Source organism: Vicia villosa, linkage group LG5, assembly GCF_029867415.1.
Source record: "Vicia villosa cultivar HV-30 ecotype Madison, WI linkage group LG5, Vvil1.0, whole genome shotgun sequence".
In the NCBI taxonomy this organism is placed as follows: Eukaryota; Viridiplantae; Streptophyta; class Magnoliopsida; order Fabales; family Fabaceae; genus Vicia; species Vicia villosa.
Window position 1 is genome coordinate 154857230 of NC_081184.1, and position 144179 is coordinate 155001408.

The 144179-nt window shown below is 34.0% G+C and overlaps 10 protein-coding genes and 4 non-coding genes across 15 annotated transcripts; 7 read left to right on the forward strand and 7 right to left on the reverse strand.

Annotated features, from left to right (window-relative positions):
• Positions 1-5595: 5595 nt before the first annotated feature.
• On the forward strand, positions 5596-6880 carry LOC131605789 (uncharacterized). The gene is made up of 2 exons (XM_058878099.1): positions 5596-6498; positions 6728-6880. Exons 1-2 carry the CDS (start codon positions 5596-5598, stop codon positions 6878-6880), a joined length of 1056 nt encoding a protein of 351 aa, XP_058734082.1.
• A 7054-nt stretch (positions 6881-13934) lies between these two features.
• On the forward strand, positions 13935-17176 carry LOC131603337 (pentatricopeptide repeat-containing protein At5g46460, mitochondrial). Its single transcript, XM_058875630.1, has one exon. The coding sequence runs from the start codon at positions 14098-14100 to the stop codon at positions 16225-16227; it is 2130 nt and encodes a 709-aa protein (XP_058731613.1). The 5' UTR covers positions 13935-14097; the 3' UTR covers positions 16228-17176.
• Positions 17177-35321: 18145 nt separating this feature from the next.
• Positions 35322-35517, reverse strand: LOC131608293 (U2 spliceosomal RNA). The gene has a single exon (XR_009285568.1). It is a non-coding gene; the product is annotated as a U2 spliceosomal RNA (small nuclear RNA).
• A 2527-nt stretch (positions 35518-38044) lies between these two features.
• Positions 38045-38240, reverse strand: LOC131608274 (U2 spliceosomal RNA). The gene has a single exon (XR_009285550.1). It is a non-coding gene; the product is annotated as a U2 spliceosomal RNA (small nuclear RNA).
• A 1026-nt stretch (positions 38241-39266) lies between these two features.
• On the reverse strand, positions 39267-39427 carry LOC131608525 (U1 spliceosomal RNA). The gene has a single exon (XR_009285778.1). It is a non-coding gene; the product is annotated as a U1 spliceosomal RNA (small nuclear RNA).
• Positions 39428-42772: 3345 nt separating this feature from the next.
• On the forward strand, positions 42773-65431 carry LOC131603338 (uncharacterized). Of its 2 annotated transcripts, none has more exons than XM_058875631.1 (16): positions 42773-42926; positions 43665-43889; positions 44602-44754; positions 45594-45752; positions 45952-46101; positions 46300-46449; positions 46643-46720; positions 46835-46981; positions 61602-61745; positions 62195-62272; positions 62374-62627; positions 63876-64082; positions 64161-64253; positions 64356-64460; positions 64553-64951; positions 65079-65431. In XM_058875631.1, the coding sequence occupies exons 2-16, from the start codon at positions 43670-43672 to the stop codon at positions 65202-65204; spliced, it is 2463 nt and encodes an 820-aa protein (XP_058731614.1). In that variant the 5' UTR covers positions 42773-42926; positions 43665-43669; the 3' UTR covers positions 65205-65431. The 2 variants fall into 2 exon arrangements, with proteins under 2 accessions (XP_058731614.1, XP_058731615.1); XM_058875632.1 differs by having other exon boundaries at positions 44602-44628; positions 45627-45752.
• Positions 47346-47419, reverse strand: TRNAN-GUU (transfer RNA asparagine (anticodon GUU)). The gene has a single exon. It is a non-coding gene; the product is annotated as a tRNA-Asn (tRNA).
• Positions 65432-89218: 23787 nt separating the features above from the next.
• LOC131603340 (T-complex protein 1 subunit alpha) lies at positions 89219-98112 on the forward strand. The gene is made up of 17 exons (XM_058875633.1): positions 89219-89380; positions 89472-89536; positions 89615-89704; positions 89795-89881; positions 89967-90026; positions 90170-90220; positions 90683-90778; positions 92055-92120; positions 92217-92434; positions 92801-92897; positions 93515-93601; positions 94525-94659; positions 95389-95493; positions 96242-96370; positions 96683-96786; positions 97471-97561; positions 97655-98112. Exons 1-17 carry the CDS (start codon positions 89308-89310, stop codon positions 97733-97735), a joined length of 1635 nt encoding a protein of 544 aa, XP_058731616.1. The 5' UTR covers positions 89219-89307; the 3' UTR covers positions 97736-98112.
• Positions 98113-99460: 1348 nt separating this feature from the next.
• LOC131607860 (probable inactive poly [ADP-ribose] polymerase SRO2) lies at positions 99461-100726 on the forward strand. Its single transcript, XM_058879815.1, has 3 exons — positions 99461-100265; positions 100351-100481; positions 100571-100726. The coding sequence occupies exons 1-3, from the start codon at positions 99629-99631 to the stop codon at positions 100682-100684; spliced, it is 882 nt and encodes a 293-aa protein (XP_058735798.1). The 5' UTR covers positions 99461-99628; the 3' UTR covers positions 100685-100726.
• Positions 100727-108619: 7893 nt separating this feature from the next.
• LOC131607861 (F-box/kelch-repeat protein At3g23880-like) lies at positions 108620-109808 on the forward strand. The gene has a single exon (XM_058879816.1). The coding sequence runs from the start codon at positions 108625-108627 to the stop codon at positions 109696-109698; it is 1074 nt and encodes a 357-aa protein (XP_058735799.1). The 5' UTR covers positions 108620-108624; the 3' UTR covers positions 109699-109808.
• Positions 109809-109977: 169 nt separating this feature from the next.
• Positions 109978-111037, reverse strand: LOC131607862 (uncharacterized). Its single transcript, XM_058879817.1, has 2 exons — positions 110337-111037; positions 109978-110247 (listed from the first exon to the last, which is right to left on the reverse strand). The coding sequence occupies exons 1-2, from the start codon at positions 110870-110872 to the stop codon at positions 110073-110075; spliced, it is 711 nt and encodes a 236-aa protein (XP_058735800.1). The 5' UTR covers positions 110873-111037; the 3' UTR covers positions 109978-110072.
• Positions 111038-120058: 9021 nt separating this feature from the next.
• Positions 120059-121587, forward strand: LOC131603342 (actin-depolymerizing factor 3). The gene is made up of 3 exons (XM_058875636.1): positions 120059-120217; positions 120794-121059; positions 121144-121587. The coding sequence occupies exons 1-3, from the start codon at positions 120215-120217 to the stop codon at positions 121292-121294; spliced, it is 420 nt and encodes a 139-aa protein (XP_058731619.1). The 5' UTR covers positions 120059-120214; the 3' UTR covers positions 121295-121587.
• Positions 121588-123023: 1436 nt separating this feature from the next.
• Positions 123024-124079, reverse strand: LOC131603341 (probable potassium transporter 16). Its single transcript, XM_058875634.1, has one exon. It carries the CDS (start codon positions 124077-124079, stop codon positions 123024-123026), a length of 1056 nt encoding a protein of 351 aa, XP_058731617.1.
• Positions 124080-130547: 6468 nt separating this feature from the next.
• LOC131603343 (uncharacterized) lies at positions 130548-137085 on the reverse strand. The gene is given in 11 exon segments (XM_058875637.1): positions 130548-130918; positions 130920-131150; positions 131451-131921; positions 132976-133134; positions 133597-133876; positions 133961-134267; positions 134771-135318; positions 135883-136021; positions 136311-136461; positions 136567-136610; positions 136717-137085. Coding segments are annotated over 11 exon segments (2634 nt in total). The 5' UTR covers positions 136898-137085; the 3' UTR covers positions 130548-130795.
• Between the last annotated feature and the right edge of the window lie 7094 nt (positions 137086-144179).

The following is a 144179-nucleotide window of genomic DNA, read 5'->3' on the forward strand; positions in this document are numbered from 1 at the left end:
AAGCATAAGGTGTACAATTCAATTTACAGTATAATCAAAAGACAAAAAAATAATTTAACTTCCAATTAAATAATAATAATTAAATGTCATGAATTGTGATCTGTGTCACAATAATGAGAAGTGTTTTGATTTACGAAACTAAAACAATAGTTAATATTTTTTTAATAGTAATTTAATCTATATAAATTTAGAACTTAAAGTTAGTTTCAAATTATTTTATAATAATAATAATAATAATAATAATAATAATAATAATAATGTGAATGTTACAGTTTTCAAATTCTTGTCTATTTAGTGAATAATTATTATCGATTAAAATTTATAGTTGAAAATCGTATGTCATTTTTAAATGATAATTATTTTAATTTAACAAATAATATTTGATTATACTATAAAATCAAAACAATAAAATTATATTAAAAAAAGGTATTCACCCAAAAATAAAAAGGAAAATGATATAATTTTTTACATCAACATTACATCATGTATAAAAATAGGATTGATTCAGTTGAATATATAACTAATTTAATTTATAATTAAAATTATTAATAATTTTATTATTGAAAAAATCATAATTTTTATAATGATATATACTAATTAATTTATAATTATATAAAAGGTAGTGTAATGATTATAAGATTTCAGGTTTTAATAACATAAATAAAAAGTAATGCATTTTAGAATCATTGGTATTGACAGAAAATATAAAAACCTGATATCAATATCTTGGAGAATGCCAAGAATCTTAGGGATAGTAATTAGGATTGTGTTGGTTGGGCAATTTTTGATATAATTTACCACTTAAATGAAAACAAAAAAAAAATGAAAGAAAAAAATAAAAAAAAGCATATCAAATACTCCCTCCGTCCCAAATTATAAGAGAAAAAAACAAAATCACGCTTATTAAGAAAAGTAAAAACACACTCATTTGACTTATGGTTTTCTTGAAATAAAGTGCTTTGGAAAATTTTAAAAAAATTCTAATTGGTTGTTGGTTATGGAAATGATGAGAGAGAATATAAATTAAATGCAATTTGCATTTAATTTTATCTTGAAAGAAATGAAAAATGATTTTTTTCTCTTATATTTTGGGACAAGAAAAATGCATTTTTTTTCTCTTATATTTTGGGACGGAGGGAGTATTTAAACTATTTTGCATTATATAAATAAATATGGGTTTAATATACTTCACCCCCTGCCAATATAGCGAGTTTCGGTTTGGCCCCCTTGAATGTTTTTTTTAGCAAACGCCCCTTATAAAACCCAAAACCTGGATTTACCAAACCCTTTTACCACATTTGCTGACTGGACTTTGACTTTGGATTATGTGGCAACAAGAAAAACATTTCCTTCTTCTTTTTCTGGTCAAAACAGGAAAAATAGTTCTTCTTCTTTCTTCATTGTTCATTCTTTTTCCATTCTTTCTTCTTGCCCTTTACAAAAACGGTGGTGCTCCGGCGGTGTTTCAAACTACAACTTGTTGCCAGTCCTCAATGCTCCAGGGTCGAAGAAAATCACAAGAGGATCGCACTCTCTGTGTTCTCGATGTTCGCATTCCATTCCCGGTAAAGTATTCACTATTCCAAATTCGTTTCTGTTTCGTGTTCTAGAGGCTTCATCGGAGGATTTATTTCTGATTCTATTTGTTTGTTGCTGGAGCAGGTCCGATGGCATGAACAGCATTCTGAGCACATACTAAAGCAACTAATACAACCCTTTTAAAAAAACACATCCTTATGCTACATGACATAATAATATGGCACTTTCAAATTTCTTTGGCTGATTTCTTACATTCATATTGTACTGACTATAACTGATTTCTTACATTTTCATCTTCTCAAGTGAAATATTACTTAGTCTGATAGAATCTTTTGGTAAGGAAAATGCTTTAACATTACTACATTGACAATCATACTTAACAAATTAATATTGTCTTGTTCTACATCATGTCAATAACTAACTAATCTATCTTTTTCACTCTATAAAAACCAACTTGTTCATATTTTATTAATTTTTGACAGTCACAGAGAAATTATTCTAACCACTCAATGCTTTCCTCACCTCCATTTATTACCTTTGTCTTTTTCATCCATTCCCTTCTCCATTCCATACAGAAATAAAGATATTTTTGTATATTTAGATGGAGTTGAAACTTCAAAGTGTAGTCTCAAGTCACAATCTTGTGTATGGAGTTGTAAGAACTTTTGTTGATGTGAAAAAGTCCGTGTGAATAGCTATACCTGATGATATCATAGAGCTAAACAACAATTTTGTAATTAGTGCTAGTGATTCTGTAGGGCTGTTTGATGAACTCAACTAACAGGTTTATCTGAACTTGTGTCTCTTTCTATCTGCTGCAAACCACACTTTGTTTTGAAATGTAGTTTTCATCATGTACTTAGAAGAAAAATGGCTTTGTGTTGAGGCTTATTTTTCATGAATGATAGACTGCAGATACATTGACAATAACTTGCATGCATGCCAATAAATATATATATTTGTTTCTTTACCGTATTTTATTAAAAATATTTCCAAATGAAAAAAAAATAGAGGCATTAAGCTAGAGATGTTTCTCCTAGAAGAGAAATAACAGTGAAGGATTTCATTTTGAAAAGAACAGAAGAGAAGCTAGGAAGCCGTCAATTTTTGAATATACTTGTATATCACATCATGAAATAATCCTTATTTTCTTCGATGATTTGGTTAGTCATTGAAACATGCTTTGGCAGTCATTAAACTCTTGTATATTTTCACCTACTAACCTATCATGTACTTGATGTAGGATCTTAACATGCTTTGGTTAGGCCTTTTTGTTCCACTGTATTTAATTCTATCAATTTTTCTTACTTACAAGTAATCAACCTTGTCAAATTATTTTCTGTTCTTGGATCACATTACATGCTCATATATTGGACTGACTCTAATATTTTGTTAGAGATATTTTGTAAGGAGTTAAACCTTTCGAAAATCTTATGTTTTTACTTAATAACTTCAGCTTTTTGAGTAGCTGTTCCATCACATTTTCTCGTTTGTTCTGTTAAAATGGAAATCTACAAGCATAATTCTCCCCTTCTAATGTAAGTCTGTTCATGTGAATATGTTGCTATTGTATGGGCATCTGTAGATACTGGTGTTAATGAAGTTCAATAGAGCAACCAATAACATTTTTTTGCTGGATACATCTTTCACAAAATCCAATGTAGGATTCGGGTTATGCTTCATGCAAATTCTTTCACAAATTCTTACTGTTTTTTGAGAGAGTTTGCTTGGTTTTGTTGTTTCAATGGCCATTTTCAGAAAGTGAATGAAGTAGAGAAGTAGTAGTGGTGGTGGTGGTGGTGATGGTGATGGTGGAAGTGAGAAGTAGGAGTGATGTTGTTCTAATGGCCATGTCATCAAGTAGCTTTTGCCACATCACCAATTAAATCAAAGCCCAGTCAGCAAATATGGTAAAAGGGTTTGGTAAATCCAGGTTTTAGATTTTATAAGGGGCATTTAATAAAAAAAAAACTTCAGGGGGCGTAAACTAAAACTCGCTATATTGGCAGGGGGGTGAAGTATATTAAACCCAATAAATATATCCCATATTTACAAAGCATTTTTATAAACAAATTAATTGGTGATTTGATTCCAATCAAATCAAACAAAAACTAAAAGAATAAATACACACTCATTAGATATTAGATTTCTCATTCTGCATAATCTCTCTCATTATATATTAGATTTATCATTCTGCATAATCTCTCAGTTTCAACTAGTAACAAACTCGTGCATACGCACGAGTTCTGTTTGGTTACGTGAATTTGGATACATCATTTATTTTGAATAAAAATGTTAAAAAAGAAAAAAAAAATAGATAAATAATTAATTATTTCGTATATAAAAATATTTAAATCAATAATAGATTTTTTTTCCGTGTATCATTTTTGGATTAAAAATATTTAATCATAAATACCATTTCTCGTATATAAAAATATTTAGATCAATAATAGATTTTTTTCCGTATACAGACATCATTTTTGTTTAGGTATCATTTACAAAAATATTTGTATCAATAGTAAATTTTGAATATAAAAATATTTAGATCAATAATAAATTTTATCCCGTATACCATTTTTGAATAAAAAATATTTGGGTCATAAATACCATTTTTCGAAAATAATAGATTTTTTTTCGTATACAAGTATTATTTTTGTTTAGGTATCATTTACAAAATTATTTGGATCAATATTAAATTTTCGTATATTAAAATATTTAGATCAATAATATGTTGTTACCCGTATACCATTTTTGGATAAAAAATATTTGATCATAAATACCATTTCTCATATATTAAAATATTTAGGTCAATAATATATTTTTTTCCCGTATACCATTTTTGTATCAAAAATATTTAGGTATTATTTACAAAAATATTTGGATCAATAGTAAATTTCATATATAAAAATAATTACATCAATAGTAGATTTTTTCCCGTATACCATTTTTGAAAAAAAATATTTGGATCATAAATAACATTTTTCATAAATAATAATACAAATATTATTTTTATTTAGGTATCATTTACAAAAATATTTGGAAAAATATTAAATTTTCGTATAAAAAAATATTTAGATCAATAATTGAGTTTTTTCCGTTTACCATTTTTGGATAAAAATATTTGATAATAAATACCATTTCTCGTATATAAAAATATTTAGAATAATAATAGATTTTTTTCCCGCATACATACCTCATTTTTGTTTAGCATTTACAAAAATAATTGGATCAATAGTAAATTTCGTATATAAAAATATTTAGATCAATAGTAGATTATTTTCCCGTATACCATTTTGGAATAAAAATATATGGATCATAAATATCATTTTTGGTAAATAATAGATTTTTTTCATATACAAATATTATTTTTGTTTTGGTGTCATTTACAAAAATATTTGGATCAATATCAAATTTTCGTATATAAAAATATTTAGATCAATAATAAATTTTTTGGCCTATTCCATTTTTGAATAAAAAATAATTAGATCATAAATAACATTTTTCGTATATAAAATTATTTAAATCAATAATAGATTTTTTTCCGTATAGAAACTTCAATTTTGTTTAGGTATCATTTACAAAAATATTTGGATCAATAGTAAATTTCGGATATAAAAATATTTAGATCAATAGTAGATTTTTTCCCTTATATCATTTTTGAATAAAAAATATTTGGATCATAAATAGCATTTTTCGTAAATAATAGATTTTTTCCATATACAAATATTATTTTTATTTAGCTATCATTTACAAAAATATTTGGATCAATATTAAATTTTTCGTATATAAAAATGTTTAGATCAATAATAGATTTTTTGAATAAATTTTTCTGGTATATTATTTTTTACTAAAAAATATTTCGATCATAAATATCATTTTTCGTATATAAAAAAATATATATCAATAATAGATTTTTTTTGTGGAAGAAAGAATTGAGAAAGTGATGAAAGAAAAAAAATAGAGAATGAAGATAGATTTGAAAAGTTTGATAAAATATATGAGTTGTATTATATTAATAATAAAATTAAGAACTTATTCGCTGTTACCTCTTATTGGATGCAAATCTTCCCAATTCCGCAAAAGGTTCTGAATCATATAGAGGCGTTGTGTCGAGGTTTTCTCTTGAGTGGTAAAAGTGGTAGCACGAGGAAAGCTCCCGTTGCATGGGATACGGTTTGTCGACCGACGGGAGCTGGAGGCCTCAATCTTATATCTCTGAAAGCTTGGAATCTTGCTACTATTGGAAAATTATTATGGAATTTACAAGCTAAAGCGGACAAGCTATGGGTGCGGTGGCTGAATGCTTACTACATCAAGAATAACGAAGTCATGGCATGGCAGGTGAAAGCAAGCTGTTCATGGACTGTGAAAAAAATGATGAAATGTCGAGATGATATTAAGGATATGCAGTATTGGCAGGATGTTTTACAAGGTAAACAGTTCAAAACTAAATTACTTTATATTGCCATACGGGGTACGATGAACAAGGTTGAGTGGCGACACATGATAATGCATAATTTGGCCCGACCACGAGCTATTTTCCTTTTGTGGTTGGTACTGCATGGTAAACTGTCTACTAAGGACAGACTGTTAAAATTTGGGATTAGCGTGAATCCGACGTGTGAATTTTGCAATAATTTGGAGAGCATTCACCACCTCTTCTTTGAATGTAGCCATGTCCATATGGTTTGGAAAGGTATTTTGGAGTGGATGGGAGTGCACAGAAGCCCGCATGGTTGGAATGAGGAGAGGGTTTGGATAATGTCCGAAACACATAAAAAAGGATGGCTGTGTCAGCTTCTGAAAATTGCTTGTGCTGAAACAATTTATGAAGTGTGGAAGAGTCGAAATGAGAAGATTTTCTCCCAAAAGGATATTGACCGAAATTTATTAGGAAAGATTATTGATATTATTGTAGCTAGAGGTATTAAGAATAGTAAGATTAGATCTCACATTGATGTGAGTACTAATAGAATTATTAGATAGCCGGGATCCTTGCGATCGGCGTGTACTTCATTGTTTTTGGTTTTAATAAAGATATGCTTTTTGACCAAAAAAAAAATTAAGAACTTTATGGTGCAAAGACCAAAAAACCACAATTTTAATGTGGTGGCAAAAAATCAAATAAGGGTATTTTTATTTTTCCACAACTATTAATTTTCTTATATTATAGATTACTTTTTTTCAGCCGTTTATTTCACTGGTTGCCCACCACCGTCCTATATGCATTGAAACCAAATCACTATCCATTTCAATTGAGAGAAGAGTAGAAGATTATAACTCAATTGATATAACAAGCTATGTTTGTTACCCAGGTGCACAAATATCTGAGATGTTATAATATTCTAACAAATAGAAGAAACTGCATTCAAGAAGTAGTGAGAATATATTACAAACAATTCATCGGAAGTAATGATCAAGTAGAATTAATTTCATAAAATTATGATCAATCTCACCTTAATTTAAGCATTAAGTAAGGGAAATTAACAATCCATATATTTATAATATATCTCTCATCTGCACATAATTTGATTCATCATTCTTTAAATCATTCTTTAAATAACTGGAAAACATAAAAGGGCCAATAGAGTAATCATTTCAAATTATGAGAATATTTTATTGAGTGGATAACAAATTTGTATCAACTTTCTTTCTTTCCTTAAATATTATCAATTATCCTACTAAATGTTGTCTCATCTTTTTCAATTACTGAACAATTGCACGCCTAAAAATAAACCAAAACCGTAGTGATGAACACAAAAGAAGGTTAACAAATTTCACTAACAATTTCATTCAAGAAAAAACTAATCAAGAATCAGACTACAAGATAGAAAATAACTACAACTTGTTGAAATGTTAAAATTAACGGAGTGAGTTTACTGAAAGATGATTGAGGCGCTATTGAGAAATGTGAATATCCCAAAGCAGAGACTTGTGGTATGAGAAACTTCAACTTTGCTACAAACAAAAATAATTTAAAAAAAAAAATCAAAACTTTCTTAAACCACATCACAATTTCAATAGTACTAATCTCTCTACAGTGAAGCAAAAAACCCTAAATTTCAAAATGCAAGAGTTAGATCAGTGGAAGGAACAAATCAACCATACAGGTTTGATATGAAAATTTAAAAAATTATAAAAGCACCATGAAAAAGAAAAAAAATAAAAAATATGGTTTGATTCAAAAGTATCAAACACGATTTACCTTTGATTCAAAATTTATTTGCAAGAATTTCAAATCAAACGAAACTGGACGATAATGGAACAAAATCTATTGATGAAAAATAAAAGAGGAATAGAAAAAGAAGAATAAAATGTTTATATAATCTATGAAATTTGAATCAACTATGCAATTTAAATCGATTTAAATAATAACAAAAATTGAAGAAGATGATAACCCATTTACCACAACATAGTTTTCAAAGAATTGGAAACACAAGTAATTAAACATGAGAAGTGAAGAAGATAAATTAGATAGATGAACTGCGAACCTGTTTTTGCAAAAAAAAAAACGTGAAGAATTCTGGAAGTGGGATGGAAGAGGAAACAATTGATTATTTAGATGCATGAAAGAAAAGATTTAGGGAATAAATAATAAATGAAAGAGCAAAAGAAGGAATCATAAGGGAAGTGTAAAAGGTTTATGAGTGTTTCCAATGCAATCTATACATTGGAATTAGGTTTTGGACTATCAGTATTAGGCTCTATTTGGTAAGACATGTTTTCGAGCTTATAACTTATGTCTTATGTCTTATAAGCTCATATGATAATTTAGACTCGTTTGGTAACGGTCTTTTCATCGCGAGCTTATAGCTTATTTCACTATCTTATAGCTTATTTTTCAGACGCTATTTCAAATAGCGTTATAAATTATGTCTTATAGCTTATTATTTTTTCTTCCTTTTTTGTCCTTATTATTTTAATTAAAATCCATTTTTAACCCTTATAATTTATTTTAATTTAAAATAAAATAATTATATGTTAAATATCTTTTAGGTCATTTTATATTTATAAGTTAATTGAACCGCTAATTTTACCAAACAATTCAATTAGCTTATAAGCTATCAGTTTCAATCATCCGCTATAAGTTATAAGCCATCAGTCATCAGTCATAAACTATAAGCTATCAGCTAGCTTATCAGTCAACCACTATTTTTACCAAACAGACCCCATAATGGTTGCTAAGTTATGATTCCAATGGTATTATTTATTATTTGAAGGATTATTTATTTAAATATTGTGTAGTAATGATTAATTAATGCAAATGACGATTAAGGGTATAAATTAATGGAATTTAAATGGGGTAATTAGGATAATTAAGTAATTATGGTAGTATAAAACTTTCTTATATTGTTATTAGATTAAATTTTAGAGATTTTTTTATGGATCATGAATTAACAAATGGGTCATGAAGAAACAAACAAATAAGCATAAAAAACATGAAAATATTGTTACCTACCAATGGGGTCATGAGTATCTTCTTCCAAACACACATGAGATATGAGCATATTTGGAATGTTGTTAAGATCAATACTATCTAAATATTGAGATTTAAATCAAGTAGATTAGACACTATATTTACATTTTTGTTGTTGAACATATTCTTCATCTTCATTGAAATAACATTGGGATCAAAGTGATTTAAAGCCATTTTAATATCATAATATGTGGTGGAGTTAGTCTAAATTTATAGGAAGAAGATTAACAAAAAAAAATTAGAGGAAAATATGTGGTGAAGTACATTGAAATATTTAGAGGGAAATTTGAAAAAAACATGGAATGAAGAGTCCTAGAAAATTGGTTTAGATAGTTAATGAAATATTGGAGGAAAAAAATTAACCATATCCTAATTTTGTTGAAAGAAGGGAAAAAAATGGTGGATTTTAGTTTGAGAGGAGAAAAACAAGGGATGATGAGTAAAAAAATAGTATAATGACTTTATTCACGGGAAAGAAAATAATAATGTGAATTTTTTTTTTTTTATATTTTAAAATAAAAAGTTTTTTTTATTAATGGTGATAAATTAGAAAACACAATATATATTTATTTGGTCTATATTTCAAATTATGATATGGTCTAGTAATTCAGGATAATAAAGTGAATTTTATTTTTTCATTTTAAAATAAAATTTTTTTTATCAATGTGATAAGTGGAGAGACACAAATATTTTTCAGGGATGAAATAAGTGTAGTTTAAATATTTCATCATCAAATCATAATGATTTATTTCTAAAAAAATGAGATTTTTAATTTAAGTTTAAAAAGGACAATATTGGAATATTTTTATAATATATTAACAAAATTAGGAAAAATTAAAGATTTTCTTGATATATGTAAAAAGACTTAAGACACTTATAATAAAATACCGAGGAAGTAATTCATTAATTCAATCTATAGACAAAATGTGGCTCTGCATCATTGTATATGCACGATGGTGGTGACCGGAAGTCCTGGGAACTCAATTTTAACTCTACATCTGGAACATCAACAATGTTGTTAGAAGGTACTTATATGTTTATAGCTAATATCTTTATAGCTAATACTGAATTGACATTTTTTATGTCTAATATATCAGAAAAAAGTTAGAGATTTATATAACTTGTTTGGTTTGATTTTACTTGCGGGTTAAGGACGGCTTATGGCAATGCATCTAGAGTCGTTGTGTTGTTATTTTTTCTTTGAATATGATGAGAAAATACTTTTGAACACGATAAAATACTTCTTTGTTTTGAACACCGTAATAGAGAGGCTTACGGTAGGTGGGATTCTATGGCGTGTAGTCCTCCTAGCACCAGCATATGATTGTGTTTTGATGGGCTCTTATCTCTCGAATGAATTTTTTTATTACAGTCTATGAATTACAGGCTCATTTACAAAACTGTACCTTTTTAATGGTTTATTTGCTTTATCACTTTGTTATTCTCTATCTATCATGTTTATTGTTCTAATCACTATTACGCATGCTTCTACTTTAATCAGCAAGAGTAGTCACTTAAGATTTAGGGAAAAAAAATTCAAATTCAATTTGGAATTTTGGTTTTAATTCAAACATTTCATTTCACTCAAAGCCACATTTTAATCTTAATGGATTTTCCAACCAATATTCAAATTCAAGTTAATTTGATAAAATCTTTTTTAAGTCAAATTCAAGTGCACGTTAAAAATTGGTAAGCCATATTTTCAAGTTGAATTTCAAGAGACTTTTCTCAAAGCCAAATTCAAGCTCAAAGTTAAAGTAGTAAGGTTGTTTTCTAAGCCACGTTCAAGTTATATTGTCAATACCTTTTCAAGCCATTTCAAGTTGATTTCTTAAAGCTATTTTTGAACCAACCCAATTGCAAGACAAAATTATGCAGCATGTCTCATGTTATTGGGCATTTTGTTGGGACCACAACCATAATTCACGTTGCATTGCAGTAAAACAGAAAAGTTAACTTCAAATTCACAAGTTTCAATTGCATTTCATTTCAACTTACATTACAACAAGCACACATTTACCATTTGAATTTGATCAAGTTACAATCCAAGGGCTCAAATCCAAAGTTCACAAGGATTACACACTCAGTCATACGGATCACCCCAAGTTTCTCCTCTAATTCTAACAACTATTTTCCTCCTATTTCTGACAAATTTCCTTCTAAACCTTTCATCCATGGCCACATGGCTCTTCTACCACCATTAGATGCTTTGACTTTATTCTAACCAACACTCTGCCAATACCTTCAAATTTGATCCTATGGCCTGTGATGCGTTTTAGCAATGATCAAATCAAAATCAACTCATTTTAATTAGATATCTCCATGCACCCTCACACGGCCTTACTTTCAGTCAACCCTTGACTCCATGCATTCCTTTGTCTTGGGCGCAACTCTTTTCTATTGCCAGCCTCCTTCTTTGAAACAACACCTTTTATTTTATTTTACTTTATTTAAATATTTTTATTTTAGTTAATTAAAATAATGGATTAATTTTCTGTTAATTAGTTAGTTTTGTTAATAAAATTTAATTAACCCCGATTATTTGATGGAATTAATTTTTAATCAATTAGTATTGATAATTAACTCTAATTAGCATAATTAGTTGATTTAATCAATTTTAATTGATTAATTTTGCTAACTAAAATGTCATTCCACTTGATTAGTTTAATTAAATTAATTAAGTACTTGACCACTCAAATTAATCACTTTCAAAAATAAAACGTTTGATCAACATGGAGCAAACAAATGCAAATCAAAGTTCTTTTCCCGTCTAATAAAAAACATTTCAATTTTTTTCTTAAATAATTTGGTTGAGAAAAGGGTTGTTTGACGTATATTTCTTTTATCCTCGAATATTTTTTTCATAAAGAATGTTCGTCAATCTTTCAAATATATTTCTTAATAATTTGGTTGAGAGAAGGGTTGTTTAACGTATGTCTCTCTTGTCCTCGAATATTTGGATTTCTAACGTATGTCTTATTTTTCGAATGCTCGTCAACCTTTCAACAATCTTTCTTAATAACTTGGTTGAGAGAATGGTTGTTTTATGTATGTCTCACTTTTCCATGAATATTAGGATTACTAACGTATGTCTTATTTTTCGAATATTCGTCAATCTTTAAAAAAAAAATTTAATAACTTGGTCTAGAAGAAAGCACAACATAGTTAGAGATTATATCTTTAAAGAAAGTGTAATAGTGGATCATGTATGCACTGATGAAAATTTAGCAGATCCTTTGACGAAAGGATTAGTTAGAGAGAAAGTCCATAATACATCTAAGAAGATGAGACTAATGCCTATAGAGAAATGATTTGCTCATGATGGCAACCCAACCAAATAGACCAGAGATTCCAAGAAATAGGTTCAATGGATAATAACAAATTGTGAGTAATATGAAGTGATCATGCTAGTGTGAATAAGAGAAACATGAATCCTAAAGGGATAAGAAGATGAGACAATAAAAAATCTTAATGAGATTTATACTCAGTATGAAGGGAGATCTATACTCTGTATGAGAAAGTACCTAACTACATGAGTACTCTTGATAGACTCACCTATGTGATTGTGAAACTTAGGTCGGTTCCCATGGAACTTTGAGGCAGAATTTTTAGAACCTTCACTAAACTGGGATACATGTGTAGGACCATTAAAGCACAAACTATTAGAATACACCTTAAGAAAAGGTTGTGTGTGGGTTTAATGTCTGAGATAAAGTTCAAGACAATTGTGTCCCTTTTGTTGAATCAGAATCCTACTTGCTACGCAAAGGTTCAAGTCGTAGACACCGTTGCTTATGCACAATCTTAAAAATATTTAGCATTCTTAGTGAAAATCACTTTTTTAAATTCAAGTGAGGGATTGTTGGAAATCAATGAATGAAGAATTAGAAGGAGTTGGTGACATTAAGTTGGCAATAAATGAGCACAAGTATGACCTAGTGTGTATGAAGGTGAATTCGAAAACGTTCATTAAAGTCCCACGTGGGAGGGATAACATACTTTAGTAGTGTTTATATATTTCAAGTTGGCAAATTGGATTGGACCCTAAGGGATACTCAATTTTGTGGTTGTGTGAGAAAACACTACCATAAAACATTACACACGCGTTGCGCCGCCGCCGTCGTCCGGTCAACCGACTTAGTTCGGTCCAGTCTTGGGTCTGGACTTTAATCTAATAATTTTTAGTACTCGAAATGATGAAAATTTATTTAATATTATTATTTAATATTAATTAATTTAATAAACGTGTGTGACGTAAATTAATTATTATTCATTAATTAATGGTCTGATGTTATTCAAATTAATTATTAAGTAACTATGGTAACTCTAAAGTTAACCTAAATTTTGACCATGTTTTACCTTGCAGCATGTCTTTACTCTTCCTTGCTAACCAAATTCCTTATCGGCTAGTTTTAGACCGATCCACTCCACTTCCCCCCGCATTCTCTCGTCAAATTTTTGGCTATAACTAAAGACTTTCTCTTCTCGTGTTTTTCACTCCAGATTTTCGAATATGAAATCTCTATTCTCTCTCTCGTCTTCATTTTTTCTTAAATTTTCTTTTATGTTTTCGAGTGGCTTGTCTACACCATTAACAATTGATTCTTGCCATAAACTATGAGTGGTTTTAACACATTATCGTCTGGCCTTTGTGTAATATGAGTGTGTAATTATAGACCGATTATCTATCGTGTAACTAGTAGTAATTATACAATAGAACTTGAGTGTTTTACCTTAGAGACCACACAGTAGTTCAACTACTTTATATAATTTTATACGTGCCGTAAATTGTCTTATAGAAAACGACTCAGTCCATGACTTGATAATTTCTTTATTCGCTGAATTTTTTTCAAAACCGTAAAACAATATGGTATCTTTATAAGTACAATCCACCATTTGAAGAAAGAGCATCAGAGAAGAAGAAGAAGAGAATATCAAATCATTACATCAACCAACCAAAGTGAATAAGGGTAAATGTTGCATCATGTGCTAATGTATCATACATGATAAGTTCGCACAAAAAAGAAAATAACACTAGAGTAAATGAATGACTGGTCTTATTGAGTCAAATAATTTCCTTCATGCCAAAGAAACCACAATTTTCAATTCCACCCATCTTCACAACAACTCAACCAACCAACTCAAAATGTCGTACACCACCCTTTACCACTCTTATTCAAAACCCCAAAACCTCTTCAACTTCCTTAAACTCCACATTCTTAAACCACCTTAAAAACCAAAGACTAGATTCTGCCCGTACAGTCTTCAACAAAATCCCTTCCCCTCATGTCTCTCTCTACACCAGAATGCTCCTCGCTTATGCTCACAATCACAATCTCCCACAAGCAATCAATCTCTTCAACCAAATCCCGTCAAACACCAAAGACACAATCTCATGGAACTCCATTATCAAAGCGTCAGTCCTCTGTGGTGATTTCATCACTGCCGTTAAACTGTTCGATGAAATGCCGCACAGAAACTCAATCTCATGGACAACAATAATCCACGGCTTTTTATCCGTTGGAAGAGTTGTTGATGCTGAAACATTCTTCCGTGCAATGCCAAGTGCTGACAAAGACGTTGCCACGTGGAATGCTATGATTAATGGTTATTGTAATAACGGTAGAGTTAACGATGCTCTCCGGTTGTTCAGTCAAATGCCTTCCCGTGATGTTATTTCCTGGACTTCAATGATTGCTGGGTTGGATCGTAATGGAAAGAGTTATCAAGCGCTGGTTTTATTACAGAACATGGTGGGCTGTTCTGGTGTTGAAATCTCTTCGACTACTTTGGTGTGTGGGTTGACGGCTGCTGCTAAAATTTTGGATTTTAACACGGGTATTCAGATTCATTGTCGTATGTTCAAGTTTGGTTATTGTCATGGTTTTGATGAGTTTGTATCGGCTTCGCTTGTTACTTTTTACGCATGTTGTAAGAGAGTGGGTGATGCTTGTAAGGTATTTCGTGAGATTGTTTGTAAGAATGTGGTGGTTTGGACTGCTCTTTTGACTGGGTATTGTTTGAATGAGAAGCATGTTGAGGCATTGGAGGTTTTTGGTGACATGATGAGATTTTGTGTGGTGCCTAATGAGTCTTCGTTTACTAGTGCTTTGAATTCGTGTGTTGGGTTGGAGGATCTTGAGAAGGGGAGAGTGATTCATGCTGTGGCAGTTAAGATGGGTTTGGAACATGGGGTCTATGTGGGGAATTCTCTTGTTGTTATGTATAGTAAATGTGGTTATATCGGTGATGCATTGTGTGTGTTCAATGGGATTGGTGAGAAAAATGTTGTGTCTTGGAATTCTGTGATTGTTGGTTGTGCTCAGCATGGATGTGGAATATGGTCTTTGGCACTTTTTAAACAAATGTTGATGAAAGGTGTTGAGTCTGATGAGATCACATTGACTGGTTTGCTTTCTGCTTGTAGCAGGTCCGGGATGTTACAGAAGGCGAGGTGTATTTTTGGGTACTTCGGTCGGAAAAGATCGATGAAGCTGACGATTGAGCACTATGCTTGTATGATAGATGTGCTTGGTCGGTATGGAGAGGTAGAGGAAGCAGAAGCGCTGGCGATGAGCATGCCGTTGGAAGCAAACTCTATGGTATGGCTTGTTTTGCTGAGTGCCTGCAGGATGCATTCTAATTTGGGTGTTGCAGAAAGAGCTGCAAAACGGATATTTGAAATGGAGCCTGATTGTAGTGCTGCCTATGTGTTGCTATCAAACTTGTATGCATCTTCGAGAAGATGGTCGGAAGTGGCAAGAATTAGGAGGAAAATGAAGCATAATGGAGTTGTAAAACAACCCGGTTCAAGTTGGATAACCTTAAAAGGACTAAGGCATGAATTTCTGTCTGCAGATAGGTCCCATCCACTTACTGAGAAAATCTATGAGAAGCTAGAGTGGTTAGGAGTAAAATTAAAAGAACTGGGTTATGTTCCTGATCAACAATTTGCCTTGCATGATGTTGAAATTGAGCAAACCGAAGAAATGCTGTCTTACCATAGTGAAAGGCTTGCAATTGTATTTGGGTTGCTTAGCACTGTGAAAGGAAGTACAATAACCATAATGAAAAATCTACGTGTATGTGGGGATTGTCATAATGCAATAAAGCTTATGGCAAAGGTTGTTGACAGGGAGATCGTGGTCAGGGATTCTAGCCGCTTTCATCACTTTAAGAATGGCACATGTTCTTGTGGGGATTATTGGTAGAACATTTTGCTTATTCATTAATTTGTTCGTTAGACAGTCTGCGAGAGCTTACACTGAAATTACTGAGGAAGGAAAATGATTTGAATATGAGTGAAAATTTTATACACTGCAGATCCTTGATAAAGAAGAAAAAGTGAAAAGTTTGGTATGACAATGACACATTTCATTGTCATTATAATCTGTTAAACTAAGATAAAACTCTTAATAATGGAAGGAGCAAACGGAACATTCTGCGAGGAGTAGATGGTTCAAGACGAGAAGCGTGTACAAGAGTCGTCATCACCAATAAGAATAGAATCTGTTAGTTTTCCGTGATATGAAGCACAAGAAATCATGTTTCATATATAGCAAGATCTATGAGAGAATGTGCAGCTATCTGGCTACTCAAAACAATTGGAGGATTTAGAATGTTGAACATGAACTGCATTAAATGGCATTCTTATACATTTTTCAAACTGGTAATTTGAAACGGAGCTGGATCCTCTAACTTTTTTGCGGGAACTGCACCTGACTTTCCCTCTCTCTCTCTCTAACATTACAATCTATCTCATTTGGTTTTCCCTCCCTTTATTCATCTTTTTTCACCTCTCTCTTAAGAAAAATGCCTAAAGTTAGAGAAAGTTAGTGAACACAAAGTTAGAGGATCCATTTCCATTTGAAACGGGTTCTGTTTCTTTCGGTATCAAGTGTAGCACAGAGATTTTATTATGCAATCAGAAGCATTAATTACATTAAAAACATGATAGAATAAATATACAACTTACACAATATTCTTATACTAGTGTTATTTAAATATCAAGACATCTCTTTTATTTTATTTTTTTAGCATTAAAGAGACCTAAACTCAGCAAAAAAAAACTACCAATACACCATCTTAGGGGTAGTTACACCTTTGACATCATCCTTTAATATTCTCGAAATAACATTCGGTGTCGCGTAAAAAATAATCACTCTGAATCAAGAGTGCAGTCAATATTTGCTAAGGTGTCAACACATTTATTAGATTCTCAAAAAACATGTTCCACCTCCACAATCTCATATTCTTCGGATCATCTATGAATCTATTTAACCAAGGTCAACCCTTCACTCTTTTTTGAGCTTCCTTTCTCCAAAGCATGACCTTTATCAATTGATCTCAATCCTAAGCAACCCTAACCTTTTTATGATTTTAAGGCCTTCAAAAACGCCCGGCAATTCTGCCATGAAAAGACTGCAATGACCCAATAATTTTGCAAAACCTCAACCACTTTCCTCTCTCGTATCGGGTTACTCCCCCAGAACCAGCTACATTCTTATCCTTGCATACACAGATGCATTCATTTTCACCTTATTTCGGAAGGGAGGCTTCCAACTAACCATTCTAATCGATTTAAATCTATCCATGATAGCATTATTCAAACTCTTTGCTTCACCAGACTCTTTGCTTCATCATACTCATTTCTCCTCTGTGAGATATACCTTTCTCATCTGTGAGATATACGGTCCCGGACCATACAGCCTCAAGAACGACTCATTGTGTTCCTCTTTGTTTCGCCATGTCGACAACGCATGACATCCCAAAGCCCAATAGTCATTTCCCTTGATATTGTCCTTACTCTCTCCGGAACATTGAGTCTCCATATCATCCTCCATCCATTATCTATAAGCTCTTCATCAACATTTTCCAAATACCGATACATTTCATTAACAAATAAAACACCATCCTTTGCTCCTTCCACGTTGAATTCATCATTACCTAAATACTCATGTTCACCGAAAAACTTATTTGTTACTACTAGTATCTTATTATTTATTTTTCTATTGAACATGCGACATTTTAGAAAATGGTTTATTACTTCTACCAATTATCAAAACTGTAGAATATGATGTTCTTGTGTTAGATTACTACAATAAATTTTAAGAATAACGACACATCGCATGCGAAAGTTACAATCTAAGCGCCTTAACTACATCTTTGCGACATTTTTAAGTTGATTTTTTGTCAACCACGGTCGTCTCAAATCCTTATTGTTTCCCTATTAATTTCGATTTGAATTAGGTTTGTTCCAATTCTTCAATTTTGAATTTTTTTTCCTTCTTGTTTATAGTTTTTAGATTCTTTTTGACAAAAAAAAACTCATTTGAGTTTGAATTTTCTCTCATTTCTTGATTCCGCTTTTCATTAACTTTGGTTCATTTTCATTAAATTTTTTGCATATTCGCCTTGAATATGTTATTCTTACCATTGCTAGACTGAAAAGTGTGATTTAAACTCATTTGATTCAAATCTTTTAGACACCATTCTCACCAAGGTAAGTATTTTTTTTTTTTTTTTTTGTTAATTTGTAATAGGTTGTATGAGTTTAGGTTGAAATTAGAATAATTGATTGATTATTCTATTTATCGACATATATAAGGCATGCAGATCATGTGCCTTTGGGCATGTCTCTAGTATGTCATGATTTTAGGTTGAAATTAGAATAAGTTCCATGGTTTTGTTAAATATTATAATGTTTTAATTATGAATATGTGCTAATTCCATGGTTTTAGACAGTGGCTATAATTACATAACCCTACAGTACTGGTTCTAATGTGTTTTGATTTTGGATATTGATTAATTGATTCTACTATACATTAATATTAATTTGAAGGTCTGAATTGGGACCTATTTGCATATGTTATTGGTTGTAATATGTTATTGTTTCTCAATAATGAACCATAAATCATTAAACTTAATAAGAATATGTATATAGTCTATTGTTGCATTATTTATTACATGTCATTGCCATATGTCCAATTAAATGATGAACATTCTACCAATCTGCATGTGGTGCAGGACCAGATAAGTAGCTTGTTGTAGAATGTTTCTAGGAATTAAGATTTTTGTATCTTCAATATAAAAAATGTCGGTGATTTTAGTATCATCAATGTATTTTGGTAGTAATGTGATTTACTATAGACCAATGCAATTATGCGTTAAGTTTGAAACGAGTTAGGGTAGTGTGAGTGCACGCTCGTCGAGCCAAATGTGTAATTGAATATGAATAATAGAAACGGGGTTCCAAGGGGCGTAGCCCCTGGCGGGATGCGGGGCAGCGCCCCGTCGGGGTCCAAGGGGCAGAGCCCCTGGCGGAGTGCGGGGCAGCGCCCTGCCGGGGTCCAAGGGGCAGCGCCCCGTTCGAAAAATTCGTTTGAATGGTTGCACCCTTTCCCAACCGACATAACAATTCGTTTGAATAGTTGCACCCTTTCCAACTGACATAACTGTTTTCCGAAAAGGTGTGTCTGTTCGTTTTCTGTTATTGGTCTCTTATATAAGGAGTCTTTTGGTCTCGATTTTGGGACACGAAATTACATACTTCTTCTCTACATTCTGATTTGTTCTCTATTGTCAAAAACAGATTGTTCTTCAAGAATTATCCCCGCGAAGATTTCGTAAACCCAGACAAAAATAGGATCGAAATACTTTGTTCGGAAAGTGAACGAACACGATTCTATATTTCTAAAAAAAAAAAAAATGTGAATAATGGGTACATATATTGCCTATGGAAGTTCCATTCTTCCACAAGATATGGTTTCTATTGTATTAGGTTTGAAGTCAACATTGGATTTGGTGTTTTGTACATGACTTGAAGTGGTTGGAGAAGGTAGTTCATCAAAAGCATGTAATGATTCATATGTGTTAGGAGAAAATGATGGTTGCATTTAATCAAATAACAAAACAAGGTGAGTAACTATTTAAGTACATATAAAAATATCATGTTGTATGTCTTACCTTATTATTTGAGTACATATAAAAAATGTCATGTTGTATGTCTCACCTTATTGTTAGTTGAGGTGGAAGGATAACATGTTATTCAAAACATGTATGACTCACTTAACAATTTTTTTTTAAAGGCACTAAGTGCATTGTCACACTATACAAACTCTTACTCCTCTCCTTTATTACTAGTTTTGAAAATGTTCAATTATATTGAAACCTCTAAACCACATAGGAAGATGATTCCTTTATTAGTAATGTTCATAATATTCAATCTTTAAAAAAAACATGATTCCAAATTTTTTATTAACACTCTCTTATACATATGATAGATGTAAGCGCTATTAATTTTTTAGTAAACTTATTTTATTAATGTACGAGTGTTTTTTTTTACCAATTATTTATTTAAGAAAGTTAAATACATAAAATATCTCAATATTGTCATTTTGTAATTAACAAATCTTTAAAATCTAACATAGTAAAATTCTCTCATTATTTGCATGTCATAATTAATATATCTTAAATTCTTAATTGTCACATCATCATTACTTTTGTCTTCAAAGTCAACTTTTTTTCCTATCTTCACAAATTTTATATATATATATATATATATATATATATATATATATATATATATATATATATATATATATATATATATATATATATATATATATATATATATATAAATAAAAGGAGGGTTATATTAATTACTTATTATTTTTAACTATTAGATTGGAGTTAATATAACCCTCCTCTCTATATATATGGGGACGTATCAAATAAGAACTTTGATTATTATAAGAATGAGAACTTTTAATAACAATCGTACGATTTAAAATCAATGCTCAGATATGCATTTATGTGATATGTATTTAAATCAGAATCTATCTATTAATTATTGTCTTTTAAAATTTGAGTGAAATCTGAGGCATTGATTTTAAATCGTACTGTTATTATTAAAAGTTCTCAGTTCTCATAATAACCAAAGTTCTCATTTGATATGTCTCATATATATATATATATATGGACAATCATTATCTTATAAATCGGTTTAAGATACCAAGAAGCAACAATTATGGTTTCGCGGAAACCATTTTCCCACAATTGCACTTGCCTACCAAAATATCACGTAAGAACTTCAAATATATAGTAATATTTTTTCCTTTAAGTAATATCCTACTATTTTTGTTATGTTTACAAAAACAATTGAGTGTGATTTTCTGCTCTTAGTTACAATCTTATGTCTTAATATATATACCTTTTCAGTTAATGCTTTATTGAGTGCCTTTTGTCCAACCTCATCCGGAACATTGACATCGGCCCAACCTATCCACCTTGCCTCAAACTCCTTCACCCCTTTGTTTATATACAATATCGAAAAAAGAAGACATACATATTAAAACCATAAGTAAAGAACATAAAAAGAAACTATGAATCGCGACACAGACACGCATACACGACACCAGTGATAATCACATATCACTGTTGTTGTGTCTGTGTCTCTAAGCACGGACACGACATAACACAGATGTAGACATATCTTTTTTCAGAGGTATCGGTGCTACATAAAAAACGAATGAATAGGGAGATTGATGATACATACCTAGGATAGCACTAACAAGGCCACCTGCACTAATCTCTAAAGACCAACTATCTTCACCTTTTCTAATAGCCGACACGGGCAATCTATTAGCCACAACCAAAAGCCTCTGTCTCTTATTATTACTATCATACTTTCCAACAACATCTTCTCCTTCTTGTTGTCTTCTCTCACTTATTGACGACGAAGATGATACTTTCTCAACATCATCTTTCTCACGATGATCCTGCTCCAAGCTCTCATTGTTTTCACTTCCTCTTTTTCTCAACTCTCTATCTCTCAATAGTCTTTCTACACGTCCCGGTATATGATTTGAATCACCGTTGTATTTATCACTCCCTGGCATATAATATACCTACAAGTATGAATAGAGAAGTTAATATTAGTAACACCTGTTGAATAGGGTGTGTTGAGAGAGAAAAGTTTACATGCAAAAACTGAGTGACTTTGGAAATCAGCGAAGAGTTAAGGGAAGACAGGTGTGTCCTCAAAAAAAGGAACTCAACTGACTGGTTTAGGTTTAGTGAGTCAATTTTCTGAAAAGTGTTACGGCACAAACTTAATAGGTGGATTCTTGTGAGAGAGAGACTTTCATATGAGTTGCAACCTTTTAAACTGTCATTCATCCCATTGCAAATTAAATCCTTATATTGTACGCATACTTGATTCGCCTTTTATTATATGGTTTTATTGCATTCAAAAATTTAATGTCACTTTAATTTTTGGCAAATTAAGATAAACTTAGAATTAAAAAAAAAAAAGAGGTTAAATTACAGTTTTAGTTCCCGTATTTTGGCCAACTCATGAAATCAGCCCCCTATTTATTTTTTAAACAGTTTTGGTCCCCATGTCCATTTTTCATTCAAAAAACGTTGTTGTGTACTATTTTTTAGATACGTAGCATACTTTTATTGACTTGGAGTGAGAAATATTAATTATTGACGACATGTTCTTCATTTAATCGTCTTCTCTAAACGTCTTATTTTTCTCTCAGCTTGATCGTTCATCTCTTCATTCTCTAAAAAACGCTCTATACGTTCTCTCTCGTTCAAAAAGTATGCCACAAATACATAAAACTGAAAAATCAGCATTTTTTGACGAAAAATAGATATGAGGGACCAAAAATGTTTAAAAAATAAATAGGGGATTGATTTCGTGAATTGGCCAAAATAAGGGGACCAAAACTGTAATTTAGCCTTACTTTAATTAGGTTAATTAGCTGCTTAATTCAAGGGTTGATTGATATTTTAATTAATTGTAAATTTTATATTAATCAATATTTAAACAGTTATTTAGATCTAGTATTAGGATATGATATAACTTGTATCTCTCTATTAGGATATATGATATAATTTGTACTCTCTGATCACAATTATAAATAAAATAGTTATTTTTATACGGATTAAAAAAGTTAATTAAATTTTTTATTTATTTCATGTACAATCATATTAAAAATTCTAATAATACTTTTAAGTTTTTATGCATTTCCAAATTCTAATTAATTTTCTTGATTTCATGTACATCATATATTTGAATCCTGGTTTTTGATTATTTAAACCATATTATTTTATCAATAGTTTATTGGAGCATTGTGTCATGGCAATTTGAATCATACCTTTAGTTAATTCCAATTACACAACAAGATCATTCTTGAAAAAGTTTCTAGTACATGTAATTTGAATCACATTTTAAAATCACTTGAAAAAGTATATGGTGTATGTGATTTAATTCATGCGTGATTTTTCAAGTAAGTATTTAGGGTAAAGATTTGAATCTCTTAATACGAATATTGATTCACATTTAAATTATTTACTCATATTTGAGGACAATCATTATCTTATATTCAATGATTCAAGCTAATGCACAAACAACCACCTTAAACATGTATGCTGAGATTAGGAGCTTAAAAATCTTACTTGACGACGAACCGCAAGATTTCTAAGCTCCCAATCTCAGCATACTTAGTTGATGATGTTGGGGCATTGTTACATCTATGAGCTCCACCACCGGAGGCTGGGTTAGTACCACATGTTTGAGGTGGTTGTTTGTGCATTAGCTTGAATCATTGTTCAATTCGATGTGTTTGATCCGGTCATATGGTGAATCTTTTGAGAGAACTAAGACCTAGAATGAGAAGAGGAGTTGAAATAAGTGAGGGTAGGTGTTCGATTTTGGGATTTGGTCGAGCTCCGTCGCCTCCGACGCGGTGGAGCGATTTCCGGCGAAGCTTGAGAGAGTCATGAGAGAGAATGACTGATTGATAGGAGATACGATGAATGGTCATCAACTAAACCATAATTCCCCTTTGTTTGTTTCTTTTTAATCTTTCTTTTAATCGAATTTAAATTAAGGATAGTTGAAATCTGATTAAAGAAACATCATGTTGGGCCTTCTTACCATACGTACCCCCTGAGGCCCATACAACATCCTTTTTGCAAAAAAACAAAAAACGCCCCTTTGGGCTCACTTCTGGGCCTCAACGCCATTTGCATAGGACCAAACCCCCAATTTCAGGCCTGAACCCCCTATTTCACTCTCTATTTTCCCATTCATTTTTAGATTCTAAAAACAATAAAATCATAATTTTTCTAGGTAGGTTTTAGGTGATTTTTTAAGAGTTTATTTTCTAGTTTCTTTTAGGAATTTCAACATAAAAAACTCATGAAAATATTAATCATTTTTTAGGTCGATTTTCCACCTAATTTTGAATTGTTTCTTATATGCTTTTATACCAATTTCAATGTGATTGTGATGCTTATTTTTTGAGTGATTTGTGACTTGTAATTGAATGTTTCCTTAGGTTATTTTAGGTCAATTAAATTGAGTGCTTTGCTAGATTAATTGGACTAAAATATAGTTTTTTAGATCTTTAACCAAAACCTTTTGTATGATAATTTTAGGTAGCATTCCCCATATTCTAAAACCCTAACATTTAGGTAGAATTAACAATATTAGGATAGAATTTTCCATCTCACTTTCTCTTCTTTTCTTTTCTCTTTCAAATTGCAAAACATATAATAAATAACGATGTGAATCATACTACTACGAGCCTTAAGTAATGAAAAGGAGTGAGCGGGAGTAGTCCCTAACTTACTCCTCTTTCATTCATAGACTTTTGTATGGTTCATATCGCAACTTCTTCCCTTAAAAAATACACAATGAAACACATAAAATACCTGATAAATATTGATGAGAACCATGCATTCACTTGCTTTACACAATGGAGAGAAACGAGCGGGTGCAGACTCTAACTTGTTTCTCTTCCATTCACACACTTTCACATGGTTCAAATCTCAAACTTAAATAAAGAAGAAAGGTGGTGAGCGTCCTGGTAGTGGGATTCGTTCATCATTTATCCACATCAAAAAATACAAACCAATTCATTTTCTTTTGCTTTTAAGAACATGTTAATTCCTTTCCACGGTTAGGTGTGTAAGTCTCATAAGGTCGAGTAGCAGTGGAATGCGAAATTAGCATCGTTCATCTAAAAACACAAAACAAACAGAAATTGTTGAGCCGAACTATGTCGCTTTGATTCCTCAAAAAGGATATGTAGACATCAAGTCGCGGGGCTTGAACGAGCACAATTTTTTAAATATTCTTTCTTTTCCCCGTGTTTTCTTTTCTCTCTTTCTGCATGCATTCCCTTAGCATTAGACTCCTAGATTACACCCTTTGATTAGAAACAAACAAAAGTGGATCTCGTCGAGTACGACGGACGTGAGAGGTGATAATCTCTTCCTCTCGCATAACCGACTTCCGTACCCTTTTCTCTGGTCGTAAGACCTTGTTCTTGTTAGGCTTTATGATATTCCTTTCTCTTTGTGAGATAAATATATTAGTAGTGACTCTGGTTATTTTTTCGATTCATAAAAAGGTATTTTTTGAAATTTTATAATGATATTACAAAAAAGTATCTTGTGAGGATCAAACCTTGGACTAGGAAAAACATCACTTGACCGCACCTTTAAACCATTGTCAAGTTATTGAAACAAAATATAAATATACACATATTTCATTATAATTTGTATACCTAAATCCTAAAATTTAGAAAATTTTAAAATATTTGGGGTGGCCTTGTCATGTTGTAACTCCACCACTGCATCAAACTTCTAATTAGATATTGTTTCATCAATCTCAAAGACAAACCGAGATTCTTTGACAAATCTATATTCAAATTGTAAGTTCTAGTTTCTAATGGGGTATGTTAGAAATATTGTCAGTTAAGATATGACAACTGGCGATTACATAATAATGAAATCATGATAATACATTATGAATTTCTAATGGTTCTAACTTACGATCCAATTCATGATGGTGTACATTGCACATAATATTAGATTTTCAAATACTTTTCGCCATATAATACCCACACAACCTAAAATGAAATCAACATCTCTTTGATTTGGTGCCATCACTTTTCAACTTTCTATTAGCTTCTTTATATTCAACTACACCAAAACCTAACTTAAAAACTTTGAAACATATTCGTTTACACGTATGATGATCATGTAACGTAAATGTATGTTTAGCGATAAAACATTTCCTAATATCAACATTAGAAAGATTGGGTTAAGTAACACCCAGTTCACAAACTTCACTACTAGAAAAACTATTTATTATCACAACGATTTCACCTCACATAGGAAAAAATTGAAGTATAATCCCTAGATGTGTCATTTTTTTTCTTGAAAAAATATACAATATATTTTGTTGGTTTTTTTGAAAATCGAGGGGTAAACTAATTCAGTGTACATGTTTCAAATCCCAACAACTTTAGATTATGTTTTTAATTCATTAAAAGTGACGCCTTCCGGAATATTTTATTTTTAATCTAAAAATACGCCATAATTCGCCTCGGTTTTGTTTTCCAATCGATGTGAATTTGTTTCTCTGATATATCGCTTCAGCTTGTATTTACTTCCTCCAATGAATGAGTGAAATAGTTTGATTTTGCACCAATTATGATTTTATCTTCTATCTCTATTCTCACGCTTATACATGCTTGAAAATAATTGACAAAGTCTCAAGATTCTCTCTAAAAATTTTTTATGCATAATCATACATCCGCGTTCATCTGCATGCATACATTTTTAAACAAACAACTCATTTCACCTTTTCTTGTCCTCGGAAATACTGAACTGGCGAACCTTCAAATTGATTCCCTGACATACATACGAGACTATAGCTAACAGAAGAAAGAAGATGGAAAATATCAAGCATGACAAGAGAAAATGAGGGGGGACAATGACGAGCTCAAAGGGACTATGAGCAAGATGATGGAAATGCTGCTTACATTGACCACTAATAAAGCTCAACCCCAGCGAATAGTGATTTCAGAGATTACCGGTCTCACCATAGATCCATAACCTTCTCAAAGAGTGAATGTCTCTTGGTTAAAGTTAGGTCTACCACCCAACTGCAACGGCGAAAAATTGAGATCGAGGCCATTGGATTAACCCAACTCGTTATTTTAGTGAAAGTTCCCACCGTGCTTTGTTGTTTCCAAAGGAAATGGAAAAAAGAGTAAAATGAAATCGAATTAATTTTTTAAAATCAAAACTAATAAAATAAACAGAGATCTTAGGTTCGGGGGTTGGTTATGCAAGGAGAAGGTATTGACACCCCTCACATCTATGGTACTCCGTACAACCTCTCTGAAAATATATATTTGTTATTGTTATTGTTTTTTTTGTTTATGTGTTTTGTATAAATGGAGTGAGATGGTGAGAAAAGAAGATTCATCTTTGTCAATTACATTGTTCACATTATGCATCAATTTTCTATACAAAAAATGTAATGTTGCTTCCGTAGGTACATCTACATAACGCGTTGAAGATGAACACATTACGGAGGTGCATCTACGAAACATGTTTGTGCTGTTTTTTCAGCAGTCTTGTGATTTTGTGTTATTGTTTACCAATAGGTATAGTGCACCCCGATAATATCTCAAGAGAATTAGTTCCTTTATTCGATGTTTCTCCTAATATTGAAGGGGTAGTCGTAAATGCGGCTGATGTCGGTGGTGACTTTAATAACAAGCAAGAATTTGATGATCGTGATAGCATGCTCACATGGATTTGTAGGAATGCAACTAACCTTGGTTTTGGCGTGGTAATCGGATAATCGGATAATTGTTCAGCAAGAAGAAATGCTTTCGTAACAATGTTGTACGAAAGAAGCGGGAAATACCATCATCCTCAAAGGAAATTTAAAAGAGACGACACGGGTAGTAGAAAATGTGAGTGTCCATTTAAAATTTGTGGTTACATGTTGGCTAGCAAGACGTGGAAATTTAGTGTTATTTGTGGTTTGCATAACCATGAATTGTGCTCAAAATTACAAGGTCATCCTAGTGTATGTCGGCTCAAATCGGAAGAGAAGACATGTATTAGTGACATGTCCTTGAATCTTGTCCAACCGAAAAATATACTTGCCACATTGAAACGGAAGAAACTCGACAATGTATCAAATATAAGGCAAGTGTATAACATACGGTACCGCAATAATAAGGCGATTAAGGGAGATAAAAGTGAGATGCAACAACTGTTGAAATTGTTTGATGATAACAGTTACGTGTCACAGACTCATGGTACAGAACTTGCGACGATGGAGTTACAGTCCGAGATATTTTTTGGACTCATCCAGATTCGATAAAGTTGTTCAACACGTTCTCGACGGTGCTCATTCTCGATTCTACCTACAAGACCAACAAGTATAGACTTCCATTATTTGAGATGGTTGGTTTTATATCTACCGAGAAGACATACGTCGTTTGTTTTGTTTTTTTGGAGTGTGAAAAAGAGAATAATTCTAGGTGGACATTAAAGGTGTGTCATTCACTTTTGAAGGAACAAGTCGAGATGTCTAAGGCGACTCAAGGACTCCTAAATCTAAAAAATCTAAAAAAAGTTCAAACAAATGAGTTTGCATAAGAAAACCGCCTTCGACACCTATTCCACAAAAAATTCCATTCATCGAAGAGATGCATATTCCACCGAAAATTCCATTCATCGAAGAGATACATATTCCATCAAAAAATTTCATTCATCGAAGAGATGCCGATTTTTATGCACAAATACATCGAGCAGATCGTCAATGTTGTGGAGAACGGTAATTGCGGTTACCGGGCCGTGTCGGTGTTGCTTGGTAATGGAGAGGATAGTCATACGTTGTCTGTCATCAACTTATCCAAGAGGTGAAGACGCATAAAGACTCGTACACACGGTTATATGGAGAGGAAGTTAAATTTGAAGAGGTGCACGAAGTTGTTCCTTGGTTGGACTCTTACGCACCGATGTCAAAATGGATGTGTTTCTCGAAAATGAGACATCTTTATTGCATGAGGCATATGATAGGATGTGCATTGACTTGACGCGATACGGATATTCAAAAACCTCTTTTCAGCTCTGCACCGCACCTACTATAAATCCAAATGATCGCATCATTTTTATCGGATGACTTGCAAAATCGAATCATTTTGTGCAAGTTTACTTGAAACCGGGATGCCCATACCATCTATGTCATCAGAATGGGTGCTTAATCATACCGAAGATGTCGAGAAGTGGCTGGATCGTTTTGTTGATAGGATGTACGAATTCGAAAGATTGAACAACATCGAAAAGGAATCGAATAAGAAAAAGTCAAAATTGGAACCAACTATAGATTTAGTCGGGGTTAGTTCTTTTGATGTGTTTTATAGTTTGAAAGTGTAATATATGCACTCTTTAATATTGCAATATAATCATTTTTTGTCAATTATAAATTTTAATGGAAGGTTAAGTATGTGTTTATGTGTTTCTAATTTCTGCACTGCTATTTTGTGTTGTTTTGCTAAAAAAAACATACAAGAAAAGTTTCGTAGATGTATCTACAGAAGACTCTAAATTTGAAAACTATGGGTTTTTTCCGTAAGAACACCTACGAAAACAAAATACGTAGGTTCTTTCCGTGGATATACCTACGGAAAGTTCTGTGACCGAAAATGGATGGTCCATATTCACCTAGGTTTTTTATAAATTTGGGGTTTCTTGTGTTGTCTTTCATACAAACACAAAAATATCTCAATACGAGGTTAACATCCGTTGGTATGTCGCAAGTGTCTCTTACTCCAACGGTAGAACACTCGGGCGGACGTTCAAACTCAATGATTACACCTCGCTCGACGTTATCATTGACGAAATCCGCTAACGCCTACCTTACAGAGACAAACGAAATGTTGTGAAGCTCGAGTATCGTTCACCTTTAGTTAGCAACGGAACATTTTTTACAACAACTTTGAGCTCAAGAACCGAGAGGATGTTTTGGCGATATGACGAACGTATTACGATTTTAAAGAGAAAATCCCGCTCGAGTTCATAGCGACGTTGCAAAGAGCGGTCGAACAAATCTTAGAAATGTGCAAGCGTCCACTGGGCTATTGAAATGTAATATTTAATTTGCAGTTGAAATCATCAATGTAATGTCAATTTTAATCTATGAATATTGTTTTTATTGATCAATGTTGATTTTCTGGTTTTATGTATCTAGTTTATTCTGTAGATGTACATACAGACATATTTCGTAAATGCATTTTCACGCTAAGAATACATAGTGCCTAAGAACTCCAAGGAGTGTAATAAGAATTTCTCTATAAAAAATTGATATGATTTATATATTAGTTATAAAATTGTAAAAATATAAAAATTTCTCTATAAAAAAATGATATGATTTAGTTATAAAATTATAAAAATATAAAAATTTGGCGGGTAAAGGGAGTAGTAGCAAATTCATATAATAGAGCTCTCTCACTCGCTCTTATTTTGTTCCCACCGCCAAATAGTTTTTTTCAAGAAACCCTTTTCTTATACTTTCTCAAAAACCCATTTTGTCAAACTCAAAACCATTCCTTTTTCTTTAGTCAAAGCTTCATCTGATATTAGGTCCTGGTGGATCAACTCACAAGGCTTGAGTGTTCAATGTTTGGTGATAAAGTACATACGCTGCTGTTTGCTATATCATCTTCAACATACTTTTTTGAATTGAACGCTTAGGGTTTGTTTGTTTCTTTGAATTTATATATTGAAGCTTATCTACTTGAATTAAGACTTGTGAGACTGTTTGGAAGTGTTTATGGAAACTATATTTCACATTTTCACGACTTGTTTCAAGCTGATTTGGACACGCTCTCCATCATAGCTTCAAAAATAGCTAATACTTTAGATAATAGCAGTTTGCTTTTAGGAACTCTGGTGTCGTCAGTAGCAAATTCAAGTAAGTTTCATCATATCTACAATATTGTAATTCTTAAATTTTCAAACCCTTTTTTTATATAACATATTTTATTTTCTATTGAAATATGTTACGATTGTTTTCATTTCTCAATCGTGTAAAAATTCCAGATGCAAAACTACCTAAGGAAAAAAGAATTGAAAGAGCGCCGCGAAAATGATTTGAGACAAGGCCTACCACTATACAAGTAAGACTCCCCCCACTCAGAAAATCCTTTTCTTTCTGTCCTTATTACCTTTTTTAAGTACGATTTCTTGTCTAGAACTGTTATTTCACATATGCAAACATACGAAAACCATAATGTTGTGCTGGATTAAATAAATACTTTCCTTTATTATTCAATTGCTTATTAGAATAAGTAATAAATGATTGCTGACTTTGTTCTTCTAACGACAAGATAGACATGCTAGTTTGATTTGAGGCAAACAAAGCTTTAATTTCGAAGCATCCAATTTGCTAGGAGTATATCTAGATTAGAATAAAAAGAATTAATGATATCTTCCTTATAATCCTAATGTCCATTACTTGTTTAAATGCTGAATGAATGCTAAGTACGGGCAAGCATTAGATAAATTTAAGTCAGTTTTAAGGACAAAGCCCGAGCCTGATGAAGTAGCACTGGAAAGTTAAAATGTTGCTTGTTGTTACTCTAAGCTAAACCAAGTAGATATGTTTGTTCACTTTACAAGTTGTATGTGTGCATTCTACTACTCTCCGGGTATATATGTTTGTTGGCTTTACAAATTGTATGTGCTGCATTCTACTAATTTGTATATGTAGTTTAAATCTCTCAACCACATCTTTTCTATGATTAGTGTTATAACATGTCATAAGTAGTTGGGGGAGTGGGAGTACAAAGTAATCCATTTAAAAAACCTTTTCAACCGCATCTTGTCAACTATTAGTTTTATAACATGTTCCATCTTAATAGTATATACTGGACAAATTTATATCCATTAAGTCCCACATTGGCTATAACATCACACAAACAAGTATTTATAAATTTCTTACATACTAGTTTGTTTTGCCGAGCTGAGTAGCGCCAGCTTGTGACCCATGTGGGGGCATCAAGGTGATGGAACATGGCTATGGCTCAACAGGTTGGTCTGGTGGTTGCACCATGCTGGCCTGCCCGCTCCAAGTTGTGAGTTGATCCACAGGACTTGTGTGAAGGCATGGGTCTTGTGGGTCTTAGACAGGAGGGTATAGCGTGAGGCTGGTTTCACAGAGCAGCGAACACTTCCTACTCTTGACAGTGGAGGGATCACGGGCCGCTGTACCTCCAGTCCACAACACCTGGTGAGCCTAGCCCCTTGAACCATCTCTTGTAGGTGGTGGGTTCATCATATTTACCTCATTTAGTCTTTTTGCTTCACATTAATTTCACATAATTATTAAAAGTTTCTTGATAGCGTGAGGCTAGTACTGCATCATTAGTTGGAAGCCAGATTCATTCTAGTCAGTAAATTGTTTACATTTATTTGTTCCAATTTAAGCTCCCACAACGCTCTTTTGTCTCTACTCATTTAGAAATATCAGTTTCGACATGGTTGAACTATTTTTAAGAATGAATGCTAACTATTTTAAAGAATGTCATCAATCTGTTTCTTATGTTTTTCAATAAAACTATTGTTGTAAGGATTACTTCCCTCTTCTGATAAACTGCTTCTCTGTTGTCCTCTTAATCTGTTTTGCCTAGCATTTCATAATAATGATACTGGTGTTTTGCCACCATTTGCTTAGCACATATTGGAATTAATTAAATGAAACATCCACGGTATGACATCATTTGCTTATTTATTTGATATGAAAGCCATAACACTTTCAGCCTCTGCTTATGGATCTTAAGACAGTTGAGGGAAATACTTCATCTTAAGAAAAATACTTTATTTATTTGCTATTGCAGGGCCATAAAGAACAGAGTGAAAGGGTTTCCTAGGCCTATCATCATTTGCTAAGGCGATTGACGGAGCCTTTGTACGACCTATGTACCTGAATGTATTGGAGCCAATCCACTCCCAAATGCTACATCTAGACAGGTATAAATTGTGGATGTCGTTGCTGTTGTGATTTTTGCTGTGACCGTTAATACTGTGGTATGATACAAGCAACAGTAACTGTTGTAATACCGTTGTGGAAACTTCTATAGTTTATATATTACAACTGCAATTCTGGATTGCATACAACCATTTAAAACTATGCCTATCACTACTAGACATGCAATAATGTTGCATGTATTGTATCAGCAAATTGTAGGTCTTCTATGAGTAGAATCAGACCAAGATGCCTTCTCTGGCAACATTCTTTTCAACAGAGGACCATGTCATTCTATATGGTTACCAAATAAATATACCTTATTGAAAATGGAAGGCTTACGACTATACAAATAAGACTCCCTCGACTCAGAAAATCCTCGTGTCCTTATTACATTTTTTAACAGTTTCCCTTCGTTTATCTTATCCATGTTAAATCAAAATGGAAGTATTTTGTTCAATCTGCTATTGAGATTAAGTACGATTTCTTGCCTAGAACTGTTATTTCACATATGTCATTATTGGGCATTTGATGAAAATTGGTTTGCAACATATAATCATGCAAGCATACAACAACCATAATATTATGCTGGATTAAATATATATTTTCCTTTATTACTCAATTTCTTATTAGAATAAAAAATAAAGGATTGCTGACTTTGTTCTTGTAACGACAAGATAGACATGACATTTTTATATGAACTTGTACTAATCTGCAACACCTAGTTTGATTTGAGGCAAAAAAAGTTTTAATTTCGAAGCATCCAATTTGCTAGGAGTATATCTAGATTAGAATAAAAAGAGTTAATGATATCTTCCTGATAATCCTAATGCCATTACTTGTTTAAATGCTGAAGGAATGCTAAGTATGAGGAAGCATTAGAGAAATTTGAGTCTGTTTTAAGAACAAAGCACAGGCCTGATGAAGCAGCAGTGGCAAGTTATAATGTTGCTTGTTGTTACTCTAAGCTAAACCAAGTATATATGTTTGTTCGCTTTACAAGTTGTATGTGTGCATTCTACTACTCTCCGGCCTCCAGGTATATATGTTTGTTCGCTTTACAAATTGTATGTGCTGCATTCTACTACTCTGTATATGTAGATTAAATCCCTCAACCACATCTTTTCGATGATTACTGTTATATCGTGTCATAACTCCCACATTGGCTATAACATCACACAAACAAGTGTTTATAAATTTCTTACATACTAGTTTGTTTCGCCGAGCTGAGTAGCGCCAGCTTGTGACCCATGTGGGGGCATCAAGGTGATGGAACATGGCTATGGCTCAACAGGTTGGTCTAGTGGTTGCACCATGCTGGCCTGCCCGCTCCAAGTTGTGAGTTGATCCACAGGACTTGTGTGAAGGCATAGGTCTTGTGGATCTTAGACAGGAGGGTACAGCGTGAGGCTGGTTTCACAGAGCAGCGAACACTTCCTACTCTTGACAGTGGAGGGATCACAGGCTGCTGCACTTCTAGCCCACAAAACCTGGTGAGCCTAGCCCTTGAACCATCTCTTTTTGGTGGTGATTTTCATCATAAAAGGTGAGTGAAACACAAATTGCTGTTAATGCAACATTGAAACTTTGACGTTGAGGTTTTGATACTAATGGGTACAAATTAGTATGTTGAAAAATTACTCACTGCAACCACAACCTATTTTGTCCAGATATAATGATTCCAATTATCACATCCCTTTTCTTTTCTTTCTATAACGCAAATTGAAAAAAACTTTTTTAATTTCTATCATAATAATCTCATCAATAACTCATTCTCATCATTGACAAACATAACTAGTATTGCATATATCGATTGCAAAACAATATTTACCTCATTCCGTCTATTTGCTTCACATAGTTTCACATAATTATTAAAAATATCTTCATATATGTCAGCTAGTACTGCATCTTAGTTGGAAGCCAGATTCATTTTAGACAGCTAATTGTTTACATAATTTGTTCCAATATAAGCTCCCACAGTGCTCTTTGTCTCTATTCATTTATACATATTTGTGAACTATTTTTAAGAATGAAAGCTAACTATTTTAAAGAATGTCATCATTCTATTTCATAAGTTTTTCAATAAACTATTGTTTCATAAGTTTGCCACCATTTGTTTAGCACATATTGGAATTAATTAAATGAAACATCTGCGGTCATAGAAGTGAGTGGCATCATTTGGTCATTTAATTGCTATGAAAGCCACGACACTTTCAGCCTCTGCTTATGGATCTTAAGACAGTAGAGGGAAATATGTTGGGGCTAATCCACTCCAATACATCTAGACAGGTATAAATTGTGTATGTCATAGCTGTGACCGATCAGCCTATCAATACTAGACTTGTAATAATGTTGCATTATCAGCTACTTGAGTAACTTCTTGACCCTGCACTGCAGAAATAAACTTAACATATATAAGAACAAAAAATTAAACTTGAACTAGGTTTGGTGGGGTGAGCCAGGCAATTGCAATAGTGCAACACAAAAGCAACACTTGAGAGACCCAATAGCAAGCTATTGTGGTGGACTCTCCCCCTCAAGAAATAAATTTAATATCGTGTGGACCATTGACCCACATATCATATATTAAACTGATAAGAGCAGATACTACACTTGATCTTAGCCAAAAGGCCGAGAAAGGTATGAGTTGAAATACATCTGTTATGCTTCTTTTCTGACTACGCAATGTGGGACTTTAATGCAGTAATTTGGAGTATACTAGTGTTCGTGTTAGCTCAACACTTCTATAACTTGCTCTTATGTAACATTACTTAAACCAAGAGGGAGATTCTCTAGTTCACATACATTTTTTGCTCAAAGTGATTTTGTTCATGCAAAGAAGTGGCTCTCATTTTCTGCAACAGCAAAATTAAATAGGTAACAACTCTTGTCGTCTCTTTTTGATTTAAAACAACCGAATTTTATAACATTTTGAAATATATTACATCGGAGTAATTTTGAAATATAACATTTGTTAGAACAAGACTGAATATAAAGCAGAAAACCTCCACCAGTAAATGTAGAACTGTTTCCCTTTAAATAAATTCATCTGTAGTTTATGAAATACTTACCTAATTTAGTTCAATTTAACAAAAGCCAAGTTATTAACATTAGGATTCTCATGATGCTGATTACCATTACTAACAATGTGCATTTTACTGAAATTTCCACATAGATCAACAATCCACTTAGTGTTGTTTTTGGATAATCATGATCTCTCTGTGTTTTTTTTATACCTCCCTCACCATTTTATGAGTCACTAGGACAGTTGTAGCTACAAAAGCTAAGTTTAACAATTCAAAACCAGAACAATTGTCAAACACAGAGGTAAGTTTACATATATATGAATTATGACAATGATTTTAGCCGATGTAATTTATTTAATCCCTCTATATATGCATTATAACTTAACACTATACCATTTTTGTACCATTAAGTCCGACCATAGCTAGAATATAACACATGCTAATATTTATAAATGTCTGACATCTAGTTAGTCTGCCGAGCTGAGTAGCGCCAACTTGTGACCCATGTGGGGCATTAAAATGATGGAACATGGCTAAGGCTTAACACTTAACAGGATGGACTGGTGGCTGCACCATGTGTGAGTAATTCGGTCCTATAATCTCTATATATATGTATTATAACATCAACCACAACGTTTAAGAAACCATGTTCCAACTTAATACTACACCATTTTGGATCCATTTAAGACCCACTTTAGCTAGAACATCATAGAAGTAAGTGTTTATAAATGTATGACATGGTATTTAGTTTGCCACTGAGTAGTGCCAGCTTGTGACCCATGTGGGGGCACCAATGTGATGGAACATGGCTATGGTTTAACTGGTCGGACTGATGTTTGCACCATGCTGGCCTGCCCGCTCCAAGTTGCGAGTTGACCCACGGGATTTGTGCGAAGGCAGGGGTCTTGTGTGGGTCTTAGACTGGAGGGTACTGTGTGAGGCTGGTTTCACAGAGCAGCGAACATTTCCTACTCCTAACAGTGGAGGGATCATGGGCCGCTGCACCTCCAGCCCACAACACCTGGCGAGCCTAGCCACTTGAACCATCTCTTTTTGGTTGGGGTTCATATTAAGGATTACATGATTAAGTTATTATCCTGTGTATATTACATGAGGTGTCTGTCATTTTGTATATAAAGACTTCAAAATCTTTTTTTGAAAAGTAAACATGTATTTTTGTTTCATCCATAATGATAAAGTCATAATGTGTAACATCAACAGTGCTGTTTTTGGGAACAAAATTTGGCCAGTTGCAGAATATGGAAGAACAAACTGCTTGAGATATGATAAAAAATTTGGATGCAAAACTGTCCAAGGAAAAAACGAATTGACAGAGCGTCGGGAAAATGATTTGAGAAGTCCTTATTGTACAAGTAAAACTACCAAACTCAAAATTGTTTTCTCTGTCCTTTTTTCATTTTTCTGAACAGTTTTCCTTCTTTTATCTTGCCCTTGACATATGTCATTACTGTGCATTTCTGAGTGGCAGTATATTCTTCAATTTGAAATAGAGATTAAGTGCAATTTCTTCTTTAGAATTGTCATTTCACATGTCACTATTGTGCATTTTATGAAATTTAGTTTGGATTTGCAACATATAAACATGCACACATACAAAAATCATTGTGCTGGATTTAGTTAATCCATTCCTTAATTACTTATTTGCTTACTAAAATAAGGATTATAGGATTGGTGACTTTGTCCTAGTAAAAACAACATAAGCATGGCAGAAACAATAGATTTTCCATAAGAAATTATAATCTGCAACACCTAGTTTGAGAGGAAAAAATGCTTCAATTACGAAGATAAAAAAAGTAATAATAATAATTGATGGTATCTTCCTGATTACAAGTTGTTACTCTAAGCTAAACTTCTAAGTGGTTATCAATGTATTGCAACATCAACACTTCTAAGTGGTTATAAATGTATTGTAACATCAACAGCAACACTTGTGCTGCATTTCATGTCTAGTAACATCAAACTTAACACACTACCTCCAGCCCACATCACATAAGGGTAGAAATATATAAAAAGTCAACAGAAATCATAAAGAAATTGAACTAGTTTTGGTGGGGTGTGCCAGGCTATTGCAATAGTGCAACACAAAAGCGACACATGAGAGATAAAGAAATTGAACTAGTTTTGGTGGGGTGTGCCAGGCTATTGCAATAGTGCAACGCAAAAGCGACACATGAGAGACCCAATAGCAAGCTATTGTGGTGGACTCTCCCCCTCAAGAAATAAATTTAATATCGTGTGGACCATTGGCCCACATATCAGATATTAAACTGATAAGAACAGATACTACACTTGATCTTAGCCAAAAGGCCGAGAAAGGTATGAGTTGAAATGCATGCTAGCTGTGCTTTTTATATCCGACATCTGCTATGCTTCTTTTCTGACTATGCAATGTGGGATTTTAATGCTATAATCAGGAGTGTCTATTAATGTGTTCATGTTAGCTCAACACTTCTATAACTTGCTCGTATGTAACATTAATTAAATAGGTAACATGCAGAGAAGTGACTCTCAATTTCTAGGTCTTTGTTAGATCTAAGCAAATCATCAATTGCTAAGGTGATACAGAGCCTTTGGACGACCTCTGCACCCTCCTTTTAATCCATATGCAAATGATATCAGCTTTCTGCTTGCATCATATTTGATTCATTATGTTGGTCTAACTAAATATGTTGGAGCCAATCCACTCCAAAATGCTACATCTAGACAGGTATAAATTGTGAATGTCATCGTTGTGATTTTGCTCTGACCCTTAATACTATGGTAAAATACATGCAGTTGATACGATAGTAAGTGTTGTTGTAATACCATTGTGGAAACTTCTATAGTTTTTATATTACAACTGCAGCAATGAGTAGAGTAGGGCCATGATGCCTTCACAGGAAACATTCTTGCTGTTTACAAATATTAACTATCATATTCACTATCTTAAGAAAACATGCTTGTTTATAGAATAAGGATCAGAAGATAAAAAAACATAAAGATAGTATAAGAATATATAAGTAAACAAGAGTTAGATCAAAACACACTTGTTCAGCATAGTGAGTTATATGAGTAAAGACTATTTGAAAAGCAAACTACACATTTAGAATGTTCAAACACTTTCTTGCTGATATGTTATTCTTTTCAATACAGGATCATGTCATCCTATGTACTTACCAAATAAATAAGTCATCCTATGTACTTACCAAATAAATAAACCTTATTGAAAATACTCCAAAGTCCATAGTATCTTTACATAGGGTTCTTCTAAAACTTATAACGTACTTGTTAGATGGATCTGACAAGTAAGAGGAGTTCACAATTTCCATGAAGAAATTCTATGAAGAAAAATTTGATATAAAAATAAGAGGGGGCCGCGCGAACGCAGGCCCCCACAGCAACAAATTATGATGTAGGTTCCACCACTTGGGTAGACCTTAGGATAGCACCCCTCCTAAGTGCAATGGAAGTCACTCTCCTAGGCCATGGTCCTTCATGATCAACCATTGACCCCATCCAGGTAAGTAAGTAGCATTGTTGGTATTCAAGTTCTTTTATACTCTTGCTTATCTCAATAACTTTCACCTTTTTTTCGATGTGGGACTCAACTACCAGTATGCTATGTATTTCCCAACTTGTGTAAGATTGATCGATAAAAGGTGCACGCTGGTACTGATTGTCGGTAATAAGAACAGTTGAGCACATGCTGCTGTTGTGTAATAAGAACATTCATACTGCTGCTAAATAGGAACATTGGAGAGAAAATCTGTCACGTATTAAATGCACTGTCAAAGGAGTATCTTTGAATCTAGTATTCTCCTCTGATCAATGATTTCCATTCAATAGCAGGAGTAACCATGAAACAACAGAGTATCATGCATTGCCATACTTTTTATTGCAAGTTCTTTGGCGACGTCCGTCCATATCTTCTGGTCCAAACTGTATCATGCATTGCTATACTCTTATGGCCATTTTGTTAGGCTCCATTCAATGTTTTGGCTATTGGCTGCAGGTTTGTACTTTTTGTAAGATATATTACCTGTTTTTACTCAATACTCCTTTAAATGTCTCTTAATTTCAAATTAAATCTTGGCGGGATTTTATCCCTTTAGCTACGCTGCAAGAGACTGTTGATAGATTTGATTTATGCAGCAACTTTTCATACTGTCCGTGCTCACACACTCTGAAACATCTGTCTGCTGCAATGGTTCCTCCCATCTTACAAATATGCTTGTAAAGAGAAGGCCTTTGCATGTAAGCAACATTGAATCCTTAAGCATTTAGGAACATTTTTTTTAAATGGATTTAAAAGTAATCTTGTATAATTAGCAAATTAGACTGATAAGAACTGTAATCATGGTCTTAAATTTGTTAAAATCTAATTAGTAATTCTTGTTTTAAATAAATCCTAATTATTAAGCTCCACGTTTTAGGATGTGGTAGTGGCTGGTTATCTTTTTTTTTTTGACAAAAACAAACTCAATTCATATCATTAATTAAAAATTGTTCAATACACTGAGGAATCCAATAAAGAACTGCGCGCCGAGACCAAGAATTGGCCGCCTTAGCAAGGCTATGGGCAACACAATTAGCTTGACGCTTAACAAACTTGACCTCAAAGTCGTTACGGGAACTAAGTAAATTACGGATACTATTAATAATCAAACTAAATTCAGAATTACGCAATGAAGGATCCTTAGTAGCTTGAACCACAATTTGGGAATCGCTTTCAAAGATGATGTGTTGCAAGTGTAAGTTGATGGCACCTTGGATGGCTTCCTTCAAAGCAATTGCTTCAGCTTCAACAATAGAGACATTTCCCCTATTCCACAAAGTACCCGCCACCATGAATCTTCCACCACTATCTCTAACACACCAACCTCCATTAGTCGTACCAAGACTAGTATTGAATCCCGCATCCACGTTGCACTTCAACCAACCCGGATGGGGTGGCTGCCATGTATTTTGATAGTGGCTGGTTATCTTAATTCTTATTTAAAATGCTAAACATGCCTTTAGTTTAAAATGAATTCAGTTTTTCCTTAAAATTCTGTGTTACTATTATTTGTTATTTGTAAGTGTTTCAACAATGGCATGATATATCTATGATAAATATATTTATCTCAAAGGAAATTGACAAATATGTATTTTTAAATGAGACATAATAAAGTATATTCAATATTTATGAAATTGTTTCATCTTATATTAAATTTATATAGACACTTAACAGTAAAAGAATTTAATTGATATAGTGATAGTGTAAAGAAATTTTACTCCGTTAAATTTTAATTGAAGTTTGACTTTGATTTTAATTATTTATAACTTAATATTTAAGAATGTTTGTGATGCACTAAAAAAATTTACACAAAAAATTGCATCGCAATTAACTTCGTAGTAATATATTGTCATTTTTTTTTAATTTAGATGCAGTAATAACTATTATATATAGACTAGGAGAGAATTATAGGAATAAGTTGTGAATTTTTTTAAAAATAATCAGATAAATAAAGTCTAGTTGATTGTTTAGTTGTAATACCCATTTCACAAATAAATAAAGTCTAGTTGATTTCTAAAAAGATAGTACAAATAGGACATACAATTATTGGTTGGTGGAGGTTGCTCCATGATTAAGACAAAACACTTCAAAACTTGGTCTGTCTCACATTTTCACAAAACACTTCAAAATCAATCTCAATCCATTAAACTTCTTCCTCCCCGGTCCCGTGCGATCGAAAACCTTTTCACAAAGAGTGATTCTTACATCGCTCATTAAAAGCAACCAACACACAATTATTTTCTACTCCGAACTACGAATGCTCCAACTTTCCCATTGTACAAGGGAATACGTAGGCACAAGATGCGACGTCTTTGTGAGCATAACAATAAAAAAAATTCCTTTCTTTCTCGCATAATAAGTAGAAGAACGTAGACATAAGCTAACATTCGATCACAAGATTATTTAAATGGGTACCGTTGAGTACAATGGATGTGAGGGGTACTAATACCGTCCCCTTACATAACCGACTCTCAAACCTATTCTTGGTTGCGAAGACCATCTTATCTTTTCTTTCATGGGTTTTATTGATAGTTTCCCTTTCCTTTTGGAATAAATAAAATTTGGTGGTGACTCTGTTATATTTCGATCGTGCGATACGCTCAAGTATTTTTTACGTCGCGACATAATAATTATATATTGGATTTAATATCAGATGAAGAGAAAACATATTTGAGTTATGATACTCCTTATTCACACAACGTCGACTGTGATGTAGTAGATGATGTACACACTCTATAATTTTTAAACACAATTAGTGCATCAGAACTTCCAAATCACAAGTTGAAATTGAAAGCGGGAGTTCCAGTCATGTTATCGAGAAATAAATAATCAGAGATATTGAGATTGTGTAATGGAACTAGGTTGATCATAACAAGCATGGGAAAATACGTACTCGAAGGAAAAGTTATTACAAGAAGCAATATTAGTGACAAAGTGTTTATCTTAAGATTGTCTTTTATGCCATTTGATGTAAGAATTCCATTCAAGTTTCAGCGCAAATAATTTTTGCTAATGATTTCATTTACAATGACCGTTAATAAAAGTTAAAGATATTGCTTAAACATGTTGGAATATATCTTCCCACACTCATATATTCGCACAATCAATTATACATTGCAATATCAATAATTACATCAAAAAATTATTTAAAAATATTAATCATTGATGAAGAAGACAAAGATACTCTTGTAACTTCAAATGTGATTTGTAGAGAAGTTTTTCATACCGTATAATTTATAATGAAAGTTTTATATATTTAATATTTTTAAACTTTGTAACTTCAAATGTGATTTGTAGAGAAGTATTATTTTTATTATATTTTTTTCTATGATCTCAATTAATCTTTCAGCATTTACGTAATTTATTTATTATTTATTTATATATAAAATATAAATAAAAACCTTTCGCGGTAACGCCACTGTGATTCCTCAAACCACCGCATTTACCGACTGCCACCACCGTCTCCGACCGGTAAGTCTCATTTTCACTTTCTCTCTAGCTTCTTCTAGCTATCATCACCATTCCTTTATTCTCAATTTAGGTTTATTAATCGCAAAAGGTTATATTGTAATTAGGGCATAGATAGTCACGATTATAGCATAATCCTCTATTGTAGTTTCCACAGTTCCACTGAGAAATACCCTCAATAAAGCACCTTTTTTTTATGTTAATGCTCTTGATAGTTCTTGATCGCAACCCCTATGTTGTAGTAGACTGATAGTACCCATAATCTATTGTTATTGTCTCTTCAAATGCAGTATAACTTTATAACACCATGTTTCCATTGTCTATCTTTTGCGGATTGCTGATATTTTATAACACCATTTTTTTAATTTCACTATTGGGCACTTTTGGTATCTATCATCTATATAATGTAATGTTGTATTGTTATACCAAATTAAGATTCTAATATCTTTGCAACTTGGATGGCTGAGTATGATTTGGTACCGGTGTGGGTTGACTTTGTTGCAAATTAAACCCTTTGGGTGTATATTGGAACATTAATATTATATCTTATTACACTTATTTAAACTATGAAGTATTGAGAACCAGAAGCAGTCCAGATTTTGGTAAACTAATTGTTTTTGGATGTTGAATTGAAATAGTTTTCAGGGCCCTATTAGAACTTCCAGTGGGCCTATTTGTTCCTTTACGGAGGCATGTGTATGAAATGCTGTTCCTAGTTCTGATTCCGAAATTTATTTTCAGGTGCCATGCCAAAGAGAAAGGGAAGAGGTCGGCCTAAAGGGTCGAGTCTTCAGAAGAAGGTTAAATCGAATGCAAATGTCGAAACAACTGTTCTTGATAATGCATTCAATGATTTGGAAATTGATCCTGAATTTGTAGAGGAGCAGAAGAAAGGCACACATGGATTCACTTTATCACATTCTCCTGTTCCAGTTGATCCTGGGTTTGTAGAGGAGCAAGAGATAGGTATACAGGGATTCCCTTTATTTCATTCTCCTGTTAACTCTTATTCCTTACTGACAACTTTTTTTTGTCATGAGAAGCGTGTGCCCTTTTTTAATGTTGGTGCTCTTGAGAGTTCTTGATGAATGATAATAAACATTCTTATTTTTTTAGTTATAAAAATAGTAGCGTTGATGTTCAAGAACACAACCCTTATGTTGCAGTAGCATCCATAATCCACTGTTGTTATCTCTTCAAATGCAGCATAACGTTATGTTTCAATTGTCAGTCTTTTGCAGGTTTGCTGATATTTTATAACACCATGGTTTAATCTATCTTGTATTTTTATCATCATTATATATCAGTGCTGGGTACTTTTGTATCTGTCATCTATGTAATGTAATGATGTATTGTTGTACCAATTTAAGATTCTAATCTTTTAGCACCTCGGATGGCTGAGTATGATTTGGTACTTGTGTGGTTTGGCTTTGTTGCAAACTAGACCTTTTGGGTGGGTTATAGAAGCATTATGTCTTATTATACCTATGTAAACTATGAAGTATTGAGCAGGGAAAACAGTCCAGGTAACGGTAAACTAATTGTTTCTCGATGTTGAATTGAAATAATTTTCAGGGCCCTAATCGCACTTCAAATGGGTATATTTGTTCCTTTACGAAGGCATATGTCTGATATGACGTTCCTAGTTCTAATTCTGTTTTCCGAAATTTATTTTCAGGTACCATGTTTATGAGAAAGGGAAGAGGTCGGCCTAAAAGGTCGATTGTTCAGAAGAAGTTTAAATCGAATGCAACTGCCGAAACAACTGTTTTAAGCAATGCATCAAATGAATTGGAAGTTGATCCTGAAGTTGTAGAGGAGCAGGAGACAGGTACACATGGATTCACTTTATCACATTCTCCTGTTCCAGTTGATACTGGGTTTGTAAAGGAGCAAGAGACAGGCACACATGGATTCTCTTTATTTTACTCTCCTGTTTACTCTTATTCCTTACTGACACTTTTTTTTTTTGTCACGGAAAGCATATACTACAGCTTTCTGCTGTCGTATGCTGCTTTTAATGTTTATTATTTCCAATAAAGCACCTTTTTTATTTTTATTTTGACACTCTTGAGAATTCTTGATGAATGGTAATGAACATTCTTAAGTTTTTGGGGTCATAAAATGGTAGCGTCTATGTTTTTCAACGCAACCCTTATGTTGCTGTAGTATCCATAATCCATTGTTATTATTATCTCTTCAAATGCTGCATAACTTCATGTTTCATTTGTACACCTTTTGCAGCTTTGCTGATATTTTATAACTCCGTGGTTTAATCAATCTGTTTTTTCATATCATAATTATATATCAGTGTTGGGTACTTTTGGTATTTATCATCTATGTAATGTAATAATGGATCGTTGTACCAATTTATGATTCTAATTTCTTCGCAACTTGGATGACTGAGTATGATTTAGTACTTGCGTCATTTGACTTTGTTGCTAACTAGACCATTTGGGTGGGTTATAGGAGCATTATGTTTTTGTATACTTATTTGATCTATGGAGAATTGGACATAATCTAGATTTTGGCAAGCTAATCGTTTCTGGATGTTAATTGAAATAATTTTCTGGGCCCTAGTGGCACTTCTAATGGGCCTATTTGTCCTATATGAAGGAATAGATATGATATGCTGTTCTTAGTTCCGATTCTTTGTTTTTTGAAATTCAGTTTTAGGTACCATGTTTTTGAGAAAGGGAAGAGGTCGGCCTAAAGGGTCGAGTCTTCAAACGAAGGTTAAACAGGGTGCAAATGTCAAATCGACTGTTCTTGACAATTCATCAAATGATTTGGAAGTTTATCCTCAATTTGTAGAGGAGCAAGAAACAGGTACACATGGATTCACTTTATCATACTCTTCTGTTCCAGTTGATTATGGGTTTATAGAGGAGCAGGAGACAAGTAAACATGGTTCTCTTTATTTTATGTTCTCCTGTTAATTCCTATAACTTTTTCTTTTTTATTTTGGTTTTCACAAAAAGCATACACTGTTCTTAGTGCCTATTTGTTTTTCGAAATTCATTTTCAGGTACCATGACTAGGGGAAAGGGAAGAGGTCGGCCTAAAGGGTCAATTCTTCAGAAGAATGTTAAACAGAGTGCAAATGTCAAAACAGTTCTTAATAATCCATCAAATGAATTCGAAGTTGATCGAGAGTTTTCAGGGGAGCAGGAGCCAGGTACACATGGATTCACTTTATCAGATTCTCCTGTTTCAGTTGATCCTGAGTTTCCGAGGAGCAGGCGACTAGTACACATGGATTCATTTATCATATTCTCCTGTTATCTCCTCTCTGTGGACATTTTTGTTGTTGTCGTGACTCGTGAGAAGCATATGCTAACTACTGTTGAATGTCTATTTTGTGTTTCACATACAGAAATGCCTACGAATAGGGGACGAGGACGACCAAAACGGTCAAGTGATCTGAATTATCAAAAGAGTGTTCAGAGAAATGTAAGTAGTAGTCCCATCAATCCTGCAAATATGGTGGAAACTGTTCATGAGGGCAAAGAATTAGAAAATCCAGGTATTGTTGTATGTAACAGTTGGATTTAGTTTGCTATTGGGAAAATCATATGTTACCATAAAACTTAATTTATTTAGACAAATAGGATAATTATTCATATCAAGAAACACTACATTGTCGCAAGGTTTTCTTATTGTTCAGAGCCCTGCGTTGATAAAGTGACAAGGCTTTCTTACTAGCTGGTTTTTTGCAGATCTCCAATTTTATGTTCTTGATAATCCATCAAATGAATCTGAAGTTGCTCCCGGGTTCGTAGAGGAGTGGGAGAGAGGTACACATGGATTCACTCTATCATATTCTCTTGTTAACTCGAATTTCTTAATGACATTTTTCACGGGAAACATTTCTAAATGTTACATGTATAATTTTTGCATTTATCATATAGACCTTCCTAAGAAAAGGGGACCGGGACGTCCAAAACGGTCAAGGGGTCAAAATTATCGTGAGGATGTTCCTAGGATCATAAGCAATCCCTTCATTTCTTCAAATACGGTGCAAGTTGTTCATGACTGTATAGAGTCAGAAAGTGAAGGTATGGTTTCATTTCATGTAATATTTAGATTTTAATTTCACTTGTTTTCTTTTTTATTTTATCCCTCTACTCATTTGATAATACTATTCGTTTTCTAAGTAAAATAAGTATACTAGTTTTTCTATTAGGAAAAGCATACATGTTTCCATGAGACTTAATTTGTTGTAACAAATATTATACTATATCATCATCATCATGGACACATACGTTAGGTCAATGTTAAATTATAATACTATGGTTTCATTCTTGATGTTAATGCTGTTGGTAGTAAGTAAAATGTGAGAAATGAGAGTTTTGTTTAATTGGCGGAGGTTATAGTAGTAAAATAGCATGGGAATAATGAATTGATAAAAAGGTCAAAAATCGCTAGAAGGAGGGGTTGAACCTCCGACCTTGTGGTTAACAGCCACACGCTCTAACCAACTGAGCTATTCCAGCTTCGTTGCTTAGGGCACTCGAATGTCATTATTTATATACATGCAACTTGTAATATTAAATGTAAATCACACAAACCACATTACACATGCTGTAGCGCAATCAGCAATCGTTGACGCAGCATGCTTCAATGTGTTGTTTTTCGGTTTAATAAAATAATGCCACAGAGGAAATTATCGGCTGAGTCGCGGATCGGTACGCTTTCTTTAAGACGTTTCGCGGTACTGCCAGATTTATGCAAAGCAGCTCGTAAATACCCACGACGCCTCCAGGATAAAACAGCTCGTTTCAATACGATTCACACTTGCACGTGTGATGAATCGTTCTAAATGATACACCTTTCTGATGGTTAAAAAACCAGTCTCAGTATCTGGATTAATTCCAGTCGAAAAAAGAAAAGAACAATTTGAGATGAAGCAGAGTAAGAGAGAGAGGAGAGAATTCGGAATTGAACTCTGGAGTGCAGAATAAGTGACTGAGGGAAAAGTATTTATAGGCAAAAGGATCCACCCGAATGGACCAAATCGTGGGCGAAAATAGTGGGAGAGTTGAACCGGCCCAGTCAAAGTAACCGTTATTCACTTGGTCAGACTTGGAGGACAAGTAAACCTAGTCAAAATCTAGGTTAAGACTTGGTCTAAGGACACGTCACCAATTCGTATTAATTAATATTAAATATTAATTAATTTCTTATTTAATAGTATTTAATTTTTACCGAATTAATTAATTATTCAATGATAATTAATTTCCATTAATTCGGGTTCCAAAAAATTAATTCATGTAGACCGAACCGAGCCGAACCGGGCCGGGCCGGGCCGAGCCGAGCCGAGCCGGCGGCGCGCGCGCGCGTGTGTCTTCTTGGCATATTGGTGTGTCCTCACTCCTTTATAAAATTGTAGGTGCCCTTGGGCCCAACAACAATTGTTCAAGTTGGAATATATATACACTACTAATATTTGTGTTCCCTCCAATGTGGGACTTAAATGAACCTTTTCAAATTCATCTCCATATTAGCTCTTACTTGTGTTCATTTATTGCTCATTTAATGTCAATAAATCTTTCCAACTCTTCCTCCAAGTTATCATCATTCCAAGTTCCAACAATCCCCCACTTGAATTTAAAAGGTGATTTTAGAAGTACGTTAAACGTTTCTAAGATTATGCATAAACAAAGGTGTCTACGACTTGAACCTTTGCGTAGCAAGTAAGATTCCGATTCAACAAGAGTGACACTATTGTCTTGAACTCTATCTCAGACATCAGACCTGCACATAACCTTTTCTTAAGGTGTATTCTTAATAGCCCGTGCTTTTAATGGCCCTGCACGTGTATCCCGGTTTAGTGAAGGCTCTAGGAATCCTGCCTCGAAATTCCATAGGAACCGGCCTCAGTTCCACAATCACATAGGTGAATCTATCAAGAGTACTCCTGTAGCCTAGGTACCCCCTCATATAGAGTATAGATTTCATTAAGAGTTTCTATTATCTCATCCTCTTATCACTTCAGGATTCATGCTTCTTTTATTTAGTTTAGCATGATCGTCTCATATCACTCACAACTTGTTATTACCCATTGAACCTATTTCTTGGGATCTCCAGTCAATTAGGTCGGGTTACCATCATGAGCGACTCACATTCCTATAGGCATTAGTCCCATCTTATATGATGTATTATAGACTTTCTCTCTAGCTAATCCTTTCGTCAAAGGATCTGCTAAATTTTCATCAGTGCGTACATGATCCACTCTCACAGCTCCTTTAGAGATACAGTCTCTAATAGTGCTGTGCTTTCTTCTAATTTGACGTCTTTTACCATTATAATAACGGTTCTCTATTTTTGCAATAGCCGCGGTACTATCGCAGTGGATCAACACAGCTGGCATAGGTTTTTCCCACAAAGGAATCTCAGCTAGCAAGCATCTTAACCAACTTGCTTCTTCACTAGCATTTGCTAATGCTATCATTTCAGACTCCATCGTGGACTGAGCCAGGATAGTCTGTTTCTTTGATTTCCAAGATACAGCTCCTCCGGCTATGTTGAATACATAGCCACTAGTAGCTTTGGAATCATCTGATAAAGTATTCCAATCTGCATCACTGTATCCTTCAAGTACTGCAGGAAATCTCTGATAATGTAGACCGAGGTTCATTGTCTTTTTAAGGTACCGCATGACTCGCTCAATAGCTCGCCAATGCTCATTACTCGGTCTACTTGTAAACCTACACAACAATCCTACAACATATGCAATGTCTGGTCTAGTACAATCAGTGGCATACCTAAGACTGCCAATGATGCTTGCATATTCTGCCTGTCTGACACTTTCACCAGTGTTCTTAAACAGTTTCATACTTGGATCATATGGTGTACTTGATGGTTTACATTCAAAATAGTTATATTTCTTTAAGATCTTTTCCACGTAGTGTGATTGATCCAAAGAAATTCCTCGTTCAGATTTTGTGATCTTGATGCCAAGAATCACACTCGCTTCTCCGAGGTCTTTCATATCAAAGTTGTTGCACAACAATGATTTCATAGCGTTAACGGCATGAATGTTTGATCCAAATATGAGTAGGTCGTCTACGTATAGACAGATGATAGTGCAAATGCGATTCTCAGATTTGTAATAAACGCATTTGTCACTTTCATTCACTTTGTACCCATTCGATATCATTAGGTTATCAAACTTTTCATGCCATTGCTTAGGAGCTTGTTTTAATCCATACAAGGATTTATCTAACTTACAGACCTTGTTCTCTTGTCCATGGATCACAAAACCTTCAGGTTGTTCCATATAGATTTCTTCTTCTAAGTCACCGTTTAGAAAAGCTGTTTTTACATCCATTTGGTGTACTATCAAATTATAGATAGCAGCGATTGATATAAGTACCCTAATGGATGTAATTCTAGTGACTGGAGAGTAAGTATCAAAGAAATCTACATTTTCTCTTTGTCTAAAACCCTTGGCTACAAGACGAGCCTTGTATTTATCAATAGTTCCATCAGGTTTTAGTTTCTTTTTCAAAACCCATTTACAACCAATTGGTTTGCATCCAGGAGGCAAGTCTACTAAGTGCCAGGTCTTGTTAGACTCAAGAGAATCTATCTCATCATTAATGGCTTCCTGCCATAAGTCTGCATCTAGCGATGACAAAGCTTCTTGAAAATTTATTGGATCTTCTTCTACATTATAAGCCGCATAGTCAGGCCCATAATCTTTAGAGACTCTTACTCGTTTACTTCGTCGAAGTTCTGTTTCTACCTTGTTGTTGCTTTCTGTGCTTCTTATCACAGGAATGTGACTCGATTGAGTGCCCCCACTATTTCTTGATTTGAAGGGAAATTTGTCTTCATAGAAATCAACATCATTCGATTCTATGATCACTTTTGCATTTAGGTCATAAAACCTATATGCCTTACTGTTTGCTGCATAACCAATGAATACACATTCGTATGCTCTACTAGCGAGTTTAACTCGTTTCGGATCCGGAATTCTGACATAGGCCAGACAGCCCCAAGTTCTCAAATAAGACAAGTTTGGTTGTCTTTTCTTTAATATCTCATAAGGTGAGATCTTACTTTTTGACTTGGGTATTCTATTCAGGACATAGCAAACAGTCAATAAAATTTCCCCCCACCAGTGAGGTGCAGCACCAGAATTCATCATAATTGCAACAACAAGTTCAGTAAAAGTTCTATTCTTTCTCTCTGCTTTACCATTCATTTCAGGAGAGTATGGAGCAGTCGTTTCATGTACAATTCCATGCTTAATATAAAATTCATTAAATAACCCAGAATCGTATTCAGTTCCCCTATCACTACGAAGTCTCTTAATCTTCTTACTAAATTGATTCTCAATTTCAGTCACATACATCTTAAACATGTCAAGCGCTTCACTTTTATTTTTCATTAAGTATACATAAGTATAATCAGAACAATCGTCAATAAAAGTGATAAAATAACGTTTACTATTTCTAGTTAAGGTTCCATCTAATTCACATATATCAGAATGTATAAGATCTAGGGGATTAGATCCTTTAATTATTGATTTATGTGAGGTCTTAGTTATTTTAGCTTGACTACAATATTCACATTTATTAGTATCATTCACATTTAATTTAGGAATTAAACCTAAGTCGCTTGCATTAGAAATAATTCGCTTATTAACGTGACAAAGTCTAGCATGCCAAATATTAAAATCACACAAAGAGTAAACGGAAGGAGAAACTTTATTAAAATCAACATTCAACTTAAACATGCCATCAGCGGCGTACCCTTTCCCAACAAAAATACCATTCTTAGTGATGGTGTACAAATCTGCCCCTATAGTTTGACTAAACCCTGCCTTATTTAAAAGAAAACCAGAAACAAGATTCTTCCTAATTTCAGGAACGTGCATGACGTCCTTCAAGATCAAAGTCTTTCCTGAGGTGAATTTCAGCTCAACATCTCCAATTCCAGCAACATTAGTGGTGTGAGCATCTCCCAACAGCACTTTCTTATCTTCAGCAATAGTGTATGTCTTGAACATAGCACGGTCATAGCAGACATGGCGAGAGGCACCAGTGTCTATCCACCAGCCATCACTTCCACCAACCATGTTGATTTCAGTGATCATAGCAACAAATGGCTCATCAGTCATATTAATTTGAGCATTTGATCCAGCAACAGGTTTAGGCCTGCTCTTACATTTCCTTGCCATATGACCCGGTTTTCCACAATTGTAGCAAGTGAAAACCGGAGCGTCATTTCTCTGTTGTGGTGGTTGCTGCCTAGCAAATGGAGCAGATGGGGCCCTAGAGGGATTCCCATTCTTAATTCGGTTCACAACATTGCGGTTCTGATTCTTTAATGGTTTGCCAGTAGGCTTCAGAACCGCACCGAATTTCTTTTTGTTGTTCGAAACAACTAAGACTTCATCTTTCTGATCTTGTCTCCGAGCTTCCTCTTCAATTCGGAGGCGAGTAATCAGACTCTCGATTGAAAATTCTTTTGTTTTGTGTCGAAGGACATTTTTGAAATCTTTCCAACCGGGGGGCAGTTTGTCAATTATTACAGCAATTTGAAATTGTTCATCGAGGGGCATACCTTCAGTAATGATTTCATGAGCAATTTTCTGAAGCTCGTGGCTTTGAGCTTCCACAGACTTTTCATCCACCATCTTGTAATTCAAGTAGCGGCTCACAGCATATTTCTTTGCACCAGCTTCTTCGGTGTCATACTTCTTTTGGAGAGCTTCCCAAACCTGTTTAGCAGTCTTGTGATTACTATAGTAATCATATAGGTCATCAGCAAGACTGTTCAGAATGTGATGTTTGCATAGGTAATCATTTTCTTGCCATAGGGCAATTTCTTTTCGGAGCTGTAAGTCATCTGCTGCGGCTTTTTCTTTTGCAGCAGAGTCTCCATCAGACGTTTTGGAAGCTCCGTCCTTTTTGGAGGTTCCGTCAGATTCAGCAGTTGACTTACCATTAGTTATCTCGATTGATCCAGAAGGAACAATTGGGATGTCCTCAGTCAGAACGTGAGCAACCTTTTTCAGAGTTAGGAAAAACTTCATCTTAGATTGCCAACGTTTGAAATTGGATCCCTCAAACTTGAATGGTTTGTCATTCGCAGAAGCGGCCGCAGTATTACCGATAGTTTCCTCAGTCGACATGGCAGTTACAGAATCGTCTTAAAATTGTTGTTTTTCGGTTTAATAAAATAATGCCACAGAGGAAATTATCGGCTGAGTCGCGGATCGGTACGCTTTCTTTAAGACGTTTCGCGGTACTGCCAGATTTATGCAAAGCAGCTCGTAAATACCCACGACGCCTCCAGGATAAAACAGCTCGTTTCAATACGATTCACACTTGCACGTGTGATGAATCGTTCTAAATGATACACCTTTCTGATGGTTAAAAAACCAGTCTCAGTATATGGATTAATTCCAGTCGAAAAAAGAAAAGAACAATTTGAGATGAAGCAGAGTAAGAGAGAGAGGAGAGAATTCGGAATTGAACTCTGGAGTGCAGAATAAGTGACTGAGGGAAAAGTATTTATAGGCAAAAGGATCCACCCGAATGGACCAAATCGTGGGCGAAAATAGTGGGAGAGTTGAACCGGCCCAGTCAAAGTAACCGTTATTCACTTGGTCAGACTTGGAGGACAAGTAAACCTAGTCAAAATCTAGGTTAAGACTTGGTCTAAGGACACGTCACCAATTCGTATTAATTAATATTAAATATTAATTAATTTCTTATTTAATAGTATTTAATTTTTACCGAATTAATTAATTATTCAATGATAATTAATTTCCATTAATTCGGGTTCCAAAAAATTAATTCATGTAGACCGGACCGGACCGGACCGGACCGAACCGAGCCGAGCCGGCCGGACGGACGGCGGCGGCGCGCGCGCGCGTGTGTGTCTTCTTGGCATATTGGTGTGTCCTCACTCCTTTATAAAATTGTAGGTGCCCTTGGGCCCAACAACAATTGTTCAAGTTGGAATATATATACACTACTAATATTTGTGTTCCCTCCAATGTGGGACTTAAATGAACCTTTTCAAATTCATCTCCATATTAGCTCTTACTTGTGTTCATTTATTGCTCATTTAATGTCAATAAATCTTTCCAACTCTTCCTCCAAGTTATCATCATTCCAAGTTCCAACAATCCCCCACTTGAATTTAAAAGGTGATTTTAGAAGTACGTTAAACGTTTCTAAGATTATGCATAAACAAAGGTGTCTACGACTTGAACCTTTGCGTAGCAAGTAAGATTCTGATTCAACAAGAGTGACACTATTGTCTTGAACTCTATCTCAGACATCAGACCTGCACATAACCTTTTCTTAAGGTGTATTCTTAATAGCCCGTGCTTTTAATGGCCCTGCACGTGTATCCCGGTTTAGTGAAGGCTCTAGGAATCCTGCCTCGAAATTCCATAGGAACCGGCCTCAGTTCCACAATCACATAGGTGAATCTATCAAGAGTACTCCTGTAGCCTAGGTACCCCCTCATATAGAGTATAGATTTCATTAAGAGTTTCTATTATCTCATCCTCTTATCACTTCAGGATTCATGCTTCTTTTATTTAGTTTAGCATGATCGTCTCATATCACTCACAACTTGTTATTACCCATTGAACCTATTTCTTGGGATCTCCAGTCAATTAGGTCGGGTTACCATCATGAGCGACTCACATTCCTATAGGCATTAGTCCCATCTTATATGATGTATTATAGACTTTCTCTCTAGCTAATCCTTTCGTCAAAGGATCTGCTAAATTTTCATCAGTGCGTACATGATCCACTCTCACAGCTCCTTTAGAGATACAGTCTCTAATAGTGCTGTGCTTTCTTCTAATTTGACGTCTTTTACCATTATAATAACGGTTCTCTATTTTTGCAATAGCCGCGGTACTATCGCAGTGGATCAACACAGCTGGCATAGGTTTTTCCCACAAAGGAATCTCAGCTAGCAAGCATCTTAACCAACTTGCTTCTTCACTAGCATTTGCTAATGCTATCATTTCAGACTCCATCGTGGACTGAGCCAGGATAGTCTGTTTCTTTGATTTCCAAGATACAGCTCCTCCGGCTATGTTGAATACATAGCCACTAGTAGCTTTGGAATCATCTGATAAAGTATTCCAATCTGCATCACTGTATCCTTCAAGTACTGCAGGAAATCTCTGATAATGTAGACCGAGGTTCATTGTCTTTTTAAGGTACCGCATGACTCGCTCAATAGCTCGCCAATGCTCATTACTCGGTCTACTTGTAAACCTACACAACAATCCTACAACATATGCAATGTCTGGTCTAGTACAATCAGTGGCATACCTAAGACTGCCAATGATGCTTGCATATTCTGCCTGTCTGACACTTTCACCAGTGTTCTTAAACAGTTTCATACTTGGATCATATGGTGTACTTGATGGTTTACATTCAAAATAGTTATATTTCTTTAAGATCTTTTCCACGTAGTGTGATTGATCCAAAGAAATTCCTCGTTCAGATTTTGTGATCTTGATGCCAAGAATCACACTCGCTTCTCCGAGGTCTTTCATATCAAAGTTGTTGCACAACAATGATTTCATAGCGTTAACGGCATGAATGTTTGATCCAAATATGAGTAGGTCGTCTACGTATAGACAGATGATAGTGCAAATGCGATTCTCAGATTTGTAATAAACGCATTTGTCACTTTCATTCACTTTGTACCCATTCGATATCATTAGGTTATCAAACTTTTCATGCCATTGCTTAGGAGCTTGTTTTAATCCATACAAGGATTTATCTAACTTACAGACCTTGTTCTCTTGTCCATGGATCACAAAACCTTCAGGTTGTTCCATATAGATTTCTTTTTCTAAGTCACCGTTTAGAAAAGCTGTTTTTACATCCATTTGGTGTACTATCAAATTATAGATAGCAGCGATTGATATAAGTACCCTAATGGATGTAATTCTAGTGACTGGAGAGTAAGTATCAAAGAAATCTACATTTTCTCTTTGTCTAAAACCCTTGGCTACAAGACGAGCCTTGTATTTATCAATAGTTCCATCAGGTTTTAGTTTCTTTTTCAAAACCCATTTACAACCAATTGGTTTGCATCCAGGAGGCAAGTCTACTAAGTGCCAGGTCTTGTTAGACTCAAGAGAATCTATCTCATCATTAATGGCTTCCTGCCATAAGTCTGCATCTAGCGATGACAAAGCTTCTTGAAAATTTATTGGATCTTCTTCTACATTATAAGCCGCATAGTCAGGCCCATAATCTTTAGAGACTCTTACTCGTTTACTTCGTCGAAGTTCTGTTTCTACCTTGTTGTTGCTTTCTGTGCTTCTTATCACAGGAATGTGACTCGATTGAGTGCCCCCACTATTTCTTGATTTGAAGGGAAATTTGTCTTCATAGAAATCAACATCATTCGATTCTATGATCACTTTTGCATTTAGGTCATAAAACCTATATGCCTTACTGTTTGCTGCATAACCAATGAATACACATTCGTATGCTCTACTAGCGAGTTTAACTCGTTTCGGATCCGGAATTCTGACATAGGCCAGACAGCCCCAAGTTCTCAAATAAGACAAGTTTGGTTGTCTTTTCTTTAATATCTCATAAGGTGAGATCTTACTTTTTGACTTGGGTATTCTATTCAGGACATAGCAAACAGTCAATAAAATTTCCCCCCACCAGTGAGGTGCAGCACCAGAATTCATCATAATTGCAACAACAAGTTCAGTAAAAGTTCTATTCTTTCTCTCTGCTTTACCATTCATTTCAGGAGAGTATGGAGCAGTCGTTTCATGTACAATTCCATGCTTAATATAAAATTCATTAAATAACCCAGAATCGTATTCAGTTCCCCTATCACTACGAAGTCTCTTAATCTTCTTACTAAATTGATTCTCAATTTCAGTCACATACATCTTAAACATGTCAAGCGCTTCACTTTTATTTTTCATTAAGTATACATAAGTATAATCAGAACAATCGTCAATAAAAGTGATAAAATAACGTTTACTATTTCTAGTTAAGGTTCCATCTAATTCACATATATCAGAATGTATAAGATCTAGGGGATTAGATCCTTTAATTATTGATTTATGTGAGGTCTTAGTTATTTTAGCTTGACTACAATATTCACATTTATTAGTATCATTCACATTTAATTTAGGAATTAAACCTAAGTCGCTTGCATTAGAAATAATTCGCTTATTAACGTGACAAAGTCTAGCATGCCAAATATTAAAATCACACAAAGAGTAAACGGAAGGAGAAACTTTATTAAAATCAACATTCAACTTAAACATGCCATCAGCGGCGTACCCTTTCCCAACAAAAATACCATTCTTAGTGATGGTGTACAAATCTGCCCCTATAGTTTGACTAAACCCTGCCTTATTTAAAAGAAAACCAGAAACAAGATTCTTCCTAATTTCAGGAACGTGCATGACGTCCTTCAAGATCAAAGTCTTTCCTGAGGTGAATTTCAGCTCAACATCTCCAATTCCAGCAACATTAGTGGTGTGAGCATCTCCCAACAGCACTTTCTTATCTTCAGCAATAGTGTATGTCTTGAACATAGCACGGTCATAGCAGACATGGCGAGAGGCACCAGTGTCTATCCACCAGCCATCACTTCCACCAACCATGTTGATTTCAGTGATCATAGCAACAAATGGCTCATCAGTCATATTAATTTGAGCATTTGATCCAGCAACAGGTTTAGGCCTGCTCTTACATTTCCTTGCCATATGACCCGGTTTTCCACAATTGTAGCAAGTGAAAACCGGAGCGTCATTTCTCTGTTGTGGTGGTTGCTGCCTAGCAAATGGAGCAGATGGGGCCCTAGAGGGATTCCCATTCTTAATTCGGTTCACAGCATTGCGGTTCTGATTCTTTAATGGTTTGCCAGTAGGCTTCAGAACCGCACCGAATTTCTTTTTGTTGTTCGAAACAACTAAGACTTCATCTTTCTGATCTTGTCTCCGAGCTTCCTCTTCAATTCGGAGGCGAGTAATCAGACTCTCGATTGAAAATTCTTTTGTTTTGTGTCGAAGGACATTTTTGAAATCTTTCCAACCGGGGGGCAGTTTGTCAATTATTACAGCAATTTGAAATTGTTCATCGAGGGGCATACCTTCAGTAATGATTTCATGAGCAATTTTCTGAAGCTCGTGGCTTTGAGCTTCCACAGACTTTTCATCCACCATCTTGTAATTCAAGTAGCGGCTCACAGCATATTTCTTTGCACCAGCTTCTTCGGTGTCATACTTCTTTTGGAGAGCTTCCCAAACCTGTTTAGCAGTCTTGTGATTACTATAGTAATCATATAGGTCATCAGCAAGACTGTTCAGAATGTGATGTTTGCATAGGTAATCATTTTCTTGCCATAGGGCAATTTCTTTTCGGAGCTGTAAGTCATCTGCTGCGGCTTTTTCTTTTGCAGCAGAGTCTCCATCAGACGTTTTGGAAGCTCCGTCCTTTTTGGAGGTTCCGTCAGATTCAGCAGTTGACTTACCATTAGTTATCTCGATTGATCCAGAAGGAACAATTGGGATGTCCTCAGTCAGAACGTGAGCAACCTTTTTCAGAGTTAGGAAAAACTTCATCTTAGATTGCCAACGTTTGAAATTGGATCCCTCAAACTTGAATGGTTTGTCATTCGCAGAAGCGGCCGCAGTATTACCGATAGTTTCCTCAGTCGACATGGCAGTTACAGAATCGTCTTAAAATTGTTGTTTTTCGGTTTAATAAAATAATGCCACAGAGGAAATTATCGGCTGAGTCGCGGATCGGTACGCTTTCTTTAAGACGTTTCGCGGTACTGCCAGATTTATGCAAAGCAGCTCGTAAATACCCACGACGCCTCCAGGATAAAACAGCTCGTTTCAATACGATTCACACTTGCACGTGTGATGAATCGTTCTAAATGATACACCTTTCTGATGGTTAAAAAACCAGTCTCAGTATCTGGATTAATTCCAGTCGAAAAAAGAAAAGAACAATTTGAGATGAAGCAGAGTAAGAGAGAGAGGAGAGAATTCGGAATTGAACTCTGGAGTGCAGAATAAGTGACTGAGGGAAAAGTATTTATAGGCAAAAGGATCCACCCGAATGGACCAAATCGTGGGCGAAAATAGTGGGAGAGTTGAACCGGCCCAGTCAAAGTAACCGTTATTCACTTGGTCAGACTTGGAGGACAAGTAAACCTAGTCAAAATCTAGGTTAAGACTTGGTCTAAGGACACGTCACCAATTCGTATTAATTAATATTAAATATTAATTAATTTCTTATTTAATAGTATTTAATTTTTACCGAATTAATTAATTATTCAATGATAATTAATTTCCATTAATTCGGGTTCCAACGAATGGACCAAATCGTGGGCGAAAATAGTGGGAGAGTTGAACCGGCCCAGTCAAAGTAACCGTTATTCACTTGGTCAGACTTGGAGGACAAGTAAACCTAGTCAAAATCTAGGTTAAGACTTGGTCTAAGGACACGTCACCAATTCGTATTAATTAATATTAAATATTAATTAATTTCTTATTTAATAGTATTTAATTTTTACCGAATTAATTAATTATTCAATGATAATTAATTTCCATTAATTCGTAGACCGGACCGAGCCGGGCCGGCCGGCCGGACGGACGGCGGCGGCGGCGGCGCGCGCGCGCGTGTGTCTTCTTGGCATATTGGTGTGTCCTCACTCCTTTATAAAATTGTAGGTGCCCTTGGGCCCAACAACAATTGTTCAAGTTGGAATATATATACACTACTAATATTTGTGTTCCCTCCAATGTGGGACTTAAATGAACCTTTTCAAATTCATCTCCATATTAGCTCTTACTTGTGTTCATTTATTGCTCATTTAATGTCAATAAATCTTTCCAACTCTTCCTCCAAGTTATCATCATTCCAAGTTCCAACACAATGTGACAACATTAATTCAAACATAGTTTTAATGCATACATACATGTACAGAAATTATGGTTGAATGGATAAACTATGTTTCACTCCAGACATACTTCAATCCCTTTTCTTGGGCTTTTATTGTTGGCCCCATCATACTCCTAATAATAACAATATTTTTGTATTCACCTAATAAAATAAGGACCTCAAGGTTCCAATTTAATTTTAAACAAAACATGTTTGAAATCAAATAATTATTTTTTAATAAATATATTATTTTTTATAAATCTTTATATAAGAAAACATTTTGTGAAGAACTTGAAATCTAAGACTCCAAACATCAACGTTTTTAAATAATATTGAGATCTAAGACTCCAAACATGAAGATTTTTAAACAAAATTAAGATCTAAGACTCCTTTTAAACAAAATTAAGATCTTAAGGCTCCTAAAATAAACAAAACTCATTTCCCATATTTTACTTACTACCAACAACATTAACATCAAGATTGAAACCATATAAATCATTAACTGAAGTACTCAAGTTTAAAATATAAAGCATATTTTTTGTCTGTAGCATATGCTATGATATCACCTTGTATGATGAATGAAAATGAAAGACATATATATTTTTTCAATAAAGTAAAATGGTTTTTTCCCTAACGTATGTGTCCATGATGATGATGATATAATATCATAAGCATAAACTTTCCGGTCCAATGGAAGTTGCACTTGGGTTTTATTTCTTTTTTCGTAGTTGATTGTGTGGTTTGTGGGCGCAGCCGACAAGTTGTGCCAGGTCTTTGCTGCTAGTGCCACTGTGCTTGTTGGAGTTTGGTCTTTCTGTTTTGCCATAATTTGATCCTTTTCTCGCTGCAGTATTTTTCTGGGTTCTTTGTGCTCTAATAAGACAGTTTGTTAGCCAAGTTTTTGGAACTTTTTTTTTGGCTCTGTTTCATTCATGCCATAGTTGTATTTCTGGGTCATCCATGGCTGATTTCCCTTGTTGGGTTAGAAGTTTTGTTGTGTTTTGGTCTGTTGTGCTCCAATGACATTGGGAATATAGTGTTTTGTGGACTCACAAGTGGGAGATTATTCGAATTGAAGTGTGAGTGTTTGGTCCTACCATACGAAGTGGGAGATTCACACTAAGTGGGATATTCAAGGTTTTGTTTTTCGATATATTTTAACTTTTAACAATTTTAGGATCTTATATTTTTATGATTTGGCGAGATAGTTTATGTACTTAGATACAAGTTTATGCTTATGACACCTTACTATGTTAATTTGGTATTTTTTGCTTTATTATTAAGTGGGATATTCAAGGTTTTGTTTTTTGATATGTTTTAACTTTTAACAATTTTAGGATCTTATATTTTTATGATTTGGTGGGATAGTTTATGTACTTTGGATACAGGTTTATGCTTATGACACCTTACTATGTTAATTTGGTATTTGTGGCTTTATTATTAAGTTGAAATTTTGAATTATAGATGCATTTATGGAATTATATAAAAGTATAATGTCATATACATTAATTTTAATGAGGTAAACTCGTACGAGTCGAGTTTACAAAATGAGTTTTGACTTAAACTCTCAAATTTATCAACGTTGGTGTAACGTGTTATCGTCATTTTTTTCCTCTCAAATTTAACATCCTTGGTGTAACGTGTTATCGTCGTTTTTTTCCTCGACTTCCATGGTGCTGGGGGATGGAAGAGGGCTAATTTGTGCTAATTGTTTTCTAATATTCAATATTGTTGTGTTCATATACAGATATGCCTAACGAAAAGGGACAAGAACAACCACGCGAGTCAAGGGTGCAGAACTGTCATAGAAATCCCAATGGCACTGTAGTTTATGATAATCCATCAAATGTAATGGAAGTCAGTCCTGTATGTGAAGAAGGCCCCGAGGCTGGTACGCTATCAGTTACATATATCTTATTATATTGTTTTTTACTTATATATCATCTCTAGAAACCATTATAGTAATATACCCTCTTTCCTTTAGGTCAAAAGATATTACGCTTTTATTAAACTAATCTTATTAATGTGTTGAAAGTAGGTACAGAATAATAATTAAAGGGCACAATTGGAAGAATAGTAATCATTTTTATATTGAAAAGTGAGAACGACATTCATTTTTAAACATTTTATTTGCTAAAACGACATGCATTTTGAAACAGAGGGAGTAATATTTAACATTATAGATAATAGGTGGGACGACATATGTAGTAATCGATTTGAGTAACTAACTAATAGTTGATTGATCTCTAAGTTTGCTCGCTGTCCTTTATTTCATTGATAGAAATTATAGTTAAGAATAACAGATGGCCTATTATCAATGATTTTTGTGTGTTTTTGAAGTATTTAATACTCCTATGCAAAGAGGACGAGGGCGACCAAAAGGGTCAATGAATCAGATGAACCATCCACAGAATGCAGGTAGAAAGTTGAATATTTTCATTGCAATGATTCTATAGTTTCTGGCTTCTTGAGGTTCTATTTGAAAATTATCTTATTTTTTCTATCGCTTTTTGCTTCAGATGCAAGAGTCAGGCCTAAGAAAATTGTAAGAGGACCGACAAAAGGGGTTATGCTTGAAATGAAGCGTAAACTGAGTCCAGATGGAAAGTTGGATGTTATCATTCATCCTGAGAGGCTGGTGGCTATAGGTCCAGGCCGTAAGGACTTCATTACTGATCTTTCTATTATTCTTCGCAAAAACGCCCGTTTTAATGTGAACAAGTGGAGGCGGGTTCCACAAAGTACTAGAGATACAATAGTGGAAAAAATTCTGGTACGTTATTAGCAATCATGCTAATTTTGGTTGGTTTTACTTGTGATTATCGTAATTGACTTTTGGTGATGCTGCTTGTTACTTTTCCAGTGTTGTCTTACAAATATTGGAAACATATAGCAAAGTGAAAACATGACGTTTTTTGCACTTAAAAGTGAAGACAAAAAGATGTTCTCTCAAACCAAACACCCCTTACATTTTTATTCTAATCACGACAGACAGCTTTACATTTTAATTATGCAGAAATAGGGATAGAAGTTTACGAATTAAATATTAGATTATCAATATGCCACTCCCTTGTTTGGTTATATAACATTAATACCCAACATACAGCATAGTAACCTATTAAGATCCCTCATTTAGTAGAGCTATGGCCGAATTCCTCCTTATAATGCTTGGGACTTTTGTGCTGTGTGTTGGAAACACTAGCTGCCTTCATTGCAGCCATTATACATCCATGCACGAAAGGTCCAGTGCTAGACGTGTGAGGGGCTGTGTTGGAGACCATTGCTGCCCTCCTTGCATTCTATGTCCTTATTAAAATTTCACTAAGGCCTAATGCAACCCCAAAAGCTAGAGCTAATGGGATGACGGGTGAGGATTACCCAAACTTTATTAGGACCACTTTGGCCATAACTTCGATATGAGGCCTCAACATAACCCCTATGGCATAAAAAAAAATTAGTTTTCCATGTGCATTGCATTTGATGCAGTTCTCCCTTTCTTGAAAGTGTTGCCCAATTTGTTGGAATAATATGTTCTATTTATGGTGGGTGTGCTATTAGAATTTATCAAATATCAATTGTTGGTTACAGTATATCCATAGTTTGAACAATTAGTTGTAAAGGTTGGAAGGACAGTGGTTTAGCTTAAATAAGAGGGAGGTATGAGGGAGTTTCATTCATGTTTTATGCATTGAGTAAACAGTCCCCTTGCTCAGTGGCAAGGGAAAACCCTTGGAGGAACTTCCCTTCCATAACACTACAATGACATGTTATTTTACATAGAGTCTAACTATAAAAAAGTTGTCTCGCTTGTTCTCTTTTTATGATTTATTCATGTGTTCTTCCCTTGGCTGCTCTTCCACACTTGCCTTGTGATGTAGAAGCTCTTTGTTCTGTTTTGGACCTGTTGAAATTTTTTTCATCCTTCAATTTTTTTCATCCTTCAATTTTTTTCTTCCGAATGTGTTATTTTGAGGAATGTGGATATGGAATTCTGTAGTTTAAATAGGTTTTATTTTCACAGAACCATTGGAGACTTCCAGATACAGATATGGTTCGGAAGGCGATTATTGATGAAGCAGGCCGATTATATCGGAATTGGCGCAACAGGCTTCATGAGTATTACTTAATGTTTGAAACAAAAGAAGAGGCCCTGAAGCATGTCCCTGAGGATGTCAATGGGCCTGATTGGAAATTCTTGGTTGATTATTTTAGCAGCCCTTCTTTTGAGGTACGTTCACTTTTGCTGTTTATATTCAAACTTGTTAATTTTAATAAATTTCATAACATGCTTTTTGTTGATATTCAGATGATTAGCACGAAAAACAAGGCATGTAGGGCAAAACAGCGGACTCTTCATACTAGTGGGCGAAAGTCCTTTCAAGCAATTAGCTTTGATGCAGTAAGATGTCAATTATTTAACTTGGTGTTGTGTCTTGTCAAATTGCATCACTTTTTTTTTTCTATTAACTGTTTAACTAGTATATGTATATGCATTTAACAGCGGGACCCGACGACTGGAAAAGAGCCTGATTTGCAGACATTATGGCAAATAACACACAAAAGGGCCAACGGGGAGTGGATTGATGAGGCATCTAAGGAAATAAATGTAATCATATTTTAAATTACTGCTGCAGTTTTATTTGATGTTCTCCCACTTATTTAAATTGTTGACTGTTGTATTGTATCGATTCATTATAGGACAAAGTTACCGAACAAGTAGGTGAGATGCTGCTAGAGAATTCTCAGGATGGGGTGGAAATAGTTGAACCTGAGATTATTAAAACTGCCTTTAAGACGGTGGTTGGGAAGAAATCATATATGCAAGGATTTGAAGAAGGACTGAGGTCATCAAGCTCTGGTAGAGTTAAAAGGTTGCAGGCTGAATTAGACGCCCAAAGGACGGAGACAGAGAATGCTAAGAAAGAATGCAATGAAATAAGAGCCAAACTTGTTGAGGTTGAGTCCCAACTAGCAGAGGAGCGGAGGAAACGAGAGGAGAGTGAGGTTCGATTAGTGGATCGTCAAAAAGATATGCAGGAAATCAACATTCAGGTTCAGACTGCCATCCAGTCAGCATTGTCTCAATATTGTCCACCAGTGAGTATAAAGATCATACATACATATTGTTGGATTTTCAATTTTATGATAAGTGATTAAAGTTGCTTTAAATTTTGAAATAGTGCAATTTTGAAATTACACTAACTTATGTTTATTTTGGTGATAGAAAACTGAAGCAGCGACCTCATCTGAACATAACGAAAAGGTTGCTGAACTTGAAGCACAACTCCATGAGGCGGAAGATGTGATAACAGATATTAGGGCAGAATTAGCTAGGTATCGCAGGTATTAGGAAAGTGAAGCGTTCGCAAGGAGCGTCGATGATTAGTTTATGACAGATTTGAGTTACCAGATTGGACCTGGAAAGGATCTTATCCGCATGTGCAGTTAATTTTGTGCTATACAGAAAAGTGAAACAAAATTTCTCATGAACAATCATCATTTAGCAATATTTGCTATTCTTTTTCCGCTGAAAAAAATTTGACTTCCAACAATGGGTCTGTTTGTTATAAGCCAGAATGGGTCTTTCTTTTTTTATATAAGCCAACAATGAGTTTGTTATAGTTTAAAAGTAATGATTTTAGTATTTTATATATATTTTGTTATAACTTTTTAAACTAGAGTTAAGTATGTTAGAGGTGTTAAGTTGTACTCTATTATTGAGACAACTCATTGAAAATTGAAAAGAAAGATGGAATATTATTATTCTCATTGATTATAGAGGAAATAGAGTACCTCTCTATATATACATAAAATGTAACCAACTTGAGCTGTAAAAACGGAAACCGTTATATACCCATATTAAAAATAAACTATGATAAAACTAAATTAATAACCCTATAGTTTAACAAGAGGTTCTCATAAATGTGCCAACATTTAATTTTAGTCCTTCTAAAATATTTTTTTAAACTAGGGTCGTGCTAACGATTGCCTCAAGGGCACTCTTTAAGGATTCCATATAAAAAGAATATTGTACTGAATACAAGTCTTTTAAAGAAAAATATATCTTTTATTGTTTAGAAAAGTCACTTATTTTAATTTTCAATATATTTAATACAAGTATTTTCAAACAAGAATATACCTTTTTAAACTCTTAACAATGATTCTCGTAAACTTTTCCGTCTCTACAATTTGTTTCTCCTTTTAGTTTTCACTGACGGAGACTTACGTAGCATGTCAAATATGTTTTTTTCTTTGACAAGTAAGATTTTTATTAAATTAATTACTTTTGTTTTATATTAAAGGCAAATGTTGAACCCTAATTTTTTTCATTCTTCTTCGTCCTTCTTCAACTCCATTTTGTCTTCTTCATGTTCTACTCGGTGAATCTTAGTTTCGTTTCATTCTTCTTCGTTTTCTTCAACTGCATTTCGTTCACAGTAAAATTAGTATGTCATCTTCATCAAGGTGTATCAAATAAATATCGTATCATTTAACAAGTGTGAGCAACCGTTCAGGAAGAAGGTGTGAGTATAATGTTCGTATGATATTATACAATTGCAATAGCGAACGTGTGATAAGTGCCAAAATATAGTTATTTTGTGTATGTAAATAGTGACATTTATCGATACTTTTTGTTAATACCGTTTGAATAATTCTCCGTTGTGTGTAATTTCGTATACTTTGAGTTTTGTTACGTTTTTGTGTAAATATGTACCGTTTGATAGTTTTGTTGTATTTTTGTAGGTTTTATTGCGTTGTCGGAGCCTCGAGGAATAAAGTGTTGAAGACACGGCTGCGAGCGAGTTTTGAAGAAATAAAGTTGTTGTTCTGGTGTAGCGCGCTACGCGCGCTGGAGGGCGCGTCGCGCGGCCTGGGAGCAAAAGAAATAATTCTGAGTGAAGCTTGGGCGCGTCGCGCGGACTTGAGGTGCATCGCGCGCTCTAGGGCGGTTTGGTACATTGAGTGACAGCGCGCAACGCGCGCTGTAGGGCGCTTAGCGCGCTCTGCGATTTTTCAGTTTTTGTATTTATAGTTCAGAACATAATTTTTAGAGTTTTTACCATCCATTTCCCCCTTGGAGTGGCTCTAGTCCATTTTTGAGAGTTTAGAGGCTTAGGAAATGCCATTGGGTGCTACATCTTGTCGATTGGCTATGGATTTATCTCGATTGCTTTGACACGATGAAAGTTTCCGGTTCATCTCCTTCTTCGCTATGTTCCATTCCAATGGTGGGTTTTGTATGTATATTTTTCCTCTCTTGTATGTACATTTGTTGATCTTGGGATTGTTTATATATTCACTTTACAAATCATCATTGTTGTTATTCTTGATCTTTTTGCTTAAATGCTTCGGATTTGTGTGGTTGTAGAAATAGATATCATAGATCTTAATTGGGAATGATAACTATTAGTTTATGAATTGTAGAAATATATTTGGGGCTAATAATCGTAATGGGTATCGAGTTTAATGCCTCCGTGTTGTTTGTGTCGGTTGGGGAATCGCTGATGTGAATAGTATGATTGAGCTTTCGTCAGTGTTGCAGAAATGGACATTGATGTGGCGTCTCGAATGATGCCTGGTGATTTTGATGTGTATTGTGAGTGTTGAGCGATAGATATTCAGGTTTAAGTATTCGACGGGTAGAACGAAATGCAATTCCATAACTACTTCTCTTAGATTATTAAGATTGTTTATTTGCTTTATTTACTTTTCCTGCATTTACTTTCCGCACCCAATCATGAAACTTAGAACGTGAGATAGTTGAACGACAGTTTTTCTCACCAATCTCTGTGGACTACGATACAATATAACCTATATCACCCGGTAATAAATATACCTATTACTTTTTGCTTCCCGCTTTACCGCATCAACGTGATAAAGGGTGACTATTCTAGAGATGTCCGCTTTGACAAAATAAGGAAACTTGCAATTTATTCATATGGGATGATGATATTGAACAAGCAAGTGATGCTTATGAAAGTATGGATAAATAATGGAGCAAAGATATATCAAGGTGAGGGAGATGCAAGTTGTTGAAACTTAGCTGTATGAATCTTCAATGAAGAAGAATAAGAGATTGCAAATCAAGATGAAGTCAGAGGCATTTTTTGGAAAGTTGAAGTCAATTTCTCTTGTATTTTCGTTTATAGTCAGCATGTACTTGTCGTTGGAGTGTAAATGTTGAAATACTCTATTGTTGTTGTTTTAAGTTTGTAACGGTGTTTGTAATTTTTTTAATTGATGTTGTTCTAAGTTTGTTCTTAGTTATGCAATGTACTTTAAATTTGTATGACCTATAACTTTGGTTTAATTGATTTTATAAATTTCATTTGGTATGACCTATAATTTGTTTCAGTTATGCAAAGTACTTTAATTTGGTATGCCCTATAATTTGGTTCAGTTATGAAATGTACTATAATTTGGTATGACTTATAAATTGGTTCATTACATAAATGACTTATAACTTTGACATAAGGTGGCCTATAACTTTGAGATAAGGTGGCATATTTGGTATGACCTATAATTTGGACAAAACATCACATATAACTTTGACATAAGGTGGTCTATTAATTAGACAAATTATGACCTATACTTCTGCATAATTGTTACATATATGTACATAGAAATGCATATTTCACCAAAGAGTAATTGCAAACATCTCAGTACATATGCATTATATTACAGTCATTACATATAAAAATAGTAATTGATTCATTCATTACATTACAGTACACATGACAGGATGGTTATACAACTCCATCTAAATATCTTCTTCAAAATATAAACATAAACATAAACATAAATATCTTCTTAAATGCATCTTCAAAGAGTCTTCAATGAGTTAGCCCCTTGTAATTTAGTTTTACCAAAGGTATATTTTGTAGTAGTGAAAACATGTCAAAGGTCATTATCACCCGTTGTGATACCACACCGATGAATTTGGTTAGGTGTTTCCTACATCATATGCATTATTTTGTAGGTATCACATAACTAAAAATGTGAGAAGTATACTTAAGCTTGTGCAGGGATCAAACAGATCAAGGGTGAAAATGGTCAAAGTTGGCGTCACATTTGAAAGCATCATAGATACCTGTAATGTTATAATAAGTTCTTCTACAAAAATGTTATATGTCGAATATATATTACATTTCATGAGGGTGTGTGAGAAATATCTAAATTTTTTGAAATATGTTGACAGTATAATTATAGATTAAATGAAGGAGGATATTGTTTGTGCTTGAATCAATTAGATTAGATACATTAGAAATACAATAACTAATAGAGTTGAATTTGCTCATGCTATGTTGAAGAACTGGTTATAAAGTAGTAGATGTTATTTATATAGAGATTGGGAGTGTGTGAACAAAATGATTCAAAATCAACATAACGAGATACAAACATCATTTGATCGCAACATTACAATGTTAGAACATATATTTAGAGGCAACAATCTTTATTCTTACTTGGAGGGAAATATATCTCAAGCAGGATTGAATTTTATTTATCACGAACCCAAATGAGTCGGAAAAGTAGGTTCAGATAGCTCAAAGTGTGCATGTACACTTACGAAGACATACATTGTTCCATGTAGTTATTTAATTTTAAAGAAGATGAAACTTGATAAATTCATTTGAGTAAATGAGGGTTAAACTCACTAGAAAATGCTCTGGTTTAGTGATCATGGTGTGATGAAAGATGATTAATTGAATATATCTATCATGAGATGACTGAATCAAAAGTGATTCAAGATAATTTTTTAAAGTTGATGACAACATGAAACTGCGCATCAAAGAGAAACAGAGAAAGATTGTCTATCCATAAACCACATATTTGAAATCACCATCGCAACCGGTAAAAAACAAAGGGTGCTCCAAAGAAGGTCAAACCAACTCAAACTGACAATACAATGATGCGGTCTCCAACTTCAAAATCTCCAAAAAGTGTTTTCAAAGGTGCTCGTATTAGCAAACTATATCTTTCACCACCTTTACCAAAACTGACATATTAGGTGAGAATACGGACACAGATAGGGGGTTCAGTAGACCTTTTTCCCTTTAAGAAAATTTTGAAAAACATTCTATAAAAAAATATATGTAGTAAAAGAGAAATAATTGTTGTATCAGAATGTTGTGTTTTTATTTCATGTGATTTGCATTACATATATACATGATTTCATGTGATATACACGAACTATATAAGCTAAAAGTGGATCATAGATATATGCATTGAAATCTTAGCCTATATTTTCCTATAATAAAAACCTATTAATATAATTTATAATAATTTTCATATGAAGAGATATAATTGATTAGCTTTTCCTTGTTGTACTTTTGGTATTCATTAATTGTATAATATATTCCTAACACCCCCCCTCAAGTTGGAGGTGGGATTGAAATCTCAAGAACACCTAACTTGTCGGGTAGTGGTTTATAAGAACCGCCTCCAAGAGGTTTAGTAATAATGTCAGCTAGTTGGTCAACAGACCGGAGATCTGAAGGAGTTATAAGACCCGGATTAATTTTCTCACGAACAAAATGACAATCAATTTCAATGTATTTGGTGTGTTCATGAAAAAAATGGATTTTCGGCAATATGGATGGCAGCTTAACTATCATAATAAACTGTGATCGGTTGAGGGTGATCAATACCTAGATCAAAGAGAGTGTATTTTAATCATTGTAACTCAGAAGATAAAGTTGCAAGGGAACAGTATTTTGATTTAGCAGAAGAGCGTGAAATTGTTGGTTGCTTCTTGGTTTTCTATGAAATTGGATTAGAACCAAACATGGTGAAATAACCCGTAGTGGATCGACGAGTAATAGGACAATCGGCCTAATTAGATTCTGCATATACAACTAAATTAATGGAGCTAGCTGCAGAGAGAAATAAGTTTTTGCCAACACTCCCTTTAAGATATCGAAGAATGTGTGTGGCTGCATCCGTATGAGAGGTACATAGAAAATGCATGAATTGACTGAGAGTGTTAACAACATATTGAGTATTAGGTCGTGCCACTGTGAGATATAATAGATGACCAATAAGGCGATGATAGAGTGTCACATCAGGAAGAGGGCTTCCATCATTGGGCCGTAAATGAAGGTGTTGTTCCATAGGAAAATCTGATGGTCGACAACCAGTCATGCCAGAGTTAGATAAAATGTCAAGTGTATATTTTCTTTGACATAAGAATATTCCCTTTTTAGAACGGGGTACTTCAATGCCTAAAAAATAGGAAAGACTGCCAAGGTATTTAATGAAGAAAGACTGAGCAAGGAATCACTTTATATTTAAGATGGCATCTTCATTGTTGCTAGTGATGATGATGATGTCGCCAACATAAACAAGGACAAATATAGTTGTTTGATCACAATTGCAAGTGAACAGACTGTAATCATAAATTGATTGACATAAACCTTTTTGAATAAGAGTGGTGGGGAATTTTTAGAACCATTGGCAAGAAGCCTATTTAAGACCGTAATTTAATTTGTTTAATTTGTAGACACATGGTTTCCCTTTATGAGAAAATCCAGGTGGTAATTTCATACAAACTTCTTCATTGAGATCTCCTTGAAGGAATGCATTATTGATATCAAGTTGATGTAATTTCCAATTTTTAATTGCAACAATGGAGACAAAAAGTCGAATTGTGACTAATTTGGCAACTGGTGCAAAGGTATCATGATAATCGATACCTTGAACTTGAGTGTAGCCTTTGGCTACTAATCGAACCTTATACCTCTCAATGGTACCATGAGAGTGACATTTTATTTTGTAAATCCACTTATAACCAATTGCAGATTTTCCTTATGGGTGTGGACATACAGTCCAAGTGTTGTTTGATTCAAGGCTTGAATTTCTTTAGCCATAAATGTAACACCCCAAATTCTACCCGAAAAATATAATAAAATCAGAGTATAAATTTCAAACAAGCTCATTTGAGGTATCACATATTCGTCATTTCAAAAACAGTTACGGCTTATTTGCCTTCCCTCATAGATACATAGCCCAAAAATTTAAAACGATAATCAAATCATTACTAAAAATCACTTTGTTTAAATTCAATAATTAACTTGCAGCGGAATCAACAAACTTCATAAATATTCAATTCAAGTCGTAGCATCATTGCACGGTAACTTTAAGTTACAATTTAAAACATAGTTCACTTAAAAATTCAGCAAACAAAATAATAAATAAAACAATCTCTTTATCCCCCCGAGTGCTACGTATCAGAGCAAGACACCAACTCGAATAACAGCAACTAAAGACTTCATAAAATCACTTCAAACTTCCACCGCTATCTTGAGTACCTGTCAATTTCCCATGGTAGGGAAACATCATTCAGAAAGGGTGAGATATCTACCAATATAAACAAACGCATGATAAACAATATATTAGAATTTAATCATACGAAATTATCACGTTACAGCTTTCAGACTACATTTATAATAACAATTAACCTGAACAGTTATATTAACAAAAATCAATAACAACAACATATTAATAGTTATAACAACTATTTCTCATCTTCTAGACAATACCTGTCACAACACGTCATTAGTATAACAATTTATAATTACAACTCCATATTATCACAATTTAAAAACAACTCAAGTCACATCACATCACAATTAAATCACACTCATGCCACATACAATGAGACTCTACAACTGCACATGCATGTGGTACCCAGGGCTTCAGCCCCCATCGCCAATTGCCAGTTAAACAGAGGCATCAAGGCATAAGCCTTCGTCACTAATTTGCCAATCTAGGCCGTCGCCAAAAATGCATATGTATATGAATGCAACAAACACACACAACAAACAACATCATCGTCACAAGGCATAAGCCTATATCGTCGCTATACTAATAAATAGAGGTATACATCGTCACTGAAACATCCTTCAACTTCGCATAAAACAACAACAATTATCACCACAACAACAACTAATTTCATCGAATCAACACGACAGAATCACAACAAATAATCAGGAATAATTTCCTACGAATTTAACCCCCACATATCATTCATCATGAATCCGGTTATAGAGTTAGAACCCCACCCCTTACCTTGTATTCGGAGTCCATTCTACAATTCTACCGATCGAAGCCATCTAGCCTTAGCTCCCAAACATTGCCTCTTTTCATCCGAATAAAAAGCTGAAAATTTTCCTTAATTTGCAGCTACAGTGCGATGATGATATCTCACAACTCAGACCTTATTTTGAAGATCCCAACGGTCAAAAGTTAGATATAGGTGTTGCGAACCTACCCACAAAATTTGGTGACGATCCAACGGTTAACGAATCGGGGATCTTCGATTTAGTGAGACTGCTGCAAGAAAAACGGGAATGAATTTCTCTCCTATTTTCTCTCTTCTCTACAACTTCCCATAACCAATTCCCCAAGACTTTTTCTCTTCTAATTAACCTAATTCTTATCTTAACCTAATTTCATTAAGCCTATTGGGCCTAACATTCACACCCCACCTTTTACTACCACCATCACTTAATTAAGTCCATATAATAAATCTAGTATTTCTTCAATACTATTTCTACAACTTAATCAATTAATTAATCAACTAATTAATCATAAAAACCCATGTCAACAATTCTCAACACTCCACAAATTCAATAATTAAATTTGAAATAATTAACTAAATACCGGGTGTTACAATATCTTCACGCCATTTAGCTAATTGCATGGCTTGAGAATAAGATTTTGATTCTTTATTTTCAATGAGATTGATGAGAAAAACTCGATGAGAATTACTTAGATTTGAGAATGATAAATAATCATACAAAGGAAAATTAATTTTTGATTTGCCATTATTAATTTAAGTGACCTAATCCTTGAGGCGAACTGAAGGAGTACGAATACATTGAGAATGGCGACAATTTGAAGGATTCAATTCTATAGAAGGATTATTTGGAAGAGTTTATACATAAAATGATGGAATATTGGATGAGGCATCATCCTGAGAAGAGGGAATAGTCACAATTGTATAATTTGGATTATCATTGTGACTATTTCTAGGAGGGCTATTAAGATGTGTTGGTAAAGTGGAAGACATGTCGTCAAATTCATAATCAAGAATTTGAGTGTTGATGCTCATGTCATTATTAAAAGGAGGATATTGGAGATCTTGATAAGGAAATACAATTTCATGAAACTGAACATCGCGAAAGACATATATTTGACGAGTCTTATGTCATATATGCGATATCCTTTTTTATTAAAAGGGTAACCAACAAAAATACCAGGTTTGAACCGCTCATCAAATTTATGTTCAATATTCATATTTTTAGCAAATAATAGACATCCAAACACACGAAGTGATGAATATGAAGGAGGAAAACCAAGTAAAATTTGATGAGGATATTTATATTTTAGGATAGGAGTAGGGAATTTATTTATAAGGTATGTTGAAGTAAGGACACATTCACCCCAAAAAAGAAAGAGGTAAGTTCGCCAGAAATCGCAATGCTCTTGCAACATTAAGAAGGTGTTGATGTTTTCGTTCCACTACTCCATTTTGTTAAGGAATTGCAACACAAATGCGTTGATGAATAATGCCATGATCATCAAACCATGTTTGCATCTGTGTGGGAAAGAATTCTGAACCATTATCGGAACAAATGGTTTGGAGTTGGGGAAGAAATATGTCTCAGTTACCAGAGTTTATTTGATCGATTTTAGTGCTAAATTGACGATTTATTTGAGTAAAAAATAAACTAACACATTGAATGTTTCAGATTTATGTTGCATTAGATACAACCAAGTACATCGTGAATAATCATCGAAAAATTATTAAAAAAACAACATGATCCGTTGTTGGATGGTATAAAGAATAGACCCCAATTGTCAACATTAATTAATTCAAAACAATGGGATGAATAAGTAGTTCTTAAGAAAAAAGGTAAACATAGTTGTTTCACACCCAAACAAATTTCACAAACAAAGTATTTATTTGCATTGATATTTGGCGAATTTTTAACAATGAAATTAAAACGAGACAACGACGGATGACCTAGGCATGAATGTCATAGGTCAAACTTATTATAATGCTTAGAACCAAAAAAAAGCTCGATGGATGACTAAGGCAATAGTGATCCTTGTCATGCTTATTTGATATTGATGCATCATTTAGATATAAAAGTCCATTCTGAGCACTACCCTGGCCAATCATCTTCCTCGTTGCCTGATCCTGAAAAGTGCAACTAGAAGATGAGAAAATCGCGTCATAATTTATTGATTTTGTTAACTGTGAAATAGATAATGGATTACATTTGAAAGCTGGAATGTGGAAAACATTCGTAAGTGTAAGTGATGGTGGCTTATTAACAATGCATATGTGTTTCACAATCGCTTGAGAACCATCAGGCTGTTGAACAGAGATATGAGTATGAATGGGAGAATATGAAGAAAATAAAGAAAGAGATGTACAAATGTGGTTTGAAGCACCAAAATCAATAATCCATGAAAAAGGGATACAAGTAAAGGTTGTACCTGCTAAGTTTACTAATGGTCCCACAATCTATTATTTAGCTAAGAGAGATATGCTTTTTTGATATTATGCGTTTGACAGTTGAGAAGCGGAAAAAGATAATGGTTCTGGTTACTTTTGTCGCTTATTTGGAAAACCATGAATTTGATAGCCAGTAGCAATGGTGTGACCAAGCTTATTGAAGTGTTCACAGTAAGGACGTCGGCGTTTTCCTTGAGTGCAATATGGCACTATAGAGGTATGAAGCATAACTGATTCTTCAGCATGGAGAGGGAGAAATTGATCTCTTGTTGTTTTTCTTCCTGGCGAACTAGATTATAGATACGCTTGATTGATGGAAACAAATCCATCATAAGAATTTGACTGCGGACAAATGAAAAATGGTCATGAACTCCTTGAAGGAATTCCATGGCACGATCTTGATTCTGCTGATCAATAATGCTTTTAGCATTACTACAAATACGAGAATTTTTTTTTTGAATAACCATATTTTTAAAAAAAATTCCAAAAATAACTAGGTTTTCCAAAAAATTACATAAATGTCACTTTTCAGCAAAATATTGCACGTTGTCGCCAGGGGGGGTGGCGACAACAATGGGCTTTGGGTGTATTCGCCAGGCCCAATGGCGCATATGTGCATTTTTTAGGTGTTGTCGCCACCCCCCCTGGCGACAACACCCCCCCTTATTTTTTTTTTCATTTTTTTTTTTTAATTTTTTTTCTTTAACATAATTTCTCTTAAATTTTTTTCAGTATTTTTTTTTAATAACTACAATTTTTTAATATTATTTTTTAATATTTTTTTTAGTAAATACATTCATTTTTTTAGTAAATACATTCATTAATAACTACAATTTTTTAACATAATTTCTCTTAACTACATTCATTTTAATAAATACAATTTTTCAATAATTTTTTTATATTGTTTTTTTTATCTATCTTGTTAAAATTATTTTTGGAAGTTGGTGGTGGATTCATTATTTTGAAAGTTGGACATTCGTTAAAATAATTATATATTAAAATACAATAACGATACATTGCCGATAAAAATACATTAAAATTAAAGACATTTCAAAATACATTAACGATACAAATACATTATAATTAAAAACATTACAAAATACATTCACGATACAAATAAAAATCTTATTGCACGCCACGTGGACCATGGTACGATCCACATTGAGGTTGCCGAATGGGTCGTGTAGACGGGTCACGAGTTGGTAATGCCCCCCTATTTCCGCGACGACGCTCCCCTCTATTTGGTTCGTCTTGTGCCATAGTCGACGGTCCCTGAATGAAACCTGGGTCTTCAACATCTTGACCTATAGAATTTCCTCCATAGGATAGGCGGGTGCCCGCGGCGCTGTCGAAGCTGTGTCTAGGCGGGTTAAAATTTCTCCTAGTGGGTGCAGCCTGGAAGTTTTGGAAGTTGGTGGTGGATCCGGTTTGGTTAAAATACAATGGTTGTGGCGGTGTGTTGAAGTCAAATTGTTGGCTGGGGTACTGTGATGTGTGTTGATCGAATGTGGTGTATTGCGGGTATTCTTCTTCTATGCCCATGTCGGGGGTCATTGGTGGTGATCTTGAAGAGCCCCCCGCATGGAATTCCTGGAAATATGATCTAGAAGAGCTCCCTTCATGGAATTCTTGATTTTGTGGTTGAGTTTGGGATGGAAAAAACTGGTGGAGTTGTTGGGAATGTTGTTGGTAAAAAGGTGTTTGTGGTTGCATTGGTTGTTGGTGGTAACTTTGTTGTTGTTGTTGTTGGTGTTGTTGTGGGTAATGTTGTTGTTGGTAATTTGGTGGTGGTTGTTGTTGTTGTTGGTAATTTGGTGGCGGTGGTTGTTGTTGTTGTTGGTGGTAATTTGGTGGTGGTTGTTGTTGTCCTCCAAAATATGGAGGTTGTGCTCGCGGGTCAGCTAAATAGAAAGGGGCAGACACAATCATTTCAGGATTTGTGACGGATCTGTACCAGTTTACATACTCAACAGTTGGCTTCATTTCTCCCGGCGCCACAGGAAATTCTAGAACCGTTTTTGATCGACGAGCCCATATTTTACGCTGCTCTATGGCAAAGGACTTGTAATTTTGTACGTACCACTGTTCGCTAACCTTCGCAAGATGCCAACGTCCCAAACAGTCAGGCTCAGGTGGGTCAGGGATACCTTGATGCATGCCGAATTGGAGCTTCACACGATCACTCGGGTGCATCTCCACAGTGGTGAACCGTATGATGGGTGATTTTGCTGTCCAAATAGCCGCCTCGTCAGGGTCGGGTACGTGGTCCAATTCCAAGTAAGGACGCCAAATAAACTGCAAAGCAAATAATATTAATTTCAGAATATAGAAGATAGTTATTTTTAAAATATATTTAGAAAATGGACATTTTTAGAGGTATTACTTCTTGGGGTCCTAGTCGATCTAATAGCTGGCGGTAGAAAATGATTTTGGAATCAGGCGTTTTGGACCAATCCATTCCGAGTGCATTGAACCTAAACACATTAAAAGATATAAATCAATATAGTTACAAATAATAATAGAATAAAAAGCAATAATTAAAATAAGATCCAAAAGTTACCTTGAAGCGTAAGGGAAGGCGTAACTGTTTGGATTTGCAGGGGCCAATACCGGCATCCTCCACCATGCCCATGCTTGTAGCAAGAATGCACATCCACTAAATGTACAACTATCCTTTTTTGCACATTTGCATAAGGAACTATATAGGTATTCCAACACAGCCGAACCCCAACTATATGTCTTTATTGCATCAATGTCCCCAAGTAAACACAAGTACATAAAATTAACACTATTTCCCGTGCCTTCGGGAAATAGAAACCTACCAAACAACAACATAATATACATCCTAGTTTTCCGCAGTATAGTTTCTTCGTCAGAAAACTGATCCAATTGAAGCCCAACATAAACTTCCTGAAGGCCAGCAAGCTTTATACCTTGGCCCCTACCCCTTTGTTGCCCCTCACCCTCTATTAAATCCACACCCAACAATTCGACGCATAGGGCGTTTGGTTGTTGGACATTTCCATACACTGCCTTTCCATTTGTTTTGAGACCCAACAACATGTACACGTCCTCTAGAGTGACGGTACATTCACCCATTGGAAGGTGAAAAGTATGAGTCTCAGGCCTCCAACGCTCACACAATGCTAATATAAACTTCATATCAACTGAGGTATGTGTTAAGTTCATTACCTCACCAAATCCCGCATGTTTAACGTAGTCCACAATCAAAGGGTCAGGAGCATTCATCTTACCAGCACGGGTCCTAAATCTCGTGACATCCTATAAAAAAAACACCTCCCATAAGTATTTGAAATTAGTAAATTTAAGTAAAAAAAATTAAGTGTTTACTCAAACTTACATAAGTGGCAATGTTTGCAATGGTGCCTCGATGCTCTTGACCCATAGTTAGGAGAGACATGTTTGTTGATGATGAAACACAAAGTTGCTCTGATGATAAGTTGCTCTGATGAAAGTATAAGAGGTGATGAAGAAAATGAAAAAGTCTGTGGTGGGGACGAGATTCCCTGCAGTGTCTTGTCCCGTCAAGTCTGTGGTGGGGACGAGATTCCCTGCAGTGTCTTGTCTTGTCATGTCTGTGGTGGGGGGACTAGATTGCTATAGAGGCATGCATTCTTGTCATGCTAAATTATGTTAAACCATTGCATGCACCGATTTATCATATACTTTTATTTTTTATTTAGATGTTGAGAATTTTATATTATAATAGATTTTAATTCATTATCATAATTTGTGACATGCATTATCATAATTTTTAATTCATTTAAAACATACAATTATAATAGATTTTGAGACTTTTATATTAAACTAGCGCAGATATATATTATGGAAAACATTAATTCATTCATTAATTAAAAAGGTACATTGACAATAACCAACACAGAAACCAAAACATCTAAGAAAATAACACATAACAACTTGTAGTACACGCTCGATCATTGCAACAAACACAACAACACTTAATCTAAACTACTCGAGTATCACTGCAAGAACAAGTGGATTTTCAACGCCTCGGTTAACCTCTCCACTGTGTGTCCAAAACATTAGATCCACGTCCACATCGTCTTTCACACGGTCCCAGTAATACATGTAGGTGCCTTCTGGATTATTATCCGTCAACATAATGTATGGACAACGGTAATCTATCTGTTTAACTTTTCTGGTCGGACCATCTAGTTGACGAAACCCAGTGTTGATGGCTCTAACAATTCTCTGGAAATTCCAATGGGGGTTAAGGCAGACACGCATGTGACTACCTTCCTCAAAAAAAACGACAGCCCAAACTGAGTTCATTTTTAGTGTTTGCAGTAAGAATGAAGAAATAGTTGGTACTTCAACTCCACACACACACACACCTTTATTTATAGTGGGTGAAATACCGCGGAAAATAATTTTGCTAATTATTAATAACTTAAATACTAATTGGAAACTTTGTAATGTTAATAAAACACTTCATTAATATATGCTCAGAGCATTTAATTGGACGGTACAGAAGTAGCTGAAATGATAAAGAAACTGCAACATCTAGGATATTACAACGGTTAGGACAATGTCTTCTCTGTCCTCCATCATTCGAGTGCATTGAATGTCGTCCTCCATTGTCTCCCACCAACGCTGTCTTTCAAGAAAAGCACCTCCCCTTGTTCTAAGTCTCTTGATAGATCTGATTTGTTCGCCTTGACTCCACTCTCCCTCCAAAAACCTGAGAAGGGTTCTCTTAAGCTGGTCCATGGATTGAATGTTCCAAAACATTACCTGCATGGGAGGTTTGACGGCAGAGAAAATAACGTATCCGTTTCTTCGAACAATGAGAGGTTGATAGTCCAAACGCCTTACAGGTGGTGGAGGCTCAGTAGTCCGGTGCGTGCTATCTGGCCTTATTCGAGATCTCATTTTTTCGTGTGTGTACTGATGCACACAAGAAACCCTAATTTATAGAGGGACAATTAGGGTTTCATTTACAAGGGAAAAACATAAACAATAATTTTGAAGAATAAAAATTAGGGCCCCACATGGTCCCCATCTGTTTTCTGTCCCTAGCATGCGTCCGAAACGAGTTCCTGTACCCTAGCATGCGCCTGTAATGATTCCTGAAGCGATTCCTGATAGATTCCTGCAACGATTCCCCCTATCTTCATGCATGCAGCCCTATCTTTTGTGGCATGCATTAGTCATGTCAAAGTTACTATCTTGTGCAGAATTATTGCTTCATTTCTTGCATGCATTACCCTTGTGTAAGAGGTGGGGACGAGATTCTCTTGTGGCATGCATTAGTCATGTCAAAGTTACTATCTTGTGCAGAATTATTGCTTCATTTCTTGCATGCATTACCCTTGTGTAAGATTTCTTGCATGATATATAGGAACTACTTCACATACTATTTTTTACAACCATCACAACTTTCCCAAACATTTCTTCCTTTTACAACACAACACAATTCTCACATTTCTTCTTTCACAAACACATATCAAAATTATGGCATCCACCTCGCAGTTCAAAGTTCGTGTTCATATGAATGGTGAGACATACCACTGCGACACAAACGGTTTTCTATTTAGAAACACAAACTCAACACGTTTTGCTCTAAATAAACAATCAGATTTCTCTTATCTAAAAAGGAAAATCGAATCCAAAATAAGAGAACAAGTGTCTCAGATATTTTACCGACAACCCCTTCTTCAACCTAACAACTCAGTCATATTTTGTCAATCACAGATAACAACTGACTTAGAGGTTCAAAACATGTTCCTCACCCATGAGCATTTTGGTTATGATTATCTGGAACTGTACATAGTGGTTGAACAAAATGCTCCTTCGCAAAATATTCAGTCACAAGTTATTGATCCTGTTGTTGATGACGAACAACAACCCGAGCATGTCATTGACGAAGAAACTGATATAGAAGATGTTGTTGATGAGTTGGTGAATCGTGAATCCGAAGATGAAGGTGACGAAGAAGTTCCAGTACCGGATCGAGTACCGGATACACATGCATATTCACCTCCGGCACATTTCACAACGCTTAATTTAGGAGAGGACGAGCCATCGTCCGATATGTTCTACAATCCATACATGAGGTCAAGCGAGGAGTTAAAAGAGGGTGACACGTTTCGTTCGAAGGATGATTGTCTGTTGGCTATAAAAAATTGGCACTTAGCAAATTGTGTTGATTTTAAAGCCGATCGATCAAATCCAGAGAGAGTCACTATTGCATGCAAAAACCCGGAATGTGGATACATGCTGAAGGCGTCGTTCAGAAAGAAGTTTAACGTGTGGGTGATACGTTCGATATCTCAAGCCCACACCTGCGTCACCACTAACATGGCGCAAGATCATCGAAAACTCAGTCATGACATGATATGTCATACCATCATTCCTCTGGTCGAAACTGACCCATCCCTGAAGGTGAAGACAATTATTTCTCATTGCGTTTCTGTGTTCAAATACAGACCTTCGTACAGAAAGGCTTGGTTGGCGAAACAGAAAGCAATTGAAAGAGTCTACGGCAACTGGGAGGAATCGTACCAACAACTTCCTCGCTACCTGGCTGCACTGCAATTGTATTCACCTGGGACTGTTAGTATATTGGAGACACTGCCGGCACAGTCCCAGGACGGAACCCCTCTCGAAGGTAATGGAATCTTCCATAGACTATTCTGGGCGTTTCAACCATGCATCGTCGGTTTTGGTTTTTGCAAGCCGATTATTCAAATTGATGGAACGTGGCTGTATGGGAAATACAAGGGAACTTTGTTGATGGCGGTCGCGCAGGATGGAAATAGCAACATTTTTCCAATAGCATTTGCTTTGGTAGAAGGCGAAACAGCTGCTGCTTGGGGTTTCTTTCTGAAGAATCTCCGAGCTAGAGTCGCTCCACAACCTAATCTTTGTTTGATTTATGACAGGCACGCTTCTATTGACAGCGCATACAACAATCCGGCAAATGGTTGGCACAACCCTCCGTCTAAGCATGTCTATTGTATTAGGCACATAGCACAGAATTTTATGAGAGAGATCAAGGATAAATTTTTGAAGAACCACTTGGTGAACGCGGGGTATGCCTTAAACCAACCTGGATTTCAATACTACCGCCGAGAAATAGCGTTGACAAATCCAGATGCAGGGAGGTGGATTGACAGCATTGATAGAGCAAGATGGACTAGGTCATACGACGATGGGGCTAGGTGGGGCCACATGACTACAAATCTTGTGGAATCAATGAACGGGGTTTTCAAAGGCATACGAAACCTACCTGTAACTGCCATTGTTAGTGCTACGTATTTTCGGATGGCAACTTTGTTCGCCACACGAGGTAAGAGGTGGAATTCAGTGTTACAAACACAACAGGTATATAGCGATGTCTGCATGAAATATATACAACAGGAATCTGCCAAGGGTAACACTCATCGGGTGACCGAGTTCGACCGTCATGGCCACACCTTCAGTGTAAAGGAAACAATTGACCACAACCAGGGACTTCCACGACAACAGTATCGCGTCAATATCCCAGATCGTTGGTGCGACTGTGGCCAATTTCAAGCATATCGCATGCCTTGCTCCCATGTCCTTGCAGCATGTTCACATACTCACTTTGATGCATTATCTTTGGTATCAGAAATTTACAAGGTATCAACGTTGCTCAACGTATACGACAATTACTTTCCGGTGGTAGCAATGGAAGCATATTGGCCTGTGTACGAGGGGGAAACAGTTTGGCATAACGATTTAATGCGTCGGAATAAAAGCGGTCGACCAAACAGCAGGCGTATTAGAACCGAGATGGACGTAACTGAAAAAATGCAGAGGAAGTGTAGTATATGTCGTGAGGTAGGACATAATAGGACCAAATGTCCCAATCGTGGATCTAGTTCCACAACATAGTTATTAGTTTCGATGATGTTTGTAATTTACTTTTTCAATGAAATGAACTTTTTTTTTATAAATTTTATGGGTTACAACAAAAAAAAAATTACTAAATAAAAAAAAGTTCATGGTACATATTGAAAGAAATTACCAAATATTACCATGGAAAAAATATTTGGAACCAATAAAATTTACAAAGATTTAAGAGAAAATAGTACCGAAAACATTAATATTGAAAGTAAAAAATTACCTAAAATATAATACCATGAAAAAAATTAAGAGGAAATAATGAAAAAAATTACATTAATATTGAAAAAAAATTATGAGGAAATAATGAAAAAAATTACATTAATATTGAAAATTACATTAATATTGAAAAAAATAATTAAGAGGAAACAATGAATAAAATTAAGAGGAAATAATGAAAAAAATTAAGTGGAAATAATGAAAATAAGATTGAAAAATATTAAAAATTACATTAATATTGAAAAAAATAATTATTTATAAAATCCATTTTGAAATAATAATTGAGAAGTATAACATAAAAAAAAAAGTTAAGAGGAAATAATGTTAAAGAAAAAAAATAACAAAAAAAAAGAAAAAAAAAATTAAGGGGGGGTGGCGACAACACCTAAATATTGCATGTAGGCGCCAATGGGCCTGGCGACGACGTTATGGGCCAAGTGTTGTCGCCGCCCCCCCCTGGCGACAACGTGTTGCAGATAGCAAAAAAGTGACATTTGGGGAATTATTTTGAAAAGTTGGTTATTTCTGAAATTTTTTTTAAAAAAATGGATATTAAAAAAAAAAATTCCAAATACGAGGATTAATAGGAGGAATATAATTTAGTTCATCCCAAAGAGATTTGAGTTGAGTGAAATAAAGAGATAGAGACATGTCTTCTTGTTTGAGGGCAGAAATTGACTATTTCAATTGATATATTTTAAGAGCATTTGATTGAGAGAAAAGATCTTTTAGATCATACCAGATTTGTGTTGCAGTTTCATCGTACAAAATGTTGGGACGAATCTTGGTTGAAACCGAGTTAAGAATCCAACTTGCAACCAGATTGTTACAATGTTGTCATTTAGGAATGTATTCTTTCTTCTTCAGACTGGTAAGTGACCTGTCAACAAAACTTAATTTATTTTGAGCGCAAAGTGGCATTTTTACTGCGTGAATCCATGAACCATAATTATCACTAGTAAGTAAAGGGGTAACAATGACATTTGAAGGATTATCTTAATGGTGAATAACACAAGGATTTGTGTTTGAGGTTGTTGTGGAGTGATCAGTAATGGGCGGATTTTCAGACATAGTGACAGATGAAAACAAGGGTGTCAATAGAGAAGAAAGAAGCAAAGTGATTGATATTAACCAGAAAAAATATGGATACCATATAAAAAATAGGTAGTAAAGGAGGAATAATTGTTGTATTAGAATGTTGTGTTTTTATTTCATGTGATTTGCATTATATATAAATAATCAATTAAATTAGATTAAATAATCAATTAAAACCGTTAGATTAATGATAATAAATGGTTAAGATTTGGAGTAAGTGTTCTACACTTACTCTTGGAGTAAATATAATATATCCCTCTCTCTTTATATATATATATATATATATATATATATATATATATATATATATATATATATATATATATATATATATATATATATATATATATATATATATATATATATATATATATATATATATATATATATATATATATATATATATATATATATATATATATATATATATATATATATATATATGAGGGTTATATTTACTCTAGGAGTAAGTTATTATAACTTACTCCAAATCTAGATCATTGATTCTTTTCAATCTAGTGGTTAAAAATAATAAGTAATTAAATGTGGAGAAAGAAAACTATTACTTATTATTTTTAACCATTAGATTGAGAAGAATCAATGGTCTAAATTTGGAGTAATTTATAATAACTTACTCTTGGAGTAAATATAACCCTCCTTATATATATATATATATATATATATATATATATATATATATATATATATATATATATATATATATATATATATATATATATATATATATAATTTCAAGTGACATATATTTTGCCTATAATAAAAACCTATTAATATAATTGATAACAATTTTCATATGAAGAGATATAATTAATGAGCTTTGCCTTACTGTACTTTTGGTTAGGCATGACAACAGTGTGGGTCAGAGACGGTTTTTACCTCCCCAAACTCAAACTTGAATCCCCGATCAATCCGCGTTACTCGCACCAAACCCAGACGGGGATGAAGAATTAAAACCCAAACCCGTCCCAAACGGGTTCGTGTTGGGTTTAGGTATCCCCGCCCCGCCACCATCCATTTAGTAAAATCATTTTTTTTAATAAAAATATTTACTTTTTCAAAAATCAAATTACATTATAAATAATAAAAAAATCTCAAAAAATTTCATACATGCATTTCAAATATTTTAAATAATAAATACAAATCAAATTATCAAAACATCAGTCACATATTTAATAATATAAATTATGAAATCTAAATAATAATGTTCATAATGAAATAAACGGGGCAGGGTCAGGGGAGGGTACTAGTGTCCCCATTACCCGACCTGTTTCCATATTTTATAATCGGGAAAAACGCAAACCCGAACCCAAACCCAGTCAAAGCGGGTTTTCCCCGTCAACTTCAGGGCAAACTTAGGTGGGTAATCGTGGGTATGGGTTATATTGCCATCCCTACGTTTAGTATTCATTAATTGTATAATATATTCCTAACACATTCTAGGTCCCATTTACGTATCAGAGATTTTAAGAAGCAAGAAAGCAAAACACAAAAATAAGACGGTTTTTACCTCCCCCAAACCCAAACTCGAATCCCTAATCAATTCGCGTTTCTCGCACCAACCCCAGACGGGGATGGAGAATTAAAATCCAAACCCGTCCCAAACGGGTTCGTGTTGGGTTCAGGTATCTCCGGTCCGCCACCATCCATTTAGTAAAATCAATTTTTTTAATAAAAATATTTACTTTTTCAAAAATCAAATTACATTGTAAATAATAAAAATAATCTCAAAAAATTTCATACATACATTTCAGATATTTTAAATAATAAATACAAATCTAATTATTAAAACATCAGTCACATATTTAATAATATAAATAATGAAATATAAATAATAATGTACATAATGAAATAAACGGGGCATGTTCATGGGCGAGTTCGGGGAGGATACTAGTGTCCCCATTACCCGACCCGTCCCCATATTTTATAATCGGGAAAAACCCAAACCTAGTCAAAGCGGGTTTTCCCCGTCAACTTCGGAGTAGGTTCGGGTGGGTGCCCGCGGGTATGAGTTATATTGCCATGCCTACTTTTGGTATTCATTAATTGTATAATATATTCCTAACACATTCTACGCCTCATATATGTATCAGAGATTTTAAGAAGCAAGAAAGCAAAACACAAAAATAAAAGAGCTTTGAAGCATCTCAATAAAACAAACCAAATGAAATAATACATAATGTTACTATGCACTTGATTGCTTCTAATGCAAGTCAAACACAAAATAACCAAAGCCGCTTTAAACAAATATATTTCAAAACCCTTTGCATGAATGTTCTATCAAGACATAATTGGATTCATGATACTTCAATAAGATTGATGCACCACAAACTTAAACTTATACATTAAATATCTACAAGCAAAGTCTAACTTATATGACATACAATCAATTCAAAAATTAAATAGTAAAATTAATGAATACTAGAAAATTAAAAGAGATAAGGAGAGAGGAAAAGATACACAAAGATATATAGTGGTTCAGTGTTCGTCCTCGCTTGAAAACCATTGAAAAATAATCATGGTCTTTTACTATTTTGATAAGTTTGATACAAGCATTTTGGTTACAACGAACTATCAATCAATAATTCTCTCTATTGATGCAGACACTTAACTGCTAATAAAAACAAGATCTCTAAAAGACCTTAATCCAATAACCATGTTATCCACAATAATCTGCTCCAAGTATTTGTTATTTGGCTTCCTATATATTAGGAATTAGTTTTCTATATTTTAAGAGTTAGTTAGAAATAGTTAGTCATTGGCTAATATAATGTACAAATAGGGCACAATAATTACAATATGACTTGTACTATATTAGTTCCTTTAATACCCATGTACAAGTTGAATTAGGGGATATACAATAATCCCATTCATATAGTTTGGATGAGAATTATACAATTTTAGTAGGAGGGAGTGCATAAGTCATGATATCAACACACTGATGATGATTAGGGATGTGGAGAACCTAGAGTTGCTTGTTGAGAACCTTTTCTTTGACAAAGAACAACTTTAGTTCCATACATGAAGTGCGAGCATTGAGAATATGGATATGCGTAAATGTAATTATTCTCATGTTATCACAATGAATATTTAGAGGTGAGTAGGAAATGTTGAATTATGGAAGAATAAATTGTTTCCATAAGAGTTCAAAGTCAAGCTCATATACTCTGCTTTAGTGCTAGCGAGACGTGATAGACCACTTCTTGGCCCACTAGGAGATAATAGTTTTGCTAAGAAGACACAAGCTCATGGCGGTAGATCTCATGTCACTAGGTTCAGATCCCCAGTCAATGTCATACTGGGAGACATAGGTAGATCTCATGTCACAATATAAATGAAGTGATATGGCGGTATATCTCATGTCACAAGCTCATGGCGGTAGATCTCATGTCACATTATAAATGAAGTGATACGGGGAGACATAGGTAAGTTCAAGGTGGAGATCCCAATAAATGGTCCTTTTGAGACACCTTAGGATTTTTTGACGAAATGTTAATGAGTATCCAATGGTGCAATCATGAATTGACAATAAAGAAAAATTATTTTCTAGATTAAAAAAAATCATATTTAAAGGTTTTCGTTGAAAACACATTAAGAATGATAACAACAACATATATGTATTGACATTAAGATTTTATATAATCACAAGATTAATATTTTTTTCAATATAATTACAACTAATTGCAACTGATTCTATCATACCAAAAAACTATCTACTCATACTCATTATAACTTTCCAGAAAGATTAAAAGAAAATGGAACAACATTAAATGACTTGACTCTCCAAAGTAAATGAACCCCACTTTGATAAGAACCATCTCATTTTTCTTATTCTTTGCAATTCCATTGTTGATAAGATATATGATATTTCTTTCTTCTGAACTGCTTCACCTATTTATATAGTCTCACAAGTGACATTTCACTAGGTGAAATGTGTGATCGCTTTGCGAGCAAGATTTTTTTAAGGTGAAATCTTTGTCGTCTCATCCAAGTGGATAACTAAACCATTATAATTCACAAGGTAAGTCACCTTGCTTCCTCACGGATGTGCTTTTTCAAATCCTCTAAAATAATTTCTATCATTGGCTCACAAAACGAATAATTACCTTAATCTACTTTTATGTTTTTTTTATACACATTTTTCTAAAGAATCAATTCCACTTTAATTTTACTCCTACAAAAATTCTTAAAACAAACATTATTTTACATTCAAGATTCAAATATTTTAAAATTTTCAGATTCATCTAATAGAACATTTAGAAAAAAATCTAATACAAATTTAATCTTTCGTGTTGAATCAGTTTTGTTGAGTTATTTGTCTAACTCAACCTAACAACGAGTAAAATAAATTTCGTATATAAATAAAGAAATTGAGAGACTATTTATTTCAAATTTTTTTATCGAATTTTAAGTTAAACACTACTAAATACTGAATCATTTTCTTTAAGAATCGATTATAATTTATTTTCTATTACAAAAATATTTTCTCAAATATTATATTTGAAATTCATTTTACCAATGAAATGTAATAGAAATGAAAAGAGAAAGAAGCATAGAAATAAAAAAAATAAAGAAAAGAAGTAGTAAGGTAGGTCAAGTGAAAAACAAAACCCTTAATTTGTAGAGAGTATACTAGCAGAGTGAATCAGTGGAAAGCCCTAGACACACACAAACACTTCTCGCAATGGCGCTTGTTAATCAAACCCCTGACATCTCCGGCGAACGACAATCCGGCCAAGACGTTCGCACCCAAAACGGTAACATCTCTCTCTTTCTCTCTCACACATTCTCCTTCTCCGATAACAACCGTTTTTCTAACACTCTTTCTCCGTGAACGAACGAATCCAGTTGTAGCATGCCAAGCCATTGCAAACATCGTCAAAACCTCATTAGGTCCCGTCGGTCTCGACAAGGTATAAGATCCGTGATTCTCATCTTCTTCACATTCATTTCCGTTCATTTTTCACTTCGTTTCTGTTTACTCGTTTCAGATGCTTGTTGATGACATCGGTGATGTTACTATCACTAACGACGGTGCTACCATACTCAAGATGCTAGAAGTTGAACATCCTGCTGCTAAGGTTAACCTAATTTCAATACTTCATTGCGATAGTGATTAATCTGTTGATTTATTGATTTATTCATTCAGTTTCTGTTTTTTTCTTTTTTAGGTTTTGGTTGAGCTTGCTGAACTTCAGGATAGAGAAGTTGGAGATGGTACTACTTCCGTCGTCATTGTAGCCGCAGAGCTTCTTAAAGTATGTTTCCTTTCCTCTCTCTTTATTTACCACTTTATATATCCATTTATTAAATCTCATATATAATTTGTCATTTTTTTTGTAGAGAGCAAATGATCTTGTTAGGAATAAGATTCATCCAACCTCAATTATCAGCGGTTATAGAGTAAGTTTTTTTTTCTATTTAATTTAATGTATCTATTGCCTGACTTTATGGTTACATTTTATTTTACAATATTCTGGTGCATGAATTGGGATTTTCTACCAGATTATTTTATAACCTCTTTCTGTGTTGATTACTCTGGATAGCTTGCTATGCGAGAGGCGTGTAAATACATTGATGAAAAGCTGGCTGTCAAGGTAACTCTTCGTAGATGATCCATAGATGTTACTGCTACCATATTTGAAAGCCAGATATGTTACTTAACTATTATTTCCATGTTGTGTTTTATGGGATCATTGTCATTGCTATCTAGAGCTACTGTATGTTGTATTTCCACACATTCTGAGTCTATTTCTTTTTTTTATTAATCTTCGTTGTTGCCAAGAATTTTGTAGCACTGTTTTGATATGTTTACCATTTCCCGATTTCATGTTTAAATCACCAAATTTAATGAAAAAGGAGTTTTTGATGTGATATGAATAGTTAAGGTTTATGAAAGCTTGCATCTCTTTGCCACCGGTCCCTCTCCTTTTTCCCAAGAAACATTCAATGGTTTAGTTGTTCTTGTTTTAAGACCTTTGTCTGAAAAATTAGTGCATTTAGAAACTGTTGTATATTTTTTATGTGTTGCTTAGTCAGATTGTTCTATTCACTTGTAGGTTGAAAAGCTAGGAAAAGATTCACTAGTTAACTGTGCCAAGACCAGCATGTCCTCAAAGCTGATAGCTGGTGACAGTGACTTCTTTGCAAATTTGGTAAGTTTGTATTTGTCTTGACTTTAAATTGAATATTGGGCGTTTACATAACTTTAAAAGTTTAAATTGATGTAAATGAACCATATTTTACAAATACTAGTTTGTTCACTTCTAATGCTTTTATACATCATTCTGGCTCGTCTCTGCAAATAACTTTAAAAGTTTAAATTGATGTAAATGAACAATATTTTACAAATACTAGTTTGTTCACTTCTAATGCTTTTATACATCATTCTGGCTCGTCTCTGCAAATATTAGGTGAAACTTCATATTGAATGAGCTATCTATAGCATATACTTTTCCTCATCTCAATTATAATAATGATGTAGTTTTCTCAGGCTTTCCACTTTCTGCTTGAGAGGCAGGGAGTTCAAAAATATTTCATTGGTATTATCACGGTTCTACTGTGTTGTTATGAGTTGAATGTGTAAATGGTGATTTGTTTCAATCAGCAACTTTCTGAGTAGAAAAAATAATAACAAAATAATAATTTTATAGAATGATTGATTTAGAGCAGTAGAGTTGTCTCTCCAAAAGTCTCCCCAAAATAATGTTTCTCAATACATCCCTCATGCCAAACACTATTGGGCTTGTTGCTAGCTATAAATGGTGGGCGGCCCTTAATGAGTAGGCTCTGATACCATCTTAGAATTGGCTTGGACCTAATTCCCCTAATCTATTTAACAAACACTATCACCCTTTAACTAACTAAATAAGTAACTGCTCTCACTTCTCTTACTCCTCGGGCATCCTCTAGTGTCCCAACACAATATGAATGGTGTCATATGAAACTGTGGAACATATGCTTTATTCTTGACTCTAGAAATTTCAGAAATATATCCCAATGATGTCAATGTTCCTTGAGCGTTCTCCGGTCTCCTAACACAGTATGATTGGTGTCACGTGAAATTGTGGAACAATTGCTTTATTCTTGATTCTAGAAGTTTCATTGACAATTGGTAGTTCAAATTCTAGATTGAATGTCATCAAGATAATGTCATTGCTTGATTGAAACATTTTGGTGGATAAAGGGTTGTTAGCTTTATATTTTATTCTAGGAGCTTACTGATTAAACAGTTTAACTTTTGTGGTCATGGCCCATGTAATTCTCAGAAATAGTTTTGATTCTCACTGTTTAGGCTTGTTGTTCTGAATGTATTGAGTGTTTCTCAACAGGATGCTAACTACTGTTTTTGATTTATTTTTCTAGCTGCAGTTGTAGGCAGTCTGTATTATACTCAGTTGTGAAATTTACATTTGTTTGCAATTTACGCAGGTTGTGGATGCAGTGCAAGCTGTAAAGATGACCAATGCTCGTGGTGAAATTAGATACCCAATCAAGGTTGGTAGTAGATTTTGTCTGATATATTTATCTCGAGGTTTAACAATCATAGGCTTTGTATGAATTTAATTCTGTTTCATATGATTCGGGCTCCAGGGAATCAATATATTGAAGGCACACGGTAAAAGTGCTAGAGAGAGCTTTTTGATGAATGGATATGCTCTTAATACTGGCCGTGCTGCCCAAGGAATGCCTCTCAGGGTTTCCCCTGCAAAAATTGCTTGTCTTGATTTCAATCTTCAAAAGACAAAAATGCAACTGGGTGTTCAAGTATTAGTTTCTGATCCCAGGGAACTTGAGAAAATTCGCCAAAGGTACTGTTTGTATAGTTTCCTACAAAATTATAATACCTTCCTAGATCCACTAACTTCCCTTCGTTATAATGAGAATAAATTTGTTATCTTATTGAATATAAGCTGTGTAAAAGAAGTATAAGCAGTATTGGTCTGGAATAGTTGATAACGCACGGCGATAATCCAAATCTATTATAATTAATGGCATAAGTGTTTAATTCTTTTTCAAAAAATATTAGTGTAATTGTGTGATGCCATCTTGTGTTCAGTTTCATTGTGGAAGATTTTGGACTTGGTTTGGGACCATTCTCCACCCTTATCGTTTTTCAAGATAAAGTAACATGTATGTAATATGTTTCAACAGTTGATCACTTTTTCCTATTTCAGAGAGGCTGATATGACTAAGGAACGGATTGAAAAACTACTGAAAGCTGGCGCCAATGTTGTTCTGACTACCAAAGGAATTGATGACATGGCACTTAAGGTATGCTGCTTTTTTACATTCTGGTACTTATTCTAACCCTTTTTCTCTTTGAAAAAGAGGATTTAATCATTTAATCACACAATTTTATGTACAATTTCAAAGAAATTATGTCTTTCTTTTAGTATCGTCATCTTGATATCTGAAAGTTATTAACCATCTTAATTCCTTATCATAAAACTAGTTCTTCTACCTCTGGGATGCACAAGACAAATTACAAATATAGTGTTTTTATTGCAAAAAAAAAGAGTTTGAGAGTCATAAGGTTCTCAATATTCTATATCCTCCATATGTCACTGAACACAATTACAGATCCACAGGCCCAAAAGAATCATAAAGCAAAAGCATAAGCAAAAAATCACAAAATATGAATAGGGTTAAGTTATTAACCAACTCTGATGAGAGGAACCTCAATGTTATTCACACCATACTTGTGAGATCTATGGATCCATTAAGCGTGTTGCCTATGATTTTCTTCTTCATGCATTAATAGTTGTCATGGGTCATATTGATGGGTTACCCTTCAATTTTTATATTATATGTTCTATTCCTGATGATTTGCTAAAAGGCTCACGGGATTAACTAAGCATGTCTGCCTTACAATTTAATCCTGGTTTCAGTACTTTGTTGAGGCTGGGGCAATTGCTGTGAGACGTGTGCGGAAAGAGGATATGCGACATGTTGCCAAAGCAACTGGAGCAACAATGGTAAGCCTTCGTTTAGCTTAAATTTATTTATTAAAACTGTGTGATAAACTAGCAAGTTGGCAGTTAATCAGAATATCTATGACTGTAGATTTTTGAAAATGCACCATTTCTTATTTTGTACCTCCCATTTTGTTCTGCAGTTGAAGAAAAGATTGTTGATGTTTATATGGATTAAGAATAGGAATAAAGAACATGTATTTGTTTCCATTACATGCACCATTTTTTAAATGATAAGTCTGTTTGAAGCTTTTGATGTCTAACAAGAATTCGGAAAACTCACACAAGATTCATTCTGTCTTTCCAGATCTAATTAGCAAAAGAGATTATTTTTTCGTTTTACACTGTTTTGACTTGATAATTTTGGTCATTGAAGGCTTTTAATACCATTCCATTTAAGCACCCTTAGGCATTGCTTGATCAATAGTTAAAGAATTATTGAAAAAACCTTTAAACAAGATTGTGTTTTTTGCTGACATCCTATTTTATATATTCGCTACATTGCAAAAGGAGTTATTTTCATTTTACACTGTATTTTGACACTGATATTTTTGATCATTGAATGGCTTTTAATACCATTCCAATTAAGCACCCTTAGGCATTGATTGATCAATAGTTAAAGAATGAAACGTACAAGAACTTTTTAAGAAAAGGTACAAGAACCGTACTTTTGACAAGTAGGAATTTGGTTAAAAGTTCAATCATTACTTTTATACTTACACATCATTTCCAATAATCCAATTAAAAGTTCAAACTTCAAAAAAATACTGTTTTTTAATATTAAAATCATCTGTATATAAGATTTGATTATAACTTTGTCATTGAAGTGCTGTCATTTGCTTAGCATACTTTTAAAATAAGTGTTTACATACTATTCTACTCTATTGCTTATCAGACTTCATTTTTATTATGATTGATTAATGCAGGTCTCAACATTTGCTGATATGGAAGGGGAGGAAACTTTTGAACCGTCATTTCTTGGAACTGCCGATGAGGTTGTTGAGGAGCGTATTTCTGATGATGCTGTAATCATGATTAAAGGGACCAAAACTTCTGGTGCAGTAAGTTGTTAGGAAACTGGGTATTCCGTTGATATTTTGTTTAAAAGTATAAATTCATTAAAACATATGAAGTACAAAAAATATTGAGGAGCAAGAATCTTCCATAACCAAAAGAGCAACAAAAAATAAAATGGCAATATAAAAATCAATAGTGTCAAATTGCCCAATCATTTTGCATATGGTAGCAGACTACTCAAAGATCTTACTGTAACATAGTTGATTTTTTGTTTTTTTACTTTGTTTTGGGTATGCATGTAAATACTGGCATCAATGCAGGAAAATTACTATTTTTAAAAGCTAGAAACAATTTTTTTATTAACTAAAAAGAATATACAATTTCTAATTTCTACAACATTACCTGATGGGATAGGCCTTCATCTATTAAGGAGTGGATTAGCCGTTTGCCCATTTGGTTTATTTTCCTCATTGTAATGGTAACTATTTTGTATAAAATTTACAGGACATAAATTAATGTTAATGCAGTTGTTCATTTATGAATGAAGTTACCTAACTTAAAATAAAGAGGGCAAGTCGATGCTATAAAGCTCCCACCCTGTGGGGTCCAGGGTCAGAATTTCAATTATTAAATTTCCTATTGATAAGTAAATAGAAATCCCAATAAAATGTGGAATTTTTAGCATTATTGAGTGATGATATGGTTATGAAATCATGATTTTGTTATCTGGTTGTATGATATACAATATCTCCTGACTGTATTTTCCTCTTTAGGTCTCTTTGGTTCTCAGAGGTGCAAATGACTATATGCTTGATGAGATGGATAGAGCTCTGCATGATGCACTATCAATTGTCAAGAGAACGCTAGAGTCAAATACAGTAAGCTTGCATTCTCTAATTATACATCCTATTTGGGAATTATTAAGTTGTCCAAAACTGAACATTTCGTACAGGTGGAATATATTAAATGAAGGCTTTGTTGGTGGGTGATCAGATGCCTTGAAAGGGCAACTTGGGTCTTAAAGTTTTGTTGTAAGGGAAAATGAAACCTATAATTAATGAGGGGTTTTGAAGCAAGAATTAGGTCTTTAGGTTGATAATCTAAAGGAGCATACATTAGAATAAGGGTGTATTTGGATAAGCAACTTATTTGCAAGCTTAAATCACAAGCATTTTTTAAAGTAAGTGCTTATGAATAAAGCTTGCAGAAGCTATTTTTGTAACAAAAAATAAAATAAATTTAATTTTTTTTATAATGTTATAAGTTGTTTTCATAAGCTATCTTGAAGAACTAACAAAAATAAGTTCGAAAAAGTTTATGAAAAATTTCATAAGCTGTTTTTATAACGTCTTCCAAACAGTGTCACAACCTGTGCCAGTTGATAAACACGACAAATAAGCAAATCCAAACAGGTTTGTATAGTGTACACAATCTAAGCAACAATTGTGTTTTGAATTAATTCGTGATTAGACTTTTGATGGTTAAATTGTTACCCTTTGACATCCTCATTGATTAAATTGATTTTTTTTCATGTTTATGCGGACCTGCAGTTCATTGGTACTATATTATTTTACTTCCTGTTTTATACGCATTCTTATGCTTGGTTTTTCCAAAATATAAATTCAGGTGGTTGCTGGTGGAGGTGCTGTTGAATCAGCATTGTCAGTTTATTTGGAATACCTTGCTACAACTTTAGGATCACGGGAGCAGTTGGCTATAGCAGAGTTTGCTGAGTCTCTGTTGATCATTCCAAAGGTAAGAGGCAAATAAAGTTGTATTTGGTTTAAACTATTGGTGTGAAGTTTGGCTTTCCACCCTGTCCAAGAATTTAGCATCAGTGTATAACTTAGTTTCTGCACAAATTAATTGATTCGGTAAATTTTTTCACGTTTTTAGTTTAACTGGCTTTCATGTGGGGTTAGTATGGTATACAAAATAGTTACTTTTTGGGATGTTATTTAACCCACTTCTTCTCGTGTGTCAAGTGGCTCTTTGAAAGTTAAACTCTGGTTTCATACTATGTTAACCCTTAAAATTGTATCTATTGGCAACTCTTTTTTGGCACAGGTGCTTGCTGTCAATGCTGCTAAGGATGCCACAGATCTGGTTGCAAAGTTACGGGCCTACCACCATACTGCACAAACTAGAGCGGATAAGAAGCATTTATCAAGGTTGGCTACTCTTATATAGTAACTGTATTTTTCCTTTATTTTATTCTTCTGACATTTGCTAGTACGCTTGCATTCTCGTCTTTAACTCTACAGTCCAATTTGACTTGTGTGATGTAGAAACAACTATAAAAAATTAGCTTCAAAATTGTTTTCAAACTAAAACAAAGCTTTTAACCAGATCCAAACTGGTTTTGAACCATTATATTACCGAATCGGTTATTGCATAAAATGGTCTAGTTTATAAACCTGAACCAGAAAGCGGTTTGTTCTTATGATTCGGTGAACCATGCAGAACTCTACATATAGCTAGGGCTGTGGTTATTTTGAAGATGTTCAAATATTTGTTTTCCAGCTATCTATGGATATTGGTATTTAGTAGGCATGAATTCCACAATCACGGCATGAAGCTACTGATTGGATTTAACAGTACGGCCTCCCTTTTTTTTGTTGGGAATTTTATGCTTTAGAGATGCATCTGAGATATGAAAACATGCCAATTTGCTTATCGGATTAGACAAGTTGAACAAGTTTTTGCATATGCTACTTAATGTCTCTGGGGTTTGATTAGAATAATATTCTTTTGTTCTAACTTTTGTTGTATGAGCTCACAATAGCTACACTAGTTTCAGCATTGACATACTTTTCTACATCTTAAAATATATATATTTTTTGTTCTCTTTCCAGCATGGGTTTGGATCTTTCAGAAGGAAAGATTAGAAACAACTTGGAAGCTGGAGTCATCGAGCCTGCAATGAGCAAAGTTAAAATTATTCAGGTGCGTATTTAGTTATAAATGATAAGTTTCTGACCTCAACACAGCTTTTCTATACTATTTGTCTGAGCAAAATTGTTCACTGCCATTTATCAGTTTGCAACTGAAGCTGCTATTACTATTCTCCGGATCGACGACATGATCAAGCTTGTCAAGGATGAAGGTCAGGAAGAATAGTGTAGTTGAATTATGACATCATTTACTTCCCATTTCTGGTGTAAGGGAGGGCGTTTGCAGCTTGTGCTGGTGTGCATTTGAAGAGGAAGCTATATTTATTGCCCTCGATGGTCTTGGAGGGAGAATGTTTTGTTTTTCTTTCTGAAAGTGCTTTTATTGCAGCTAATATTTTGTAGTAGGGCTAGAACATTTTGTATTTATTAGCTAACAGTTCAAAAGTGGCAGTGTTTGTGTCATGCATTGGCTGGATGCATGATACACATGCCTTTCCAAGGCAAGGTCTAGTTTGTGGAATTTTGATGTTTCATTGATTGTTGTTAGTTTTTAATGTAAGAACGAGCTAAGTGGGATTATTAATGCCAATTTTTTTGATAGAAGTACAACCTACAAAATTGTTTAAAAGTTTTTAACAGCTCGGACATGCTAATCACCCAAGTTATCACTTATCATTGGTGACATGTTTATAATTTGAGTAAGAGAACGTGGGTTTAATAGGAAGAGAAAATGTTTGATGTACACTATTTATGGGATTAACATGTTCCAGAGGTGTAAAAAAATAAGTGTATATTTATCACCGCCCTTAACAGAATAAGCTGAATTAGGTGCAGATTGGTGTTTGCAGTATAACAGTATAAGAATAAGAACAAGTGTTAACAATTTTGCCTTTTTGGCATCAGTCGTAAAATTTGATTTTATATGCTTGAAATCCTTGAAATTAAAATCACCTTTTTCAAAGAAAAAAGAGATTAAAATCACCACACCAAGTAGTGTAGATATTTGGCCGCAGTATATATTGCTCTCTTTATATACTTTTCCGTGGGAGAAACTCGGAATGTTCCATTTTTTATGTTTAAAATCTGAGATTAAATCACCATTTTAAAGAAAAAAGAGATTAAAACCACCGAGTGGAGAAGATGTATGGCCTCTCTAAAGTCACTCTTTCAAAGAAAAAAGATTAAACCAAGTGGTGTTGATATATAGATGTTACTTTCCTTTAGGACTAAAACAATCGATTTTTATTCTTTAAGGGTTAGACAGTAATGTTTACTACTAGATTACAAGTTTTAAATAATTTTTATTCTTTAAGGGTTAGACAGTAATGTTTACTACTAGATTACAAGTTTTAAATAATTTTTATTCTTTAAGGGTTAGACAGTAATGTTTACTACTAGATTACAAGTTTTAAATAATATTACTAAACGAGGCCATATACATCCTGATTTTAGTAAAATTTTAACAAATAAAGTTCAAACACAATTTTGTATATTTTTAATAAAAACAGGACAAATGCTAAATATTATTGGAACTTGTTTTTTTAAAACTGTTTGAATTAGATATTATTATATTTATCAGTGTGATGTATTTTTTATTTCATTTTTAAATACAGTTGATATTTTTTTATTTCACTGATAAATTTTAGTATATATATATATATATATATATATATATATATATATATATATATATATATATAATTTTATTTTTTTTGTAAATTGAATATTTTCTGTTCGGAGAAAACTAATATAATTATTATTTTTACTTAAAAAGCTTCGCACAATTTGCACTAAGGTGCAAAAATGAAAGCAATCACTAATTTACCATGTCTTAACTTGAACCCTAAGAAAGCAAAATGCAAAATGCACATGGTATGACGTATCTTCAGCACAATCACATGCGCACACAATTAAAACCGTCAATTAATATCCTGTTATAGTCAACAACTTCGTCTTGTCTTGTGCCCCAAGACTTATTTCCAAAGCCCAAACCCAAACTAAACTCCATAAATATTCAAACTTTAAACCCTTCCTTTCAATGAATGCAAATATGAACTATATAATATACATATAACTAATCACGTAATTGAGGTTGTATGAGGCATTCATAGGTCAAAAAATGCATCCATATGAGAAATTAACTTGCAATGGACTAATGAAAACATTAGAAAACGAGAGTGAAGAATATGAATTTGTTAAGAAAGGTTTCCTAAAGGGTATGGGATTTATGCAACATGTTACAAACATCACATCCATTCACAAAAACAACGTTTCCTCTAACTCAACAAGACAAGCTCGTTTACAATCCTTTCATATTTTCTCAAAAGCAGTCTCAATTAAAAATGAAGGTGATGCCAAAGTTCGAGGTGCATGGTATGGCGGCTCATTAGATCAACTCATAGATATTCTATCTTTCGGATTCACACGATGCAACATAAACATTCATGATCATAATGATGATGATTCTCATCATGGGATTGGTATTTCATTATTTTCTGCCAATTTTTCGATTGATAGTGCAATGTCTACGGTGGCAGATGAGAATGGTTTGAGGCATGTGTTGCTATGTAGGGTGATTGTAGGGAAATTCGAACGCGTTGCCGCTGATTCAAAACAAAGCCAACCTAGCTGTAATGAATATGACACAGGAGTTGATGATACTTTAGCACCAAGAAAACATATTATATGGACTGCTTTTATGAATTCATACATTCATCCAGATTATATCCTAAGTTTCAACTATAAGAATATCAAGGGTAAGTGAATTTTTTCACTTCAAAGTTCAATCTACTTTCACATGTTATTACAAATTATTATAATTTATTGATTTTGTTGGAACAGATCCAGAAATATTTGGGACGTTAAGGCCTCGATCAGAATATGTGTCATTTCCTAATCTTGTGGCAAAAGTTTCAAAGTATTTGAAACCGTCACAAATGTGTTTGTTACTCAAAAGCTACCGTGTTTACCAAGTAAGTAAACAATACTTTTATAATTTCTCTGGTTTAAGGTTTTTAATTATTTTTGTTGTTAATTAGAAGTTAATTATGTTTGGGATTAGGAGAAAAAGATTACAAGAGAGATATGGATAAAGAAAATGAGGAGGATAGTAGGAGATAAATTGCTGCATTCAGTAATTGCTGATAAATCCAGTGGTGATGTGCAGCCTCTATAGTTTCAATTTTAGAATGGTATATATACTATAAGAGGAGTGCTAGCAACACTCTCTTTTCAACACTCTCTCTAACATTCACTTTCCTATTGGTTAAAACATGCGTGGGTCCTACCACTTTATGAGGGATTCATTTTCAAAGTGAGGGACCCACACATGTTTTAATCAATAGGAAAGTGAGTGTTAGAGAGAGTGTTAAAAAGAGAGTGTTGCTAGCATTTCTCATACTATAATATCCTACCATGTAGTTTCTTCTATGGTTCTTATGAGCAATTTTAGAATTTAAAGAATTTGTATGAAATATTTTTCTTTCCCTAATTTTTTCTTAAATTAATAAGAAAATTTATTTTGCAATCTAAAATATCTTATTCATATTTTATGATCTAAGCGAACAAAATACATCATAGGCAATATCTTTATTAACATTTTCTACACCATTGCTGTGAGTAAATTGCGTGTACCTATGATAAAGTCGCATATAAATTATATTAGAAAAAACCATTAATTCAAAAATTAAATATTACATTGAACTCCCTGAGTGATAATTGTGTGCATGTTTTATGTGGTGAACCATTAGGCATGTAGCAGTTTTTTCCTTTGAGGAATTTCGCGCATCCTAAAATTCAATCCAAGTAACCAAATCGTGAAAGAAAGTTATTCTGTTGTGGAACAGAAGATCACTAGAGAGTTCTTTAGGTGTAGTGACACGAGTTTTTAATGTAGTGGAGAGGGGGTATACCTGCAAACTTAATATTCTAACACTCAAGTCTTTATTTGAGAGAGGTGCAACTATGCAAGTGTGAAAATGAATAATCATACTTGTTATGGTGCGTGACAAAGGTTAAATACAATAGACAGTTAAATTCGTTTCCACTTGATTCAATGCAAGGTGATGGGAACCGTTTGATCGGATCTGACGACTAGTGATGGGCAAGCAAACCGGTTCCTATGTGTGACTTTATGGTAAGGGTCTACCTGTTCGTATTCCATTTGGAAAAGACCCTGAATTGGGGCAATTCGAAACAGTTGTCCCCAAGTCTTTGCTATCATTTATAGAGCGAGATTATGGAGGAATACTGAGGCTGGACTTCTTGACCATCTTCGTAGGTTGTCCGAAGGCTGTTGAGCAGATCCCTATTTTGGAGATACAGTGAGTGGGAGTAGTTAGCCTTGGAAACATGCACATTAAATGTTTGTATTGTAGCCGAAATGTTTCGTCGATATAACTCTCCATCTGGCCATAGATTTAGGGGCAAAGGTGATCTTTTTAAAGTACTCCAATGTTGAGGGAGGAATTGGACTAAATCAATATCATTGGTGGTGATAACATGTTTTCTTCAATCTTTGATCATTGATGGTGGGGTCGTCCACTGCCAATATATAGAGGCCATAGGGTGAATATGAATTTCTTTTGTTCCCCTTGCTTGCGAAACCATAAATATTTCCACGTTCCTCTTGTTATGTTCGACTCCACACTTTACTACTCTCATTCTTCTTCTCGGTCTTTCTTTCTTTGTTCTGATGACCCCTCGGTGTTTAAGGCAACTCGCCTCTTCATATATTAGACATTGTAACTCTCAAAGGAAACGATCTTCACTCCTATTTTAATGTGTTTACTTGTCATTTGTTAGGATTCTCGCAATAATTCTCATGGGAGCGTTACCTTCGCCTAGATCTTTAGGAAGTATATAGGGGCTTCACTTTTACAACTTTGCCTCTAACAAGAACATAAAGCCTAAACTTATATTAGGGCACATCAGTGTGCTTTCGGTTGTGACCCTACTAATAATGAAGTAGCGTGGTAGTTAGAGTCCTAGTCGCATGCTCATGATCGTTTTTCACCTATTGGCAGCAAAGAAGGGATGGTCTGTGGAAACCATCAAACCCACTTGGAGTTCGAAAATGAAGGGCAACTGTCGTGAGTGGATCAAGATAGGTTGGACACGATTTTCATTTTCACTGGTAAATGAGGCTTGGCTTATGTTTTTAGTGAGATGGGATCCTCCTCCGAGTGAGGGGTGTTTTCCCCACAAGAGGACAAAAGATTGTGCAAAAAATGTGAAAGGTGTATACTTCATATCCATGAGTGTTTATTTTTCCTGATAGGTCTTGGACTTCCCTTTAACAATTTTGAGATATGAGTTCTTAACCACACATAGATTGATCCTTCATAACTGCATCCAATGAGTCGGACTTATCAAATTCTTTCAATATCGGTACAAATATAAAATGAATGTTCTAACTGGGACGCTCATTTCCATCTTTTCAACATATAACTTACCTTTAGCGATGTAACGGGGAAATGGTTACTCTCCCTTATGCAGGTGGGAAAATATTTGAGGAGTATGTTGATAATATGTAGAACTCCAAGGGTTGGTACTATCTAGTCATGGCTCTCATTTAGGAGGCTCGTGCAAGTATCTGTGAAGCTCAAACCGTCACCTCTAAGATATGCTGACAAATTCCCTAAGTTTTGACTCCAAAGTCATTTCCTATCTAGACTAGGAACTTATATTTATCCCCTTGATGATTTGTCCTAATAGGATGCCTATTTAAAGAATAAACATATAGCCTTATAGGAAGGACCTAACTTCATTGATAATGTTTGACTCTCAGTTGTCGCGTCAGGGGATCAGAAAAACCAATACATAGAGATCTATTTGCTTGTGAAAGAGGTTACCTGAGAGGAGAGGCGCAACATTTTTTGTAAGGGAATGAAGAATTTTCCTATTTTCTTTACCATTCCAAATTGGGTGATCTTACTGATTTTGATTGATCCCTTGTTTGAAGATAAGATGGATTGCTATAAAACATGATATAAATGAGTAGGACGTTGAAAAATACCCATTTTCCCTCTATGGGCGCGACTGTGCCAAATCTAAAAGGGAATGAGGTAGGATACATTTCTAGTTGGCCTGCATTCAAGGGTGTTCCTAGGTTGTTGCTAAGAGAGACTGGTGAAAGTTCATTGAGAAGGGGTGTTTGGTGGAGCTTATTTGGATGGTGAACCAATTTTCAAAAAGCCTTGAAATGTGGAGCCAAATTTGGAGAGGTCAGATTAGAAGGAAAGTTTTTTTGTCAAACCAGGGGAACATGTCTCTGTTGTTTTTGGATCGATTTGGTCCTCATTTGGCTAAGGATCCTCGATCTTCCATTTCTAAAGAAGACTATGTATATTTCATGAGTAAGGTCGAGGCAGTTTATCAATAAGAGATAACCAAAGTTTTGTACCAGATGTGCAGGGCCTCAACCATCTTGGCTTTTGGATCTATATGTAAGAGTGAAGTCTTGGTGCTTGAATGTCTCCGAATGGAAAAGGCGATGCTTGGGGAGCATTTTGGCGCTCTTGTTATTGGAAGGGGCCGACTTCTTTGTGAACTTGCAGGGTTGGCCAACATTTTTTGGAAAATGGGTGACGAGGTGGAAGAGTTTTGACATCCTCATTTGATGGTTGAGAAAGTGAAGGTGTTGACTCCAGGGATAAAAGAGAGATAATAACTTGACTTTGGTCCTAAAGGCAATTTTTGATACATAAAGTTCTTTCACCAACGTGAATAGGGATTTAGACTCTTCTCTTAAGATGATATAGGAGTAGGAGATTGTGGGACAAGAGTCCCAAACATAAGAGAATTGATGAGTTGCGTGGGTTTGAAAAATAGTGTCCAAATAAAAATCTTTCATAAAACCAGAGTTTAAAATATGTTTATAAAACAAACAAGGTAAAAGCAGCGGAATGAAGAAAATCAAAGTAGAAAGAAAGAAATAAAATAAAAGTAAATAAATGAGTTAAACGTAAAGAGATAATGGAAGAGAAAGATAAACTAGATAGTTATAGAGGTTCAACATACTCCTCTCCCCAAGAGTTCCTTCTTGATATTTTCCACTATATGTGTGAGATTTTCAAAGGTTCTGCCTATGAACCTCCTTACAAAAAGACTAAAGTTTTACATTGTCTATCCTCCCAACCAAACACGGAGTTTTAACTACAGAGACCTTCAAACTAAAAAAGAGATTTTACCACCAAGACAATCTCGAACCAAGCAAGATCTTTTAACATTGGGCTAAGCTCAAAAACCAAAAAGGAGTTTTAACTATGTATACCTCCTAACCTAACACATGATTTTAACAGGCTAATCTTGGAAACCAAACATAGATTTTACGAGGTTCACCTGAAAACCAAACAAGAGCTTTAAAATGGTTTACCTCACAACCAAAATCAATCTTCTCACAAGAGAGATATTACAACAATGCCCCACGCAGAACCAAACACCTCACAGGTAAAAGATTCACTCTCAAAAGCACTAAGGCAAATAGGAAAAGGTAGAAAGAAAAAGAGGGAGAAGAGTGAGAAATAATATTTAAAATGCGTTTTCTAGTCTCAATTAAAATGAGGGTAAGCCCTCTATTTATATGACAAAGTGTGGCCCAATAATGGAAACAATCCATAACATTTTTAATGCTTATAATTGATTATGCACATCACATAATCGATTATACAATTCAAAAATGAAAGGTTTTTAAATGGCGCAGTCACTAATATATTATAATCCCTAGAAATATATTATGAGGCGTTACAAAAGAGATAATTGACTTACTATAATGTGATAATTGATTATCTAGTGTAAACTACACTCATAAAGAATAACTAGCTACTTGCGAAAAACATTTTCTGGTGATTTTTATAAAAGCAGAGAGGCTTTCTCATCATTCAAAAGTGTGTTTGAGCGATTTTCCTTAGTAATCTAAGAGCTAGTCTTTATACCTTTACATATATATGTCACTCAATATTGACACATCAAGTTTCCATAATTCCTCTCTTTCATAACTTTGAAGATCCAAGATCCCTTGCTTGATACATTAATGATTCAACAGTTTATTTGAGACTTGACTTGACTTCTATCTGGTGAGGCTTGATAAGTATTCTTGATTGATACCATCATTATAGATATTTCTAGAATGAGATCCTCATGTATTTCACCAAATGCCGCTTGACATATGGTGTTGTTCTTCATAGATAGCTTTAACATCTTGATCTCCAAGCACCATAACTTGATCACTACTTCAGATGAAGACTTCACATCATAGTGTTCTTTATCATCATCAACACCATAAAGACTTGTTATTCACTTCAAATGAAGACTCTATTTCATAGTGTTGTCATCATCAAAATCAAATACGCCATCTAATTGTTGCATTCATTATACTTACAAGCACATAGGTCCATATTCTCTCCCTTTTTGATGATGATAAGACATTTCTCATGGATGCGGACACACAAAGAAAACAAAGATGATAGATTGGAGTAGTTAAACCCCCTGACAAATATAAATAGTATAACCTACTCCCCTTTAGAGTATAATTCTCCCCCTTAGGCATTATAAAAACAACGAATAAAATGATAGATAGATATGGAAAAACATCAAAGCATATAGATCATGATATAAGAAGGAAAAAAACACATAAATGACACTGTAAACCTTAAACCTTCATGCACTAATGTTTTAACAAACATTAAATTACTTCACATTTCACCTTACAATTTTGATTACAATGTGAGTTACTCCTCAAATAATTATGCACTAATGTTGATAGGTAACTTCCCATGCATGATGATCCAATCAAAAAGACAAATATTTTCAAGTAATTTTAGGTGCCAAATCCAAGACCAAGTCATTGTCTCAATATGAGGTGTATTGAGCTCCAAAGTTAACCAAGAATAAGCTAATTTGGTATAATAAGTACCTGTTACTAAATTTTCCCAAATAAGAATATCATCTTAGTCATCATTAGTAAAGACACTAGCCCTGTCCATTTTGTATATCTTAAGGAAGATAGATGGAGATGAGATCAAAATTACAAGTGCCATAATTATAGACATCTATGATATGTAGGTGCATATCATGCTCATCCACCGAAGGAATTCTATCACAAACTCTCCAATTTGGGAGCTATTTATCATACCAGATGGAAATGTACCCTCTCCACTCTGGTGGTAAAACTCGACTTGAGAGCCTCAATTGTTTTATCAATAGAACACCATGTGTAGGATGCACCATGATAATTAATCGCCTCTAAGATGCCGACTACATAATTATATCAAGTTGATAATAACTGACAACATTAACAGGTCTAGCTCTTCTGATGCTAAGACCATCTCTTATGGAAGGTTGAGTTATGATATCACATTTAACCCAATGACTAGATTTTCCTCCCTAAATGAACAGTCTTATACTTGAATCAATCTTACTACAAATGCCTTATAGAAGCCACAAATTGTGCATGACATAAATAGGCATAGAACTAAGCACAAATTTAGTAAGAGTCACCCTCTCAGACCGAATGAGAAGCCTATATTTCCATCTAGCTAAACAAGAATTAATTTTATTAATTATAAAGGAGAAATTCACATTTGTGACCTACAAGAAAGCAAAGGAAATCCAAGATAATTACCGATATTAAAAGTATGTTGGAAGTTAATCATACCTTCAATTTTCATTACCTTTGCGCGAGATAAATTCTTAGAGGGAAGGAATTTAGATTTATGGACATTAATCTTCATACCAGAGGATTTGCCAAAATCTTGAGCATCTCATTAACTAGCCTAACATGGGAAGTTTTGGCTCTTGTAGATAGTAGACAATCATTTACAAAGAAGAGATGAAAAATAGTCGATCCATTGTTAGAGATGCGTATTATGAGCTAGTTATTCGATTCTATTTTTTCTTGAATGAGAAGGGCCAATTTTTCCATACAAAGCAAGAATAAGCAAGGAGACATATGGTCACCTTATCCCATACCACAAATATAGGAGCAAAAGTTTGCAACTTTCTCATTATTCCACTTAATAAACAATTATGAGGAGGTGATGCGACTCATAGTTAAATCAATTGTTAATGCTGGAAATCTAAACTCTGCTAGAGTGATTTTCAAAAAATTTCAATCCACACTATCGTATGCCTTCTCAAAATCAATCTTATACATAAGAAAACATGCTTTGCTTTTCTTTGTATGCATGTAATGAAGAATCTCTTGAGCTTTAAGCCAACACTAATATATCAATTTGTATGACAACTTATATATAATTGTTGTATGCATAAGCTAAAACTAATTAATTAATTAATATCTCAGAACCTAGAGCCTCACGCAAACCTCTGGGATTGTTGGATCCCATCGGTTGTTTGGATAACTTAAAAATAATGGAATGGAGTGTAGCCGAACGAAATAGAATGGAGCAAAATGGAACATAAACTCCGTTCCATTGTTTGAATATTTTACGATGGAGTGAAACTAATATCTCATTCCACTGTTTGGAAGTTGGACGGAGCGGGAAACATTCTAATTTTTTAATTCCATTTTTACCCATTACTTCAAAACATTAATATGGTTAATTTGAAATTTTAGAAGACAAAATTGAAATCTTGTTATTAACTTACTTCATTCCATTCGATACACCCAATTTGGATGGAATTAAATGAGCTAAAGTAGTAGTATTGGATGGAATGAGTATTATTCCCCTCCATTTCATTCCACTCAATCCTTTTGCATGAATCCAAATACTTGATTTGATTTGTTCTCAAAAAATCATGCAACATCATCACATTGAAACAACATTAAATTACTTCACCTTTAGCCTTCCAATTTCGATTAACAATGTGAACTACTCCTACTCCATTAATTCATAGGGAGGAGCCTAAGTTCAGATAAGTTCATTATATCCACCAATGAACATTCTGAAAAACCGTTCCACTTCTATCAAATATCATCACAGTCAATTAAGCACGGCCAAACAGCCAGAAGTAGAACCGCCACTCACTCTCTCTAGATTCCAAATTGCCTCCTCTATTTACTCATTTACATTTATGAATAAAACTATTCAAATTCAATTATAAAACTCTCCTTCTTCTTTCAAGATTCATTACCAACCTTACACTAGAACAAGATCCATGAAGACATTTCAAAACCGTTTCAAGTCATTCATCCAAAAAGTTGTTGAAATTCCAAATCACTTTCTTTTCTCACCCAAAACAAAAAAACCACTTCTAATCCTTGACCGATTCTATTTCAACACCAACAATGTCTGTGGTCACCACCTATTTCTTCTAGATATCAAAACAAAACATCTCAAAGAGCTTCATATTCCAAGAGTCACAAACTCTGACATGGGCTATAAGATCATAGCTTCATGCAATGGCTTACTTTGCATTGCTCATTATTCCTTAGACCAATACTCAACCCTTTTCCTTTGGAACCCAACCACAAAACAAACCAAAAGAATCATTGAACAACAAACACAACCTTTGCTTTTGCCACCAAATTGTCTTATAGGCTTTTATGAAAGTGATGGTTTTTATATAGTAAGGTTTCACTCTTTTGAAAACACAAAGACTAGTTATGCTATTCGCGGCGAAAAGTACTCGTTGAGTAAAGGGGTGTGGAGAGAAATAAAGGGTTGTGATCAAAATTTGATTTTGAAGGGAGATTTATTTTGGACTGAGAACACTGTGACAGTGAAAGAAACTTTGTTTTGGGTTGCTATGGAGGTGAATGAAAAGGTTAGTCACGAAATGATTATCGCTTTTAATTCATTCAACAATGTTGTTAGCAATCTTGAAATGCCGTGTAATTCACGTAAGGATTGTGTCGAAGTTTATAAGAAACTTGCAGTGTATAGTTATAAAGGTTCTTCTTCTGTTGCTTTGATGACTTGTTCAGAAAGTAAGAATATGGAACAATGGTTAGATTTATGGGTTTTGTGTGATGAATATGAAGATATTGAGTGTTGGATTAAGGTGCAAACTATAGGTATGTTTTCGAGATTAGAGCGTCCCGTTGGAGTTTGGAAAAATCAAGTTCTTATGGCTACAAATAGTTTGATTCATAGTGTTGGTGGAGTTGTTGCTTTTCTTCCAGAAGATGATATTGGTGCTGAGTTTTCTTATATCAGTTTGAATTATGAAGAGAGGTTCTATCCTTTAAATGATGTGGTGGAAATTCTCGATACAAATGAGATATCCTGAATTTGAATCCGTGATATGGTGTTTATGTTAACTTTTGTCACTTTAACAATATTGGTCTTCTGCCTTAGGGACATTTCTATGTTTTACGATGTAGTTTAGGTCGTTTTAAATGAAGCTGATCAATTTTAGTTTAAGGATTGAGATTGTTTATCGCGTTATTCTGGTTAATACAAAATCAAAGATGTAACATGGAAATTATGTTCAATCATCATGAATGTGCAAAACTAATTGAACAATTATATGAGTGTTTCAAGATAATAAAATGAAGATTGAGCCTAATTGGAAAAAATGTTAAATCTCTATCAATAATGAAACTCATAATTTGTTTCTGCCATATACAATCCAAATTGTGAATACATGAAATTAAACCTGAGTTAGGCCAAAAGCCAAAAGTTTCTATGAGTTTTAGTATTGAGAACATAGCCACCATTTTGAGCTTTTCTTTGAACTGCAACACATGTGCATGTGCCCGGTGTATTATGGATCAAATATTCCGCCGTGTCTAACATTCTCGCTCCTTTCAATGATCCTCCCGCTGGTCGTTTAATTCTGCGCATTTCAAATTAAATTCGAAAATCAAATATATAATTCTTCAAAAGAAATATATGTAATGTATTAGTACTATATTATATTCTTACCCTAATAATGTGGAAGAAAGTGTGCGTTTTTGGCCTATAACTACGACATCAACCTCTTGTGTAATGGTATGTAAAAGAATAGTATTAGCCCTATCTTTTCCGTTGTCTGTTTCAACCTTCATCACGCGAACCTTCATTTTAGGTTGAGAAATCTTACATACATTCTTCATTTCTTCAAGAAAATCAACCGCGGAGGCCTGCCCCTCCGCGGAAGATCCCCCACCTCCGCCTCCGCCTCCACCTCCACCTCCACGACTGCTGCCTCCTCCTCCTCCTCCTCCACCTCCAATGTCCATCGATGCGGTCGATGATGTTCCCAACGAAGGCATTTTAAGGAACGTCGAAAGAGTATTGCGCCATGAAGTTTGATTCTCAACAACATGCAATAGGATCAATTCATCTTGTTCCATCACAGCATGACAAAGTGCATATTGAAGTGCTCCAGCTGATTCACGTGTTGGATCAGCCACCACCATTACCTTTCTTGATGTGTTTTGTGATTGTGGATTCCTATTGCTACCATTACCACTTGCCATTAATTATAATTATTACCATGCACCACCACAAGAGAAAATAAATGGGAGTTGTATGAAACAATGTTCATGTTTTTTGTGTAATATGATGATTATTGAAGAGTGCAATATTTTCCATACCAGCTCATATAAATTGTTTGTTTAGGTTTTGTGATTCACAATTTTGTTTTGTTTCTATATCCTTCTATGTTTAGGACTCAATGTGGGTTTTCAATGCTATGTCCAAAACACTTTCCTTGAGACTCGGTCAAATGCCACCCAAATTATACCTCTAATTGTGCTCATAGAGTTAACATGTCTTTCTAATTACTATTTTAAATTCAATTTTATTATTTTGATTATTGTTGTTATCATGCTTATTAAAAAATTAATTTATCACTCATGAATAATTTTTTTTGATATACAATGCTTAGTTTAAGGTGAGTGGTCTACAAAATGAAAACAAATGTTCCTTTAGAGATGCTAAATTTTTGGAAAAAGAACAAAACCGCAATACAACGAGCTAGTACCGATTTAGTTTAATAAGGCCTCGTTAAGATTGAAAATTAAAGAGGATTTCTTAGTGCATACTATCGTATACTCCCTCCGATCTCATATATAACCAAATTTGCAAAAAATTTACCCTTTAAAAAGAATGTCTAAGTGTATTTAATTTTTACACTCTTTCTAATTTTATCCCTATTTATTATTTTAGAAATCATTACAAATATTAAAATGTAAATAACTATAGGGGTGTATTTGAAATAGTGACATTGAATGTAATAATAATAGATTTTTTTGTGGCCTTTTTTCTTATATTTGAGATTGGAGGGAGTATAGTGTAAAAGAATCTAATGGAAAATCAAAAAATGTCTCTCTGATTTCAAAGATATATTTTCGGACGCACCATTTACATTACATAAAAATGAGTAAATTGGATTTCACCCTAATGACAAATAATTTTTTTCGGAGATACATCTCTAGAAGTTTGATAAAATAAATTGCGAATTAACCATCACAAGGAGAAATTCAGAGATGTACATGCGGTATATTTAAGCGGAAATTATGAATACTGCCACCTTTGCATGTCAGATTATTCCGAAATGTGAAATTGCTAAAAAGAGTCACCTGCATGATCAGAGTTCATTTACATTTTTTTCTTAAACCCTCTCCAAAAAGACTTTCATTCTCAATCAAGTTTTTTACTCCAAATATTCATTATTGTGTTTCATCAAATCAAATCAAACCTGAAGTGTGTATGATAAACAATACATGGATTCAAAATTTCCAAAATTGAATTTTCAAATCGAAAATATATTTCCGGCAAAATAGAGGTGATTCATTTGCACTGTATTTGGTAAAATTTTGGTGCGTCCGGGAATGCATCTCTAAAATCTAAGGGTATTTTTGAATTTTCACAAGGGTGTGGTAGAGATCCATAGAGTGCATTAAGAAATTCCCTTAAATAATTATGTTAGTTTTGGAGGGAGGCCCTAGTCATTAAACTTTAGGGTAAAAGTCTAGGGTACAACTATGAGATATAAACTTGTATTATCGAATTAGAAATGAGTGAAAGGCCCATTGGTTCAGTTTCAATATGAAATATGTATATTATGTTACAATGTGAAAGTGGCCAATTGTTTTATATAAGCAATTGGACCAGAACTAAAGATCACTAAAGCCCTAAAAGTCTAACTACCTCAAGCCTAAAATAACTAACTAACTAAATACAAATGGATTTAGTTATGCTTCTAATAGTCCCCCATAAGATTGAGGGTAAATGGAATGAACACAAAACTTATAGAGGTTTAACGATAATGGTTTCAAATCCAAAGGCTTTGTAAAGATGTCGGCAACTTGTCGAGTAGAAGATATAGATAGTAGATGAAATAAGACAAGCTGAATTTTCTTTCGAACAAGATGATAGTCCAACTCTATATGTTTAGTACGCTCATGGAATGAGGAATTGTTAGCAATATGGCAGGTATAGGACTTGTCACAATAGGGGAGAGAGGGTTGGATGAAGGTAACATGTAACTCTTTTAGGATGTTGGTGAGCCATTGAAGTTCACAAACCATTGATGCCATGGCACATTATTATGCTTTAGTTGAGCTTCGTGAAACCGTTGGCTGCTTCTTAGATTTCCATGAAATCAAGGAGTCTCCTAAGTAGATGTTGTAACTCGAGATTGACTTGCACATATCTGGGCACGCGACCCTATTAGAATCAGAAAAACCCTTGAGTTGTAGATTTGAGGTGGATGGAAAGAATAATCCTTGAGATGGAGAGTGCTTCAAATAGTGCAACACTAGAATAGCAGCATTGTGGTGCAAGTTTGTTGGATTACTCATATGTTGACTGAGTTGCTGGACACAATAGGCCAAATTTAGGCGTGTGTTGAGCTGATAAATCAGTTGTACAACAAGCCTTCTGTATGGTGTTGGATATGCTAAATATGTTCCTGTATTGAATGTCAGCGTTGTTTCTCTTGACATGGGAATGGTAGTAGGTTTGCATCCAAAGAGGTTAACATTGGAAAGGATGTCAATTATGTATATTATCCGAAAAATGTTGATTCTTAAGTTGTTCCTTGCTACTTTTAAGCATAGGACTATTTTTAATGCTCCAAAATCTTTTATGTGGAAATGCTGCTGCAATGTTCTAGTAGAGCAGCAAAAGTGTTAGAAGATTGATGAATAAATAATGAATGATCAATAAGACATTGTTTGAATCCATTAGATATCAAAACAGTAGACTATTTTACAAACCATTGTCTACAAGATTGTTCTAAACCATAAATTTATTTTAGGAGCTTAAAAAAACTTGATTTGGATACGAATGTGTGATGCCTTTGGATAATGAAATATACACTTCCTCATCCAAATCTCCATGAATAAATGCATTATGAACATCAAGTCGATGCAAAGGAAGATTTAATGATGAAGCTAAGGCAAGAATGACTCCTACAGTGGTAAGTTTTGTAACATGTGAGAAAGTGTCAAATAGATAAATACTTGCAACTTGTGTGAAGTCTTTGGCGACTAACCTTGCCTTATGTCTTTCAATGGATCCATCAGCATGAAATTTTATCCTATAGACCTATTTGAAACCTATTGCCTTTTCACTTGAGGGTAGGGTTGTGTAAATCCAAGTCTTAATAGTTGTGAGTGCTTGGATTTCATTTTCCATTGCCTTAAGCTAATGAGGATGAAGGATGCTTTGCTTAAAGGTTGTAGGGTCACAAGTAGTATAAATAACATATATAAAGGAATAAAATGTAGGAGATGCTTTGCTATAGGAAATGAATTTTGAAATATCATAAGGAATATGAGAATGATATATATTGCAAACAAATCCCTGTAATATATGCATGAGAAGTTTTGATTCTGGTAGATTTTCCAATGTTTAAGGGGTTGGTGTAATGTCGCGGGCTTCTGAGAAACCTCCCAGAATATCACTCATCCAAATACTACTCTGAGTCAAGCTTCCATAACTATGGAGTTCTCATTTGTTAAGCTATCGAAAAGTAGATGCATCTTGTTAGTATAGGTAGTATTAATCAATCCTTATAAGTCTTTCTTTAACCATGTAGTCCTTTTTCTACACAACCATAGGATCCCTTTCATTCCGATGTAAATTTGAAGGTTACTCCTCGCCCTCTTCGGCATTGGGTTGAATCCATTTCAAGTACACCCTTTGGCTTGATTCCTATTTCACTTTGTGAGTAGTATTTGTTCTAACACATTTTTTCTATCAACTTTTTTCACTCTGTCTTTATTCTTTGTTCTAATTATATCTCCAACTTAGGATTCTAGAAGCATTCTTGCTTGAGCATTTATACCTCTAGTGAAATTTTACATCTGCTTTATACTGCTCATGTTTTGATTCAGACATCTTCTGCGTAAGAGCTTGAATCTTTCTCATGCATCATGCAGTGATTTCTGAATTGCCTTTTGAGAAATTTGAAATTTCACCCCTTCTTTCAACAAACTATGCATATGTAAAAAATCTCTCTACAAATTTATCTTCTAATGTCTGAATCGTACCACTCAGCAGACACTACATCCAATCTTTTGCTCTTCCAGTTAACAAAAACCCAAAAAGTCTCAGCTTGGTTGAACTTTTAGTTGCCCCGTCTGATAGAGGTGTACATGGGTTGGGTCAACCCACAAACCCTGCCAAATCCATTAAAAAAATCCCAAAAAACGAGTTAGTTGGGTTATTGGAAGGATATGGGTTTAAAAACAAAAAAAAAACATTAAAAAAATCGGGTTTCGAGTAAAATCGGACCCAAAACCAATAAACCGATTGACCCACTAATCAAACATTTAGTATTACATTTTAATTATTTTGATGAATATTAACTTATTTGTTGCAATTTTAGTCTCTTGAACATTTACTATTTTAGTGAACCATGACTTTAATTAAATTTTAGATATTTAAGTTTTTGGTTATTTTGATAGTAATACGATTTTATGTCTTACAACTTTAGTTTGTTGCTAGTATTTTATGATAATATTTAGGCTAAATACCATTTTTGGTTCCTTAAGTTTACCTCGGGGTCCATTTTGGTCCCTTATCTTTAAAAAGTTTCAAAGTGGTCTTTTAATTGTTCAAAAAGGTCCACGTTAGTCATTTCCGTCCAATTTTTGCTAACGGCGTCAACTTTTCCATGCTGGCATCTGACGTGGTGCTGAGTCATAGGCGTGTCATGTGAGTTGGCACACATTCATCTTGAAGTTCATTAAAATTCTAAAAAAAAACATTCCAATTTTTTGTTTTTTCCATGATTGCTTCTTATCATTTCATTTAGCTTTATTATCAATATTGTTACTATTATTATTACTACTATTATTAATGTTATTATTTAAAAGCAAAACAAAATTACATTTAGCTTTATTATCAATATTGTTACTATTATTATTACTACTATTATTAATATTATTATTTAAAAGCAAAACAAAATTACATTTAGCTTTATTATCAATATTGTTACTACTATTAAAATCATTAGGAAGACCGAATAAAAACTATTATTAAAATCAATAATCGACTAATCGCTATGAACACAAAGACTATTATTAAAATCAATACTCCAACACTTTTAATCATTATGGGAACACATAGACTATTATTTTAAAATCAATAATCGACTAATCGCTATGATCATAGGTTCAATTCATATGTTCATCAACACATAAAAGGCATTGCGATCAAGAATAACTGAATAAAAACTAGAATATCAAATTAAAAAATAGTACAAAGTCAGCTACATAGTTAAACAGATCCAATCGACTTCGTCTAACAAAACCTAATCAAGAGTAAATTAGCTACTCATAGTGATACAAATAATTACCATGAGTTTATAAGAATAATACATGAGAGTCAATGAAGAATGAGATCTTCAATGGATGAAAGCACCATTTTCCAAGCTCTGAAATTGTCTTACCTTCAATATTCCTCTCCCAAATTTGTAACACATTTTCTCCTCTCTTCTATAAATAACAAAAAACTCGTGGTAGAAAAAGTGTCATCGCTGGCGCGATGTAAAGGCTCCATGGCTACACTTTTTCCAATAGCTAGATCTCTTTGTTAGCTTTCATTTACAAATCGTTTAGTTTTATTCGGAGTTACGGAACTCTAGATATGATCAAATTACCAGACAAACATCATGATGCAAATTAATTCAAGTAAATAATTTCAAGTGTAACAAACTCAAGATGATGAAAGCTTATTTGGTAATTCAACTTGGTATAGATAGTAAAACTTCTTTGGTAATTCAACTTGATATAGATAGTAAAACTAATACAAGCACTCTCAAGTTCAACATTTCTTCCAAAATTAAAACATCCTTAATATTAATACAATGAAAACAAGATAAAACATAATCTTCTAAACAAATTTCTATTTCATAATGTTCTTCATATACTACTTTAGACCATTTTAAAAAATTTCTGCACTTAAGGTTCTTGTCGGAGCCTCCCACTTTCATAACCTCTTACATGAAGCGGCCAGCGTACGATCACAAGCTCTCCTTCTTCCCCTATATTATCCTATTGAGGGGAGTTATCATTATAAGCTTCCTTTTATAAGCCGTTAAACAAGCAATGAAGTTTTCACATATGTATAACCACAAATTGATGCTACTATCTGGCAGAGATTTAAACCATATCCCGCTCTGTTCCAAAGGGATTTGGTCTTATGAAAAGCAATATGTGTTTCCATAATGATTAAAAGTGTTGGAGAGTGTTTTCTAATTAAATCTTCATGTGTCTTTTAGCCTCATTATTATAGGTTCCAAGAATATTCCAGGAATCTACGGTGATATATTTGAAACCTAACATAACTAGTCAAGTTGATGGAGGTGACAAAGCATGTCCCAAACACGAGACAATTTACGTAGCAGACTCTCATTCAATTGGAGTTTCATAAATATTTTCCTCTTCTTGAGTAACACCCTCATCCATAGCGCATTGGTTATTTTCATCTGCCTGATTTGGTGTCTATCCAAAATATGGAATGTTGTATCGTGGTCTCCAAACCCAAATTTACTATGGGAATGATGAATGTTTATTTAGCAGTGCTAGGCTCACCCTTTTGTGTTGAACAGGAATTAAAAGTTGGCCCAATTTGGTGCGAAGACCCACTAATAGCATGACGTGGTTCCAAAATGGTAGACTTGGACTTGGCGCGTGGGCCCCCCCTGCATGCTGGCTGACGCACGTCTTGGGTGGATCCACTCTTATCTCATCGTTGTTTTTTGGAAACCGCATTAAGTTGATTGGGTCCAACAGTTTTTCTGTTAGCGATTATTCCTTTTAAGGAAACATCAATCTTTTTGATTTTAGAACTCCCTGAATCTCTAGGAAAATTATTGGATAAATATTTCCCTGGACCATAACTGACTCTTTTGTTGCATTTTTTCCTCTGTACCACCACCAGCCAATCACCATGAACTGCATTTATTTCTTCAGATTCTTTTGCAACAATTTCGACGCTATTATCGCTCACATCCTGATGCAGTTCTATTAATTTTTACTCATGGACATCATTGTTTTTAAGCCGATCTCTTGATTGCATCATCATAGGAACTACCGAGTGTATCAGATTATGTGTTATTTTCTTACAATCACGGGCATGCTGTCAATAACCACGTTATATAAGATGGCGAATGTACATTATGAAAAAATGTCCTTTAATGATTTAAAACATGATTGAAAATTTATTTAGAAAAGAGAGTTATTTTATTAGAAAACTCTTAATATAGTTATAATTAAATATTTTTGTAATTTATAATTATTTGTGTCCCTTTGAACTTTGAAATACAGCAAGGCGGTTCAAAAGGTGACTTTTATGAAAGTCATGCGCTGTACTCGTAACCTGTTTGTAATAGAAAATGAAGAATTAGGATACACTAAATTAATATTCAGTTTTTTTTTATATAGAGTATTTTTTTTATTAGAGTATATTATGAGAAATATTAGAGTATTTTTTCAATATACATTAAAATAGACATTCTATTTAATCATTTAAAAATATATACTTCCCTCTATCTATTTAATTTATAATTTATAAAGTATTGTGGTTAAACCAATTCAATTAGTTATATTGTTGCAGAAATGCTATCTACCGACTAAAAAAAGCAAAAGTACTTAAGATGAATTTGATTGATAAATTAAAATTATGATTCTGGGTAAGTTATTTTTAAAATTATTATTGTTAAGAATTTTATTTTATTAATCTGTTTGGTAAATAAATAAAAAAACTTAGAAAAATTTTAAATTTTACTTTAATTAAATTAAAAAAATAAAAATAAAATATATTAAAATAATATGAAAGTAAGAAGTTATAATTGATTAGTTTATATTTGTATGAAAATATAAGATTTCTATTCTTTTACTTGAGGAAAAAATTAAAAAGTTTATGAATAAAAATATTCATAGAAATAAAAAATACTCAAGCATAATTTATTAATGAATGGAACATGAGAATATGGGGATATCACATTCTAATATTTGTATTCATAAAATAAAATTTTTTTTGAAGTAATTTGATGGATTTAATTTAAAATTTAAATAAATATATTTATTTATTTTTCATCAATTGAAATTAGAGTAGAGATGGCAAACGAGCTTATTCAATCTGTCGTTTTGACCAACCTTATAAAAACCTGTAAAAAGTGAAGCTGATAGGTCGGACATTTTATAGAATACAAATCAAAAAATTTGATATGTCTTACAAATATTAAGGGCGAAGCGGAACAAATTCGCTTGACATTATAATTTTTAAGTCTAAAAATTATAGGCATTTTTTTCATCTTTATAAGTTGTCCTAAATTTTTAACGGAATGTAAAAAATGTCCTTCGTTTTTTGATATTCATCTCCGAACGCACAATTTTTACACAAAATAACCAAAAATAGGTGAACAAAATTTTATGAGACACCCCATAATATATAAAATTTAGACGTTTAAATAACAAAAATTGAACTCAGAAATATTTTCAAAAATGCCTCTACAAATTAATTTTTGGCAAAAATTGAATGTTTGTGTTAAAATATCAAAAAATGGCCTCAGGAATACTTTTGGAAAAACATCTCCACATTGATTTTTTTGCATAAATGGAAATTCGAAAATATATCTTTGAAATAATTTTTTCTGTAAAAACGATTACTTATTTTTTTAATGCGTTCGGAGATGTAAGTTGCATTCGGAAATATATATTCAAAAATATTTAAAAATAATTTTAAATTTTCAGAAATATGAGCCGATGAAAAAGAAATTTCAAATTATAAAATCAAATATTAATACTCACAATTCACCTATGTAAAAATCCAAAAAAAAAAAAAGAAAACAGGATGGACATACTATTAAAAGTAACATAAAATCCTAACTAAAGTAGTATTTTCTTTTACATCAAGTTAAAATATTTTTAGACATATATATTTAATCTGATATAAAACAAATTAAAGATTGGTCGGTGCATATAAATTAATCCAATAAAAATTTAGTTTCATAAATTTTTGTAAATATTCTTCTAAATTAACAAAAAAAACTGATTGCTTATAAAAAAACAAAAAACAAACAAAAACATATTGTATTGACCACTGAATACTCTATCTTGTACTAGTACAAATAAAAAATCAATAAAAAAAGGTGGCACTATATTCAAAAAATACAAGTATTAATTCCGAAAGAATATTTTAATTAATATCCAAAAAAAATCTTTCACCTTTTCTTCATCTATTTGATTGACTCAACTCAACGCAACCCAAAGCAACATTTGCGTTCTCAGTTCTTTGATCCAAAGATTCTCCCTCCCTATATCTCCTCCTCCGCTTCCACCGATCACTCTTCTCTTTCAACCATGGTCAGTTTCTCTTCTTTCTCTTTCTCTTCTTTTTCTACTCTTTCACCTTTCAGTGCCTATACTCACAGATCTGATTTTGATCTCAATTTCGCTTTACTTTCTAGTTTCTCGTGATTTTCTGTGATCTTATCTTCTCAGAAATAGATGCGTTATGTGATGAACATGAACCGATTGTTTTAAGCTAATATTAGTTTTTATTTTTTTATTTTTTATTAAATTTTTGGAAATCATGATTTTCTTCCATTTTCAGGATGTAGAAGGTGATAATTAGTTTATGATTGCTCTAATTGCATGATTCTGAACTGTATTATGTGTGATTTGAATTTTGTTACCTAAATTTTTTGTGCATAAAGGTGTTTTCATTTTTTTTTTAATTCTTGAAAAGCTAAATATAAGTTTTAGGGTTTGTTTGAATTAAGAATCTAAGAAAGCTATTCTGTTGAAAATAATTAAGTGCTTATTTATAAGCTATTTGAGGAACCACTTTAATTATGTTTGTTTGTGTGGTGTTAATAAACGTTATTCGGTTTCGATCAAGCTATATTTGAGGTTGGTTGTGTGTCTGCAATTTTTCAGGCAAATGCGGCGTCAGGTATGGCAGTCCATGATGACTGCAAGTTGAGGTTTATGGAGCTCAAGGCGAAAAGGACACACAGGTTTGTAGTTTACAAGATTGAGGAGGCTCAGAAACAAGTTGTTGTGGAGAAGCTTGGTGAGCCCTCCCAAGGCTATGAAGATTTCGCTGCTTTTTTACCTGCTGATGAGTGTCGCTATGCTGTTTATGATTTTGAGTTTATCACTGAAGGCAATGTCCCCAAGAGCAGGATTTTCTTCATTGCATGGTGATGTTCTGTTTAGGTTCTTCCTGTTATTTTTGTAGCTTTGGTATTTTGATTATTATCTAAACATGTTGGTTTCTTTTGAAGGTCTCCTGACACGGCAAGGGTTAGAAGCAAGATGATTTACGCAAGCTCCAAGGATAGATTCAAGAGAGAGCTTGATGGTATTCAGATTGAGTTGCAGGCAACTGACCCTACTGAGATTGGTCTTGATGTGTTCAAAAGCCGTGCCAACTAAATGATCTTCAAGAGGGGCGGCCTTTGTACCGGGGTGAGCCCCTTAATGCTTTGTTACTTTTATTGAAATTTCTAGTTTGTGGAATGGTCATAATATCTGATGATTTGTGATTTATGCCTCCTCTATGTTGGAGTGGCATTTTAGTCTTATGCTTATCTATCAGTTGAATTTGTAACTGTTTTGTGTGATGAAACAAAAATTGGGGTCCTGTTTTACTTAAAAAGGCTATTATATCCTTTTTTTTGTATGGATAGGATAAGAAAAGAAATCCCATCTATTACTTACAACATTTATTCTTTTGTTTGGTGTTTATGAGATCCTATTATATTGGTTGATTATTATTCTTGAAAGTTTTACAAGTCTAATAGTTAGAGAACTTGTAGCTCTTGTGAAAGATTGTTTTGCATCATTTCTTTTGCTTTTAATTATTGGAGGATGTTATGTGAATTCAAAGGCATTGAGGGTATGTTTGGGAGTTTGGTTTTAGAGCGGAGAACTATGGAAGACTAATTCTGTATTTTGCTATATACTTGAGATATTTTTAAAAATTAAAAGAATAACATGATAAACGATCCTATAATATTTTTAATCACACTTAATTCATTTTTAAAAACATTTTATAGCTTTCTTAATTTAAAAAAGAAAATACGTCCTCTCTTAACCTCCAAAATCCTCCATCCAAACACACCTTAATAGTCTTCAATTTTCACTGCCAATTACAATGTAGGGGGATTTGTAGCCAAGCTTTATAATATGCCCATTTTTACCATAAAAGGAAAGGTGAAATGTACTTTCATAAATTTATCTAAATTTGATTTGGCCTATATCTGGTTGAGGATAGTTCAACTCTGCCCTTCCCTAGCCATACAACTCTTATATAATCTCAAATAACTCCCAAGAAAGTGATTTCTAGAACACAACTCTTTCCATCTCTAAACGTTACTTCAAATTTGAATTTGTTTTCTAGAGAAACAAAATACTTCCCTTGGCAGCTACTAGTGTATTACAACCATTGTCATAATATTCCCTAAAGCTTTGTTTGGATTGAAAGAATCGGATAGAGCGGAGCGGTATAGGATGGAATGGACTGGTATGTATTCCATTCCATCATTTACAACTATATTTCTTCCCCACCGATACAGGCGGAATGAAAACTTGTCTTGTTATGTCCTAAAATTTCCAAACAATGCAATATAATCTTCATTCCGCTTTGCATCATTTCACTCCGCTTCTTTCAATTCTGCCCCGATCATTTTATGATATCTAAATATATCATTAAAAGTGTCTGATATCTTGTAAAATTGCTTCTCAAAAGTGTCTTATTATCCTCCTTTTGGTAAACTACTAGTGTTTTAATTATATCAACACACAGGCGTACAATAGTTGGAAAAATATTTAACCATATCCAATTAGCACATCACAAAACTATATTTAATTAATATTTCACAGTAACAAAGCATACATAAAGAAAATTCTCACCAAATTAAACACTTAAAAATCACACCATTTCAAATTAGAACATTTGTTTATTCACTAGTTAACCACTAAAGGTGAGGGACTATCCTTATTCCAAGATTAAGGCTAACCATCAAGCTTCAGTGATGAGTTATAACTAGTTCACATATCACACTGATTAGAGAATTCTGGATTTGAACCAAAGGCATGCCTGAACCAAAAACCACATATCTTACACTAAATTATAATTACTATGAAATATTCTCCATTGTCGTCATATTTCATATATCATTCCAATCTTGAGAAGCCTAGAACGTGGGATTTGCATTAAATTATCTCCTTGTCTGAAATTTCTCCTCAAGAAATTATAAATATGATTGACAACTATCTTGTTAAGTATAGATGAGTTTGGCTCTGCTACTACTTCTGCTTCTCCCAACATATACACCACACTTTTCTCCATTGCCCTCTGCACAAAGGATATCTCCTCTTCCATTCCCTGCAGATTTTGATTAGAGATTCTACTAGTCATTCCAAATGAATGAATAGAATCTGATGAAGCACCAGACACAGCCACCCCCTGATATGAAGAAGTTGCTGCTGGTGCTATTCTATTGGAAGAACTTTTTCTGTCCTTTACAACGTCATCACTGTTTGATTGTTCTTGGCTTGTTACAAACAAGTTGTGATTAGTTTGGTCAGCATCAGTTCCTCCCACTCCCTCAATCAAATAAGTAACATTTTGATCACGAATAAATTCTTTTAGCTGTTCTACTAATTGTTGCTCAAACTCGTTTGGTTCTCCAATCACATCGTTATAGCCATACCTCACAACACAGCGGAAAATTCTATACTCTTTTGGTTGAATCTGTCTGAAAAGAAATCTCTCATCTAAGCCAACTTTGCTAATAGGGATGGACTTCATGGAAACAAATACTACTACAGAATGAATGTGCGATAGGTTGGAAATAACATGAGCAAATATTGGTGGAACTCCTTCAACCAGTTCTGAGTATATGAGTGATACTCCTGGAATTCTAGATACAACCCTTTTGCTTACTAGCTCTCTTACATATTCACTAGAAACCTTGTTCTTGAGCTCAAATAAGTACCTTTTTCTGTGTGTGTAGTGCCAAATCCCCATAATGGCCATTAAAAACAAAGAAAGTGCCAAAGGAAGAAAGCCTCCTTGAACGAATTTAGTTAACATGGCCGATAAATACACAATCTGTATCGAAACAAATATCACAACGAAAAGAGCTATCCACAATATGCTTGTCTTCCATATAAGAAGCATTATTGAAGCAACCATGCATGTTGTGACCAGCATTACTATGCACACAGAAATTCCTGTAATAATGGTAAGTAATTAAGCTAACTGACATTTAGCACTCATGTTTTTAGTACTAAATATTCTTGAGAAATAGAAAACAGTTGTTTGACTTCATAGTATTTGTAGAGAAGTTGAAGTTGTTACTATATACATACCATAAGCATGACCAATATTATCTGTGGTTCTAAAGGCAGCACAGACTATGACACAAGAAATCATAAGAAAGTAGTTGATCTCAGGTATGTACACTTGACCTTCATACTTCTCAGAGGTATGTACCACCTTAACACTTGGGAAGCATCCCAAACTTTGTGACTGTTGGATTATTGAATATGTCCCTGAAATCATAGCCTGACTTGCAATGATATAGCAGCAGAGACAGCCACAACAAATGTGGGCCAAAATATTGGATCTACATGTGATTGCAAAAAACAACTAAGATTGGGAAATGTTGACTTAATATTCCACTATATTAGTCATTTCATGAATCTTTGTGATTATAAATCAGTTTCTCCTTCCTACTTGCCAGGTATTGAGTTATAAAAGGTATTCCCAATTTGATCTGGGAACTTTCTGAGATATGCTGCTTGTCCAATGCATACACTAATGCAGGAAATGTAATAAAAGAAAAACTAATCTGCTATTGCAATATGAAAGTATTAGTACAGTTTATCATTTTCAAATTTGGAAGGGTTCTCAGTTTCTTGTTAAGGAATCACATATTGATACAATCACACGATCTAAACTGTTTGAACTTGATCGCGCGATCTGCGTTCCAACTTTGGCAAATAGTATAAAAATAATACAAAGTTGGAATTGAGCTGACCGATCTTGATCCTATACTCTCGATCTACAACTGGATGATTACAAAGAATTCGAATCCATTTACAAGTATATGGCTTGGAGCACCACATAACCCAAAATAACCCAAATTATTTAATATTTAATAAATAAAGCAAAACACATATACATACTCAAATAAATAAATAAAAATATTAACCTAAAGTCTGGGTGTTACAAAAGTCAACCAGTTAAAACAGGTAAAACACTTCTTGATCCTAGTCCTTTGTATAATGATCTTGATACTCATATAGCTTTTAGAAAACTATATACTAACTTGATAGGTGTATGGGTCCTCTCATTTATAAAGTGCTCAACCTCCACCTTTTTAAGCAATGTGGAACTTAAAACTCACACTTGTTTCTCCACACAACTCACTTTATTCTCAACAATCTCCCCCTCAAGTGCGAGTTCATCCATTATACTCCCCCTCAAACGGAAGCTCTTTCATCCACATGCTTGTACCGCCGTTGAGAGACACTCTTATCTCGTCATGAGCACTTTAACGGGACACGACGACTGACCACCATGTCAGGAGAACTTTTGATACAAAGAGTCGGTTCCTTTCTCGAACCCCTTTCTCGAATCGGACTCTGATATCATTGTTGGGTCGTCATTGAGGGGGAAGCGTTCACATCGAGTCAAACACTCACCTATAGATCAAAGACTCACCCAAACAAATGACAAATGAGAGAGACACCGCATTATCACCCAAAACCTTAAGGTGATGGGTGTATGGGCCCTCTCATTTATAAAATGCTCAACCTCCACTTTTCTAAGCAATATGAGACTTAGAATTGACACTTGTTTCTCCACACAACTCACTTTATTCTCAACAAATCAGGTAGATCGACACCCCTATCTAACTTTACGTCTTATCCAATTTTATCATACTTTTGTTGCTTTTTCCCCTCATTTATCTTGTATTTAGATTCCAAAGAATGTACGGGAAGCTCTTGAAGTTCCAAAATGGAAGAAAGTTGTTCTTGAGGAGGTGAAAGCTCTTAAAAAGAATGAAATTTGGATGTCATAACTCTAACACTAGAAAAAAGAAAAAAGAATTGTTGGGTGTAAGTGGGTGTTCAAAGTTAGTGTTGGACTTAAGTATGTGTGTACGGTTAATGTTGGGTTTAAGTGAGAAATATATATATTTAACTCATATGTGTCCTGGCTTTACTTTTTTAGTTAGTATTGTTTGTCAATTCATGCATGCTCCCGTATGAAAAACGTCTTGAAGGAGTATACAGAATTTTGAGATACTTGAGAACAACTTCTAGAAAAAGGGTTATTCTTCATGACGACCAATGATAAAAAAAAATGTGTTAATATTCACTTATGCATATTGGGCAGGATTTGTTATAAATAAATAAAAAATCGACTTCAGACTATTACACATATATACATATATATGAGGGAACCTAATAACATGGAGAAGAAAAAAAAAATTAAGAGTAGTTACTAAAAATAATGAAAAAGCTTAATCTAAAGCAATGGCTCAAGAGATTTGTGACGATACGTGAATTCTTACCTTAGAGTTTTGAAGGAACTCCCGATGGTGGTGGTAGAACTACTATTAAAGTTATATTGTGATAGTAAAATTGTCATAGCATAGCTCACAGTCATGTTCAACATGATCAGACATAGCATATTAAAATCAATTATCATTTCATCAAAGAGAAGTTGTTGTATTCTCTACTTATCGTTTGTTCCCTCAACAAAAAGCGGATATTCTAACCAAGAGTTTAGCAAAGAAAATATTTAAATATTTAAGGTTTAAATATGTATTTGGTACTCATAAATATAGTCATTTTCATTTATAGTCCCTCTAAAAATTTTCTTCAAAGAATGGTCCTTCCAAAAATTTGCATCCATACAATTTGAAAATTTCTTTACCCACCTCCCTATGGGTGGTCACCTCCTGCGAAAAACCAAAACTACCCCTGCTTCGGAAGTTCATTTCCGAAAGCGTGTTTTTTTAAAAAAATTGACTTACTTCGGAAGTTCATTTCCGAATTCCCCAGGGGGGTGCGTTCGGAGATGAACTTCCGAAACACCACATTTTCTGAAAAAGTCACTTTTTTCCCAATTTTTTGTAATGACGTCCCCTGATGATAATGATAAACTATAGCTTACATTGAATGGCTCCTTTGTGTCGCGGTGGACGTACCTCCGGTTCTTCTTCCTCCGGACATCCACCTCCTCCGTCATATGTTCCGGCCCGGGTTACCACTTCCAAAAACTAAGATGATAATATTATCGTTGTAATCTTCACCCGATTAAATAAAGCGAATTGTAACTTTAATTTTCGTTGGAAGTCTTTTTTTCTCCCCACCACTCTCTCATCCCCACTTACCCGTGTTGAACAACATGTAACTTTAATTTTATGTAATATTATCGTTGTAATCCCCACTTACCCGTGTTGAACAATATGTAACTTTAATTTTATGTAATATTATCGTTGTAATCTTCACCCGATTAAATAAAGCGAATTGTTGTTGTTTTTCATTTTATTCTGTCCAGACATATTTTCGGAAGTTCATTTCCGAATTCCCCAGGGGGGTGCGTTCGGAGATGAACTTCCGAAACACCACATTTTCTGAAAAAGTCACTTTATTTCGGAGATGCATCTCCGAAATCAATATTTTATATTAAAAAAAAACATGTTTTCGGAAATTCATTTCCGAAAACACCTTTTTCAAGAAAAAAAGTACAGTTTCGGAAATGAACTTCCGAAACAAGGGGTATTGTGGTAAATTCACCGGAGATGGCCAAGAAGGTTGGGAGGTGGATGAAGAAATTCTCTACAATTTAGTCCCTGACATTAAATGTCTCTAACAGAGGATGACGTGGCAGTACAGGTGGCTTAAAATTTTAATTAAATTTTACTGTGTTAAAATTGAGGGGGGTTACAAACCTCCTCAAAAAACCCAGAACAACACACCTTCATACACCAAGAACACATTAAAACAAACCCAGAAAAATTGAAAGTTTGTTAAACATGAATCTGGCAATCCCATCATCCTTGAATCTTGAAATTTAAGAACTGTGGTACACATGTAAACAAAAAACAAAAACACAGACACTTATTATCTTTGGTTGAGGGCTGATGCATTTAAAAAACTTAAATTTGTCTTTTTTTTTTTTTTTTTGTGTAAGCAAGAATTTTATATAAGGGAGAACTAAGGGTTCTCCAACCTTGTTACACAGGAAACGAAATAAAACCGCCAAAATACGATATTACAAACCAATTACATTTACGACATAAAAGACACCAGGTCTTTGATAAAATCGTAAAAACAACAATTGAAATGAGCAATATCGCCTATAGAAGACCATCTCCATATCAAAATCTTGATATTTTAAATCATATTATTAACGTTCCAAACCTCATTCCTAAAACAAAAACCATTTCTTGTCAACCAAATAACCCAAGAAATGGCTAACCAAAACACCCTCAATTTGCCTTTTTTAATATCTTTTCTACGGCCCATTGAATACCATTCCATAAAAAAAAAAAGAATACATTCCTCCATGTTCCAACCCGGAAAATCCACCCACTTAGCAATTTCTTTCCAAACATAGTTAATCACATTGCATTTGAAGAAAATATGGTCTCTATCTTCCAAATGCATATCACAAAAAACACACTTTAAATTAGAAGAAGTTATGTTAATACCTCTATACACCAATAGATCCTTTGTGGGAAGCCTATTCACAAAAAGTGTCAATCCGAAACTTTTAATCCTAAAAGGAATCTCCATCTTCCAAATCAACTCCAAAGCATCATCGTGCCTATTATAAGGGTCAAAGGGAATGCGCAACTGCGCATAAAGGAAATAACACGATGATACCGTAAATCATTTCTCCGTGTCAAGAGACCACACAACTAAATCCTTCCCTTCTTGAATTCCACCAAAAGACTCCAAAAGATCGCGCAAAGCTCTTCTAAAAACTAATACACCAAACCACTCATTTAATTTTAGTTTTGAAATCAAGAATGTTTTAAAGATGAGTGCAAAGCTTATGAACTTTGAAATTAACAAGCTTCTCTCTATTTTCCTTCAGATTCTGCTTATTAATAACATGTATGCTTTCAACTTTAAGATTAATGTTTATCCCCTGCAACTTAGTCAAAATGTGAGTAAATGTTCCTGCCTTGCTCACTAGTTTAGAGATGTGATCATTCTGTGTTAATAAAATCAAAAACAATGAAATGACATGATTAACAGATTCATGTTTAACAAACTTTCAATTTCTCTGGGTTTGTTTTTATGTGTTCTTGGTGTATGAAGGTGTGTTGTTCTGGGTTTTTGAAGTTTATAACCCCCGCGATTTTAACACAGTAAAATTTATTTAAAAATTTAAGCCACTTGTACTGCAACGGCATCCTCGTTAGAGACATTAATTGTGAAGATGAAAAATTTTAGAGAGACTAAAGATGAAAATAACTATATTTATGAGGACCAAAAATATATTTAATCCAATATTTAATCAGCAAATGAAACATAAAAGATTTCTCTATACCAACATGATAATCAGAATAGTGTTGAAATATACTTCCTTCGTTCTCTTTTATAAATAACTTTTATTTTTTAAATTTATTAAATAATTAATATATGTAGTTTATATATAGTCCAAATACATCATTTATCTAATAAATTTAAAAAATAAAATTTACTTATAAAAGAGAATGGAGGGAGTAATATATTCATGTCTTTTTTCTTTATTATTCTAAATGTGCATTTTGTTTTTTTATCTCTCTCCAAAAATTAAAAAGTTATTTGATTATATTTTCTCCTATAAAAATAACATCTACAATATTATTTACATAAAAATTTAATTTTTCTAATCTCAATTATCATAAAAATTTAATTTTCTAATATCAATTATCACGTGTGCATAATTTAAATATTCAAAGATAAATGCAATTCATTAGTATTAAGTTTTTTTAAAATTTGCTAAACTAAAATAAAGGGACTATTTTGGTTTGTGATAAAATGAAGATAAAAAAATATAACAAAACATGAATATGTGTATTTAAAAAATGTAGTGATAAGAATCATGTACATGTCATTTAAGAAATATCCTTCGATTTTCAACTTGAATTTAAAATAGAGAAATCTAGATTTAGATATTAGTTATTAGAATAGAAAGACCAAACTTTAATTAAACTAAACATTTATTAATAAAAAATTAGAACATTCAATATATATTTTAAATTTAATTGAAATACATGGTGGAAAGAAGTTTTACACGGTTAATAAATCTCTTAATTTGTTAAAATCATTTATCTTTTATTTTAATTTCCATTATTTATTTCAATGATGATAATACATTGATGATGTAAAAAAAAATTATATTAACAGTGCAGTGCATGCCAATTAATCTCATAAATTTAATAATGAAAATGTGTAAAACGATAATAAAGAAAATGTGGACTTATGTTAATTCAACTCTAGAATCTAAAATTATGTGTAAAAATTTGTGCAATAACCAAAAAACAACACTTTTTAGGAGCCCATCTCTGTAAAGTGCAAACATAAAACTAAAATTCAGTTTTAAACTAAAGTACCATATGATGCAGCTATTTTTAGTGCTAAAATGTTGATAAAGGGAGCCAAAATCTGAGACAGAATACGAAATTTCCACTATAACAAGATGAGAAAAATGTAAAATGGGGAAAAAAGTCTATTGTAAGTAGTACACAAATTAGCACACTTAAAACCTAAGTTAACATCACAAGCACAATAATTTATGTAGAATACAACTTCCTTCGACTTGGGAGCAGCAGCCATATCAGGTCTCTTCAGACCAAACAACGGAACATTTAACATTAGACCGTGGGGAACACCTCGGATTAATTGGTCATCTTCTCAATCTGATATCACATCAAGCCCCTTAAAAACCGGGAGGTGATTAGGATTAGTAACTGTTTTGCCATAATTGTTGTTGAGACTGCTTAGGTGGTTGGCTTTGAGAGCCAGCAAGAGAAGCATCCCTAGGGTTCTGCTGCTGATGTTCCATAGAAATTCCACTCTGAGAATGATAGTAATTAGGGTACCCATGGGGTGCAGCAAAATGCTGTGATGGCTGCTGGCTTTGCCGAAATCCACTTTGCTGTTGTTGTTGTTGTTGTTGATTCTGTCCCTGGAAGCTGTAATACGTGCTGGGAGGAACTGACATTGTTCGAGAACCAGGCCCTTGAACCCACATAGGATTGTTCTCATTCTGACATAAGAAAGCATAATCAGTTAATTCCCTTCAATATAATTTAGTCATAACATAGCAAGTGACGCGATTCTCTATGATTTTCTTTTCTCCCAGCCTATCATCCCATTACCGAAAAAAACATAATATAAAGACAACTAAATAAAGCACATGGTCCAACATGTCAACCCATCTATTTGCATGATAATGGTTGTGTACGGAACTAGTCATACCAAACTGACTCGACTACATAGAAAATAAATCATAACAGAGGAAAACAAAGCAGTTAAAAATGAAACATTTTAGGAAAAAAAAACCTACCTGCTGCTGTAGTGAAATCATATGATTGTTGTCTTTATACTGGGAGCTTAATACATCATCATATCCAATGGTTGTACTAGTTGGGGCACCAGACGGATTCAAAGGATAATTTCCCCCAGGAATGCTGGTAGAACTTCCAAAACCATATCCCGATGGAATAGCAGCAGACTGAGGCAAGCTGCTGACAGAAATGCTGTTTTTATACTGTGGAAGCACTGCTGCCAGAGATTGGTGGTATGTGCTATTCCCGGCAAAAGCCTGCTGAAATGCAGATGGCATGTATGTATAGCTCTGAGGCATGAATGGATAGCTAATCATATTGGCAAAATGCCCCAAAGGAAGAGTAGGCTGCGAGTAGGGATGCACAGCAAGGTGTTGAGGAAGTGAAGGTCCAGTGGCAATACCAGCACCAGGCAAAGTTTGTTGATTAGGTTGAGCTTGAGGTGTCGAAATGTTGTTTGCCCTTAAAGCCTGCATCTTGAAAAAAAACACTATCAAAAAACTGAACTCCTATACTCTCCCCCTCTGTAAACCAACAAAATCAAGACACCAACATAAAACTAAACTGCAAATTGTAATCATTTTTCCTACACAATTATTATATTAATAAAAATAAGGAAAAATTCTACACAATTACAAATTCTACACATTTAGAGTTAGTTCAGTGTATTCATAAAAATAAGGTTAAAAAGCAGATATAATTCTACGTATGCACACATATCAAAGGTAATCGATGGCAAACAATGTTAGTACAGATTTATGCATAACCTCTTCTAAGAACATTCCTTTGCTTGACTTAGGTATTTTGTATAAACATTACAAAATTGGCTTAAAAGGTAATATAATCTCATCAGGATTATTAATGATACTAATACTCATATGCAGTGTGTAGTTTTTTAAAGAGCATATCAAACAGCCAAGTGAAAATTGAAATGAATAAGATTTGGTCACTATTTTAGAGAGCATTATATGTATGGAACAATGTAAGACTTGTCCCTGGTGGATTACTAGCATTATCAAGCAATGAAACAAGATAGTACTGCAAAATATATTTGGATTAAAGTGAACAAAAAAATGACCAAATGACATGGCTGATTCAGACACCTGGGCACAAAGTCCAAGTCTCAATGTTTGGTATGTCCTCGAATTGCTAACTATTTACTATAAACTTTATGTATGTTTGGATTAACGCGGGGAGTTTGTTATCATGATGAACCACCATGATTTTGCAAAAGGTACACTTAAGAGCATCAACATAACCATGGTACCACCTTGATTTTGTCAAACTTGCCATAACCCCAAACATGCGCTTAGCAAATGCAGTTGTCATTAATTCTTAGCATTGTTTACCAGAATTATCGGCATTTAACTACAGCCCCTGAATGTAGACATGAACTCCAAAAAATTATTTGTCTAAAAATAGACAAATATTGAGCCATAACATTAAAATTATTTGTAATCCAACCCCTTCTAAAATCAAAAGCTTGTAATTAGATGAACTTAAATAAGCTGGCAAGAAGTGTACCTCTGACATGTTCATATTTGGACCACCAATTGCAGAAGCCATGTTACTATACTTTGCAGGCATTGATTGTGTAACAGGGAAGGGTGAATACGGGATATCGTCCCTTGCTGTTTGAACCGTTGAAGCCAACAATGCATTGGGCAAAGAATTTGTATATGCCTGTAAAACAATACAAGTTAGATCTATATTTAAAAATAAAATAAATTACAGTAATATTCATTGTTATGACCACACAACAATAGTAATTTGTCTGCACCATACATAATCTAATGGGACAAAAACACTGCATTATATTAAGAGGAGGGTTCATGTCACACAGGTTTATTTGTTTAAGACACCATAACATACACTAGTTATGATTAATTGGAAGTGCAAAATAGAAGTCTTGAAAGTTGTTATTTTTACAATAAGCCACTTTTCTCCTACAAGACTTTTTGCAGAAAATAAGCTTCATTTTACTGTGAAGAATGGGTAGTAATAGAGCACCAACAATAACCTAATCTTTAACAATCAGGATCTCTAAATTCTAACTAGATCATTCAAGAACAAATTCTAGTTAACTGGAGAGCCAAAATAAAATGTAGTATGGCACATCCAAAATATAACAATCCAGTGTATTACCATTACATTGGAGAAAGGAGATAGGTTCTGGATATGTGAGCTTGTTTGCAAATGAGGATATGTAAGATCTGGTTGTTGGGGATTTTCATAGGTAAACTCGTGCGAAGATGAAGGAAATGAATATTGATTTTCCTGAGCAGTTTCAGAGGGTTCCGGTTTTAAAGCCTCTGGTTGTGAAATGGAAGAATGTTCATATGTCCTAGCATCTAGACCAGTTATGTGGGCTATATTCTCATCTGAAGTAGTAGTAATATGCTCCTCCCCATAATAGTCAGGATTTCTGCAAGAAAAATTACAGATGTGTCTAAGTAAACAATGAACAACAAGAATATAGAGTAAAATGTCTTATTGTCTAAGCACATACTTGGCATCTGAGGACCCAATAGTTGAAACATCATTAGCTCCAGAAGCCTCATCCAAGTTGCTTTGTAAGGGCCTAGATGCATGTGTTCCAGCACCAGATGCATGTGTTCCAGTATCAGAAACAGCTGCGGCATTTTGTTTAGATCCAAAACTACCAAAGCTCAGACTAAAGCATTCTGGAGTATGGAGTTGTAGATGATTTGGAATAAGTACATCAGAATTTTCCTCCTCTGGTTCTGCCCCTTGATCATCTGTGTGTATATTTAGCTGCTCTAAGTTTGCAGCCATTGATGAAACACCATTTTCAGCTGAAAGAAAGGTTTCCAAAAAATTAACTCATAGAACATATGTATGTAGGCACACGTCTAGTATGGCCATGATAGTCAACTGTCAAATATTAGTATTATATTATAATTTAATGTCAAGCTTTCTACATTATTAGATGCCATACACATGTACATGATTATAATAGCAATGCAAGCCTTTTCAATCATTCACACAAACAGAGTTAAATGATTACAGATATAAACATAAACTATAACAATAATACCACCACCACATCAGATTGACTCAACAAATGAATGTATCTTTCCTCGTGTTATTTCTATAGCATAAATATTTTTGGCCAAGTCTAGCATGTGTATATTGATGACCACTTACGCATAAAACAGCCTTAAAAATGTGAACACTAGGAATTACAAAGCGAGCTAACTTCAAATAATGGTACCAGTACTCTAACTCAATGATAACTTAAAGCATATTTAATGGGAAAAAAATATACACATGCAAAATAAAGAAGCATCTGTTTCACCTTCATTATCATCAAAAGGATGCCGATGAGACTGATAAGAATTTAGGTCCTCGTACAAACTATCGTCAAATGCAGAAGCACTTTCTGGATTATCATCAGATATAATTTTAGCGGGAATAGAAGCAGATCCAACACTGTCGTGATTCTCATTCTCAACAGGACCATCTTCAGCAACAAATTCATTTTCATGGTTCTTCAGTTGCCTACTAGCTTCAGCAAAGTTAGATGAATTTGTATAATACTCAGAATTTGGATGGGCATCAACAACAGAGGATACAGGAACAGTTGATTGATGCTCAATAGAAGGCCACTCATCTTTCTGTTGAACATTGGAGTTATTAACATAGCTTTGATCATTATTTGCCTCCAAGACATTATATGCCTGATTACCACTGTGGACAGAAGAGTGAGGCACAGAGGTCTTGGCCTGTGGCCTACCCATCTTGACAATGTCAGCCATTGACACTTGACCTGGGCTTACCATCCATGGAGATTGCAATCCACTATGTTGTGATGAAGATAGTCCATCACTGCCACCAACAGAATCACTGCAACAGAAATGAACAACTGTTACACACTCCATGTTGGCCTACATATCAATACTTTTTTAGACCTCTCGAGATATTTACAACATCGCGTTAGTCTTCCATTTCTTTGCAGTACTTATAAATGGAGGAGTAACGTGATCATTTTGATATCTCATTTATATTTGGGGACCAAAATGGACATTTAATTGGTTATAAAATTGATACCACAGATAGATAAAGTGGAACCATAAAGTAATCCAGAGAATAACCGGCACAGATAGAATGTACCCAGCTGTTTGGGATGAGAATAAAAGTGAATGTATACTGAAAATATCTTGCAAATGTATGATTCTTTCATAGCCAACTTGCTTTATTTGGTGGAAGCCTTTTCAAAAGCATCAAATGGAAAATAACACTAATAAATGTATTTTCAAGCCATACAAAAAGGCCCGATTTAGTCTTCTTTTAAAATATCGAGGACTTATTTGCAATCACAGTAATACCCACTAGAATTTCCTTCAATTGACTCAATCATGCACCAACATTTTTGTATATAAATATATGAGGGGAAAGATAAATAAATACCTGTAAGATGGTAGCTGCGACGGTAGCTGCCTGTTTAAATTATTGTCCATCACACTAGATGCATACGACATGGAGCCTCCATAAGCAGGTGTTCCATTTTCCTTCTTAAATACAGGTTTACCCTGTGGGAGACCATAATCTGATCTCGAAAAACAAGGGAGAAAAATCAAAATCAAAATAACAACTGTAACAGATAAAATAGAGTATACCCTACAAAGCAACATTAGAGTGAAGACATCTAATCATATCTGAACATGAGACCACATCATAGTATTAATTCGTAAAACACCAACACAAATATGTACATGGTAAAACATAATTGGATTCTTGTGAGACTTTTCTACATATATATTTATTAACTTCTAGAGCAAAACAACATGAATCAAGACATATACCAAAAATAGCAATAAACAAATCCATATATATACCATTATTACTGAATTGGGTTGAACTTGCACTCCCACCACCACGTCCAACATAGCGGTCAGTGCTAGTCCTACCACCACCACCACCGCGACTAGATATATTATTATAGTTATTAGTCCCGCGGGACCTCGGTGGCTCTGTTGTATCCTTACCCTGAAGAATTAAACAAACACAAATCATATTAAAAAAACATGTAACTCTTCACAACACATAATAACAACTTAACAAAGGAACAAATATAAAAATTATAAAAAAAACCTCTTTTTTCTTCTCTCGTTTACTCTTAACCTCGTGAAAAGGATCTACAATAACACAAACAGCATAACAAAATCGTTAGATCAATTCAAAAACCGGTAATCGAAAAACCCTAGTGTAATTGAGTGAAAAAGGAAAAGAGAGAAACAAAACCTTGAGATAGAAGACGACTAACAGCTTCGTTAGGGTCCATGTTACACTCTTTGAGAGTGGCATAGATCTCGTTATCAGGTATGTTATTAACTATCTCTTTCAGACTCTGTACCATTTTCCGACTCGCCGCCGGAATACCCGACAACGACGAACCTTTCTGTCCCCCAACCTTGCCGCTCATCTTCCTCGCTCCGATCCCCTCGTTAGGGTTCCGCCGCAACTAACAACGATGAGCGATCACAATCTCTATCTCTTTTCTCTTTCTCTCTCTATTCTCTCTCTCTCTCTCTATTTCTCTCTCTATCTCGATTTGCAGCGAAACGGAAAAGAAACAATTGAAACCCCTCTTCGCGTTTTCTATCTCTCTCACGCACCCTTCTCAGTTTTTTATATGTTTTTTTTAAATATTTTTATATCTTTAATTAATTAATATTGATTTGTTAAAATCTACATGAGTCATCACATCACCAAATTTAATCATTGATTTCTCTTCTTCGTTAAATTTTATTAATCTTTTTAAGATGTTTGGTTAGGGTTGGTAATTAATAAAGGATTTATTAATCTCTTTTAACATATATTAAAATTAAAATTATTTAATCTTATAGCAAAAATATTGCTTAATAGTACGGCTTTTTTTACTAACAAGACATGTGATTGGTTCAAAAAAAAAGCGGTGTTCCGTTTAAATTCACTGAATCTATACTAAAAGACTAAATTTAGTAAAAAAAAAGTAGAAGTACTAAAAGTCGGTAAGATTGAAGATCAAATTGGGAAAACAAAAAAACAAACTGAAATATTTTGTTTTAACAAATTATTTTAGTTTATTGATTTTTATCTTTATTTTTATTTTTATTTTTATTTTTATTTTTGCACAATAGATGGCTAGAGAGGTTTTGTAAAAAAAAAAAACACACAAAATATAAGATCAAGCCAAAGAGAAAGAGAATAAATAAAAAATTAATAAAAATGTACTATTGACGTAATTTTTTAAAAGAGAATTTTGTCGTAATATTTTTCAACACCAAAAATTAGTCTACGTTGAAGATACTCATATTAAAAATTAAATATTAAAATTGTAAATTGATCTAACAAATTGAAAAACTAAATAAAATTGAGTAATAATATTTAATAATAAAAAATTAAAAAGATTGTGGCTAAAATCACACACTTGAGTTCTAGATTACTGAGTTTTGCAGGTCGAGCTCAACTAATCAAAAGTGTCATTTTTGCGATAACCAATTATTGAATGTAATGCATACCATATCCAAAGAAGGTCACCAACCAAGTAAAAGTAAATGCCATTTGTCATTCTTTCATATGGTAAGAAAGTGAAAAAATAACAAAAAAGTCTCATATAACCTGGCCTAAAGTCTGCATTACAAAGAACAAGGGAGGACTAAATATCATTCACCTTGAAGATTGGAATAAAGTTGCACTTCTTAAGTGGTTGTGGAACCTTGGTGAGAAAGTTGATAGTTTGTGGATCGAATGGATCAACTGCTATTACACAAAATAGACTGACATTATGCAGGCCTCAATCAGAAATTCTTGCACTTGGATCCTAAAGTCGATTCTAAAAAATAGGGTTGTTCTTAATGGGACTCAAATCTGGCAGAGCATGTTGCAGCAAGACCAGTACCAAACACGGATGATTTGCCATGCCATAACTAAAAATAGCCAAGTTGTAACCTAGAGGAAACTATGGTATGAGAATGTGGCAAGACCAAGAGCCTTGAGCGCCATGTGGTTGGATTGCCAAAACCGTCTTGCGACTAAGGATAGGCTGTATAAGTTTGGTATTATTAATCAAGAGGGTTGTTGCTTATGTAGGGAAAAAGAGATTGTGCAACATATTATCTTTGATTGTGTAGGGTTGAAACACATTTGGACACATGTTCTCCAATGGTTACAAATCAACCATAACCCACAAAGTTGAGATGTGAGCAAGTATATATATGATTCTGATATGTGAACAAGTGATTATCCAACATAATTATCGAGTTAGGTATTTATAACTTTGGTCTCTTTATTGTGGAAATCGATTCCTTTGCACATAAGTTCGGCTTCGCATATTATGGCCTTAACCCAATAATGGATTAATTAATTAAACGTTTAATTTAGTAGATATGTTTAACTAATTATAAGAATGTATGATTCTTCAGTTATGACTAAGAAAGTCTCGTTAGTCCGTTTAGAACTTATATTAAATTGTCACCTCTTATGAATATAGATGAAAAAATGGGCTCATCCCACCGGACATGCCTGTTTCGCCATATTTTTTACGGGATGGACTAAGGTTTTATACTTGTTTCCTCTAATTTGTCATACATGCGACCGTCCTATTTTTTGTAGGCTTTTGTTGGCACATGCATTAACATAAATTTCTTGCATTTGTAGAATTAAAAGGCAAGGTGTTTGTGGGCCCAGTCTGCCCTTGCCCTCATTTTTTGCAGGGCGGGCCAAAGTTTTAGGTATGCACCCTCAACCATGTTTGTCTTATCCCATTTTTTATAGGCTTCTGGGAGGCGGACATGCTTATTTTCCAACCCTACCTATGAAGCTCAAGGACGTGGCGAGCTTACCCACGTGTTTTCCATGTGACCTCGCTTGAATTTGTTAGTATTGTTTGTATTGCTTACAAGTTAGAGGGTTTGATGAGATGGGAAATTTGCTACTTACTGGGGTTTGATTATGACCTAACGATCCACAATCCCTCTAGTGTGTGACGTGTAAGGGCAAAGCAAATAAATAGAAAAATATGACAGTTCATAATCCTTCAATCACGAGGTCTGTAAGGGTGAAGCAATTAATCAAGAAATATGACGGTCCACACTGCTTCTATCGCGAGGTCTATAATTGGGAAGCAATTAAGGATAATGGTATATGCCAATATGAATCCATAGATATGGATGAGATTAAATTTTATAGTGGTAATCCAAATGATACATACAGTTAGTTGTTCATATCAAAGGGTTGAAATTTAAGATCTACATATGTAATAAATGCCCAAAATGATTAAAAATGTATTGGGAATGATTAGTTTATATGGACCGTTCATTGTCTTGGATGCTTAGGACTATGACGCTTGATGTTATATTATATTGATGATGTATATACACCAATGATGGTTACTCTATCTAGAAGGTAATTTCCCTTTTATAAATGTAAGAATCTTTCCCTCCTATGTTGTTGTGTTGAGAGCTAACCAATATAAGACGAAAAGCTATTTTATGAGGGTATTTTATTTGTGTTATAGTTAGGATGTTTATTCGTATTTATAGAGACTTCTTGGGCATGGAATAAAGATCAATAGAGTGGTTTTCCCTAGCTTCATGACCAAGGAACATGGTCGTAAGAGGACTTGGTCTCCCTGTTGTGGGAATAGTGTTTTTCCACCTTTGCTCGCTCCTTAGTCAATTGGTATTTGGAACATGTCGTTGCCCATGTTCGTTGGGAAAGTGGAGCTAACTCGATGGCCCAAGCCAAATTGGGAGACTGAGTATCATTATTGGGAGACTATTGCCCATTACCTGGCGTCATAGGCAAAGCCTTGGGCGACATAAGGTCCTATATAGAATAGTACTCACCTTGCTTAGCATGTTTGGCTTTTCCTTATTCTTCTTAGGTTATCCCTTTTTAGGGCCTAATAAAAGTTTACTTGCATACAGTCCCTCGAGCATGATAGCTTGGAAAGGACGAAGTGATTTAGTCACTTTGAGATTTCATGCAGCAGTGATAGTAACAACCTTAATTCTAACGCCTGGGTAGCCTACATGAGTCGATGATTTAAGTTAAGTCTCTTGGGAGAGACTTTAAGTTGATTCTTTCTAGTGAGACTTTAAGTGGAGTCTCTATGGTGAGACTTAAAGTTGAGTACCTCAAGAAAGAATTTAAGTTAATTCCCTTGAGAGAGACTTTAAGTTGGTTCCCTCATGCAAGACTTTAGTTGAGTCCCTCGAGGGAGACTTTATTTAAGTTGCTTTGACGAGACTTTAAGTTGAGTTCCTCAAGTTAGAATTCAGTTGATTCCTCTTTATGAGACTTTAGTTGAGTCCCCCTAATGAAAATTTTGTCAAGTCACTTAAACAAGACTTAAGTTGAGTCCATAGAATGAGACTTTAGTTGAGCCCCTAAAGTGATACTTTAGTTGAGTTTCTTTGATAAGACTTTAGATTAGTCCCCCCTAACGAGACTTTAGTTGAGTGCCTTTAACAAGACTTTAGTTGAGTCTCTCATAAGAGACTTTAAGTTAAATTCCTCGAGTGAGACTTTAGTTGAGTCCCTTTGACGGGAATTTGAGTTAATTCCCTCAAATGAGACTTTAGTTGAGTCCCCTTGATGAGACTTTAGTGGAGTCCCCCTCATAAGATGTTAGTTGAGTCTCTCAGGCGAGACTTTAAGTTGAGTCCCTTAAGTGTGACTTAAATTAAGTGCCTTTGATGAGACTTTAAGTTGAGCCTCTCAAGTGTGACCTATGTTAAGATTCCCTCAATGTTACTTTAGTTAAACCCCTCAAGCATTGGTTATGGTTAGTTCAATTTCGTCTTTGTATTCTCACAGATATCCTCCATTTATAGGCCAGTTGTAATCACGCTCTTAGGGTTTTTCTTCAATGACCATGCTCGTGCCCTTTGGCGATTCATTTACAAAATTCTTGGAGTTATGGATTTTTTGTTATATAAGATTTAGGAAAGGTTGTCTGCCAGGGTGGAAATGATTCCTTGTTTGGTGTTAAATGAGTGATCTATTGAGGTGAAAAAGATGTTCCACTAAATGTCCAACAATGTAATTACCCTGTTGGGCGGCAAAGATCTTCTAGTGGAAGTCCAACATTATATTACCCTGTAGAGCGACAAGGATCCTCCCATGGAAGTCTAGTAGTGTATTACCCTATAAGGTAACAAGGATGTTCCAGTGGAAGTCCAACAATTTAATACCATGTAAGGCAGCAAAGACCATTAATTGAAAGTCAAACAATGTATTAACCGTAGGTTAGCAAAGATCTCTTCATGAGGATCCACCATATTCGCAAGGATTCCTCATTTTGGATCAAGCAATTACTTAAAGGTTACACCAGTCCCTTTTAGCACGGGACCCTACAAAAATTGAAACAATACAAAGAAAGTCTCACCCATTAAAACCCCTGCTCACACATGGGAAAAAGAGTGTCGCCCATTATTCATAGTTGATTTAAATATTTCTTCAAGAAATTATAATTGGCAGAGACAATATCTCTCCTTATCCAATAACAAAAATAATTAATTGAAGCATAAACTTGTGTTTATCTCACCTATTGTCTTGTTGGAGACCTCTCTTGATAAATCCATACTTTCAAGATTAGTTTCGTCAACTTGTATTTCGATACTCATGCAAACACATTTATCCTTTTTATGGGTGATTTGTTATCCAGTAACTTTCTTGTGTGATAGCTTAGTTCTCTTTAATCATTTATGTTTCACCACATCCCTTTATAATCATGCCCTAATAAGTAATAAGCTCGACACACAAACCAAGAAAACAACTTGCTGAAATTAATGCCAAAATTGCCTTTGCAATTTAATGGCCAAAAAAATAAAATAAAAATAGCAAGGATTTGATCTCATAAGTTCCTCAATAGGATAATGACATGTAAATAATTATATGGATTTACTGGATTGAAGCCACCAAACTTTTGCACAATCACTTTAAAGGTACAACAAATATAACATGAGAGAGATTACAACTGAAATAAATGCAAAGTAAGATAAAATACCAAGATGTGATCATAATGTATCAACCATATGTAATGTAAGGCATAAATGATTGATTCAAACAAACATTTGGTTTAGCTTCCAGAATCATGGATTAGAGTTCTAGAGCATATTGAGGTGTTCGACATATATAGTTATGAACTAGGACTTAAATGTCTTTGTAAGAAGTTGCAATAGTAGTGTTGTGATCTTCTAACAACAATCATGAATTGGCTATAAATTCATTCTTAAAAAGGTATTTTTGAGATTTTTTTTAATTCTCCAATGCTTTCTAACTCAATTGTTTAACTGTTAGACAATTTATTAGAAGATAAGGTAAAGGTTAATATGAATGGGGATGGAGAATTTGGTGATTTTGAATAATGGTTCAATTATATACTCTTTGAAGTAACTCTTGAAATACATGTCAAGTTCCTTAATATTTTGCATCAGTTAAAAGAAATTCTCAATACACAAAAGGAGGAAAATGACTTGTTTGGAAGTTTGAGGTGTTCTACCTAGTATTCCTAAACCATAACTTTACCCATAAATTATCCAGGCATCATGCATACATTACTTAGCTTTCACGAGTTTTAAAATAATTTCATTATTAGTATACATAAACATATTTTTTAGGAAATACATTATCACTACTTTATACATCAATTGTAGGGTAGTTCATCTATCACAAGGAAACTATACTCTTGAAGATTACATGACAAATAGAAACTTCACTTTAAACTTAAAGTTTGTCATGTTTTGAAGTGAATTTCAAGGTGTAGAATCTTATAAAAGTAAATGACACGAGTTTTCCTATTAAATCAATTACATAATTTGGAACATAAATCTTTGCAAAAGTTTGATTATATCAGGAGTCTAACAAATTCATTTATGCGTGTCTATGTTTAGCTCATATCTTTTAATGACTTTCTTAGCAAGTGTATTAATACACTCAAAGTAATAAACAAGTGATTCTGATATATATGATTCTGATATGTGAACAAGTGATTATCCAACATAATTATTGAGTTAGGTATTTATAACTTTGGTCTCTTTCTTGGGGAAACCGATTCCTTTGCATATAAGTTCGGCCTCGCATATTATGGCCTTAACCCAATAATGGATTAATTAATCAAACGTTTAACTTAGTAGATATGTTTAACTAATTATAAGAATGTATGATTCTTCAGTTATGACTAAGAGAGTCTCGTTAGTCCGCTTAAAATTTATATTAAATTGTCACCTCTTATGAATATAGATGGAAAAATGGGCTCATCCCACCGGACATGCCTGTTTTGCCATATTTTTTACGGGATGGACTAAGGTTTTATACTTGCTTCCTCTAATTTGTCATACATGCGACCGTCATATTTTTTGTAGGCTTTTGCTGGCACATGCATTAACATTAACAATAATTACTTGGGGAAGACCCGTATTGAATTTGAGGTGGATGCCTCCATATACTTGGAGGAGAAAGTGCCTATAGGCAACTGTATGACAAGCCCTTATCAATTAGCGTCTTCTTTGGTGCATTCTAATAATCACGAGGCGTATTTTTATAGGATAAGGGTCTCGATGGTATCTTTATATTTGACCATCTCGATGTTCCCATTAACCTGTAGAAGGTAAGAAATAAGTGCGCGAAAAAGCTCTTCCAAATAGAAGGGCGAAGAGCTAGCGCATGTGATGAAAAATATAAAGAGATGGTTATCATCACCACCCCATGATCCCAAT

Bases quoted from the DNA above. Each gene is read 5' to 3' on its own strand.
- LOC131605789 (XM_058878099.1), top strand. From the start codon at position 5,596: ATGCAAATCTTCCCAATTCCGCAAAAGGTTCTGAATCATATAGAGGCG. The intron at 6,499-6,727 runs GTGAGTACTAAT...ACTTTTTTTCAG, and splicing joins AGATTAGATCTCACATTGAT to CCGTTTATTTCACTGGTTGC.
- LOC131603337 (XM_058875630.1), top strand. From the start codon at position 14,098: ATGCCAAAGAAACCACAATTTTCAATTCCACCCATCTTCACAACAACT.
- LOC131603338 (XM_058875631.1), top strand. From the start codon at position 43,670: ATGCCAAAGAGAAAGGGAAGAGGTCGGCCTAAAGGGTCGAGTCTTCAG. The intron at 45,753-45,951 runs GTACACATGGAT...ATTCATTTTCAG, and splicing joins TGTAGAGGAGCAAGAAACAG to GTACCATGACTAGGGGAAAG. The intron at 61,746-62,194 runs GTACGCTATCAG...GTGTTTTTGAAG, and splicing joins TGAAGAAGGCCCCGAGGCTG to TATTTAATACTCCTATGCAA.
- LOC131603340 (XM_058875633.1), top strand. From the start codon at position 89,308: ATGGCGCTTGTTAATCAAACCCCTGACATCTCCGGCGAACGACAATCC. The intron at 89,537-89,614 runs GTATAAGATCCG...TACTCGTTTCAG, and splicing joins GTCCCGTCGGTCTCGACAAG to ATGCTTGTTGATGACATCGG. The intron at 96,787-97,470 runs GTTGGCTACTCT...TTCTCTTTCCAG, and splicing joins GATAAGAAGCATTTATCAAG to CATGGGTTTGGATCTTTCAG.
- LOC131607860 (XM_058879815.1), top strand. From the start codon at position 99,629: ATGCATCCATATGAGAAATTAACTTGCAATGGACTAATGAAAACATTA. The intron at 100,266-100,350 runs GTAAGTGAATTT...TTGTTGGAACAG, and splicing joins CAACTATAAGAATATCAAGG to ATCCAGAAATATTTGGGACG. The intron at 100,482-100,570 runs GTAAGTAAACAA...GTTTGGGATTAG, and splicing joins AAAGCTACCGTGTTTACCAA to GAGAAAAAGATTACAAGAGA.
- LOC131607861 (XM_058879816.1), top strand. From the start codon at position 108,625: ATGAAGACATTTCAAAACCGTTTCAAGTCATTCATCCAAAAAGTTGTT.
- LOC131607862 (XM_058879817.1), bottom strand. From the start codon at position 110,872: ATGGCAAGTGGTAATGGTAGCAATAGGAATCCACAATCACAAAACACA. The intron at 110,248-110,336 runs GTAAGAATATAA...TGAAATGCGCAG, and splicing joins CTTTCTTCCACATTATTAGG to AATTAAACGACCAGCGGGAG.
- LOC131603342 (XM_058875636.1), top strand. The intron at 121,060-121,143 runs GTGATGTTCTGT...TTTCTTTTGAAG, and splicing joins AGGATTTTCTTCATTGCATG to GTCTCCTGACACGGCAAGGG.
- LOC131603341 (XM_058875634.1), bottom strand. From the start codon at position 124,079: ATGCTGGTCACAACATGCATGGTTGCTTCAATAATGCTTCTTATATGG.